Raw genomic sequence first — 120,067 nt, forward strand, 5'->3', positions numbered from 1 at the left:
AGAGAAGTGAGTTCAACTGTCAACTTTTTATAATTTTAATTAAACCCACTTCTGTTCTTTTTCAGTGGATTTTTTTTAGTTTTCAATCAGGACAAAGATAGCTGTTATAGAATTCAATAATTATTATTTTCTTATGACCACTTGAATTATAAAGATTTTTCCTGCAGAAGGACTTGTTTTCACATTTCAGAATTATTTTTGTCAGGTGAAATAAAATAGGTACATCAAATGAATCACTGTAACATGTCACCGCAATGAGACAGATCACATAAAGCAAGTGGCCGGTAACCATGTGTGTAGGGATTGCAATACCGAATGATAATACTAATACCGGTATTTCCAATTGAATACCGGTATTCTTGAAAAATATAAAAAAACAGAAACCAAAAAATATATATTATATAAAAATCTCTTTAAAATATTAATTCTGTATAGCAAAAATATCTAAATAAGTACTTATATGTATTTAATAGTATAAAAACGATCGAAACGACGAAATTCATTCATAGATGACAAATCGCATTGTATTAAAATTTGCAGGCAAATCCTTTTCAAGAATAATCATTAGGTACGTTTAATGTACATATACAATTGCATAGGTCAGTCCTTGGTATCGGGGAATTAAAAATAAAAATATTCAATCAACAAACCTTATGAAATTAATTATCGGCAGTCATTCAAATATAATAACTGCTTGTTATTTTGCCTCAAACATAATCTCTAAAAATGGAAAACCATTCAGTGATAGAGAATATAATATGAAAGAAGAGTGGTTTAAATGCTTCCACGATCTCTTCGACTAATTTGAAAAGAAGGGAAAAAAGTTTAAAGAATAAAAGATATGCCTTCGGCTAGAAATACGGTGAAAGATAGAATATCAAGAACTCAATTGTAATTTTTAAACTTTTTTATAGAATTCTTAAAAACCATTTTTTTCGCCATGAAAAACTGCTTGGCACGTCAGACAGTCGAAAAATATTATTTGGGAAATTTTGCCACGCGTGCGTAAAAAGGTTCGCCAACACTGTTCTATAAGCTACTATTGAGTAGATAAACAACAAACTATTAGGCAACAGGCAAGTCCATTATAGTAGACTTACTATTTATTATACATTCGCCACTAGGGCCGAGGTTTTTAATGATTTATACAAACAAACCGTAGGTAGGTATTTAAACGCAATTTCAGATACATCTAAAAATAGACCTGACAACTTATAAGTTTAGTTATAAGGCAACTGGTGAAAATATTTTGATAAAATTAAAATCAGGTTAGTAGGTATACCTATGTATAATAAAATAATGTATTTTGCATCTGCACGTGTTCGGTCACGAAGGTCGAAGGCCAACGGAAATAAACCAGACGGACAAGAAAATACACTCCTGCTAAACCTTTTATATTAATTAATACATTTTATATCCACTTTCAATACCGAATATATCGGTATTGTCTGATTTTTAAAACCGTTATTTCGGAATCGAAAAATACTGAGATACCGGTATTGCAATCCCTACATGTGTGCTTCGATAGGTCGGTGTCTGGCGGTAGCAATTAGCCACGAGACCCATCTTCTATATTAACAGATGGTCGATGCAGCAAAATGATCTGTGCAAGCAACTCATACATCATGTGAAATGCAGTTCGCGCCTGTGGTGTTCGTCGGTGGCTGTGTCTGCGTGGCCGAATGTTATAAACCAAAGCTTCGGTGCCATCCGAAGGGTTACAGAATGATGATTTGTTTCATGATTTTATCTTCTTTTTAGTCACAATGCTTTCTTTTATTCTAGTGTCGCAAGCAGCGACGCAAATATTCGTAGCCGCAGATGGAAATGTGAAATTTGAAATGGGCGAAATCCCACCCGCAGCCCATTCCAATCAGCACACTCCCGATGTCAACGCCATCGACAACCTCGGCTCGCAGAATGCTATCCCCATCGGACAAAAATTATGTTAGTGCATCACATATTACGTAGTTACTATGAAAATAATAAAAATTATTATATGTGAGATGGGAAATAATATATTTAATTTCTGTGTTACAGTAGCCGGACATCATCCTGTAAAGAAAAGAAACCTGGCATCTGTAACGAAATGTCATAAATGTAACGGTTCTGGAATCATTTTCATTGGAGGAAATAAAAATAAAATGCACAGTGCAAAGTATGTTTATTACTACATAACTGTTTTCATATTAGTTTCAAGTTTCCACTGTTCACATTATTCTAATTGTAGATTCGTGTATACAGATAAAGGGTTATCCAAGTTCCAATCAGTTATTCAAGTATCAAATTTGTTTTTTTAAATAAAACATATATTTAACTTTTGCGCTTATATTTATTTCAATCGATAGTTTGGTCTGCAATTACACACGGATTACAATATTGTTCAAATGACCTTCCTGGGCCATCCTGCAGTTCACGATCCGCTTATACTAATTTTTGATGACTTTTTCACACATTTCGGGCTCTATGTTGGCCATAACGTTATTGATGTTGTCCTTAAGCATGTCACAATCTTGGCATAAACGCTTCTTCTTGTGTAACCCCACAAAAAGAAATCCAACAGTACCAAATCGCACAATCTTGATGGCTAATTAAAGTCGCTAAGTCTTCAAATTAAATGGCCACAGAATTAAGCCAGTGTTTCACAAGCTGTATATGACATGTCGCCCCATGTTTTCCAAATCGTAATCTTCCAATTCCGGCCACAAAAAGTCATTATCATTTGCCTATGACGGACGCCATTGACTGTAACGGTTGCTCTTTCATCATTTTCGAAGAAGTATGGCCAGATGACGCCTCCTGCCCAAAAACCGCATCAAACAGTAACTTTTGCAGCATGTAATGGTCTCTTTTAAATCGCTTGTGGGTTTTCCTCCCCCCAAATACGGTAGTTTTGCTTCCTGTTTCCTGCTCTTCCAAGATCTGAATCTGTGATACTACCTGTGGTTCGTTGGCTTTAGTTCTTGCATGAGCTGGACTTTATACAGATGTAGTAAAAGATCTTTATGCTAAATTTGCCATAAAGAACTGTATGAGAAGCTAAGTTGTTGAGATCTTTTTGAAATTGATATTTCTGGATCTTCGGGCACTCTTTCACATATAGCAGCAATGTTTTTGTGTGAACTGGCTGGACGAATATGTACAGGTGTCAGGCAATCCAAAACATTAGCACTCTCTTTAAAAAATTTTAACCAGCTTGCGAATACACCCTTCAGTTAGACAATGATTTCTACCGAATTCTGACCTTACTTTTCGCAGTAGGTACGACTGTTGAAGATTGTCGTTTTCGTAGTATTTCGTAGATTGTACGATGCGTTGTGCGGTTGAGAAACGATCCACTGTGTTAAATGTTAGACTTTCAACTGACGATATATCAAAAAAAATTATGGGTAAATCACAGAACTGTGAAATTTGCACCATGAGTTGCATAACCATTTAGAAAATTATTAAAATCTTAATATTCTCTTAATGTAATTAAAATAGATTCCATTTGTAATATTTATGCCTTTTTTCATATACTTTCAGTGCGGAAAAACCTTTCCACTGTAATATTTGTGGAGGTTCTTTCTCTCGTTACTCATCACTTTGGTCACATAAAAAATTACACTCAGGAGAGAAGAATTTTAAATGTAATATTTGCGGGTTGGCCTTTGCTAAAGCTGTCTACTTAAAGAATCACTCCAGGATCCATACGGGAGAGAAACCTTACAGGTATTTAAAAGTAACATAACGTACCCGTATTTATTTTGCTTGAACACTTTGTGGTATAATTTTAACTCATGTTATTATTTATTTTTTGTTCTTCAGATGTAATACATGTGGAATGCAGTTTTCTCAGTCGCCGCATTTAAAAAATCATGAAAGAACGCACAGTGGAGAAAAACCCTACGTTTGTGAGGTGAGGAATATAATAGACAGTCATTGGATAAACATAAGAACACAATTATATAATATACTAATTCTCACTAAACTAAAGGGAAAATGTCACTGTTTTTCAACAAATTTTGGATATATTTTCTTCTTCTGTGAATTGTTTGTGTTGAGCTTATTATTTGAATCTAGCGCTTTAGACAGACAACTCTGTTGCTCTTGGAGCAGCAGTGTCGCGTGTCATACCATTACACATACACTTTAACGAGACAGTACTTCTCTATGCAATAGGCCTGTCGTTGTCGTCTGCCTCTGTCACTGAGTTTAATTGGCCAGTTTAACTATGACAACAGCTGTAACCAACCAATGGTGGTTTTTTTTTCTATATGTTATTTTACTGTGTTATTGAAATAATACATATTTCTGAATTACCGTTTAGGTTTGCGATAAAGGCTTCGCTCGACATGCAACGCTTTGGAATCACCGCCGCATTCACACTGGAGAAAAGCCTTATAAGTAAGCAAATAATAATTAATTGACTCTGAAAAGAATCTTCTTTACCAAACAGAACAAATACATGAAAGCGAAGCCGATAAAATGTACTTGTGGATTAATGTTTAATTATCTGGAAGTCATTTCGCTTTGCAGGTTCATTTGTAGCAAACTTTACTATTTTCGCCCACATCAGTATGTCAAAAAACACAATTATACATTCCTTCAATAGTAAATTCCATAATATTATTCTACGCTCAATTTATGAATTTTCCTAATTCACGTAGTTTTTCTGTAAATGTCATAATACGACAATATGTAGCATTAAGTTAAAATAACCATATGGTTGGATTATTCTTTTTGGAGTGTCAGCAATCAACTGTTAGCCTAAACATGTTGGCTCCTCTGTAACTTGCCGTGATAGTGTTAGTGTTAACTTGAATGCTCTATCTTTGTAGATGTGACATTTGTGGATCAGCGTTCAGTCAAGCGGCTCACCTGAAGAACCACGCCAAGGTCCACTCCGGAGAGAAACCTTTCAAATGTGACATCTGCACGGCAGCCTTCGCTGACAGGTTTGCGCTCAAGAGGCATCGGAGTATTCATGATAAATATGGTCAGTGTCTTATTATATACCTGTCCGTTATTATTGTGAAATTTAGGTTGAGGTGTATTTTTTTTAACAAGACATGTTCGTTCAGCGACTTTTGCATGATAAAGATTTCAGTATGTTTGAAAAAGTAAGTAAAAAAAAAAAAAAATGCATTTTTAACAAATTATAATATTTTTGTCTGGTTTTGATTAGATGTTAAATATGCTCAAATGTTTACAGCCCACCATCTTTAGTGGTTTTGTGACATTTATAACTTATTATGAATGTGTTGGAAGATATAACAAAAATGCAGTAATTCTTTCATTTCTCAACTCCGCATAGTGGGGTCTTATTGAAAGTAATATTCATATCGAGAAATTCGTTTTGGAGGCATCCTAAATAAATGTTATTTTGTTGCGACAGGCCAAACAACTCCAATTCAGTCGCGACTTCAGCAGCAAGCAAACGAATCCAGCGCGTCTGCACAAGTCGACCAGCAAGACCAGCAAGTTATTCAACAGGCCATGTGAACTTTCACCACTCCAATTTCTAATCCTGCTCATCGCAGTCAGCAATATGACCGACCGAGTCAAACTGAGCAGCGCGGAAGGAATAAACTCTGTGAAAGGACCTTCGTGATCTGCGTCAATTGAATCTGGAAATACATTGACAACGTATCGCAACATTTACAACAAGAGTATTAACTTGTGTTTTGTGTGAATGGTTGTCATAATTGCTATATTAATTCAGGTGTACATACTACATAATTTATCACTGGAATTGATTTTCCCACCTATGCCTGCGATAGGGCAGTAAAATTAGGGTTGCAAGACAATGGAACATTTAGAAATGTGTATATATCTAATATAGTCCTGATGACTGGAAAATGGATTGTATAAATATATTCGACAATATTTGATGATTTGTTTAAATTACAATTTTCATAATAAATTTTGTTTTATCAAATTTATCCATATACGGATTCTTATTTTAATTGTTACCAATTTCATATATCTTTCATTGAGTTCATTTCAGTTGAAACTAATCGTACATGTCTGGACCAGAGAGCTTAATTTGGTTAATCAAAATTGCAACTTTTTCAGTAGAGGCAAAACACTAAATTATCTCATTCAAAATAGATGCGATATTAATTGAAATGCTATACAGTGCCAAGCTACTTACCAATATTCATCTTTGAATAAACGAGCGGCGGAGGAAAACAATAACAGAATATTTGCCTCCTCTGATAAAGTTGCATTTTTAGATTAATCAACTTTACCTCTCGGGTCCGAATGTATATAATAAAAATTAATGTCAATTATTCAATAACTACACTATACTCTATTGTTGTAATAATATCTGGTTGCTATGCTACCTTCATAGGAAACGAGTAGGTTTCTCAATAAATACAACAGGATAATAAAATTAAACCATACATACAGTAAAACCTCGTTAGTAAGAACACTGATAATTCGAAATTCGCCATAATTCGAAATTTTCCCAAAAAAAAAACTCCCTTGAACATTATTTTCATATAAAACCATACCTTTAATTCGAATTTCGTAATTTGAAATGATTTCAGAGTCCTGGCATTTAAAAATGTTCAATAAATCGTAATAAAGTACATTATTTCATGAGCCCAGTCATTGAAAATTGTGACGGACTTTTCTTAAATCATAAAAAATTACTTATTTTATGAAGGTAATAAAAATAATCCTGACATTTTATGACCCAATTCGGTAGGCACATCTATGATCGGAAACAAAATTAATGAAAATAAAAAAAAATTTCAAAATTTTAATATTTTTCCCCATACATTTTATATTTCGTATTTCGAATTTTTTTTCAATTTAGATTTCTGATCATAGATGTGCCTACCGAATTGGGTCATAAAATGTCAGGATTATTTTTATTACCTTCATAAAATAAGTAATTTTTGATGTTTTAAGAAAAGTCTGTCACAATTTTCAATGACTGGGCTCATGAAATAATGTACTTTATTACGATTTATTGAACATTTTTATATGTCAGGACCCTGAAATCATTATGAATTAAAGGTATGGTTTTATATGAAAATAATGGGAATTTCGAATTGTTAGTATTCTTACTAACGAGCTTTTACTGTACTTGTTTATGGAATAATATGATTGTTTAAAGCTTAAACGTACACTTTAATATTGTTTATCCTTTCACTGTCATGTTAACATATTTTGAGCGGTCTTCGCTACTGACTCACAGGTACATGCAGCGGGCGAAAACCAGTGGAAAGTGAAAAAAAAACAGATTTTACAAAAGTCACTATCTTAACGTAACATACTATAGATCTACCATCATAAATTGGCATTTCAGCGAGGGCGCTGCTAGTATGACATTGAGAATGTTGCCATAACTAACAAAAAAATGGTAATTTATAATTTTTTATTGGTAGTAGATTTATGTACAAATATTATTAAAATAAAAAATTAACACAGTCAAAATAAAAACGTGTTACTTTTTTTATAACCACGAGGAAGAAATGCATAGTTGGAAAAATCAGAAATTGGAAAATATAAAGTAGTATTGTGTATATTAGTCATGGAAAAAAATATTAAAAAAGTGAAAATAAATTAAATTAACTCTAACGACAGTAAAATAGTATCAACATAAATGGAATTTTAAATGAAACACGATAACTATAAATTACACAAACAATGTAGAAATTATATAACTACTATAATGGTTCAATTCCAGATAGACTATCATCCGATTCTGTGTAACTCTCAGGACCATTTACGGTAAAAATAAAACCAGTCGAGGTCAAATTATGGAATTCAAACTTGTAAATGTCAGTTTAATTAATATACTAAATTTCTTTATAAATCTGTTTACATACACAAATAATAAGTAAGTATTCATTTATATTGCTATCCGACATTAATTTTTTTTATATCATAACTTTGAACAAAACTAAAAAAACAAGAAATTACTTGCGTTGTAATATAAATGCAACTTGGTAACACTGAAAATAAATCTTCAGCTGTCATGGCGGCTGGCCGTTGTATTCCATTTTCGATACAAATAAACAATTCTTTTTGTCCTTTTTCGTCATCGCAGAATTGCCATACTTTTAGAATGATGACTCTGGCATTCCCACAAACTGTTTTAGAACTACTTGCCAGTATGCACTAGACTTATTTCTTCTGTATCTTCAATAACACAATATATATCCCGAATTCTGCACGCTGACGTTTCAAAATGTAAACATTTGACTCAGTCTGGAATAAAGTTGTCATAATGCCCAATCAGTAAACGGTACTTACTGCGGAGTTATTTTCGGATTGCGCTTTGTCTGCATTCATTTCTTCTTGGAGACATAATTCATTGTTGATTATATTAAAATATTTTATTTTTTTCCGACCATGTCCGATCCGAATAGGATCATATGGGCCTCCACAGAGTAGAGGTTTGTATTAACAGATTTTTTTTTACGAGAAATGGGTGTTAGCCACTTGCTCAACCTATTAGGTCCATACCCTGACTCACACACATATTGAAAAACAATATGTGTACTTGCCAGACCCAGGATTCGAACCTGGGACCCACAGCATGATAGTCCAACGCTTATGCCGCGCGGCCACCGTGGGCGTTATTAAAATATAGCTTACTTTAAATACTTACCAAATAATTGGTGCTAAGTAGCTATCAAATAATGTCAAATATTAAAGGGTCACATTCATTTATTAATAATCTAAAATGCTCTTTATGTTTTCAAATGTACAAACAATAAAAATCTTGCGAGCAAGAAAATCAGCGTACCTACCTAAATTAGCAACAAACACTCATTCGATTATAAAATACTATATCAAATATAAAATTATGTATTAGGTACATTCCTTATTTAAAAGGAAAAAGCTTTTTTTAATAGGTATATTTTATTTATCAACACTAAATACAATGTGTTTTTGATATTTTGTCGCCATGAGAGCTAAATAAACGCAAGCGCAATCCATAATTCGAGAAACATATTGTAAAATTAAATGGCGTTTGTGACAAATTTATCCTCGATAGACAATTTTAGTTTCAAATTCGACCGGCTGACTTACGATGGTAGATCTATAGTTATACGTACTATCTTAACGTAAGTACGTAGTAGGAACACCTTTCCTTATCAAAATATGTTGATATACTCTGATCAACCAAGTATACGGTGAATTCAATGACTACAAGATAACTATCATGTTTTAACCGGCTGTCAAAAAGAAGAGTTTGTCCTATTCATTATCCTCATAATTGATCTTACATAAAAATGTGTGTAAAATTTTTGTGATATAACATATTATGTAATATTCAGGCAGAAATTATCGCCTTATATAGGTAAATCATTCTACAGTAGCACCATAGGTTATTCGCAAGTGTACATATTAGCATCATGGCTCCCACATCCTGAAGCGGGCCCCCAGGCTGGGATCTTTGGCGGGCCCCCCAACATATCGCTAAAGATAAAGGCAGTGTGACACGGTAGCGTTTTCCAAATGGTGTGTACGCGGTAAAAATTAATGTGTACCTGTATTTAGTGTTTTTCTGTATATTTTAAAATATCCATTTGAATTATGGTACACAATTAAAAATTGTATCGTACAACCACATAATTTTAAATAATAATATTATTGAAGAAAAATAGTGCCGCAGGCAACTTTTTTTTACTATTAGAGAGAATTTGTGATGTGTGTTTATATCACGTATCTGGTAAACTCGCCACGCCGGGCCCTTCCAGAGCCTGGGCCCCCGTCAGCCCCCCTTTGTGGCGGCCATGATTAGCATTGTTTGTTACAATGCAAACGACACCACTGCAACTGTAAATCGCTTTTGCGGTACCAATGATTTACCTATGTTTAAGATTGCATAGTAATTTCAGAAAATATATGTTATAACATTATAATCGTTTATTTTAATTAATTTTATTTTGAGTTATTTTGAACGTAAATAACTATTGCATATCCTTTTTGTACATACATATTTTATTAATGACATAAAAATGTAATAATAAATTTAGTCATCTTAGTATTTTAATTGGGCCACGCTTAGGTATTTCGTCCTAAGGCTTGAGACATATGAAATGCAATTATTGTTGCGAGATGTATTTTCTTAAATTGATATTTTATTAAATTATGTTTTAGGTACATTGCAATAATCGGAAGTGTACATAATATGATATAATGATGCCTATTCATACGTCTAAGTAACTATGATTAATTATAAAATCCGAATGTCTTAAATGTATATATTATGTAATATGTTATAGGGATAATAATTATGTACTATGTAAAGGAAGCAGGTCATTTCGACTTGTACAAATTGAAGGTGATAGATAATAGGTGAAGTTACTCTATAAAAATATCCCTAAAAGGATTTACTTCAAGCTCTCTCGTTATTAAAGAATCAGTTTTCGACATACAGATCTCCACAGTTTCTCTTCGGTTTGGAATATTTTCCTCTATCACCTGTTTCAATTTAGTTCAAGTCACACCACACCGTATAGAAGAAATAAATTTAACAATCCATTGTAAACACAGTCCATGGCTATATATCTCAATGGACGTATTCTTTACAATAAATAGGTGGACACAATATAATATCGATGGTCTAAATTTCCATTTTTAACTACCCATCTCAAATGTGTACAAACCAATTTATTTTATTGTCAGCTATGTGATGCCCCATTTTCGACTGTTAATTTATTTACATACCATTCTGAACCATTATTATCCATACTTTTTATCAATCCTATAATTGTATGACAACGTTAACTGTATTTTTTCCTACTGTGTTGGTGAATTTTGATTTTGGCTGGAAATATAGTACAGTCGAACTTGGTTATTACGATCACGGAAATAGTGAGAGATCTCGGATGTAATGAGGAAACATTCGTTGACATTTTAGTTTATGATTTTCTCCATACATTTATTCACTTTTATAACGAGCTACTTCTCGGGTATATCGAGCAAAACTGTTGATGTGTCCATCGTTTAAAAACAACATTTTTGACCCTAAGCAATAAAATCTGACCGGGCAGTTAACTAAACCGATGCCGCCGGGATCGGATTATGTTTATGACACTAGTTAAGTGTCTAAGTACCTAATTAGTGTTTTCACCAACAATATTGAAAAAGTATCCACGCATATAGTTGAAATTGCATGTAAAAAATCCAAGCTTTGTGAAGTCAGTAGGTACCTACCAGCGCCGGCGGCTCAGCACATCATTACAATAAACAACTTCTTTTGTAGTTTATGAATGCCATGCTTGTTTCAGGGATTATTACGATGGTTTTCAGATTTTTTATGTTTTATGCATAAATAGAACGTGGCGCGAAAAATGTTATATAACGATATAACGAGTAATGCTTATAATGAGCAAATTCAGTTGGTCCCATCTTCCTCGTAATAACTAAGTTCGACTGTATACCTATTGGTAATCAACAGCATGCATTCAATGCATAAATTTTTTCTGGCAGTCATTAATTTTAATGCATATTGGTCCATATTTTTGTAAAACATCTCTTATTTATACATAAATATGAATATGATTTTACCACAATATGCTTTTATATATGAATATAGGTAATTTGGGGCTCTGTGAGTTCTGTAAGACTGAATGGGGTGTTTCTTTGTGTAAATATTTTTTCATTAATATTTTATGTAATCAGGTTTTTAAGCAACATGACGTGTTCTCACTCTTTTCACAAAGACAAAATCAAACAGAAACAACAAAATGTAAAACTGAATAAAAATTGATATGCCAAAGGAAACGGGAAATACCTACATCATAAAAAATTAAAACTGAGTTCAATATGCAAAATTATATATGTTTAAAGGAGAAAAGGACGGTAAGGACGGAAGTCAAATCAGTGTCACTGAATTAGTAAATTCGGCACAGAAATAGAAATTCACATACAAAGTTGTCCAAAACACAATAATCATCTTTTGGGTCTGTAATAAAGTAGTAATTTTGAAAATATCTTCCCCTTTCTTTCGCACGCAGATAATACACTTTTAATAATTTTCTTATCCAGCCTTTAGAAACTTTGCATCTTGAAAATAAACCACTAAATCGACTGATACAATTTGATTTAGGTTTTTAATCGTGACACAGCATTTTGTCTCTCGGCATCTTCATGCTATAGAAGTCTTTCATAATTTTTGTTGAATTTATAATAGAGCTTGAAGGTGCAGAGAGGAGAACATTGAGTCGGGAATTAAAATCTGTATTTTATATAGAACGCTAAAAAATTTAAGTAAATTTAAAAATACACTAATTATTTACCAAGTATGTATTATAGTAATTTCTTTACATAACCGGCCGAATTTTTTAGACAAAATCTATTCAAACTATGTTCAACTTTAATGTAGTGGATATCTTAGTAAATGCCTTGTAACTGTAATCATATCATTACAATAATAATGAAAGTTTGTGCCGTTACCTGATTCTTTTTTTTTTCAGTCCAAAATAACATTGAATCGCATGCAATTTTTATTGATTGTATTTTAACACTTGACAAAAACTAACATGTCATTGAAGCAAAAGTATAGTCAAAGAAAAGAAACCATGCAGTGCAACTTATTTCTTAGAGGGCTCGCTCATCAGAACTCGCCGCATGCGTCTTACGACGAATTCGTCGATGTGACGTCATCGTAAACCAAGAAACAAACGTTATCAAATGGAGCTTCGCAGATTGGCCGATGCAACTGCGACGCGAGACGATCCGCAGATGCAACATGTCGCATTTGCTACAGCCTGCATGTCGTATCTAAAAAAAGTCGACTCCGCGCAAGCGCACAATTGGCGGATCGGCCATTTCTCTCCAGACTGACGCCGCGTTCGGAGCAGCCACGATGCGGCGAATGTCGATATCGCTAGGCAGATGTGCGAGGTTGTATGAAGGAACGCCGGCTGCCCGTTCTCAGAAATTTTGATTTATGGCGGTTAGGCACACGAGGCGAGTTGTGATGTGCGAGCCGGCTTAGTTTTCTCCATGCATTTGTTTCAATCAGGTTGTAACTTGTTATCCAGTTGAAGGGCGCAGGGAAAAGATTTGTATGGCTACATATTAAGAAATTATTGCAATCTCATGATTTATAAAATAATGGTGCCATAAAGGTTTATTTGACAGGAGGAAATATATTATCTTTACATTATGCATTTTTCTCAAAATCCAAACGCAAAGAATTTTGAACATCTGCCAGTTTTAGTGCCCATACGCATTTGCAGCAGGCCGCCTCGCAGCTAGCCGCCTATCGTTTTTTGTATGCAAAGTGCGATATGCGGCAGGCCGCTGCGGTTAGCCGGCATACAAAAAACGATAGGCGGCAGGCCGCCGCGGCTAGCCGCGAGGCGGCCTGCTGCAAGTGCGTGTGGGCACTTATTTATTGATTTGTATTATGTTTCCCAAAATGTTATTTCATTTTATGCTTTGATCCGATTAATAGTTTTCTCAATTGTTCACAGTGATTTATTATTCTATGTACAGTAAAACTTTGTTGATTCGAAATTGACAGTACTGAAAATCGAAAAAAAATCTAATTACGAAAAACAAAATGTACTGCAAAAAAAAGTTAAACTTGTTAAGTTTTTTGTTGCAGTTTTGTAACATTGTTTCCGTTATCAACTGTAGTTAATATAAGTGGTAACTTACATGGTTTATTCATTGAATTAGTGGAAATCGGTATAAATAGATTTCAAGTATTTTGGCAAATATTTATATTTATGGCGAATTTCGAATTAATGGTGTTTTGCTGAATGGTTGAATTAAGAAAATTTTCACGTTTTACCTTAGATTATGTAGAAATTCGATTCTCTATCTGGTCATTCATTCGGTTATATATGGAAGAAAACTAAGGGGTTGTTTAGACGGGCTTAATTAATCATTAGTACTCGCAACTCGCACTAATACTGACATGTGTAAAGAGATTGAATACTAATGCTTATTACTAATTTGGCCTGTTTGCTCGTGGCGGTTTTAGTGCAAGTAGTGAGTACTAATGAATAAAATATTTTACTTTCCGATTACCAATTATAGCAAGCAATTCATGTCATAATTTTGAAGCCTTGCAACATTTGTCCGATTATCTGAATTTTTCCCCTGCTTACCGTTGATTACAGTTGATTAATTTTTTACTGTGATCCGTTATATTTATTTTTTCTGTTCAGCAAAGATGTTCAATCTTCTTCCAGGTGGAACCTTCTGTGGTTTTTTGTAATAAGTTCCATTTTTGTATGCAAAAAAAAAATAAAAGCACTCTGATTTCAGAGGTCTCATTTTTTTTAATATGTTCAGGCTCCATCTTTATAGAAGAAGGTTTTTTTCAACATTGATTACCAGGATCTCTTACGTATATAATAAATTCATTGACATTAATATTGATAGTGACCTTACTTCCACACATTTAGAAATAGAATAGTTACATTATATTAAAATCATATTTTATAGATAGTTATACTGAGATCATGAAAATGGTGGATATTTTTTACTAAACAATAATATGGAAATATACGTTATTTGCTAAAGGTCAGACATGTGCCACAGTGACTAATGAAGATTACTAAGTTGTCAATAGTTAGAAAGACTAATAAAATTGTATTGTTCATGAACTTTTTATTACTGTGTTCTTTATTTCCTGAATTCTCATTCCTATTTGAGTCCCGTATCTGTTACCGGATGTCGCCATTGATTACAACTATGAACTGATGGTGCAATTGAACCAGTCGGAATCTTTGTTTTTATATCAGGGCTCAGTATACAACATTATAAAGGCATAATATACCTACTCGTATAAGTACCAAACTGAGATGTGGATATAGATTTTCATATAGTTACCTATCTTTTTTCATAACATGTTAATTTTTAACATTTACTTTGGTGATCAAATGTGCCATGATTGTCATACGTAACTCTTATCTGGCATTAACCTATTAAGTGCCGGGAGGTTTTGTATGGCGGCAAGTGGGAGGCCACGAATTTTTTTAGCAAAAATAAACATTTTTTTTTGAAATTATATTGAAAGTTTATCATAAACACTAACCAATCATTTGCTAAATGTCTATCATAATTTTATTGTTGACACGGCATGGGACAAGAACAAAACATTTAAATGTGTTGTATGCTCAGCATATTCGAAGGTTCGACCACTTAAACATTAAAATTAAATATATAACGTGCAACTTGTTTTTCTACAAACTATCACCTGAACTTGTGAAATGACACATAAAAATCTCTTCCTTAATTGACTTATTCTACTATCAATTCATTCATAAATCAACCCATTCATATAATATCAATCAACGCATTAGTTAATATTTAATTAATTACGTCATATCAATCCATTCATCGCAATCGACTCTCATACTATTAATCCATCAATGTATCAATATACTTGTCATACTTATACCCCATCCATATCAATTAATTCATTCGCAATCCATCAAAACGATCCCACCCATACTATCAAACAATTAATATATTAATCGACTCATTCCTTTACTATCAATCCATTTTTGGCTATCACTTTATTCTACAATATCAAAAACATATACACAAATACTACTTCACTCTTACCTCACTCCAGCATCAGAGAACAGACTAAGCATAAGGTTGCGCTGTTTCCAGAATCCGAGCAGCTGCGCCACAAGGGTGCGGAATATTTCTCGGATGACATCCGGTACACGTGTCCACGCCAAGTGCCTCTTTGTAATCACATCTGTCACCACCAAAGACTTATTTATCAGCTCAAGGACATAAGTGTTTTTAAAGAGTCATCCATGTCTTAAAATTCAGGGATTCATCGATTCTCGAACGACATAAGTTAAGACGCTTGTTTCTTAGAAAGATGCCACATCTCAGCCATTCAGGTAGCGTTCATGTATTGAACAAGCAATATTTAGTCCTAATACAGGGGGGGGGGGGCAAATTCAAGAAATCAAAATGAGCGGCGGACCGCAAATAAAATACCATTCTTAGATATACACTATTATCACAAAAAATAAACATTACAAAAAAATTAATGAAAAAAATGAAACTGTTGTACATTTTTTTTTAAATTTAGGTGTTATTTTTGTAGTTGATATTCTCAAAACTGCTTGTAAATGGGCATCGGGGATATTTGACCGTAAAGAATTTTTATTGAGGTTCATGATCGAAAATGTTTGTTCACATAAATATAGGTTGATCCAAAAATAACGAACATTTTTTTTGCATAATCTTTAAGTTGGTCGAATTTGTCTGAAATAAGGGCATTGTAAAATTTGGAGATTTCTTCACGACGATGCCATTCTCTTAAATCAGTGTCACACTGCAGATCAATAATCTCAAGTTGTAGCTCTGTCGGTACACTATCAATATCTATTGAAAATGGATCGCGTACTATTGCTAAACTTTTCTCAATTTTTCTGAAGTCACCAAATCTTTGAAAAATCGACATTCAGAGCTTTAATAATTTTACCATATTCTTCAAATTTATATTCTGGTATATTCAGCAACTTCAAAGTTGGAAAGTGATCCATGTTGTTATTAGATATTTGTCGAAGGAATAACTTGAGTTTTAATTGAAATCCATTCAAACTTTTTATATCATGGGCATATATTTTTTTTCCTTGCAACGCGGAGTTAAAAGTATTTAAATGTGTCACGATGTTCAACGTAGAAAATAGTGGTTACATGGTGTGAGACGAGACGCAAGGAAGATGTACTGAAATAATGCATTCACAAAACAACATACTCTTCAAATTTTAATCTATTGTCAATATTTTTTAAAAAATTATGAAAAAGTTATTCGTAATCAGAAGTACAATTAATGATGGCGGGCCGCAAAAAAATACCCTGCGGGCCGCAGTTTGCCCCCCCCCTGTCCTAATAGAATACCTATATCATTTACATGCCTATGCGACAGGTCCAGCGCATCATCCTACACCCCCCCCCCCCTTGAGGTGACAGGGGTCATGATGGCAGTCTTTCTATTAAACTTGAAATCCGTATTATTCACATGGGCATGCGAGGTCTGCAATATTTAAATATACGTTTCAAAGTTAAACGGCTCTTCCATATCGGCACTCACCCTACACACGGGTTGGCCCTGTAGACCAGTACTTCTCAAACTGGGGGGGCCGTGGAACTCCTGCCAGGGAGCCGCGAAATATTCCAGTATTTAAAAAAACCAAAATCATAACGTGATCACTGGACGCCTGATACAAATCAGTCGAATTTTTACAAGATCATAATACTTATTCCGATATGGATGAGAATTGTAGAACTTTGTAATGAACTTCGCCTCTTTATTCATGTAGAGACGGCGCTGATGGTTGATAGATTGTTTTGCACGAGTCCCTATCGTGTATGATTGCAGCGGCTATAATGCGCTAGCCTTTTTAACAAAAACCTTAAATTGTTTTTGTATGAAGCTGTAATAAATTTGAAGTTATTTTTTTTTAATTTTTGCTTTACAAGCATTCTATTATTTTTAATAAAAATGTTAAATAAAGTAGTGTTGGTCACTAAAGACTAAAATGTTTGGGCAACCTTGGATTTATTTTTAGGTACCTACTGATTTAGGGGGCTGTGGTATGAAAAAGTCTGAGAAGCACTGCTGTAGACAATGAAAAACTCATCTCATAGACTAATAATTTATACTAACCACTCATATTTAGTAAAATCTAAATGATCCTATTGTGTCATCCAGTTAATTTAATAAAGAGGTTTATGTATGTATTTGTTATATTGAAAATAATTGCATCTGGCAATTCAAGTCTCTTATGTCACTTTAAACGTCAACTGAAAGTGACATGTCAATCAGTATTTTAGGCTCAAATCATATTTTATGAATTCTTTTCAATTGGATATATATAACTACATACATTAATGCCCGATCAATGGGATGATAAATTATCTCATGAGTATTATTACTGAAAATATCCAGAAATGGCTTCGGGTTTGTTGAATTCTGTTCGTAGATTGTCAACGAACTTGACAAAAACTAAACATGTTTGCATCATTGGATCTGGTCCTGCTGGGTTCTATGCCGCCCAGCACATCGCGAAGAACGTCCAAGATGTTCAAATTGACATTATAGAAAAGCTTCCAGTGCCCTTTGGTCTTGTCAGGTTGGAATGTTAATAGAATTTTCATTGAAATTTATTATGATAATTATTATACAATCCAGTATTAATCAAGAGATTGTTTAATATGCCAGTTTTCTGTCAGTTACCTTCAATGGGTAACGTGTCACAGAGCCAATACAAACTCAGAGAAACTAAAAAATCCCATTTTTTGTTGTGCAAATATGCAAAAACAGTTTTAGGTGAAACAAAGTCAATAGCCAAGTCCACATTTAGTCAATTCATCACCCACTTCCTCTTCAACTTTTAAATTCTGGTTTTACACCAAGTTTTGTGCATGCGCCGAGGAGATGAATCCGTTTTATTGTCTACATTCGTTCATCACAGCTTTCGTTAAGTTTTAGATAATACACCTAAATAGATTCGCAGGTGATGAATAAAATTATTCACGGTAATACAGCGCCACCACGGAGCGTACTTGGGAAACTAGTGCAAAAAGTTAAAAGAAAACAGTAAGATTTGGAATAACAAATACTTAATTGTATTAGTTGTTTGTTTTACTTATTGTCACAATCATATTTGTAATAAATAAGCATAATTGAGTGTGTCCTAACGACAAAATGGGTCATGGAACTAGTTTAGTGCCATCTATCGGTGTACTTTGTGTTACATTAATGATAAATATTCTTGTATGCATATTCACCCTCGCAAATAAAATAGTCTATGCCCGAACGTCATCTGATTCTGTTAAAATAAATAGTAAAATTATACTAGGTATATTGTAATTACATCAATTTAAGTTGAAGAAATTTAAATTTAATGATATAATATTTCTGACTACTGTTCAGAATAATGAGAATTATGAGCCATTTTGAAACCGATTTGAGGGCCGACGACGCATGCCCTGTGTTGAATTCGTGAGACGTACGAAAAAGTCCCGAGTGTAGACTTGGCTAATGAGATTGATATTTATTTGTATATATTATTATATTCCCTTTGATGGATCTGACATTTGTCATATACTCAGTCGATCTATAAACTAAGCTGTTATTGACTAATATTATGAATTGGGCTTACCCATTTTTTAATAATATAGACAGTGGGATAGCACAGGGTCAGGGGGAAAAAACCGGCAGTGTGTTATTTCCAGTGGTAATTCATGAACTCACTCAATCTGTATTATATTATTATTTATGCTCTATTTCCCAAAGCCATTTGAACCAGTAGAAAGCATTTTTATGTACATAACTCCATATTTGATGCAGTGCAAGAACCCAGTGGGTTGGGCGAATGGCTAACAACTATTCCTTGTAAAAAAAGTCAGTCAATACAATCTCCATCCTGTGGAGACCCATATGCTTCACTTAGGATCGATCATAGTTTTTTTTTTTTTTTTTTTTCGACCATGTCCGAACCTGATAGGATCATATGGGCCTCCACAGAGTGGAGGTTTGTATTGACAGATTTTGTTTTTTACGAGAAATGGATGTCAGCCACTTGCTCAACCTATTAGGTCCATACCCTGACACACACAAATTGAAAAACAATATGTGTACTTGCCAGACCCAGGATTCGAACCTAGTCTTTACCGTTGTCACGAAATAATAATAAATAATGACATTCGCTTTTTAAGTGTGTGCTAAGCTGCTAAATTTCATGTTATCAGCAAACAAAACTGAAAGAATAGGGCTATAGATGTAAAATTTTTGGTATTCATATTCACCATAAGTAATTCATTGTACTTCGATTCCATTGTCTGTCTATATAATGAATTTTAACATAGAAACTTATTTTTTCTATGTTGTAATAGATTGCCAAAAATTATCTTCACCGTTTCATATGATATTTCAGAACATGATGGAAAGCCAGAATGATCTAGAATTATTGATAAAACCATTGAAGTAAGTAAATCTTGAAATCATAAAAAATTGTATCGATAACTTTTGAATGATTATATCTGATTCGTATAATCAGCAAATAAATACAGATTTATTTTATCTGTAGAAGACTTTCTGATAAACAGTTTGATTCAACGCCTGAACAAAAACTAAGCTTAATTGATAGTAAGAAAGCATTTGGCTTGCGCTTAATCTCGGCAATATGCGTTAGACTAAGATCGAAATCATTTGATTGCATAAGATAGGTAGACCACTGCGAAGTGAGTGGTGAAGCCACTAAATGGATGTTTGGCTGATCGGTGATTAACCAAATTAATAGTGCGGTTCGTTTTGATTAAATATGATTTTTTAAATTATGCAATGAACACTTGGCATACACATATTTCAACTACTTATTTATTTGGACATGTGGCAGTTTTGCAAGACATTATCATAATTATTATTTATCACTTTATGACCAGCATAATTTCTAAAAAAGCTAAATTTCATATATACTTATTTCAGTGTAAGAAATGTATGTGCTACAGTGTTTTTCTTATACCTGCGGACCACTGCAAATAGGAAAAATGTTTTGCGGACCACTAATGCAGAAATAAAAAATATTATTTATATGGTAACATATAATAACATCTGATCGCAGTTGATTTTGTCACGTAAAACAATTAATCTATTTTAACATATTGGCTACGGGGAACGTGGAATCCACGTCGTCGGTATTTTTGTGTAGCGGTGGGGAACGCGTTTTCCGCGTCATTCGATATAGTCGACATTAATCGCTCATTACTCCTTGAATGTTTTTTTTTTTAAATTTTATTGTCTTCACAATAATTGTTCACAAGCCATGCGTTATTGATATACTGATTTTTAATGGGTGGCCATGTCCGCAATTATGAAGTAAAGCCATTTAAATAATGTAATATTTTATCGCGTATCCCAAACACGGATGATAACAACACCTATCACAATGGTATGTTTGTAATCGAGCGATCAAGCTGAGCGAATCAATCAGGACTCCCAAACATTATGTATTACATTAATTAATGATAAACTAACAGAGGCATCTATATTCAATATGCGGCTATGCCTATTGCGTTTTACTATGTAGAGGTAGACCAACAAATACGTCAGGTGCACCCATAGACTGCTCGATTTATTATAAGTTCTATGAGATATAAGGTGTCATCTACCAAAATATTTTCAAAGTAGATGCGCAAATTCTATGAAACGTAAGTTGAATGCCAAGCTTCCAAATTCAAAGTTTTTATTTAAAAATCAAATAACTTAAAATAACATTAATTTATACATAATTTTAGATTAAAAAAAATGTTGTATTCAATGTTCAATGAAAACAAATTATTGTGCACTATTTTTTCAGATCCCTATATGGCCACATCCTTACAAAAGTCTCTCTTCGCCACTGGTTATAGTAGTGAATTATGGTTTGACGTTTTTAGACAACTATATTTTATACTGATTCACATGATATATGCGATATATTCCACCTACGTGAAGATGAGTATATGTGGACGTTGTTTTATAATTCTTAAAATAGGGTCTGCTTAACTCATCCGGTATACTTCCTTGTACCTATCTAATTAATATTTTTCGTATTTACACTTTTCTACTGTTTAATAACTTAATACTGATCTATTTCTTTTTATTATATAATACTGTTTTAATAATAATATTTCTTTGTTTCTAAATGTCATGTTGTGAACGTCTTAAATTAATAATTTGTAATGTTCACTATATGAAAAAAAAAAAAAAAAAAAAAAAATTTGAAATTTGAATGATTAAATATTCTTACAAGCATCTATTAATAGCAGTGGCGAAGGGTGGAGGTAGGCTGTTAAGATCCGCCATAAACAGTGCACATTAAACTTTTTCAGACATAGATATTTGTTTTCGTTGAAATAAGACTACAATTTACAGATAATGTTGGTTAGTTTTTAAAATTCAATTAAACCCTGAGAAACCAAGCCATAATAGATAATAGTCAAAAAATACATGTATATCTATAAAATATCTAAAATTATGCAATTAAATCATACATAACTTTGAATATTTTATAAATAGAATAATATTTTATATATATTATAGTTTGGCGTAGGCAGGGCTTAATGAATTTAAAAAAAATAACCAAGAATATGTGCAATATGTATTTTTAATCCAACAAAAACAAATAACTATGAATGAAAAAGTGTGCACAATTTTGTCGTATTGCCCAAATTAGACTAAAACTATTATGGTTTCGTTTAGGCAGGGTTTGGTTGATTTTTAAAAACTAACTAACACCATCTGTAAATTGTAGTCTTAGTTCAATAAAAACGAATACATATGACTAAAAAAGTTTAGTGAGCACTATTTATAGCGAATCTTAACAGCCTACCTCCACCCTTCGCCACTGATTAATAGTGAATGGTGGTGAAGGATGAGGACATAAATATTTGATTCAATATACACTCGATCCTCTTTTTGCACGGGGGATACGTTCCGAAGACTACCGTGCAAAACAAAACCGTGTAAAAAAAGATAAGGTACCCATACAAAAATGAGAGATAGGTTCCATTACTTAAAATCAACTCAAAATATGGAATTCTTGAACTAAAAAATAAATCGAATTTATTTATTATTTATAGACTATAATATGTATAGTTTTCGAATTAAATTTAATTTAGCGCAGATAAATATATTCATTCAGTCTCGTTACTTGGCAATAAACGTGCCCGTTTACTGCTGTTTTTCTTTGACAAAAAATCACTCTCATTGCTGGAAATATTTTTAATGACGCTGACGCCGAAGCACGCGGCGTGTCTCTCGTATCGAACCCGAAGTGACTGACTAGTGGCGCCATGTCTGTACGTATGTATTTCTGGGCGGCAACCGGTGACAACATATGTACGCACCAGTGGCGTGTGGTCCATTACAACGCAATTCTTTGATAAATATGTACATTCATACGTATTTTTATTCTTTTTAGTTTTTTTAAACTGTGTTAAAGCAAAAAAATCAGTGTAAATAAAAGATAATAAAAAATAATCGGTACTTTTTTTTAAACCGTGCAAAATGAGGATCAGGTGTATAAAGAAAATGTTTATTTTTTAGATTTGGTGTAGCTCCCGATCATCCAGAAGTAAAAAATGTGATCAACACTTTTACAAAGACAGCGCAAAGTGAAAAAGTAAACTTTTATGGTAATATTACGCTCGGGAAAGATGTTACATTATCTCAACTTAAAGAAAACTACCACGCTGTGCTATTGGTGATTTTTAATTTCATAACTCAAACCTATTTAATGCATAATAAAATAATTTATATTGAAATATTGCAAAACTGAAACAGAATTAATTTATTTTGACCAATGCAATATTAATATGAAAGCAATACCGAATAGAAGAAGAATAAAATTTCTATTGATATTTTTTCCCAATCACTGCTGTACATCACTGTTACAATCACTGCACTGCTGACTACTACTGTTAATTAATATTTAATTACCACATTTAAATATCATGTTAATTATATCTAATGGCCAACTAATCCAAACGCACCAGTTGCAGTGTCAGCACTAAATGAGTTAACTAGAATGACATTGCAATATGCGTTAGGTAATCTAATCACATACACACTACTCAGGAATCAATGTGACACCAAAGATTATGTTTATTTCCATGACTTTTTAATATAAGTAATGTTTAATTTTATTTGTAGGCATACGGAGCAGAGCATGATAGAAAACTTCACATTCCTAATGAAGATTGTTTGAATGTACTGTCAGCAAGATCATTTGTTGGATGGTATAATGGCGTTCCAGGCCATCAAAATCTAAAGGTACTAGTTTGAACAGTAGTCCCAAAACGTTTGAATTATAGATGACCTTCTGCTTCGTTAGTCTGGTATTGTATTAGACTATTATTAGGGAGTGATTATTATATTTTAGCATTTCATATTTTTCGTGTTCTACAATCAATAATTTTGTTGGTTTATTTCATGCTGCCCTTCATTTTGAAACGACCAGTGACAACATTGGCCACCAGTTAACACTCTTTATCATAGACCAATCTTTCATGACCCACGATGGCCGCGTGGCGTAAGCGCCGGCCTATAGCGTCAAGGGTCCAAGGTTCGAATCCTGGATCTGGCGAGTACACATATTGTTTTTCAATTTGTGTATGAGTCAGAGTATGGACCTAATAAGACTTTTCATTACACTAAAAGGTTTTATAAAATATTCTTCATAAAAGATCTTTGACAGTCTAATATCTGCCTTAGCTTTGATGTTTTACATTCAATTCTTTCACACAAAGCAAAGTTAATAATTCTTGATATCCTTATAGTTTTTTGTTTTTATCTTTCAATATTCCAGGTGGATCTATGTGGTTCATCTGTGGCAGTACTGGGTCAGGGAAATGTAGCAATGGATGTTGCTAGGATTCTTCTCACACCCATTGACATTTTGAAAAAAACTGACATAACAGAACATTCATTGGCAGTATTGTCACGGTCAAAAGTGACGAATGTTCATCTCATCGGAAGAAGAGGTCCTCTGCAGGCCGCTTTCACTATAAAAGAATTAAGAGAACAAATAAAGTTGCCCCAGTGTAAAAGCGTGTGGAGAGAAAACGATTTTAATGGTGTACAATCAATATTGACTGATTTAGCCCGACCGAGGAAGAGAATCACGGAACTAATGTTGAAAAGTGTCTCGGATACAGAATCAAAACCATCAAATTGCAAAAGATTTTTACCTATTTTTCACAGAAGTCCTGTTAAATTTCTTACAACAGATTCGGGCAGGTTGATCGGTGTAGAATTAGCACTAAACAGAATGGTCGGCGAAGACATTTTAACTCAGACTTGCATCAGTACGGAACAAAGAGAAATCTTGAATTGTGATTTAGTTTTAAGAAGTATCGGTTATAAGAGCATTCAAGTTGATAGAGATATTAATTTTAATGCAGCGAAGGGATATGTTGTGAATAATTTAGGAAGAGTGTTGAATTTGAGTAATGATGACCAAGCAATAAAGATAGATGACAGTCTAGTGGACAGGGGACTTTACGTCACCGGTTGGTTGAGAACAGGTCCTATGGGTGTGATTTTGACTACCATGTCGAACGCATTTGAAGTTGCTGGTAATATTTGCAAGGATTTTGAAATACATGGTGAATTGCTTCAATGTGATAAAATGAAATCTGGTTTTCTAGGTGTAAAAGCAATTTTAAAAGAGAAGAATGTCCAGGTTGTGGATTGGAATGACTGGGAAAAGATAGACAAGTTTGAGACAGAGGCGGGAAAGAAAGTAGGAAAGCCGAGAGAGAAAATTTGTGATGTTGAAAAAATGCTAGAAATATGCAGTTAATAAATGCAAAAATAACCTTTTATACCTAATCGACAATGAATATTTTTAATAAATAAAGAGTAACAATGTTATTTTTGACTGATGTTTTATAACAAATTTATATACTTAGTTGTGGTGTAGTAGTTTTGATCAACTTACCACAACGTATATATTTTGAAGATTACACAGGTTATTTTTAGATAAAAATATGAAGTTAAAGATGCATAGATATGTATATTTATAACCCTCATTACGTGAAAAAGATATTGTTTGCAACCACCACATTAGGTATTTATGATAATTACTACATTTTTTAATTGTTTATAAAGTTAATTTAAACTGTATCATTGTAAAGCTAAAAGTAAAGATAAAATCGGAATAAAACTGTTCTGATTAAAAGCATTTCTAACATGTATGAATGCTAACGTTTTTCATTATTGCTGATGTATCATACTTTTAAAATACTATTTAGCCATTAATATCTTGTGTGCCAACAGATGGTATTGTATGTATGAAATATATAATTAGTAAACACATATAATAATGCAATATACATTGATATTAGGGTTTTTCATTTTTTATGGTGAAATACTATTCATTATCTATACATGGCATCCCATTTCAAAACCATGACTTGTTAATATATAAACAATCATTTACAGTTGCCTCTAATTACACACTCCGGCGACCCATTTGCTGTCTTGGAAAAAAGGTGACTTTTTAAGATATAACATGCACACTAAAAGTAAACGGTTTCACACTGAATTATCAGTTATTTTTATAAGACTTGAAAATGAATTATTTCAGTTTGAATATGGCTAGTTACGTTTACGGAAAGAACATAATATGTGAAAGTAGTTGTCTTATACAATTCAAATAAGCTTTTTTCCATGTATTTAACAATGACATGATTAATTAATAATATTGTTTTTATTCTATTTTTATATTTGGCTACAAGCACCTGATGGTATGTAGTTTCAACACTAACGTTTAATGTTAACTTATAAGAATTTTAACACAATGTTTTACATGAATAGATATATTTTTATAAAAAAGTACAAATTGTTGTCTTTGGCAGTACTTATTTTTTATGTTCATGTAACATTTATTAACTTATAATTTAAGTTAATCTCACTATTTGTCGGTAGTGGTTACCAAGTAACCTATACCTATTACCTATCCCAGCATATTATATTAACACAGGAGTTATATTTTGAGGTTTGCAATATAACTAGATATAATGTGTATTATTAATAACATAGAATGTATGTGCATACATACATATTATAATCATTATGTATACAATCTTTCTAATGAAATATTAAAACTTAAAAAAAAAATTAAATATCTTATTTATTGCTGTTGTCAAATAATCAAACAATCCGCAAAACACATTGGCGGTATATGGCGCAAAAACATCTCTGGTTATATTATATTGTATATAAAAATATATATAATAATTATATAGATTTTAATGTCCATAGAACTTGAGGAAGCAAGGGGATGTAAAAAAACAAATAAAAATACAAGATCATTTATTTTAAAAACCAAGAGGGTTCCGAAATTGAAATACATAAATTAACACATTTCCATTTAAAAATATATAAAATGTGCCAATTTGTATATTTCTCATTTCCAATATCCACAATCAAACAATACACCCACTCAAACAAATTTACCAATTCAAAACCTGATAAAGTTCACAAAAAGACAAATTAGATAAATATTATTTTCATTTTTCCAAACGAAACTAAAGATTTTGCCACAGGAAAATTCAAATCTTTAAAAAAATGCTTAACATTATACATTGTCAATTTTAAAAGATAAGTGAGTACACACATATATATTTTATTAATTTTTAGAAACAACATTTCTAAGACACTATGTAGTGGAGTTCGGGTGTATATAATGTGTGTAATTAATTTAATTTGTCATTCCGAATAAATTCGATAATAAATTCTTCTTCATATATGGACACCACGCGGCGCCTCCAAGAATCCCTGTCACACGCCAGTCTTTTTGTTTGGTTCCAGGTCAAACCAGCATCCCGTAGCTCCACCGTATACACTATAGATAGTATTTAGCGGCCTTCCAGGACGCCGGAATCCGGTCGGCCTGAAGAAAAGGGAAGCCAGGTTGAAGTTGTCTTCTGACATCAGCAGCACGTGGTCGAGCCAGATCTAACGTCGCTTCTTCACTCTCAGCGTGATGAAAGGCTGCTTGGTGCGTTCTCTTATCTCCTCGTTACTCCTAAAGTCATACCACCGCATACCCAGTATCCGTCGCAAACATCTGTTTTCGAAGCTCAGTATACAGTTGCTATGAGTCTTCGTAAGGTGCTACGATTCTCTACCGTAAAGCAGCACCGTCATAATGCACGCATCGAATAGGCGGCATTTGGTTTTAACCGAGTATAATCGTGAGTCCCAGACACTCCGCATCGAGTCAAATGTTGCTCCAGCCATTCCCATTCGGATAGTGAGCTCTCTCTGGAGAATGCCGTCTCCCGTGATGTGTACCCCCAGGTATTAGAAGCTGTCGACGCTCTCGATGTTTTGCCTGTCGCTAATCAGAACGAAATCTGGATCAGCATAGGTGCTATTGTACAAAACAGTGGTTTTCTTCACGTTGATTTTCAAATCAATGCGAGATGAGTTTTCATAGGACAGCGTCATCGGCGTATTCCAGGTCACATAGCTTCACCGTGGTGGTAACAGATATGCCTCGGTCAGATGGTATTGACTTCCGTAGTATGAAGTCAAAGAGGATGATGAAGAGAAACATAGCAAGGACACAACCCTGTCTGACTCTGGTCGTGACCCTGAACCATTCCGTGACGGTGTTCTGACAATTCTAACAGAGCATTCGCTATTTTCGTGCAGGCATTTGATTATCGAGTAATAAATACTATGATATAACTTCACTTTTTATGTGGATCCATTACGGTACTATAAGGGAATGCTCGTTATGTAACCCGTTTTTTCTTGCGCGATATATCAATGTGTCAATATCATACATAACTGATTCTCTTAAACTATGGTCCATCTTTTTCAATTTGATCGATAGCAGCTCACAGAATAAATCACATTCGTCTTTTCTAACATCAGACGTCTCTGAGGCGGATTTGAGGAAACCGAATGTCTCATTTATCTGCCGCTTCCCTGTAATAGCTGCCACCAGTTCAGGAGTCACTTTACTGTCCGTGAAAGGAGGTGGTGTTTGTAGATTCCGTCGTGGGTTTGGTTCACGTATTGATCTCGTTGGCACCTCTGGTTCTATGAAACAAACGATAGGTACATTAATTGGAGCAGAAATTTTTCAACTTGGTGAAGGAGTGCATTGAATTATTTATCCATTTACCAGCTCCCGGCTCCCCTTGCGACTCTTCAAATTAAAGTCACTTTGATAGTTGCCATATAAATTAACATCATGCATTCGCACTTCGGTTCAAGGTTGCATCACCAGTCCCGTGCGGCTCTGCTCGGGAAAAAATGAGGGCTTAAATTCTTTGATCTGGCACATGTAAGGGTTATGTTAGGTGGCCGCACATCGACGTGGCTGCATACACATAACGGGTGCGGAGGTGGGAGTTTTACACACCATGTTCCTCATGCAAATAAATATATATAGCCTTGATTATCTGAATTCGACTAAGGATTATGAGTTCAGATAACGACATGGATGAATGAATGGTGTATTCCAGAAACTTGAAAGAGCTTCAGAAACATACCTAGGTATGTATTACATTATTGGAAAAACAAGTGTGATTCAAAAACATATATTGTGTTTTAGGGGTAGGGGATATTTGAAGAAAAATTATTAAATTAAAAATTTATAGTAAGGTTTATATTTATTTTTTCGATCATCCTAATTTATCACCAATTATTTAAACACTTCAAATTGTCAACACTAGTTTTTACACTTGCTTCTTTACTTAGTAATAAGGTTTTCACATGAATTTATTGTATTGATTTTTTAAATAAAGAAGAATCAACTGTATTCTGTACTGATGACAAAAATGGAATAATACAAAACTTAAATCAATTAGAATTCAAATTACATTAAGTACCCAAAATTTTTAAATATCCGAGGACACCAAGAGCCCTATGCGTAATCATAATTATGGGTCACAATGTCCCAGTCGGTTTGTCATTTTGTATTAAAAATGTACATATTTCTGATCTACAAGCTAAATATCGATAATTTAAGACCTAAAATGCCATCTATAGTATTTTTATAGAGTAATATATATTGTCTTAAAATAATATTTATTTTGAGATAAGTATCTAGTTTTCAACAAGTAGACCCTAAAATGTGAAAGTGTACATTGTTTTAAAAACACGATATCCTTTTTTAAAAATGGTTATAGTTGTAAACAAGTCTTTCTGACACTGAGTTTTCGGTGTCAGAAAGGGGGATGTAGAAGACCATTTAACATGTATAAATAATGTGACCAGTCGTCCCGTTTTCACCGGGACAGTTCCGTTTTCAGGTGGCGTGTCCCAGTGTCCCCAAACACAGCTCCGGGACGCCAAAATGTCCCGTTTTCGAAAAGAAAGAAACTTGTGACAAAGATACAGAAATATTTGATAAGTAGTCACTTTTTTCTAATTACATTACACCGCAAAAAGTGTCTCAATGTAACACTGGGAATATTCCAACGGAAAGTCGTTGGGTGGAGTTGTTCAAACACTTTCGCGCCAATAATTTTTGTATAATTATTGAATATAAGTCTGCCCGGCACTAATGTACCGGTAGAAAGGGTCTTCTCTCTTATGAATAAGTTGTAGACGAGTGAAAAAACACAGTTGAAAGTAGATGTCCTTAAAGCAATGTTAGCAATTAGCAAAGCAATTATAAAAATAAATTTCGAAAAAGTCCTGTCTAAAATCTGTGTAAAAAATGATTAGTTATTAATTTTATTTTGTCCAGCTTTCAAAAAGAAAATAATATGATAAGCCTAGTTATAAGCAATATGGCTAGAATGAAATACCTGAATCATTGCTATTGCTTCTGCTTCTGTCTTTTCTTCGGGAGTCACTGTCATCTTCTTCTTCTCGGAAACTTTCATTGCAATCCTGAAACTTGCAAATTAAAAACCATCATCAACTGCATAATATAACAAAAATCAAAGAATTACTTGCAAGGAAATGTAAAATATAGTCATTACGATGTAACATTTTTAAAACTAACAAATGCAATCTGCAGTTTGTATTCTTGGTTCAATGAAAACAAATAAGTAGGTATATATGACAAAATTTAGTGTGGACTATTTATGGCGGATTTCCACAGCCTACCTCCACCCTTTGCCACTGTGATATAATATTTATTATTATTATTAAGTGACAAAATGTTTTACTTCATTTATCACCAGTCAAAGTGGACGTGGAATATATGCAACTTATATGCAGTGTAAATGGAAACTTTGCAATTTTTGATGGTATTGACGTGTGTGTCGCTCTTAAAAAAACTGAACATCTGTTGTTTGTTCTCTCAAGGTGCAGACCTAACCTGCGATTGGTAATGTCAATTGGGGAGGCAATAATTATGTTCATCCGAATCACTTTGGATATTGATATATTCCACTTACGTGAGATGGTTAAGGCGGTTATTTAATATTTTTTAAATAGGTTTTACTTAGTTTATTTAAATATTGTGAACACTAATTATCTCTATTGTGAACGCTTTGTTACTACAAGTTACTACAAGCGATATATATCACTATACTTAAATAAATTTGAATTTGAATAAACATAAAACATCCTCGAAAATGACAAAGCTATGATAACTGTTGGTAAGTACCTCAAATTATTAACTGTCAAATGTTTTAATAATGACAGTCTAATACGTGTATAATTATGGTGAATGTGATGAATAGAGCTATTCCATCTAAAATTTCAATTGACCAAATACCAAATTTTACGATGGTGAAATGAAGCGATATTTTGAAAGGAACATGGTTGGTTTTATTAAAATTGATAAATGATATATATACATAAACATGACGTGTGTTCAGTAAAACCTGAGGCAATCCATGAGGATCCAATTTCTGAATTTTCCAGATGTGAAATAGGTTTATTTATGACCAAGGCGAAGATATTCAAACTAATATAATTTGATTTATAACATGTACGTAGAATTCTACTAACGAATTGAGTTTACACTCAAACCCTCCTCCCTTCCGCTTCCCTACCGGCTTTCAACTTTTCTCGGTAGATTGTTTATAATCTGCTTGTTAGCTTGTTCGATGATGACACTGGGCGAGTTTACAAGCAGATTGTAAATTTGCCAACAAGCAGCTTGTAAAGTAGCTCAATGTCATTGAGGCTTTAGGGACATTATGCGTCAAATACATTGAGCTACTTTACGAGCTGCTTGTTGGCGAATTTACAATCTGCCTGTAAAGTCGCCCAGTGTCATCATCGAACAAGCTAACAAGCAGATTGTAAACAATCTACCGAGAAAAGTTGAAAGCCGGTCAACTTTACACTCTACACGCTGGCGTGTGGGCCTACTGCGTCTGGAACTTTTTTTAGATCTATTTGGCAGTATCGAATCAAAAGAAACATATTAATACTTTTTAATTAGGCATTTAATTAATTAAATCAATTAGAATGAAACAATCGTTTTGAAATTAAAAACGCTGATTTTTTTCAAATATAATGCGAGATAAGATGATGAAGTGAAAAGATTATGAAACTAATGCCGGGTTTACCTCCATATCAATGTCTTTCAGATACAGTGGACCAAGAAATCTCTCCATGGTGGCATACGCAAACCAACTTGGTTTGTATACAACTTCACCTGACACCATGGATCGCTTTTTTTTGTGCATAAGTTGCCTAAATGTTGCCATTAAACCATCTTTTTTAGTTTTTAACTGTTTTACTGTACAATCAACTTTCATAGCTTCTTGAATACGGTTCCATGCATTTAAATTCTTCGATCGGTCTTTATGTTGAGGATTCCTAGGATTCCAAATACAATCTTCGTTTTCATACAACTTCAAAAATTCCATAATCATACTGGTTGACCAATCCATTATGAAGTGAAAGATTCAAACTTCTTTTTATCAGTAATAATTATTCTACTACAAGTTTTATAACGTCGATCTACATTATAAAAGAAAACGTTTACTGTAATTCATGACATAACTTGATTATAATTCAGGTATGAACTAGTAATGCAAATTTTTAATTTTCTCTATCTAGTACATAATATCTCTTGTGAGTAATAAATAACAGAATTGATGCCGGATCGCTAATAATAATAAATATTATGACAGCTAATAACCTTGATGCTAGATTACCACTGATTACCACAGACAATAAAACACCAAAAGCCCCAGTGAATATGGTGGGAATTATCGCACATTGCAATAATCAAAATTCATAAAAAAAAAATTACTTTCATTTGGAAAGTAGTTTTCACATAAATTAAATGATTTCACAAATAAATAGATGAAATCACATAAAATAGTTTGTTTCACAAAACAAAAATCATAAATCACTCACTGTAAATATAAATTCACTCAATTTTGACAACTGCACACATTTGTAAAATTATTTTCACCGATAAATAATATAATATCCCACAAAGAAAAGGTAGAAATTCACAAATGTCAAACTAATAATTGTATCGGCAATACAATTTATTAGAAGGCAATCGCAAAAATGATGCTTAGGTGTCAATATAATTAATGTTTAACACAGTAATATAAATAGGTATATATTCGTGCTGCTATCGTTCATATATTATTATTTGATGTAAATCTACATCCAAATAACACCACCTAGGTATATCTTTTTCGGTTCATCGATATAAATTTTGGTAAATGTGGCGCAGATGCCGTCATGAGATTGTATAACTATCTTTTTTGAACCAAACCTAACCTAACTAACCTAATCTAACCTTTTTTTTTCGGCGGGGGGAAATCTTCTTAAGACACCACCAGCAGTCAGCGGCGACTGGCTGATGGTAGTGTGGGATTCTTACCCACTAAAACCCCCCTCCTCTTCTCAGCTGTCCCCCCGGAATCCGCTTTTATGCATTACTTCAGGGAGGCAGCTATGTCCTTGCCTTTTGTTAGGCCACTTCTACCTGTTCTCCTCGCCGGGATCTTTCGTCTTCTTCTTTAGTCTTGAGGACGCACGATGCGAATTCTGGCCATGCTGACCATGCAGCTGTGCTTTCCAGCATTGAGAGAACCATGTTCGTCAGCGACATTGCTTCCTCGTTGACAATCCCCTTCAGGGTGTTTCTGGCTTCCTCCCAAGCTGGGCAGTCAAACAGCGTGTGTGCAGGGTTATCGTCATGGCCTCCACAGTGATGGCATTCGCGGGTCGCTTCTTTCCCTATCATGTGGACCTAGTTGGAGAAGCATCCATGACCCGTGAGCATTTGGGTCAGGTGGTAATTCAGCTCGCCGTGTTTCCTTTCGCACCACGCGTTTAGGTTTCCGACGAGCTGATGTGTCCACCTGCCCTTTGTGGAGGCATCCCACCTTTCTTTCCATTTTTGCATGGTCAGCTCCTTAGCGTCGACTTTTTTTTGGCCGTTGTACACTGCTTGCCTTTCGTTGGCAAGCAGGTCTATTGGCGGGGTGGCAGTCAGCACGAGGATGGCGTCCTCCGATACCGTGCGGTATGCCGAAGCGACTCTGAGTGCACTCCTTCTTTGCACTCTTGCCAGAGTGAGCCTCGTCCTCTTTTCTTCTTTTCGTGGCATCGGCCCATATTGGGGCGCCGTATATGAAGACGGAGTGGAGTTTCCGTCTTTTTTGTTTTGGTCCACCGATGTTGGGCATCAGCCTGGCAAGGTCTTCTGCAATTCTCGTTGCCTTGGACGCCGCCTTTTCTGCGTGCTCTGCGAATCGCAGCTTGTCGTCGATCTGCACTCCGAGGTACCGTAATGATCTGGAGAACGGCACCTCGAAGCCGTCAACCTCAAGTTTTGGCGGCGCCAGCTTTCTACGCCTTGTTTGTTACGCTTCTGTTATATGGACAGCGAGTTCGAGCCCTCTGCTGTCAAGCCATCTTCTGACTTTTCTTAGAGTCTCCTCTGCAGCAGAGTAGTAGCTGGGTTGTTTTGGCTGTGACGAGGACGGCCACATCATCGGCGAAGGCAACCAGAGTCGCTTTTTCGGGCAACGGGATTTTAAGAAGGCCATCGTACATCGCATTCCACAGAGCTGGCCCAAGGACTGAGCCCTGTGAGACACCCGCCGAAACATTACGTTGGCACTTCTTGCCCATGCACTCGTACTCGAGTACTCGCTCCGTGAAGTAGCTCTCGACGAGCCTGACGATGTGCACTGGTGCGCCGATTTCGACAAGCGCGTTGAGGGTTTGTTCCCAATTCGCCGTGTTGAAGGCGTTCTTGACGTTCAGTGCAATCAACACGACGTGCTTGCTTGCCTTGACACTTCCTTGCCAGGCAAGTCGGATTGTCGCTACTACCTTCGCTATTGCATCGATGGTAGATCGACGAGGACGGAAACCGTGCTGGTTGTGTGACAGTCCTTTGTCTTCGTCCTCCAATGACTTCTGGAGTCGCTGAAGGATTAGTCTTTCTAGCAGCTTTCCGGCTCCATCGAGCATGCAGAGTGGTCGGTACGAAGATGGGCCAGGTGGCGTTCCCTTGCCCTTTGGTATAAGAACTAGTTTTTGCCTCTTCCAGAAGGCCAATTCTTGAATGAAGCAGTATTACCGGTTGCACAACCTAAGCGCAAACCTACTACAACGAAGTATATTAAAAGTCGACCGGTGGTGTCGAGTACAGTATGTAATTTAACTATACACGCTTTGCCGCTAGAGGCGCTAGTAACTCTCCATTTGACTTTGACATATTATTAAACGTCAAAAATTTGTACGTAGTGAGCAGGCTGTTATTCTATTTTTTCTATCTTTTACACAACTATTACCGCTGAAAGTATTAGTTTGTGTTTAAATTCTCACTTAAATATTTATTGTGATTTTGTAATACAGAAACACACATGTTTGTTTGCAAAATACAACGGAAATTCCGTGTTGTAATATTGTTTTTTGGAGACGTACCTAACTGATTAATTGGCTACGTACTTCAACAATTCACAAACGGTTCGTTTTGGCATGTTTACTTTCTATCTTACTCTAACGCATGGATATAAGGTATAAGCATGCTGAATGCTTTCTCACTCGCACGAATGCATTTCGTTCGAATCTTTATACACACAATATCTCCTGTAAAACTAAACATTTTACGTGCTTCATTAATGCTTCATTAAAGCGGTGTTTTTTACTGCTTCATTCAAGAATTGGCCTTCAGGGCGAAGCAAAAGTTCTTTCCCGCAGACATGTGTTAAAAACCGCCAGCAGCAGCGCAGGGTCAGGCAGTTTGATGACCGCGTTTGGAATGCAGTCTGGTCCTGGTGACTTCGCGGTTTTTATGCGCTTGGCAGCTAGCTATAAGCAGTTCTGTTTCGGAGAATGGGCTGATCACCTCGTCCATCGCAGCACAGGAACTTTCTCTGGGCTGGTGCTGTGGAAAAAGGGTGCTTATTACCGACTCCAAATTGCCCGGGCCCTTGAGGTAGGGATCTACGACTGCAGTCCGGAGCCTCTTTCTCACAATTTTGTAGGGCATGCCCCAGGGATCTTCATTGACCGAACTGCACAGCTCGGCCCAGCATCTTGCCTTGCTCTTTCCCCCTGCGTCTGTCACCTTGTCGTGGTAGGGGGCTTCCGCTGCCCCGGCAGCTTACTAAGAACAGACAACGTCTTTAACCCAATATATAGTGGAAGGCATCGTGCTGATGGATGAGTGGCTTGTAGATGCAAAATAACAGGTTGCAAACGATCCCTCAGAGGTACCTGCCAACCCCCCTGAGTATTCTGGCTTATCCGGCTATGCGAGGCCTGGTCGGATGAACTTCTCTTCCCTTGCTACTCGTGGGATCAACTATGGATACTAATAAAACTAAAACAAATACGACGAAGATGTGGGAGACGGTGGACTTGCTGGAGGCAAAGGTCACGTCCTTGATGGCGTACATTAAGGAAAAAACCAACGTCCACGCCCCGATATAGGAGGGACTAGCGGAGATCACCAATGCGGTATTGATATTGGCAGATCTCCGTAAGCATGACACGGGCACCTGCCAAGACGTGGCTGTGACTAGGCCGAAGTTAGGAACCAAGGATACCCAGACTTCATCACTCACGGAAGATGGGTCTCCAAAAAAAGAGGAAAAGTGGAGCAAGGTCACTTCCAAGAGAACGGCCAAAGCAGAAAAGGCCAAGGAGGGGAAAAAAGAATCAAGACCAACGAGAAAATCAGCAAATGGCACTAAAGAAAAAGAAAAAGAAGACTCTAAAAACAAGAAAGGAAAATAAGAAAAGTCCCAGAAAGGGAAAGAAAAGTCAAGAATAGAGAAGACAAGACAACTTCCTGGACCCAGAAACGACGCAATTGAAGTCAAAGCTGAGGACAACGCCTCCTACGCGGAGACTCTCAGGCGCATCAGGAAGAAAGTCGTTCTCCCGAATGTCGAGGTCGCAGGAATTCGACAAACCAGGGGTGGAGACTTGCTCCTGCAAATGAAAAGAGGCACAAGCCAAACCGATCACCAAGACGCTGGGATAAGGAGCTCATGTGAGAAAGCTTACCCCCAGCGTCATTGTCGAAATTCGTGATATCGACGGAGCAACTGATGGCATCGAGCTGATGGATGCTTTGACGGCTGCGTCCCCCCGAATGGCAAAGGATGCAAAAGTCATCTCTCTGAGGCCTGCCTTTAGTGGCACCCAGTTGGCGGTCGCCAGACTGCCTAGAGATGCTTCCGCAGACTTTATCAAGGGGGGGAAAATACGGATCGGCTGGGTGAACTGCCGACTAAGACCTCGGGCTCACCTCCCAAGGTGTTTCAAATGCCATGGATTTGGGCACCTTGCAGCGGATTGCACAAGCCTTGTAGACAGAAGCAAGGAGTGCAATCGCTGCAGGACGGAAGGCCAGAAAGCCGCAGCCTGCACAAACAAACCCAATTGCAGGACATGGGCCAACCTCAAAAAGAGCTGCGATCACCAGACAGGGAGCAGAAACTGCGCAGCCCTCAGAGCTGCATTGGAGGACAAGAAAAAGAAAAAATGATCCGAGTCCTCCAAATTAACCTGAATGGTTGCCAGGCTGCCCAGGACTTGATGGTGCACATAGCCGAGGAGCGGTGAGCAGACCTCGTGATAATTTCTGAGCAGCATCGCAATTTCCCAAACTGGTGGTACTCAGGCTCGGGTCCGAGGTCTGCAATCTACGCGCCGACTATCCACTTACGCATCACAGGCGTCGGTTGTGATAACGGAGGCGGCTCGACATGGGTAGAGATCGAAAAGCTTAGACTTTACAGCTGCTATTCCTCTCCCAATTCTCCCATGGACGCCTTCGCAAATGACCTCAGACGCCTCGAAGATGACGTGAAAACATCAATCCTACCTGTAATCCTTGCCGGAGACTTCAATCCAAAAGCTTCAGAATGGGGCTCATCGACAACAGACAGAAGAGGAGTCTTGCGTCCGAGGCAGTAGCGGTTCGGTCATTGACGCCACGTTCGCGGACGAATCAGTCGTGGGGGGAATCAGAAATTGGCAAGTCCTCGACGCATACTCCCACAGCGATCACCGCTATATCAGTTTTGATCTGGAAGCGCGCTTCACCAGACCCCAACCGAATCTCGCAAACACTGGTTGGGGGGTTCGAAAGCTCAACCTGATGACACTTGATGAGGCCGTTGCTGAAAGAAGGAGTGCGGTGCTAAGCAAATCACAGAGTGCTAGTGTTGAGGACATTACCAGCGCACTGTACGACCTTCTGCAACACAGTTGTGACGCTTCAATGCCCAGACGTAGCAGCCAAAACCAGCGACGGCCAGTCTACTGGTGGAACGAAGACATTGCTGAGCTCCGCCACGAATGCCTTTCCTCCAGACGCCGGGCTCAACGGAGACCTTCAACGACGACCTCCAACGGAATCACCAAGACCACAGGAAGGCGCTACGGAGAGCCATCAACCTAATCTAACCTAACCTAACCTAACCCAACCTGACCCCACCTAACCTAATGTCAACCCCCCTTCAGGGTGTTACCACCGAGGGTAGATAACAAGCCCCGTGATGAGAAGTAGGATGTTATCAATCCTTCAGAAGTATCCACCAATGGGTGGTCCCCTGATATTCGACTAGCTCAGTCTTGAAGAGGAGTTTCATCCAGTGAGGATTTGGAGTAGGAGGTGGATGCACTCGAGAATGGTGCTCCACTAAAGGCACTTTATTATTGATAACTCGCTTTTAAAATATTTATAATTTTATTGTCTATGGCACAATCCATATTGTTCATAATAGGTTCGTTTCTTTCAACATGAACGAAACAAATCAAATTAAACCATAGACAATATACATACAAATTGTAGTTGACCGGAAATGGTTTGAGATTTGACGTTTGGTTCAGTGTATCATTGAAAATCAAACCGTTCTCGGACCATCAAAAATGGTTTGCCATGAAACGTCAAACCAATTCGGACGATCCATAGGCTAATGGCAATCTGTCAAAGTGTCGATAAGCATTATTCGTCATTTATATATCGTGAGGTGTTCATATTAATATGTTAGATATTTACACCATAGGAGTACACTTGAATTATATATATTATAGATTAATAATCAATACCTATTATTCATAAGTAACTATACGCGAACAAGACGCCGCTTTTGGTCTTATTATCTCAAAATCCAGCACTATTTATATTCTATGCAGGTTCGATTTAATATCATTACTATAATTATTATGTCAGACAAAGAATTTATTTTCATTTTATTTATATTTTGTAACGGAGATTCTAAACTACAAACTGTGTTAAATCAACCCGGAATGATCTTTATACGAATTTAATATGTTTGATTGTCGTCTAAGTCACAATATCATACTGTCGAGATGAACAAGTGGTCAATTATAAAAAGCTCTAATCAAAAGTAATTTTTAAAAACTCGTCATACCTATAAATCTTATAAATTAACTAAATGGCTACCTATTTATGAAGCATTCTTTATATTTTGTATATTTAAAATGAATGAATACGACAGTTTGTTAAATTTGTATTATTGTAGACCACGATAGGAGGATTGAATGTCATAACAAGTTGACGTTTCAAATATGTTTCTGTTTTAGAGACTAATATATTATGAATTAATTTTAAGTACTCGCAACACTAATTAGTTGTCAGAAAAGCGTTTCCGTGGACATTCTACCAAACGGTTCCAAATCAAATAAATCCAACGGTGCGATTTGATTCGTTCAGTTCAGGTTCAATGATACGAACTTAATATAAAGTTATTAAAGTACCTACTTATAATTAAAGTATTTATAATACAAATTTATTTTTAATAAATGTTTTCTTGCGTATATAGTCTTCTAGTAAACATTCAGATTGTCAATTAAAAAGTAGAAACTTATTATTTATTTGTTTAATTATCTATATAAAATCTTAATTTATTTAACACGTATTTATAATTTATAAAATATTCTTATATTTAGTTATTATCAAAACTAAATCTTAAAACACTATTTAGTTTGAGTGGTAAACGTTTAATTGAGTTTAAAAGATTATTCACGTATTTATTTTGAGTTCGTTTAGAACTGACGTTTATAAAATTTAGCACGCGTTTCGCGTTACTGTGAAAGTGACGTCATGTACGTATGACGTCAGTTTTAGCACGAGCGGGAATTCCGCTGAGAATTTTTCGAGAGCGCGTATTTGATTTGAATATGTTAACGAAGTGTGCGAAATAGACCAAAGGGCCTCACATTTCCTCCGGAGAATATCACTTGGACGGAACTCGAATTATCGAAACCCCTTCGCAAAGATCTGAAGAGATCCGAAGCGGGTTACGGAGACGTCTCAGGAGCACGGCTCGGACGGGACTGATTTGATGATGATGATGATGGTATAATTGGCGTGTAGGGCACCGGGGCTCAGCTCCATATCCCTTTCATCTGTATTATGGCGTGTGATGGAAGTCTTCTCCCTTGCGGGTTTTTCTGTTTTGTCTACATATTGGCTTGTTGGTTAAAATGTTGTGTTCTTCATTCTTCACTCTTGTCGGCGCTCGTTCGTTTCTATCTATACTTTGGTGTGGATCTAGGTCCTTTTGTTGGTTAGTCTTGTAATGAGTTCGTTGGCGGTTTCGATGGCGTTCTTGAGTGCCATCAGCGGTTCATTAATTTGGTCAGGCTCAGTGGTTCTGGTGGTGTTGTTCATCCATGCTGGTCTGAATGTGTGTTGCGGTGCTTCGCGTTGTCTGGGCTGTTGTTGTAGTTGTTTGTCAGCGTTTGTGAACGCATATCTAGCGCGTTTGGGGTACCTTGGGCAACCTCTGTAGTTGGCCGGGTGTGGGCCACCACAGTTGGCGCATTTGGCGGGATCGGTCGTGTTCTTCTTTTTGCAGTCCGTGGTGAGGTGTTCGCCAGCACATCGGACGCACATCGGAGTTGCGTGGCAGCAGGAGGCGAAGTGGGCAAAGCCCTGGCAGCGATGACACTGTCCGTCCGCCGTTCTTCTGCGTAGCGGCTCAACCTGGATGGATAATCCAAAGATGGAGTGAGCTTAAAGATATTCTTGGCCTCGCTGCTCTTCTCGACGTCGAGGAGAATCAGCGGAATCTGTCTCTTCTGGGTCCCTTGAGTCATCCTGAAGGCGTTCTTGATCGGGTATCCCAGTGCAATGAGTTCACTGCGAATTTCTTCAGCAGTCGTCTCTTCAGGGATACCTCTGATCACTATCTTGAGTGGTTTTTCCTCGTGGAGGTTGTACGAATGATATTCTGTCTTGTCTGTGTCCATGGTCCGAACTGCTAGCCTTTAGGAGGCTATGTCTGGCAGGGTGAGTAAGATTCCTGCCTTGATATTTTTCGCATCAGAAACAATGACACCAGCGTCTTTCAGCTTAGCCATTGTACTCCTGAATACTTTTTTATCATGCAGAATAATCGGTGGGATTTTGGGCGGTCTGTCTGCTTTTGTGTCCTTCGTTGGTACTGTCGTTTTGAGGGTTGGCATGTCTGGCTTTTTTGGTTGCTGTGTAGCTGGTTTTTTGGCAATTTTGGGATTGGGGCTTCTTGTAGCTGGGCGTTTGCTTGCTCTCTTGATCTTTTTTCTTTCTGTTTCTTCATCTTCTTCGCGGTCGAGGCGATCGTTAACGGCTCTTATTTTTTTTGAGGAATTCTTCATCACTCATTATGGTGTTGGCTGCGGCTGCATTTGTTTTGGCTGCGGCTGCATATGTTTTTGTTTTGTCTGATTTTATGCTGGGAGATGATGGCACTGCTGGAGTGGTGTCCATCATTTCGGAGCTGGTCTTGGTTTGGGCGGTGGATGTTGAGGGGCCGCCCGGGGCCTGGGCTTTGGCGGTGGCCATGGTTTATGAATCGTCGTCAAAGTAGTCGGAGTCATCGATGTCCAGGTCCTCGTAGTCAGCGTCGTCCTCCTCCGTGTCGGCTTGATTAGAGACCACCAGCTTGATGGCATCGATTTCTTCCAGGACTCTCTGCATGTTGGATTTTGTTTTCTTTTTTCTCTCAGGCTTGTCTCTCTGCTTTTGGAGATCTGGCAGTGTCTCGTGTGGCGAAATCCCATAAGCGATGCAGAGAAAGCCGTAGATGTAGGCAAAATCTGCCGCTCTCAGCTTCCTCTTCAGCGCATGGATCTGCGTCAGATCGGTTTTGAAGTTGTCATCGATATGTGCATGTGAGTCCGGATTCAGCAAACCGGCGAGCGATGGTATCTTGCTCATCTTGGTTTGCTTTGTCCAACTTAGGCGCAAGTATCGGTAACAATATCTGTATATGTTGCTCTGCTCGCCGCTATGAAGGCTTCAGAGAAGTTCCAATTCACTCGGCCGTCGATAATTATCTCAAGAAAGACAATCAGAGGCGGCAGAAATTCATTAGATGTCCTCCAGATGGGCGATGATAACGGCGCTGCAGCATCCAAAGGTGGCGGACTGGATCGGCGATAGTGGCGGAATTATTTCAACGAAGGTGGCAGCTTCGTATTGAAATCAATCGGCGAAGGTGGCGGAGCAAGATGGCGGAGTTATTCCAATCGAGAAAGGTGGCGGAGGTGGCGGAATTCGTATCGAATTTTCTTTGTGTCGAAATTAGGATCGGAATTATTTGTAATCGAAATGTCTTGAAAGCGTTAATAAAATCGAATCTGTATCGATATTATTACTCGTATCGGAGCTTGAGGTATGACTGTTCGCGGTGAGTGCCAGTCTGCGAATGTTGATTTGATTGTTGTGGTTGTGGTATGTTTGGCGTGTTAGGGCACCGGGGCAAGCCCCATATCCCTTTCATCTGTATGATGGCGTGTGATGGAAGTCTCGGGTTTTTCTGTATTGTCTGCATCTTGGCTTGTTGGTTAGAATTAAAATTGTGTTTCTTTTTCTTCTTTCTTCTTTCTTCACTCTTGTCGGCGCTCGTTCGTTTCTATCTATACTTTGGTGTGGATCTAGGTCCTTTTGCTGGTTAGTCTTTTCATGAGTTCTACTAATAACATAAACAATATTCATTTATTCATTTAAGTTATATAAATCAACAATCTAAAAGTTTGGTACAAAAGATTTCCCCTAGGGATTGGTTATGTTTTAAGTTTGTGAATTTGTCTCGCTCACACGTACCTACGAGATCTGACTATAGAGAATCAGTCTTAGAGTGTTCTCTTTCTTACTCACTAGGCTTCACAATACGAGTGAGTGAACAGCGCTGTCTCTGTTTAACATAAAGGGTTATACGGCATTTACTTCAGAAAGAAGATGCATGATATCATCTATACCATGGGTAGCCAACCAGCGGCCCACGGGCCGCATGTGGCCCGCTGGGTGTCAACTTGTGGCCCGTGGAGCAGTGAGAAAATAAAAATTATATGAAATGCTGCCGCTAGATGTGCTAATTTCGCAAATTGAGATTCGATATTGGCTGAAGATTTTAAAAAGCACCGTGTGCTTTTTGCTGCATTTGCATCGCCATTCTCCGTAGACGTGATTTGATTACCGAGAAATTTACAAATTGAACATTGTGAAAGGATAAATTCCATCAGGTTGGTTTGGAAGAGTTTTACAAAACATATTTGGACAAGGAGAAATATCCTGCATTTTACAAACATGCTTTAATGATGACTTCGCTATTTGGAAACACTTACACGTGTGAACAGCTTTTTAGTCGGATGAAGCATATCAAATCCCGAGTGAAAACACGAATTACTGATGGCCATTTGGAAAACTGTTTGCGTGTAGGAACAACCTCACTCGATGTCGATATTGACGCACTTAGTTCTAACACACAAAATCAAACTTCTCACTAAAATTTATTATTTTATATTATTTTCTTTATTTTTTATTTAAAAAAAAAGTCTTATCCAATAAATAAGTTTGATTCTCATTTTTGTTTTATTTAATTAAGTAATTTATATTTCTTTTTTGTTTTGTATAATAAAAAAATCGGTTGTGCGGCCCGGTAGGAAATCTCATTTTTAGAATCTGGCCCGGCTGCTGAAAAGGTTGGCCACCCATGATCTATACGAAGTACAAAAGGGGGATTCCATTTCACGCGAACGTGTGGCTCGCGGTGTAATCCCATACACTGGAAATAACATTTTAAATTTGATCAGTGATTTTAATTTAATAACATTATAGAAACAATTCAAATACATATTGACTCGCAGCATGCGAGTGGCACTTATGAAATTACAAAAATCACACTTATGTGATACCTTTTTATATTACTTACATATAATTATTCATGACCCTTTTAGGTCGACTTCTATCATCCACAGCTCACTCTGAGGAGTTGGCAGACCGATCAGGGCAAACTGCGGGACTTAATATGAGGATTTTGTATCGGTTTTGTTGTGGGAAATTAACGTTATTTCAAATTAAGAAAAGAATTGACTACAAGGCGGAAAACCTTGCAGTTATATCGTCATAATTTTACTACTAAAAACATCAACTGAAGAACAATACATTTATGTTGATGTCACTAACCGAACCTAACGTAACCTAACCTACCCCAACCTATTATTACCTAATATAGATAATCTTAGTTTGTGATAATGATGCATCAAAATGTATAAGCTTTTCAAATTTTAAATTAACAATTTTTGGATCGAAAAACTTATGCGCTGACAGAAAAAGGAGGGTATTTATTATAATTGTTTACATGGAATAAACTGTTTTCATAAATCATAAAAGCTCATGACGGTATCTGCGACACAATTACATAAGTTTTAATTAACGTCATTTTTTAAATAGGTAAGTTAGTTTTTAAATAGGTTACTAATAGTATTATTTGAATCTGAAAGTAGGTAGCTAATACATACTTAAGTTTTGCCAAAATATTGTTTAAAATCATTAAACCTAATTTTCTTAGTGTTTGTATTATTTTACGATTAATTAGTTATAATAGTATATTGATACGTGAAGACTACTTTTTCCTTAGTGCAAATCGATCATTTGAGAGTTGTAGGTAGTTGATTTGTGAATATCATCCATTTCCGATGTGACAAACATCTTTTTAAATGTGGTCGGCGCTTTGTGAAAACAGTCTATTCAATTGTGCGAATATATATTCCCTTTATAATACTGTAGGTATAGAATCTCGGGCAAGGAAATTTTAATATTTCCTATAAAATTATTTTACACGATTATCTTACCTAGTATTATGACATTTAATAAGGAGGTCCATTTACCTGGAACACCCAATGTTTTAACAACAATATTCTTAATTTTCACATTCATCATAGGTACCTGGGGGTCTAAAGCCTCAATTACATTGAGCTTCTTTACGAGCTGTTTATTGGCGAATTTAGAAGTGGGCGATTCAGCTACTGCGATTTGATGATTACACACAAAACTTTCCATTCGCTGAGAAACCACAAGTCAGCGACTATTTTGACGGAACGTAGTTCGTCTTTTTACCGGGAGGTTGGTACTGCATTCTACTGTGCAGACGCAGTAGGCCCACACGCCGGTGTGTAGCGTGTAAAGTTGACCGGCTGTCAACTTTTCTCGGTAGAGTGTTTACAACCTGCTTAAGCCTCAATTACATTGAGCTTCTTTACGAGCTGTTTATTGGCGAATTTAAAAGCGGGCGATTCAGCTACTGCGATTTGATGATTACACACAAAACTTTCCATACGCTGAGAAGCCACAAGCCAGTGACTATTTTGACGGAACGTAGTTCGTTTTTTTACCGGGAGGTTGGTACTGCGCCCTACTGCGCAGACGCAGTAGGCCCACACGCCGGCGTGTAACGTGTAAAGTTGACCTGCTTTCAACTTTTCTCAGTAGAGTGTTTACAACCTGCTTATTAGCTTATTCGATGATTACACTGGGCGACTTTACAGGCAGATTGTAAATTCGCCAATAAACAGCTCGTAAAGAAGCTCAGTGTAATTGAGGCTTTAAAGGGGTAGTGCATGCGTACCGCACGACACTGTATCCTGATAGTGTCGCATAGCCTCTCCTACTCAATTCCTATCTCTACCTCCACGTGGTGAACCCTGGAAACCTGAGCAACTACACCTAAGATCAGGTAGTCAACCCTGGTGGAAGGTGTAGTCAGGGCTAACGGAGAAGGAAGAAATGGCCCTCCGAAAAGGGGGTTGGGCGTGGGGCTAACAACCTCATCCCGTAAAAAACACATTGTTACGAAACCACAACAACAGCCTCGGAAACCGGACACTAAACTGAGACAACCTGGCAAGCGGTTTAAGGAAATACGATTTGGAATATGGAATACATTATCACTCTATCGACCAGTGGGTCTATTCTATGCTTATCGGCCGCTAAAGTGATAAAGTGAAAAATATTATCAAACTTAGGGTAGGTTTGTATCAAAATATTAGCACTTATTGTAACAATTACACGAAGCCGGTTTTTATTGTTGCAATAAGTGCTATATTTTAACAGCACCTATCTTGCTGCTGTTAAAATATCGCACTTATTGCAACAATAAAAACCGGCTTCGTGTAATTGTTACAATAAGTGCTAATATTTTGATACAAACCTACCCTAAGTTTGATACTATTTATCAATTTAGTGTTCGATAAGTATAGAATAGACCCACAGGAGCACTTAAACTCCTTACAGAACAACTTATAAAATACCAATGTGATATTACGGCCCTACAGGAGATGCGATGGATAGGTCAAGGAGTGATGGAGAAACGAGACTGCACTATACTCTATAGCTGCCATGATAGTGAACATCACTTTGGGACTGGATTCATCGTAAGCAAACGAGTGAAACACTTAATTATAGGGTTCGAACCGGTCAACCCAAGGGTCATGCGACTGCGAATTAAAGGAAGTTTCTTCAATTACTCATTTATAAGTGTACATGTCCCTACAGAGGATAAGTCGGATGAGGAAAAAGAGGACTTCTACGATGCGTTAAAGTGCGGCCACACCGAAAACAAGTCGCGCGACAACTCGTTAAATTTTACGATAAGCATGATAATTATCGTAAAATTTCTTAAGCAATTATGATAATTATCGTAAAATTTAACGAGTTGTCGCGCAACTTGTTGCCGGTGTGGACCCGGCATTAGAAAGCACGTACAACAGTTGCCCAAATCACGATGTCAAAATAATACTCGGTGATCTAAATGCCAAAATAGGACGGGAGGAGATCTACACTGCCATTGTCGGAAAACATAGTCTTCACAATGAAAGTAATGACAATGGTACCCGACTAATTAACTGTGCAGCGTCACTAAATATGGTTATTGGTAGCACAATGTTTCCCCGTAAGGATATATATAAGGGAACTTGGGAATCCCCGGATGGATGCACAATAAACCAAATAGACCATATTTTGATAGACAACAGGCACAGATCGGATCTAATGAGCGTCCGGACATACAGAGGGGCTGATGTAGACTCAGACCATTTCCTAGTGTGTGGAAAAGTTAGAGCAAAGATCTCGAACACCAAAAAGGAAATGGGAGCAAGAGCAAAACCCTTTGACACAGAGAAACTGAAGATTCCGCAGGAACTGGCTCGGTACCAGGAGAGCTTGAACACTCACCTGGGCGACAATGTTGAGGTTGGAGACCATGAAGAGGTGAATCAACACTGGGAAGAGTGCAAGACTGCCATAGTATCCTCAGCTAATGATACCTTAGGACGCCGAAAAACAGGTGAACGATCAGAATGGTTTGACGAAGATTGCCGCGAAGTCACTACGAGAAAGAATGAGGCTTACTTAATGATGCTACAGAAGAAAACACGGGCATCAGACGATGAGTATAAAAAGCGCCGGCGTGAAGAAAAGAAACTACACAAGAAAAAGAAACGTGATTATTTAAAAAAGGAAATGATCCTACTCCAAGAACACTATACAGCCCAAGAAAGTCGGCTGTTCTATAGAAAGATAAATAATGTTAGGAAGGGTTTCAAGCCTCGTATCACAATGTGCAAGGATGACAATGGCATGATACTCACAGAAAAGCACCGTAATCTTGCCCGGTGGGTGGGTTTCTTTGATCAACATTTAAATACCCCCCATAATGATGCCGGCAACACTAACATTAATACTCATGACCAGGAATCAGTACAAAGTGGCATGGATGATAACGAAGAACCACCGACATTAAATGAGGTAAAAGGTGCCATGTCAAGGTTAAAAACAAACAAATCGCCTGGAATAGATAACCTCCAGAGTGAATTAATAAAATGTGGGGGAGAAAGCCTGCTCAAACATTTACATAGCCTAATCCACCAAGTATGGACTTCAGAAAAGATGCCAGAGGAGTGGAAGGATGGGCTGATTTGTCCCCATGCACAAGAAAGGAAACCAACTAGAATGTAGTAACTGCAGAGGGGTGACACTCCTTAACTCTGCATATAAACTGTTGTCGATTCTGATACTCCAGCGGCTGGAACCCATTGTAGAAGGAATACTCAGGCACTACCAAGGAGGCTTTCGACGAGGGAGATCATGTGCTACTCAAATATTCACCCTAAGGCAGATTCTAGAAAAGACCTCTGAATTCAATATTAACACGTATCACCTGTTCATCGATTTTAAGGCAGCTTATGATAGCATTAATCTAGACCGGTTATACGAAGCAATGCGAGAATTTGAAATTCCGACAGAAATAATTAAACTTGTAGAAATGACAATGACACCAGTACAATGCCGGGTGAAGCTTCAAGCGGAAATATCCGAGCCATTTATATCACTAAATGGCCTCAGGCAAGTTGACGCTCTGGCATGCCTTCTTTTCAATATTGCGCTAGAAAAGGCGATACGGGATGCAAAGATTGATGCCCGTGGCAGCGGCACGATATTTACTAAGCCTGTGCAGCTGTTGGCGTATTCCGATGATATCGACATCATTGCCATATCAGAATTGGCACTGGAAAAGGCATTCACAGCACTAGAAGCCTCTGCCAAAAGAATGGGTTTACAAATAAATGAGGCAAAAACTAAATACATGCCTGTCTATGTCACACCACGAGAAGTCGCACCAAAGTTAGATATTGGCGCATACAAGTTTGATACGGTCGACAGTTTCATATACCTTGGATCTCTTGTAACTCGACATAATGATATTACAGAAGAAATCAACAAGAGAATCATGTCTGCGAATAAATGCTACTTTGGTCTGTTAAGACATTTTAAGTACCTATCGCATACTATCTCGCCGAACTAAAAGCACTCTTTACAAGACACTTGTAAAGCTAGTGCTCACCTACGCATCGGAAACCTGGACATTAACTCTGCGAAATGAACGAGCTCTGAACATCTTTGAAAGAAAAATTCTCCGCCATATATATGGACCGATCAGGGATGGCACTAATTGGAGGAGAAGATATAATGCTGAGCTCTACGGGTTGTACGAAGATTGCAGCGCAGTTCAATCAATTAAGATTGGGAGACTGCGATGGCTAGGTCATGTGACATGACAATGAACCGGCAAAGAGAGTGATGTCCAGCAATCCAATAGGATGTAGAAGAAATGGGAGGCCAAAGATTTGCTGGTTGGATGGAGCTGCCAGTGACTGCCGTATTCTGGGTGTACCAAATTGGAAAGCGGCCACACTGGATATGGCCGGGTGGAGGGAGCTGTTGGAGGAGGCCAGGACCCACACCGGGTTGTCGCGCCCCTGATGATGATAATCATAGGTACCTACCTAATATTCATAACGTCATGTCCTCGGTAAATTAAATCAAAATTTGCATTACAGAATGGAATAATAATTGATCGGCCAGCAAATTAATACACAAATTTCGATAAATCACTGTAGTAATTTTTAATTCGGATAATATTTTATTAATAGTAGGTCCAATCTCTTTGATTAGGTACCTATTAGACTTTTTTTTTTAGTCGGTAAACATAATAAAAAATAACGTTATAAATTTTAACTCTTCACGTTGGTAATCCGATCTTGATGTCATTCATTATAATCAGTTATACCAACTTGATACTTCTTCAACGTAAAATAACTAAAATAAGCATGGCTGCCGAATATCAACAAATTGGCACGATGAGCTCGACTGAAATTAGGGCTAAAGCCCTGAAGTTTTTAACTACAAAAAAGAAACTAAACATTCTAGTTGAAATCTTGCAAGGGTTAGAGGTAAACAAATCGCTTTAAAACTCACTGAAACATGTTTTATTTCTTCGTTTCATACGTGTCTTGACGTTTCGCAGGTCGAGAATGACAACTATATACCGAATCTGTTGGCCGTAGAATTGATATTCACTGAACTGCTAAAGCAGCGTGACATGTATAAGATGATTATTCCTCTTAAACCAGAAGGTATTTATCGAGCATACTTATAAGCTTATTTATTCATTGCGGTTTCAGACTACACAACATATTATCGTGACCCCCATCATGCGATATGATTATATTACTGCGTACTTTTCACTTCAGCTATGCTAGACAATCATTTGACATATTATTATATAGTTTTTTTGATATTTTTATAATCGGGTAATTGTGCCGCAGAGGTGGACACGAGCTTTATATATATATTTTTAAGAAAACAGTTTATTCCATGTAGACATTTATAATAAATACCTTTTTCTGTCGGCGCATCGGCTTTTCTATCCAATAATCGTTAATTGAAAATTTGAAATTTTCATACATTTTGATGCACCATTATCACAAACTAAATTATATGAGGTAATATTAGGTTGGGGTAGGTTAGGTTAGATTAGGTTTGGTTTGGTCTAAAAAGAAAGTTGTAAAATCTCGTGTCCACCTCTGCGGCACATTTACCAAATCAGGAGTTTCTTTCCAGGTTTTCATATTGAACTACTTGGTTTCACAATGTGCAATGCATTCCCAAATTAGCTTCTGTTTTTTTTTATGAAATTATTTTTTACAATCTTTATTATGGAAGAATTACATTCTGCACAAAAGTGAAGCGTAAAACATTTCATTTTGGATTGTGATCTCTGTTTATTCTAAATATGCAGCGCAGCGGTGATATTTACTAGTAATTGGATAGTACAGCCACCAGGTTTTACATACACTCTTCTCATTAATTTGGTGTAGGTTTGCTGATTAGGATACTCTAAAATCGTATTCATAGTCCATTTTTCGGACAGGGTTATCTAAATCAATTTGCCATGTGTCCGAGGCATGGTGGATTTATATTCGTAATGAGAAATTGGTGGTTAAATGAAAATTTTCTTCGAAAAAGATATGGAAAAAAGCAGAAATTACATTTTTTATGTAGAAATAAAAATTAATGTATGTCACACCAATTTATACTTCGTAAGACAATTAACAATTATTAAAATGCAATTGTATTTATATGAAAAATAAATCAGATTGGTCAATGGTAGCCGCAAACGTAACAATGGCCGATGGCGGTAGGTGGATTTTCAACCTTGGGAGAACAACAATTATTGGTTGTAGAAACTGTAGAACTGTGTTTTTGAGTGTTCCGCGTTGTTGAATTGTAAGAACCACTAGTTAATTTCGTGATAATTATATAGGACACACAAAGCTTAGCGGTCTGGGCGTGAACGCCAGTTGCATGTGTTCGAATTCAGCGTGGTGTTATAATTTTTTTTTCTTTTCTAGTGCTTATAATATATTTCTTGCAGAAGTATTTTCAAATTATGTTTGTTCAATAAAGAATGTTGCATTCTTAAATTTTGTAAATTATTGGTAAAATAAAAAATAGTTTATTAAATAACAATTAGGCTGTCAAATAAGTTAACCACACGATTTCTAGACTGATTTAAATTTAATAGGCACCTCAAAAGCAGATGCTCACCGCGGGGTGCTTCGTAATTTCTACACACTTGCTTACCATCGAGTGGTGTGCTGCATGTCTATGGGCAATACAGCCAGTCGGCTACAAGCGCTCTCCACCGCAGCACAGCTGCTCAGCTGGCACGGCAAGTCTCCCATTGACTCCACTGACTCCAACTCCACTCAGTACTATTTTCCAACACATATGCTACAGGTGAGCACTGAGCACCATGCTATCTTGATAATATTTACTAATTATACATTGATATTGGTAAAATTTTAGTCTGCAATCGTCACAGTTCAAATGAGAAATACAATATAGTTATACAAGAGAATATTGAACTTTATCCACATAATTTAATAAAGACCATGACCAGTTACACCAGCGTATAAGGAGAGAAAGATTAATTAGTTGACAATGTCCTTCTGAGCAGATGAAACCGGACTTTTTTTTTTTTTTTTACGACCATGTCCGATCCTGATAGGATCATATGGGCCTCCACAGGGTGGAGGTTTGTATTGACAAATTTTGTTTTTTACGAGAAATGGATGTCAGCCACTTGCTCAACCTATTAGGTCCGTACCCTGACACACATAAATTGAAAAACAATATGTGTACTTGCCAGACCCAGGATTCGAACCTGGGACCCACGGCTTTATAGTCCAACGCTTATGCACTGCGGAAACCGGACTTAGCCTTTATTAAATTAAGTGGATTATGTAGTTATATTGTAGTTTATATTAATTAATCAAGAATTGAGCCTATATACGGAAAACGAACGTTATCCTGAAAACAGCGTTCAGAGATATTGGCAGTTAAACATTTCAGTTGGTTGTTGTGGAGATACCCGTTATCGAAAATATTTAATTCTGATGTAAATGTAGTTTGACTAATTGAGTACACGGCTTATTAAACAAAAAAACTATATTGGATAAAACACCATGTTTATAATAAAATATACAACATATTTAACGCTGTTTTTCCGTATAACATAAAATAATCTTACAAATCTGATTTTGATGGTAGGTACCCTAAGTTTTTAAATGAGTCCATTTCCAACATTTATTAGTATAAATTCCAATATATTTTTTAACCAATCAGCACTTTGTTGGCTTCGCAAAAGGCAAACAAGACAAAATATCTTCCATTCACTTTGCATCCCGTTGGATTTTATTTCCCATATCCTAAAACTTGGAAAAAAAATTATTTTGTTCAACGGCTGAAAAAATATATTGCACAACTTCTGACAGCACTTACCCACATATTAAAGTATATTTTCTTGATAATCTTTCTGTAAAAAGATTTATAATTTTGACCACTATTCGTTTGTGACGTAATAATTAGTTTCATCAATGACACGCCTTTTTTAGAACAAATTGGCATGAATTGTGTGTGTGTACAGTGCCGCAAACTTATCTGAAGAATTGATGGGGGAACCGCAGTCGAAAACTACCCAAGTAAGACTCACAACTGGACAAAATCGGACATTGGAATGGCGTATTCCATATGGCGTCCATATGGGTTCTAGTAGTTCCATTTTTGACCATTATTCAGATAAGTTAGTTGGACTGTAAGTCGTGTACGGCATAGATATTATGGTATACGGATAAACAGCGTGCAATCCGTGGTCAGTTCGAACTGTCTGCCACCTATTGTTAGAATATCAAAGTAATATTTGGTGAGTACGCCCACGGTGGCCGCGCGGCATAAGCGTTGGACTATAATGCCGTGGGTCCCAGGTTCGAATCCTGGGTCTGGCAAGTACACATATTGTTTTTCAATTTGTGTGTGTCAGGGTATGGACCTAATAGGTTGAGCAAGTGGCTGACATCCATTTCTCGTAAAAAACAAAATCTGTCAAAATAAACCTCCACTCTGTGGAGGCCCATATGATCCTATCAGGATCGGACATGGTCGGAATTTGGTGAGTGTATGCATAGGTGTATGCCGCGTAATTTAAATCGATTTACGAAAGAACAGCTTTATCGCGATAATGCTCGTTTTCCGGATATGGGGTCAATTAATGAATGTGATTTATATTATGATAAATATATAAAACAACCAATTTGTCTTTTCACAATCTGGCATTATGATGCACCAAACAAATAAGTCTAATATTTTCATGATTTTTTTGAATTAGTAACTACGGTTCGTTCTATGTTCCATATGGTATTTTAACCTTTTCCACTCGAAAATTTTTTTATAGGTACATACCACCCACTCGAGACTATTTCCGTAAATAGCATAATTTCAATATAAAACATTTAATTGGTGAAAAAAATGTAAAATTTTTTTTTTTTTTTTTATTTCTATAAAATAGATTTATAATGAATATACTGTACTTATTTTTAGTTTATTTATAATTCTTCATTGTGTGGTATTTCACAAAGCAATCTCCAATATGTAATCCTGGCTTATCACAGAATCGTAATGAAATAGCGGTATGTAGAGAAGTGGCTATAAAGTGTAAATCGTCCATACATATAGTTATGACTGTAAATATGATCCAAATGATTTGCCTTCAAATACACTTGTAATATAAGCAGCCGTCTCGTAAATTTTCTAAATTAGTTTCACGCTCATAACAACTCATTCCCAGTGCGGTACACATTATCAAAAGATTTCTCAAAAAATAATAAATCGATACGTAATAATTTTCATTTGACTCATTAGAGTATTTCACATTATATTTGTAAGGTTCTGAATCGGCATAATATAATAGTAAGTATTGTCATCAAAAACAGTCTATTCAAATATAAAACTGTAAACTATACGAGACGCCCCTGCGCAAATGAGAACCAATAAAAAAAATAAATACTTCAAAATCATGCGTGACAAACAACTTCAGTTCACTCTAGTCTGGGAACGTTCAATAAATAAAATTTATGTGACAAAAAAACATTGCTTGCAAGCAAGCGACCTACGAATAAAAAAAGAGAAGATTCCGATAAAAATACTATGCAGAAATTACGCACGCAGTATTCTTTTGCCGACTTCTTTCTCAGATAAATGTAATAACCTATTATTATTCATTCTAACTTGATTGAAATCGCATTATAAAAATTTCTGAAAATATTACAAAAAATGACTTTATAGGCGTGCCGCCGCTACGGCGGCACTCGAGTAATACGGAAAACTTCTAATGCCGCCGATATGGCGGCACTCGAGTGTTAAGGGTTAAAATTGATGTGATATTTCAGTCAATCATCACATCCCTGCTCAGCGTCGACACAAACAATGCTTCGTTGATTGCCCGTTTTCAAGAGTATCTCGCCTACGATGATGTCCTCTTCTACACATGGAAAGTTCTCCGCACTGTCACGCCTCGGCCGACGCCCTCCGAGACCTACATGAAGAACTACTTTGAGCTGGCCGAGAAGCTTGGCCTCAAGAAGGATGATAAGGCTAAGGGAAAGCAGATTCCTCAGCAGGAGGAAGCGCCGGGCCTGAGAAATCTCTGTCAAGCTAATGGTAATAAATTTGGAACGTCTTATTTAAGCCATATATTTTTCATTTATCAATGTATCGCTCATGTCTTCCCAAATAAATGTGTTACTGTAGTTATCTCAGAAACAGCCACCTTCGGGGAGGGGATAGATAAATTCTCCGTACAGTGATTGTTTCGAAATGGTCTGCCGCAACCGAATGCCAAAAGTTTCTGTCACTACATAATGTAGATACCATCTCTTCTCTTCTTGGTCGTGCTCCCATGGCTGAGGATCTTTGAATTTTGCTATCCTTTGAGCGACCAAGACTTTCCATTCCTCTCAATCTTCCGCTTCCCTCAGGGTAGAATGAATAATGGCCCCAGTCAACTCCTTCACTTGGTCGCTCCAGCGCTGCTCTTCCTCTGCTTCGCCTTCCCTGGAGGCCACCCAAAACCACCAGTCTCTCCAGGTTGTCCAGTCCACGCCGGATAATATGTTCAAAATTTATGGAATGTGTCTCAGACATATTGTCGAGAGCCGTTCCTTTATCTGCAGTCTCTGGATGATTGACTGGTTCGTCCTGTTTTCTGTCTAAGAAATACGAAGCATTCAGCGCCAACATCTCATCTCGAAGGCATCAATTGCCTTCCGCTCCTTTGCCTTCAGGGTTCATGACTAAAATATGGAGAACACTAATGTTTGCACAAGCATCATTTTTGTGGCGATATGAAATTCTCCAATCCTTCCATTCATCTTTACTTCATTGTACTATTATTGACTGCACAAAATTCATTCTTCATTATTAGTGATTATAGTGAACTGTAAAATTAGGTACAGTTCGGTTATGAGGAATACAGTGGAAAACACATTTTGAAAATACCCGATATACTGGATTATTTCTTAGTTTTGGTTAGGTTAGGTTAACCTAACAAAAAATCCAGTAAATCGGGTATTTTCAAAATGTGTTTTCCGCTGTATTCCTCATAACCGAACTGTACCTAAAATTATATTATATTATCCACAAAAGGGTTTCCCAAACTATGTTTTGCGGAACATGAATAGGCATTCTGCAAATTTATCAGGAGAGTACCCCGGTGTGTCAGAACAAGTTATTGTCTTACTTTCGTTTACTACGACATATCAAAACTGTTCTGGGTAACAGATAATAAAGTAAAGATCGCCTTGATGTTGGCTGATATCCGATAAGGAGAGGGTACGAGCACAACTATCATCTATTGTTTTTGTTCCAGGCAAACCACCTTTCCATTTCCAAGTGGTGAAGGTTCAGCGCTACATGTCACGTTGTTGGGGATGTATTGCAACGTGGACACTGACGGGAGACACGCACCGCAGAGCGCTGCTACTTCTGTTGGACAGGCTCTTACCTAATCTCACTAATCCGCTTCTGCTCACAGATTTTTTCATGGATTCCATGGATACAGGTTTGTTGAATGAAATTGATGTTGACTTATTCATCTCTGATGGAAGGCTGTTCAATTTAAAAAACAATAATGATAGCCGAACGCAATGTGAGGTCACTAATTTTAACTGGAGTTTGTCAGCTGCCATTATATTTTGGTCTATGCATGGTGTAATGACATTATTTTGATATAATGTAATTCGACATTCTATGCATCCATTATTAATTATTAGTAATATGTACATAGATTGTTTTTGTATCGATGTAGGTCGAGGAAGGGTTGGCCAATGACAGAATCCATAAAGCTGTCTGTGCCAAAAGCGCTTGCGAAGTGTCGAGTGTGGACAGCATCCGAAGTACATAACCCGGCCATGGGAAGCATCTTTTCATGATCACATTCATCACTGAAGAATTTTGCATCTGCGTATAAAGTTTGTGACGCTGTCATGCCATTGTACCTCCAAGATTCGATAGAGACATCCATTGTCAAAACTCAAATGGCGAGACCCCGGAGCTTTGGTCAGATATCACATATCGCATAGCGCAAGTTCCATAAATAGATTGAGCGGCTGGTATTTGGTACTGACAGAATACAGCGGTGAACTGCTCAATCAGTGACCATTAACCGTGGCACCTATGTATTTATAATATTACCTGCTAGTATAGGGATGATATTTTTAGCGCTACAAAAGAGAAACTTACCAATTCTGATAAATGCCTGCGGGTTACTGTTTTTTTACCAGGTGGAGCCGTAAGCATGTTGGCGCTTCAGGGTGTGTTCACATTAATACAGCAGCATCATTTGGACTATCCGCAAGTGTACACCAAACTCTACTCCATGTTCGAACCGGAGATATTTCACACAAAACACAAGTCGAGGCTCTTCTATCTGGCTGACATGTTTCTCAGTTCAACGTAAGTCTTTGCTAACTAACTAACTTTTTTGCTAATATGGGGGGTTGCGACATAAAAAAGATTTGTTACCCAGTAGTTTACAGCATTATAGTGATTATTGGTGTAAAATGTAGTTAATATGTCTATAAGAAAAAAGCTATCTGTTATAATATTCAATTGTTTGGTTATAAACAGTCACCTGCCAGAAGTGTTAGTGGGCGGGTTTGTGAAGAGATTTTGCCGGCTGGCCTTGGTGGGTCCGCCCGCTGACGTCATTATCCTGATGCATTTCGTTGGCAATCTACTCATTCGGCACCCTGCTCTCAAAAGAATGGCGTACCGAGAAGAAAGACCCCATGGACCGCAATTCTGTTAGTAACATCTTTTATTATCGCACTATTATACAAAATTATGTTGACAGTTTCAATAATTGCCATTAATATCATAATAACTCTGTATTACAACATTTGATATTGATATATAATATTTGATACCATTTTAGTAAGGTTGATTTGATAACTACAGAAAATTGTATGTTATCTGTGTTGGCAGATTGGATGATTGCGTGCTATTGACGTTGCTATATGGTTCGGTCTTACTTCCTTTTGCAATTTTATGCAACCGTTCATCTAATTAGTTTATAAAAAAAACTACATATAGTAATACTCTAGCAATAAAATTTCAGGGCACAATTGTTAAAAATTTGCTCCTAAGGAACCCGCAATGTGAACTGCCTGACTGGTTTTATTTTTATGTTTATAAAGGCTGTACTGCGGTAGGTTTTTCTTCAATATCTTTGGACTTTTGTATTTTCCAGCATCGAATGACCCATACATAATGGATGAGCGTGACCCGTGCCTAAGCAATGCCTTGCAATCGAGTGTGTGGGAGGCGGCAGAGCTGCGGAGACATGCCGTGCCGGCCGTTGCGGAAGCTGCTACGCGTGTCGTGACTGCCCCCAATGCCACGCTTGAAGTGCCTCTCTCCGATTTACTTGATGCTACTACTGACGATGTAAGTAGACGACGGTTAATCTGCTTTGTTTCATAATTTGTATGGTACCTGAGTGATACCTACGCTGCGCAGCTGTATTCCAATCTGCCACGAGTGCTTCAAATTATGATTGTATTTGCGATAAATATCTATATTCCGCCTATCTTCGAATCGTGAAAGTTATCCTTCCAGCAAAATTATAACCTACCCATCCGGGTATCCATATGGATCCATGTGTTGGCAGTAACCGAGGTGGGTACATGAAATAAAGCTGCAGGTCAAAAAACAGGAACCAATCAGTATATTAAAAATTTAAATTGAAAATACAAAAAGACCATTTCTGAAATTTAGGATGATAAGGAGTTCATATTTGAGGAAGAGTTGCATGTTATTTGAATCATTTTTGTCATATAAGTGTCGTAATGAAACTACTGGATGTCAGTAGCAAAGGGTGGAGGTAGGCGGTGTAGATCCAACATAAATAATGTACATTAAATTTTATCAGTCATACTTATTTATTTTCATTTTACTAAGTATACCAATTGCAAGATGATAGGGTAAACTGAGCTTTCTCCGTGATCAAGGAAGTAATAATAGTATTTCTATTTAAAGAATCACAACCAACACCATCCGGTTTGCATGGAAAACATTTTAGTGACGTCAACTCAACCACTGCTACATAATGGTACTGCTTTCTTAGGAAACCCTAGCTTTACCAAAGATATACAAAAAACTACACTTTTCCTATTGGAAATCCTAAAAAACCTTAGTTTCACGGAATAAACTCAGTCTACACTACCATATTACAGTAAAACCTTGTTAATAAGAACACGGATAATTCGAAATTCGCTGTAATTCAAAATTTTCGCGAAAAAAAAGTCCCTTGAACATTATTTTCATATAAAACCATACCTTTAATTCAAATTTCGTAATTCAAAATGATTTCAGAGTCCTGGCATATAAAAATATTCAATAAATCGTAATAAAGTACACCATTTCACGAGCCAATCATTGAAAATTGTGACAGACTTTTCTTGAATCCTGACATTTTATGATCCAATTCGGTAGGGACGTCTAATGGTCAAGGGACTTTTTTTTCGGGAAAATTTCGAATTATGGCAAATTTCGAATTATCAGTGTTCTTACTAACGAGGTTTTACTGTATTAGATAAAAATGATCTTTTCTATCTATAAAGTATCTAAAATTATGCCATTAAATCATACATAATTTACGGATAGAAAAATATTTTGTGTCTATTATGGTTTTGTTGGGCAGGTTTAATCGACTTTTATTGCAGGATTGTTTGTATTCTAATGTAACAAATAAGTATGACTGACAAAGTTTAGTGTGCATTATTAATGTTGAATTTATACTGCCTACTTCCACACTGCTGGATATTGTATGTAACCTTTCATTATGCCGGATTACCACCACGTTGTAGTTAATATCTGTATTTGGTGAATTTATTTTTCATATAATAGTTTGAACCTTTAATTTCTCCCTGTAAACTTAGAAAGGAATTGCATTGGTACATTTTATGAAACTGACTATCAATTAATGTATACTGCTGTTATTTCAATAGTTGGGATTAACTAAATGATAGAACTCACAGAATTGTAGACCTATCGATCGTATTTCCAATTATCATAAATTGTGCAACTGTTTAATTTCTTGTTTTGTTGTAATTGTTTCAGATCTTTGACAAAGAGTTCAAGAAAAACTACAAGCAAGTGTTCCTCAATTTCAGCAAACCACAATCCATGTCACTTCTTTCCGGAGAGAGACTCACAGAATACTGGCAACTCATTTAATTTAATGTACATTATATTATTATTATTATACATAAATACCATACTGTTGTAACTCGAATAGGTACAATGTGTTTTATTTTTAAATATTTTATATCAGTGCTGTGATGATACATGACTATTCAAATGTTTATTTGAGTATCTATTAGAATGCCCATGAGATTGATTTTTTTCCCAAATATTTCAATAATCATCGTATCAGTCTTAATCTTCCCTCTGATTATCTATTCATTTACACCAGTGACATGTTGCTATTTTTTGACTAAGGGCCACTTTATCAAGAAAAAATGTCTCAAGTTCCACTCGGGGTGTTGTATTTTTAACTCTCTTATAAGCAGCGATGTGTCAAAAATTGGAAAATACCTTTTCAATTTTTTTTAAAAGTCTAGAAAAGGTTACAGTGCACCCAAAAATACCCGAGCGCATCCAGTGATTGAAGATATGTGCTTTAAATAATTATATTTTTCCCCTCAGCCTTTCTGGATATTTGAATTATTATAACAAGATATTTAAAATTGTTTCTTTTAAAACATTGCTTGTGAAACAAAAGCACCCGGATGCAACTCTGAAATTATCGATAATTACATGTGAACAAGGAATGAGTGCGTGAGATATAAAATAATATTCTCACAAAATTCACATTTTTTATGTTATGCTACCATAATGTTAAGAAATTTAAGTAGGTACTTATGTGAAAAAAAACCTTTTGTAATCTGGATAACTTACTGAAGTAAAAATTCATTTAGTTTTCAGAAGTAATGGTGTTTAAAAAGATATTTTATTTTTGTTGTCCGTGACAATCCTGCAGGGATAAAATACATCTGTGAGTTTATTCATTATTCAACTTGTGAAGTTTATTTGATTCTAAAGATTAGTATTTATATTAGATGATATTATGCTGATTAAATTGCCTTAAGAATAAAATATGTGCTGTTATCATAATCCTTGAATTGCACATTATTATAAACTGCAAAGAAAAATTGTCATAGTGATTAGTATGAGTTTTTATTTGAACAAATTTCGTTACTGGCAAACCGTGTTCAATAAGAAAGTGTGGCAATAAATTGCGCTAACACTTCAGAGTATTATTGTCAGTTTTTGTTGTTTTTAAGCAGTTTGATGTCATACTTGACAACCTCTATCAAGGTCATATGACAGGGAAGCCTATTCTGAGAATCGCTTTTGGGTTTTAAAGTTGGGATGATTTTTCATGCTGTCTTCTTAGACAACTTGAACATTGCATACCTCTACTTCAATGTTTTTATTTAGTGATGTTGATATCTCAAGAAAAATGCGAACACAATTTTATTACACACAATGTAATCATGTCAACTTATTTGTTTTAAAATGCCTTCTGTACAATTTCCACAGATTCGTTTTTATTTTTTTTACTGATAAATATATGAAAATAAAATTGTTTATAAATTGAAATGTCTCAATTTTTTCCATCTTATTCCTTCCTGTACATCCTAACGCCATCAACCTAAAATTAATTAATCATATTCGCTCTTATTTTCAGTATCCACTTGCGGTGGGGTGCAGGTGTATTCTCCCTTAAAACCGTTCGAACCTGCATCTGCCAAATTCACATGTTTTTTTCACTGTCTTTTTGAGCTAGTGGTTCAGTTAGATGAACACCTCATAGAAAAGGGCACAGATCCCAAAAATTATACTATTTGTTAAAAATTATAGTACGCATTGTCTTCGGTTGAAAATATTATATGGAAGGTTTTTTGTTTTGTTTATGAGCAAGTCTGCTTCGTTAGCCGCAGCTAACCGTTTAATCACGTTTAGTGTAAAGAATTGCTAACATGCTAATTTTCACCAATGATGACAACGGAAACGTGCTAAAGTGATAACTGTTAAGAATAGACCTGCGGAGTGAAAATGGTAAGATATATTTATTATTTTAACCTTATCTTCAGTATGATAATTATAATCATTATGGTACATGACTAATTAATATGTACATAATACACTTGAAAGAGGAATTAGGTCAGTTGATTCAAAATCATTTATTGAACCAATCACGATCTTTGAATGTCAAGTTATGCTAAAATCTGCAAGTAAACATTTTGTCTTCAAAAAAGAAATAGAGAGAAATCACAAGCTCTAAACAATACTATTTTTCAAATCCTTAAAATAATCCTGTTTATTAGTTGTTTATTATAATTTGTGTGGTTTTTGGTTAGAATAAAAAATGATTACATATTAAAGAAATACTCATTTATTTACAAAACTTAACAAACATATTCTGAAGAATTTAACAAATGTTTAATTTGGCAGACTAGATTTTTGTAACTGAACATTCTTTACAGGTGGTCCTCGACTTTCTACGTTCAACTTTTTTATAATTTGTGAATTTTGTGAATTTCTTAAAATTCAGATTTTTTATTATGTATATATTGTTATAGTATTTTGCCCTTATAAATTTATAAACTTGAGTGAGAAACGGTGAAACTGCTGTGTTGATACGAGACAAAAAGAAATTAAGGACTAATAGACTTCACACGATCGAGACAAAGATAGAAATAATTAGGCGTTCTGAAAGCGGTGAATCTTTTGCTTCACTCGGACGTTCATACAACTTGCCAGTCTACGATATATTCAATTTTGAAAAAACAAGATTATGTATAATTAAGAAATTGTGGAAATATATATTCAAAGATTGTTTCCAAAAGACAAAAGCATAGTGATAGATGAAATGGAGATATCTTTGTCATCATGGATTGATGATCAACATCAAAAAGACACTAATGCTCTTAGTTTACATGAAGATTGGAAGACTTTGATTAAAAGGAGATTCTAACTAGGAGGTTCTTTATATAATATTAAATTCACTGGAAAAGTTGCCGGTTCAGATAAAGATGCTGCAAACGAATTTATTTCTTCATTGTCCAAAATATTTTAAAATATGTACACTTTTTGATGTTTATTTACATTGCTCTACTTTCGAACATATTTTCAGGAACGCATTATGTGCGAAAGTCGAGGACGTCCTGTACTAAAACAGAATGTTTCATATTCGTTATGTAAAATTGAGAAAAACCTTTCCAGTTACGTAAAAATTCAATATTGCTTGTAATATTTAGAAGAATTTGCAATAATATTTATTTGTATTATGTATTTAGAACAGAGAGAGCCAATGTGTACATATTTATATGCATTCATCCCACTCCATAACTAATTAAGAGTGTTTCACAGTTTTATCTTTTGGTGAACCTTGGAAATGAATATATACATAAACTTATAGAATAGATTCCATTTATGGATATTAATTTATTGTTCAACAAAATATCAATCATTTATCATCAACATTTATTTAACTTTAACTAATGATGTAAATCAGAGATCGGCACCGTGCCCAGAATCCATACCTATTTATGAAATGACAGGCGAAACAGACTATTTTAAATAAAATTGTCCTATATGGTATGTCACAATTATATACGTCAGTCCTTTTCTAACGCATGCTACAGTATTGCATAAGTCAATGAAGGAATAAGACAGAGATACGTATCGATGAAACAATTTTCAAAATCGAGTGTCAACACGTCATGATTCATAACAGATAAGACACACATCAAGCATAAGGATTGCACTAATTTTCTTGCGAGTTGTACATCTAATATAATAATTATTGTACATAGGTAGGTACTTACTTACGAAAGTAAAATTGATAATAGTATTTATTGCCTATGTGCATTTTTTATTTTAAGAAATTCATTTTTTTAAGGAATTTATTAGTTAACTACGAAATTTTGATAGAGGGGGGGGGGGGGCATGGGGATTTTTGAAGCGTTGAAGTGGGGCATGGCACAAATAAGGTTGGGAAGCAGCTTTTAGGCTTTTAAGAGTGCGTCCTAATAAATCATTACACAAAAAGGCACCCAGAATACGATCAAATTTACGCATAGGCACAACAAACATTCCAGTACAATTTGAAACTTTAGGTTACGTTTAGGTCGTTAATGCGGCAATTACATTGAGCTACTTTACGAGCTGTTTGTTGGCGAATTTAAAAGCGGGCGATTCAACTACTGCAATTGTGATGATGACACACAAAACTTTCCATTCGCTGAGAAGCCAACAAGCTAGCGACTATTTTGACAGAACGTAGTTTATTTTTTACCGGGAGGTCGCTACTATGCTCTACTGCGTAGACGCAGTAGACCCACACGCCGGCGTGTAACGTGTAAAGTTGACCGGCTTTCAACTATTCTCAGATTGTTTACAACCTGCTTGTTAGCTTGTTCGATGATGACACAGGCAGATTGTAAATTCGCCAACAAGCAGCTCGTAAAGTAGCTCAATGTCATTGACGCATTAGGACAATAATCTGGACTTTGTATACCTCATCATGTTAATGTGTGAAAAATTAGTTAAGTGCATCTTTAAGAAGTAATGGCATTGAATGAAATAGGTGTGGGGTTAGAGTGGTTGGACTCTTGTTAAATTGTTCGAAAAATCGGGATCGCAAATTATGTAAGATATTATTGTCATATTGTTTAATTTCGTATGGTCACCAGAGTGACTATTATTTCCTGTATAGATTGCTCTGTTTGAAGACGGAGCGTTAAAAATACTCTCTTTTATACTTTAGAAGCCTAATAGTTGGACATGGTGCCGACCCCTGATGTAAATTGTATAAGCCATTCATAATGATGAAATAAAATTAAGCATATGGAACATTATTTGATATAAACAAATAGGCACTTTCCACACATAGCATCACCATACATTAATTTTGTTGTACATAGCACAGTAATTAATATCCAACTCTTTTTGTTCAGCGGATCCCTTGAAACCTTTTTGTATAAATGTATCTTTAAAGCAGTACGCCGTGGTTACACCTAGATGTAGGTATTGAATGCATTTTTATAGTCTTAAATTTTATATACCTAAACTTGGAATAAATGCAAACAAAATGCTCAAAATTGTGATATATGCGTTAACAAATAATATTGAGTCTGTTGGCATCACAGGCGAAACATTTGTCGTCACCACTCTAAAAAATAATTTATGAGCGATCCTCCGCCAATGTGGCCAATAAAATACATTTAACAATAAATCAATTCTGTGCTCTCAGTCTTTCCACCTCGCTTATCTGTTCTTCAAGCCAATCGGATTCCAGCGTCCTGGTCAAAATAATCTGGTTAAAAATAGGTCACAATCCTACTACAAAAAGGTTTCAAGTTGTACTTTTTTCACAAGCCTTTGAGAATTCTCACAGAACCTGGTCGGGAATCGTGGCTTAGCATAACAATAGAATCTCATCAATCCCCAGCACTATATAAAACCTGATGGTACTGAATTACCAGGGAAAACTGGAAAATAAAAAACATGAAAATGATATTTCCTACACGAGTGATCACATTGATCACATTTGAATGGCTTTCCTTCAGAATGAGTTTTTTTTTTGTCTTTTCATATCCGGAGATCGAACAGTAGAGTAATTACATTCGAATATGTGGATATTTAAAAAATCAGTCTAGTTTCATGAGTATCAAAACAATGTGTTTCTATTGTTTATCAAAATAATCTCTTATCGACGATATTTATAAACTCTCTCCGGTAATTTACCTAAGACCAAAATGTCTTCACGTAGTGCTGGCTTCCTGGACGTGCTTAGATTAGTGAGATTCTACTGTACTAGGGAGGTATTAAATAATATAAGTATTTATAAAAAAAATCATTAATCTCTATTCAAACAGCTAAAAATAACTTAAGTTTAAATCACATAACACAATGGCCATTGAATATTATATTATCATGCACCCCTACTCAGTAGATATTAATTAGAATACAATAATATATTATTGCAAACTTACGATAGGTCATACCTAATTTTTTATTGTGACAAATCCAAACATGATGCTCTAATGCCTCGGGCATAACAATGTAACTAAACTTGGATAAATTAAATTGATACAAGGTGATATTTTTGTCAAAATCAACATTCTCTTGGGTTCAATTAAAGTTTTTCACAATGATGCACAATACATGAATAAAATAAATAGTGAATGACTGATAATGGCTATAAAGAATCAACAGTGCATATTATTCTTGTGATGCAGACAAACATTGTTATTTATGTGGTTCCACGGTTACCCACATAAACGCCAATTCAACAAATACTTATTTATGCATAAATACTTCAATAAATATTTGCTTCTATCAAAGACAATAATAATTTACAAATAACATCATGGCTTGCTCATTGTTTTGAAACACACAATTATTCTTTTTTTGAGATTATAAACTGTCGCCTTACATAATTTTAAAATTTTATAAATTCGACCATTACAAAATTACCTATACATACATATATTACACACTTCATGATAAACACAATAATTATGTATAATCTTTTGTGTAATCAAGTTATTAAATATTAAACAATGAACAAATTAAAATTTGCATCCATGACAGGTATTTTTATTTTTAAAAAAATTGATGTAAAATATAACTATTATCTTTACACAAACAGTGCATAGCAGTCTTTACTCTTTCATTGTGACTTTGGTAGTATAAAATTAATTATCAATATGGCATCATTATCATATCAATATGTGACACATTTATTTCAGGATAGAATAATTCATCAGTCACATGTTTCAAATGTCAAAACGGACAATATTCATTACTGATTCGTTTCTTATCTTCAAAAAATCACAAAATTTCAGGAGTTTTTAATAAACTCTTTTTCTTGCTTTCGTGTATCACCACTATGTCTTCATCTCCCAACATTTCAGTTTTCTCGCAACTACTTTCAACAATACTACTATTAATTTCTTTTTTACAACAGGTACTACTCGATATCACATCCGGATTAAGTTTTGATTCAGTTTCTGAGCTGCAACAGCCCAATTTATAACTTGCTGTATTATCTGCTGCAGCTAAGTTCTTGGACGATTTGATTTTGTTTGGATCCGTGGTCTTCTTTACCATGGCAGTGTTGGCACCTGAGTGCGGTTGTTCTAACGCAGGAAGCAGAACAGAGCCCTCACCATCGATGGGTTTCTCCGATCGGTCAGAAGATTTAGTTGAACATTTTTTTTGTGTTTCGCAAGTATACAGATTGTTTTCTGACGCGCCTCTCCCTTTCATCAGAGGAGGTGTTGATCCGTCTCCTATAATGTTAACGACATTAATTAAAATGATTATAAAAAAATTAGTTAAAGAGAGATAAACAAAACGATTTGAATTTGTAATAATTCCGAATAACTTCAAATTAAAATTCATATAGCGGCATTTAATCAATGACACAAAACACAGAAAAACTGCTGTGAAAACAGTAGGACACACAAAAAATCACACCAAGCAAACCTGTATATTTTACATATAGAAACCTAGGGATTCATTAATTAGCAGCATTTATTTTGTGTCGTCTGGATCACCAATAATTATATGCCACTATTGAATCCAATAAATCGCCGCCATATTAGAGATAGATTACTGTCTAAATAGACAAAACTCCGAGTACACTTGTAAAACATGGAGCCTAATGAAGAAATAGGAGATGGCTATCCAAGTATTTGAATAAAATCAATAATATAACCAATGCCTTGAGGGCGAAGACTCACGTAGGCCGGTCACATTGTTAGATGCGATGGGTCCAGAGCTCTCCACATAGTTTATGAAGGAACCACTGGGTTACCCCGAAGGAGATGGGCGGATAATGTCAAGAGACACGCGGAGAGGCTGAGTGTGACCGATTGGATAGAGATGGACGGCTGAACAGTTGGCCGTGGACTAGAATGGTATGTAGCGCCAGCTTAAGTAAGTGAGTATTAGAGACAGAATAATACTCTTGAAAAGTTAACCGTTATGGATCATGTTGTTACACATGTCCGTCGGTGAGTCAGGGACTTTAATAATAATTAAAATGAAATAATATTTTACCGGTATCATCACATTCGGGTACACAAACTGTGGCCACTTTCGACTTTTCCTTGATGGTTTGCATTTTGTAACGGACCGCTATATGGCCGAAGATGTAATAACCTAGAATAGATATAACTTTGTGTTAGAATTTTGACAGAAACGATGATTATTTTTGATTGGTACGACAAAATTGTCTCAAATATCAGTTGAAAATAATTATGAAATATTAATGAAGTCATTATAAAGTCAATTTACTAATTAAACCATTATTAACCATGTATAAAATATTACCAATTGTACTTCCGATAATAAGAGCAGCAGCAAGGTAGGCGTTGTAAAGCATTACTGCCAACATTATGAAGTAATTCAAAGATGTGTTGGACGTATACAACAGAACCTGGCGACACAGCACCGCACATCTGGACGAGATTGGAAATAATTTAGTTTTATTTTTATTTATTAGTTTATAAACTGTTATAATATGTATAAGTATGCAATTAAAACTAATACTAATTGGTAATTTACTTGACAATGCTCATGTATTTAAATCAACTAGGTGTTTATTTACTTGGTCTTAAAGAAACTTGGAGTTCCTGGAAGAACTTGGTCATCACAGCTCGGACTCGGAGCAATTCTGAAATATAATAAGAAAAATCTAGACTAGTCCATACATTTTCAACACACTATATAGATTTTGTAGACTTTTTAAATTACATCTGCAAGAATATTGATTTACTAATTGGACGCGGCATGTGAAAAATAATAATGTGCCGTCATTAGCCCGGATAATCGGGAGTCTACCGTATATGTCAGTGTAGGTAGGCTGCGGAGATCCAACATACATACTGCACACCAAACTTTGTCAGACATGCATACGAGGGTTGTCCGTAAAATAAGGTCTCCTAGGCGCTGGAGTCGCGAGGAACGCTTTAATGCAAGATCTGGCAACACTGGCGTGTAGCTTGGTTCCCCACCTACAGAACATTTGCATTATCACAAGGTGTATGCAAGGTGGGTCCCCAAAATTCTCACTTGTTCACGACTCGTGACGTGAGTCTTCGCGAGAACTTATTTATTTGAGGAGGTGTCTCCCTCTGGCTCATGGCGCCCTCGTATTTACATATGATTTCAAAACGCCGCGTCACAGCGGAATACTTTTATGCAATGCAAAAAGATTTTGATTATAAATTTACTTTGATTTACAACATTTAAATAATAATGATAACAACCTTATTTTACAGACAACCCTGATATTTGTTTTTATTGAACTCACCATACAAATTGCAGATGGCATCTGTTAATTTTAAAAATCGATTAACCCCTGCCTAAAGCAAACCGTCATAGGTATTAGATAGAAGAATATTTTGTCTGACAAAGTTTAGTGTGCACTATTTATGTCAGATCTCCACAGCCTGCTTCCACCCTTCGCCACTGTTGTATAGTCCAAAAATAAACTCTACCGACATTTCAAACAGAGTGGTTATCGCAAATTTGCGTTCATGACTTTGCTTATTTTGCTAATGTATGTGTACACTTAAATATTGAGATTTTCTATGCGAGAGTGTCCTGGTGTCAATGTGCAAAAAGCATATCATTATTTCTTGGAATAAATATGTATAAAATGATCTTACGAGGTATTGCCTAATAGATTACTTCTGTCCTCTGAACAGGGTCCTAGCATTGCGAGACGCATTCGAGTGTTATGATCTCTTCGGGATTTCGTTTCCAAGACCTACAAATTCACAACAATAATAAAACTGTGAAAACTATATAGTATTTCATCCACATAATGACTATTGCAAAGTAATTAATTATAAAGCAAACTAATGCCACCGAGTAAATACAATGGGAAAGATACACTATGAACGATGATATTTTCATAGGTACCGGTCGATTGATAAAAATAGAATTGTTACAATTGAGGATTTCGTGCAACCATTTTTATTTCATGATCCATTATGTCATCAAAATACCTACTTCATCTGCTCCACACCAGCAAGTGAAGCTTTTAATTCATACTATGCACATTTAATTTATTCTGTATAACAAAAATGCAGACAGCAAGTCATCTTTCATTGTGTCTTACGCCGTTTGATATTAAAAATACAAGATTCATGAGCTTTTTCATAAAATAAACTATGTACGCTTACCTTGAGGCCTTCGAATATTATAGAAAGCATTGCAAAGATGACACACGTTAAGACTAGACTACTGACGGTTTCCACCTTCAAACCTTGGAAGAGTAGGTCACCGAAATCATAACCCCACCAAAAGTGCATGTGCATCTTGAACAAGGTGCACGGTCTGAAACAATTAAACAAAACAAAATCAGTATTAGGTTCCATACAATTTTATATTATATAATAATGCCATATCTACAACCCAGAATCGATGCCATCGGAAAATACCTATAAAAGCCAAATTTTAATTTATACTGATTTCATGGAATAGAACGCTCTTTATGTCTTGTGGCTAGAAAAAAATAATCTTTACTACCTACGAGATTTTACTAAATAATAATTCGAGAGAAAACAGTGACTGTGGGATAAGTTTACTGATGCAAACCGGCGATGCAGAACTATCCCCCCAAAATAACAAATTTTGTTATAATCTATAATAAATAAACATATAGTTGTTAATACTCAAGAGATAATTAATATATTGAAGTGTACTGTTAGTTGTATGTACGTGTGTCAAAAAGGTGTCTATTTAGCTGAGATTAAAAAAATGGGGGTGATAGTGTATGGTGGCAGTTGCGAACACCGGGTATATCTGCCATACATCAAACACACTACCGACGCCATTGTCACGATACTAAAGAAACACCACATAGGTTTGGAATATTTTAAAACCAATAAAATGCTCGCAGCCTTCATCAGTGTATCAGATAAGCTGTGACAGGTGTCTGAAGAAGTATACTGGCCAAACCTCACGAATGTTAAAAAGGCATGAGTGAACACGAGAGGGCATATCGACTAAAACACCACTTGAGACTAAGATACAGGGGCGTAATAAAGGATATTTTTTGCGCTTAGTAAAGGAGGCTAACAAAATTCACAGGAATCCTTAAAATATTAATAGGGACGATGGGCTACTTATAAAAACGCCATGATTTCCAGAATTGGCACAGTACACCATGAACCACCTTTTCACTCTGAGCAACATTTGTTTTCAGGCCTCAGAGCCCTTTCCGACACACTTAGAGTGATGACAACCCAAAAATCTATTATAATACATAAATACTATATTTATATAATATGTGTGTACCGAGCAGTAGATATACGGTTATCCACTTGTTATTAAAAAAAACTGCAAAAATTACCAAATCGAATGAGAAAATATAATAATGAATCGATTCCGCATAATAAACACCCACAATAAAATATACAACAGAAGATCCATTGTGAAAATTAGCCCTGGCACTTTTATAATATTATAGCATTGTGTGTATATGTCTGTCATTTTTGTAAATGTAATTGCTCAATGGTGGACAAAGTGAACAAAATCAGGGTCAATTTTATAAAGCGCAGCCAGTAATTATTTATTATCTATGTACCTAATGGGCGTGTTTTAGTTGATAATTTAAATGTAGAGCTGTACCTCCTATCAAAATTATTTACTTTATCTGATATAACATAACAATAAACATGATAAGATTACTATGTACTTACGATAATATTTGGGTTACGAAAACTATTATGGGTTTCAAATGATGATTTAGGTTTTATTGAATGCATAAATAAAATTTCAAGATGATTTCATTTTTTGCTTTCTTTCAGTTTTTTCAACGGAACAGTTTTCACATGATATGTGGACATTCAGCAAAAGTATAATAATTAGGACTATAGAGATTCATGAAACATCAAATGTTTTCTTCTAATAAATAAATTAATAATTATTAGCGCGAGGATGTTATGACTAAAATTTTGGGTAATAATCTTAATTTATATTACAAAGTTGGTAACCATTCCTTTACTAAATTTGAAACACTGTATATCTATTGCATAGTTATTAGTAATTATTTGCCGTATATATATAAATATAAGTCGATCGATGGCTTAATGAATAAGAGCATTTAACCTGACAGTGGAAGACTTAAGTTCAAATCCCACTGGGTCCATTTACTTTTTTCTAGGATTTGTTCTAGTACGCAGGATTCTGAGTTTAGGTCCCAATATTGCAAATTCCAATTGACTCCTATAAAAATATTGAAAAAAGGGGCGTTGCAGAATCCAGGCTATCTATAAAACATTATTTCGATAATGACATTTTGATACTAGAATCGATTATTTTACTTATTAGTATATTAGTACTTAGTATGAATCAGTAACAAGATACTACATCACTTGACAGAATGTCATACACTGGAACATTGTTTATTTATACATTAAGTACTGCCTCTAATAAAAAAGCAGGGTTCAGGAAGTTTAGTAATTATAAATTATAACAACAGTACTTACATACCTACCTACTTATTATTTTTATACAACAGTATGGATTGCATTCTGATACACAGTGCTAAGAGAGAATACAATAATCTCTTAGGACAATTTTATTATTAAGTATAACAAATTGACTACCCACCTATCTGGAAGATTTGACAATGAACATTGATATACTTTCCATACTTAACATAATATCAGTAGTGAAGGGTGGAGGTAGGCTATTAAGATCCGACATAAATAGTGCACACTAATCTGTGTGTTAGTTTTTCAAAGTCAATGAAACCCTGCCTGATTCAAGCCCTAGTAGATAATAGTCACAAAATATTTGTTTATCTATAAAATATCTAAAACTATGCCATTAAACCATACCTACATCATTTTAGATATCTTAAGAGATAGAAGAATATTTATTATTGATTATAGTTTGGTATACGCAGGGCAGGGCAGGGCAGGGCAGGGCTAAATGAATTTAAAAAAACTAATACTACCTGTAATATGTATTCTTAATTCAACGAAAACAAATAAGTATATTGAAAAAGTGTGCACTATTTTTGTTGGATCGTCTATCGCCGATAAGCCGAAAGTATTATGGCTTGGTTTAGACAGGGTTTAATTAATTTAAAAATACCAACCAGCACAATCTGCAAATTGTATTCTTAGTTCAATGAAAACAAATAAGTATGACTGACAAAATTTAGTGTGCACTATTTATGTCGAATCTTAACAGCCTACCTTCACCCTTCGCCACTGTATAATATAATATATTGTCACTGTCTAAACCATTGACATTTGTCCAAACCGTAAATGAGGACTACGCCGTCAAAATAACCTCATGAAAATACCATTGCCTTTTTATTAATAAATTGTAAGAAAAATATAAGAAAAGTACATAATAATATGTGAAAAATTTCACTGTCATGCAGCAAGTCTGCAAATAACAGTAGGTGGTGACAGGCAAGGGATAATTATCTGCATCCGACTTTCATTCGTCGGTCCCTCGGATCTGCAAAATGCTATTTTTCAGTACGAGCAATCAAAGATGTTTCATCAAATATCCTTTGTGACCTATTGCTTGCCATAATGAATAAAAATACGGGTTATAGAAACTTTTCTAAACGTTTATAAAAACATCCGTCTGTCCGGTGAACATAGCAACGTCAGAAGTCAGATCCAACGCATCTTGCTCACCCACGCCCAGCCAACACTGTCGGTTGGTAATAACCGACATTGTTATTCGGACACTCTCGGTAGACCCGTCATTTTTAATTTGAATATCTCGAAATTTTTCAAACAAACAAAAAAACTGTGATTGTAGTATAAATGTTTAAAGTGTTTAAATAACTTTTACGTAATAATCCGAAAATGACAAAATTCAAATCCGACTTTTTTAATAGGGACCGACGAATTATCTCAAATAATCATATAAATGAATTAGGCCCACTCGGACCGACAAGGACAATTTAAAAAATTTTCCTTCCGCAGAAAAACAGGCTTCCTAAGGAGAAAATTGAAATTGACTAGAGAGTTGATTTCATTAAAACAGCCTGCTTAATTTTTAATTTTACAGTCAATTGAAATTGTACAGCTTAACTCCTGGTTTTCGAGCAGTGGACAACGCAAACGTTGTATTATTTTTACCCGGTGGCAGCTGGACGACAGCCGTCATGTAGAATTAGTAAAACTGCAAAACATTTTTCAAATCTAAGCCCCACCGTTTTCGTTTGTTTTAGAGGCTATGCGAAATATCCAACCACCCTCCTAGCCTCCCTTATATAATTAAGTGGCTGTTTGGCCTTTGAAATAAAATAAATACTTCAGGTGAAATCTCAACCCCGCCTTGAAATCAAGCCACAACTCCGAGCTTCCTGCCATTCATTGAGGGTAACCCAAAATCAAAAGGTTAAAGAAAGAAGAAGATATGACATGTTTTAAATTTATTTTATCAGTATTTATTTGTTGACCCGCAAAAGCCTAACAGTTAGTTAAATATATATTCTCTATACTGCAATACAAAATATCATTTAAGCCAGTGCTCCGCAACCGGTGTGCCGCGAGACGATACTAGGTGTGCCTTGGTGCATTCATTCAACTCAAACATCGGCAAATCTCTACAAATGTATCGAAGGACCTACCACATCACGATTAAAAACAAACAATTAATTATTTTGGATCTGGCTCAAAAACATTTAACTCTGCTGCAAAACAAATTTGATCGTTACTTTCATATAATCAATAAAGAGTAATAAAACTGGATTCGACATCTTTTTGCAACAGACGCTGAAAAATCTATAGAAGCGCTTTCCTTACAAATTCAAGAGGAATTTGTTGAACTGAGGAACGACGGGACATTAAAACTGAACATCGCTGATGTTCCATTGGATGTTTTCTGAATTTAAATATTTGAAGAATATCCTCAGATTTCCGACAAGGCTATTGTAGTTCAGCTCCCATTTTCTACGACATATTATATATGTAAGCAAAATTTTTCAATTTTTGTTCTATTCCATTAGAATCGTTTTTTGCGACCCGGGTTTCGCCTTTCAGCATCTTCGTGCACTATGTGCACAACACATGGAAATATCTAAATTTAGTTCTTCCTCGTATGTTATGTATATTTAATTATTTATCAAGTAAATAAAAAACAAAAATTAATGTAATTTTGGTTAATTTTTTTTTAACGTGTGGTGTGTCGTAGAATTATGGGAAGCCTTTGGTGTGCCGAGGGTGGAAAAAGGTTGCGGAGCACTGATTTAAGCAGCCTTTGCTTATTTAAGTACTGTTATGTTAATTTTTGATGAAAAGTCCCAAGCCAAAAGTACCAAACATAATCTAAATGGATTTTAATATTGTGTATTTATTTATGCAGAATATACACTTATCTATTATCGGAATTAAACAAAATCTACAAAACATAATCATTCAAAAAAAATTAGGGAAGCATAAATAATTAGAGAACATTAATCATTACCATTATCCAAAAATTACATAGTAACCGGCAAAATACTTATTTGAGTAGGTAATAATAATAACATTAATGATTCATGAATTGTTGATGTGACTGGGTACTTATATTATTTACCTTTGGTAGAATACGCAAGTACATACCTACCTACTTTATCTACATGTATTGTAAGGTATGGTCACTGTGTAGTACCTAAGTACTTTTGCAAAGTTAACAAACAAAGGTTGACTCCAGTAGATTGATATTTATGATTTCTTCATTATATTATGCTTACATTGTGTATATCTAACTAAAGCAATGATCAGATTATTATTTACATAACGTACCTAATGCTGCGATTTTCCACACAATTGCAGAACCTACGAAACATTAACTTTGTCTTCGTATTCTATTTGCATATCACTTTAAATACCTATGTAAAACAATAATAATATAAACTTTTATTTGAACAATGGAAGTTGTATTAAAAATAGTTTGATATCGACTGGGTAGGTATAATATATAAAATCAAAACAATAAAAATATGCTCTCATACCTGTCACTTTTTATTTGTATTGTTATTTAGCAAGGCATTATCCACTGTAAATGAGTGCACTAGGACGAATTTAGGTATATTCAAAATGGTATAACAATGTTTACAATTCCGGGGTTCTCGCAGTTATCTATAGGTACTATTTTATTATTTACAATTTTATTATTCTAACAACGAAACGTCATTGAAATGAACTAAAGCGAAATCATAGATAATAATGATAATATCAATATACGCAAGGAAAATGAAATGAAAATAATAATATCAATCTTATCAGAAATGCAACTAGAGATGAGTAAGGATAACATAGGTACATTTTATTGTGAATTCAATACTTATTTTATGTTTAATGTACACGTGTATTTTTCAAGTTATACTTCTTTAGGCGCGTTTGGAAAATCAGATCAGAGTGTATCTTTGGTAACACATAATTTATTTTTTCACACAAAAAAAAATCGGTGTGTGTACTTATGTACGCGCGTTAGAAGTTATACTTCTTTGGCGTAAATAAATAAAAAAAATTGCACTCGATTGGATTCGAACCACGATTGTTTGGTTATCAGCCGAATGCACTGCCTTTACGCCATAGTATGATAATGCAATCGCGACGATTATACAATATAATATTATAGTTTAGAATTGTTCCGTTACCTAGGCAGCGAATTTATTATTATATGTACGAAGATTTGTTCCGTTGCCTAGGAAACGAATTTATTATTGTTGGCCAATATAAAATAAAAACAATGAGAGAATAAAATAATTTATTTAGTCATTTAAGTTAAAGTGTCTAGAAATAAACCAGCGGCACTCCAATAAGAGGCCCTCGTTTGTTCTAGTTTTTATTGAAATGGGGCTATTAAAACGTCAATTCTATCTTATAACTTTATTTTTTAGACAGATCTGAAACATGACGTCTCGCGCAATGATGAGAGGAAGGAGTATGGATTATTTTGCTTGTTGAAAAATATTCTTTCGCGTTGTGAATTGTACCTACTTCTTTTTATATGTGATTAGCTATCAAAACTGAGCTTAATATTTTAAGTGTGATAGGTACGTTACTTTTGTTTGGTATTACATATTTAATTTATGTGAAAACTATTTTCTAACTGTTTATAAATATATATGTTAAATATTTTTGGTTGATGTGAATTTTGACTAACGCAGTAGGTATGCGATTATTTTATTTATTTACCCCAAAGAAGTACTTATAACTTCTAACGCGCGTACATAAGTACACACACCGATTTTTTTCTTTCTTAATATCTTATTGTACAATAAATGCATAATAATATATCAATGTATGTATTATTTACCGACGATATTAATGTCATTGCCCGGTTTCCAGAAACTCTAAAACGGGTTTTTTTTTCGTAAAGTCAGCTGCTGCAAACATGGGACTCCGGTTAAACGAAAGCTAAACAAAATGTACATGCCGGTTCATCACAATGCAACAGAATGATGATAGTACCTAACACCTCAATCATTGGCGGTGATGCTTTTGAAACTGTGGATTCATTTGTCTATCTAGGGTCTCCTTGCCACAAACGTTAATAATACAAGCAATGAAATATCGCCGGATCACCCTCGCTAACAGGACAGTGTTATTTTGGTCTCCAAAAGGCTACTAAAGAACAAGGCACTCTCAAGGAAAACCAAAACAACCACATATAAAACCCTCCTGCGGCCAAAATTAACTTATGAATCAAAATGTTGGGCACTCAGCAAACAGGTTGAGAGAAATAAAGATATCTTTGATAGGAGAGTTTTGAGTCTTTGGGACAGTTCAAGAAAGTGGCATTTGGAGGTCAAGGTATAATGAGCAGCTGTACAAACTTTATAAGGTCAAAAAGATCATGTGGCATATGAAAATTCAGAGACTGCGCTGGATCGGCCACATGCATAGAATGCCAGCAAGGCGGACTATGCATGCAACCCCCGAGGGCAAGAGAAGACCTGGATGGCCGAATTTTAGATCGCTGGATTGCACCACAGGAGATTTAAAAATGCTCGGTCAAAGCAACTGGTGAGTGTTGGCGCTGAACCGTTCAGGAAGGAGGAAGTTTTTGGAGTAGGCCAAGACCCGCCAAGGGTTTTAGCATGCAGTGGGTCTATTCTATGCTTATCGACCGCTAAAGTGATAAAGTGAAAAATATTATCAAACCTAGGGTAGGTTTGTATCAAAATATTAGCACTTAATGTAACAATTACACGAAGCCGGTTTTTATTGTTGCAATAAATGCTATATTTTAACAGCACCTATCTTGCTGCTGTTAAAATATCGCACTTATTGCAACAATAAAAACCGGCTTCGTGTAATTGTTACAATAAGTGCTAATATTTTGATACAAACCTACCCTAAGTTTGATACTATTTATCAATTTAGTGTTCGATAAGTATAGAATAGACCCACAGGTATAGATGATATTATTTTATCGAGTATTATTTTGGTATACTCCGCATCCACAGCATCTATGGACAGTACGCTACTGAACATAAGCTTTAATCAATTCTTGGTATTTGTATGAGTCTGGTTCAATTCTTTACGTGGGTATGGACATCCTTAGTCGGAGTAGCCATATGATAAAAATATATTTACCTTAACAACAAAACAACAACAAAAGTTAATTATAATAATACAGTAAATTATAGTCATTTTTGTTACATGTTAATTAACGAGAATGATTGACTTTTTTATATTGTCCCACTCAGTATGGACTGTAGACTTTAATCTCTTTGACTGTAGACTACAAAGAGGTTGGATTGAATAGCTTTGAAATATGTATTTATTAGTCTATGGAACATGAAACACCTAACCTCACTTTTCAAAAGAGAAAAAAACAAACGAATGTCACTGTCAGAAGTCTAGTATGAGTCTAGTAGTCAACGGCCTCAACGGCGAAGATTCAATTTTATATTCCTACCCCATCAACATGAATAGTGAGAAACGAAGAAAATTACCTCCAAAGGTGAAGGATATGTCCAGCGATGAACTTCATATGTTCTTAACAAAACGAAAAGAATCTGAAGCCAAGGCTTTAGCAGTTGTTATTTCGTTAATAGAATATGACACCGTTGATGAAACGGATTTACTCAATGCTTTGGCTGAAATAACTCAATCACAGTATGATGACGTCACCGAAGAGAGGTCCATCATCAAATTGTGCGGTTATCCATTGTGCTCTAAAAAACTTTCTACCAGTTTACCCAACCAGAAATATAAGATATCTTCCAAATGTAATAAAATCTATGATATTACAGACAGAAAGAAATTTTGTAGTAACGAGTGCTATAAGGCGTCCGAATTTATCAAAGGTCAAGTTCTAACGAGTCCCCTATGGTATCGGGAAAAGGAGGACAACCCGGTATTTCAATTGTTACCTTTACAGTGTAAAGGGGTGCCCGGTCAAGAGATTGATCTATCGTTAATTGTAAAATTAGAAGTAGGTGACAAAAAAATAGGCACCGGATTTAAATCCCTTCTCGACTTCACTGAGGCATCATTAACTGAAATTTCCATCAAAAATGATGAAATAAAATTAGATTCTGTAGAAATGACAGAACCCAATCAAGACCAGCAGGAGATTCGATTAGATGTACCTAATACTGTTGAAATTCTCCTTGATAATGTAAATAATAAAAGTTCGACAACCAATAGTAATGATACACGTACTACTCTGCCGAATAATATTACAAAAGAATCTCCCGTAAAAACTGGAGATAAGAAGAAAAAACCCACTAAAATATCCAGTTCTAGTATAATTGGAGACATAATTGAAAGAAAGACTGAGAATAGAGTGGACCCATTTATATCAGCCGGAGAAAGTCTGCAAGCTTCTCATAAGATTGACGAACTTAATAAGAGTGTAGACAAGGAAGCGAAGGTTAAGTATGCCCGAAGGAATGAAAAAGTGAAAAGAAAAACTTTGCAATCTGTTCCACTGGCTGTGATACATATAGAAAAGTGCTTAGGAGAATGGTTTACTCTTGAAACGTTGATATTTTTATTCGGTGAAAATAAAGTAAAGCAAATGGTGGCCGACAAAGGTGACTGCATTAAAGAGTACTTGAATAATATGGCGTGTGGGCTGTTTTATAAGTCCACCTCTTATGACCAGTATCAGCAATTATGTAGAAAATTAAATTTATTGGAACTCGAAGACAGGCGATACGACAGTAAAATTACAACTCTCAAAGACACCAAGCCTCTACCCCACTATTCAATGTTAAAAGAAGAAAATAAGATGTTAGATATAAAAGTTAGAGCGTTTTATAAAGGAAATATAGAAATGCCAGTCCAAGAATCTGCCACGGAGTCGATTAAGGCGACAATTTTTGAAGAGCCACCTGTGGAATTAAATTCAAGAGAAGAAACTCTCACAAATCTTCCGCTAGTCGATAAGAATGCACAGAACGCATTAAGAAGAAAAATTGTCCTAACCGGCCTGACCAAAGTGTTACCTGATTTGTCGCAGGCATTAGGAATATCTTCCAGGGAGGTGAGCAGGGAAGTTAGACTCGTTGTGGCAACATTTAATTTACAGGCAAACAATATTCTTTTTAAGCCAGCGCAGTGGACCATGATTGCGCTCATCATTATTAAGTTGATGTCCATTCGAGATGTTCGTTTGGCAAACAGCTTAGAGAAAGAAATGGCGAATAAGCATTTGCAACTATTATTGATGAGCTATGAACAGGATGGTGGCTATCTGGACAGGTTGGTGCTGTGGTTAACTGACATTGATCGCTTGTTGGACAGCAGCAATACTCAACTTACAATTGGTGCACTTCATTAGCATGTTAAACTCTTTGACTGTAAATATTATTTGATTGTGTGCGCATGTACGTTTTAAACTTTGCTACGGCCAGAAGTGTATGTGGCAAGAAATAATCAATCTTTTGATAATCTGTATTGACGTTTTACTGTGTAACGTTCTGTTCTTGTATATTATATTATGTATACGATAAAAATACAATATCAACATGTATCAATTTGAAATAAAAGTTGCAAATGTGACAACATATTTTTGTTAATGTGATACTATCACAGTTATAAAGACCTGTTGAAATAAAATTTAAATGATATTAGTAAGCTAGTATGTAATGGACAGAGTAGTTAGAATCGCCAATTTTTTTAAAGACTCAGTTCCTGCACAAAATCGAATGATGTTCGGTTCCATCAAATGGAAAATAGGAACCCCACACCGGTTTAGATTCTTTATAAAACCAATATCGTCCCTGTATATTAATTACCTCCTATGTGGTTTGACTCATATTCTGAGATGTAAATGATATACACTCGATCCTCTTTTTGCATGGGGGATACGTACCAACATAAGGTGCCGAAGCACGTGGCGCGTCTCTCGTATCGAATCCGAAGTGACTGACTAGTGGCGCCATGTATGAACGTATGTATGTCTGGGCAGCATCCGGTGACAACATATGTATGCACCAGGGGCGTGCGGTGCATTGCAACGTAATTTTTTTGATAAATATGTACATACATACTTATTTTTATTCTTTTTAGTTTTTTTCAACAAATCAGTGTAAATAAAAATAATCGGTACCTTTTTTAAACCGTGTTATTGCAAAAAAAAGCCATGCAAAAAGAGGATATCATGGATTTTTCTATTTTTCTCACATAGAATTAATTCTATATGTACCATGTTGAACACGTAGAATCATATGTGTTGATGGATATCAAACGCCGTAAAGTCCACATATTGAAAAAAATGACTTTTGATATACGTTTAATAGAGTATGCAAATCTGCACATTATGGTATACTGCAAACCCCCAAAAGTCCACTGTTTACGTATGAAATCACGTTTCGAAAGATCAATATTTTTTCAAACCACCTTAAGTCCACAAGTTAAAGGTGAACGATGGCACCTATCATTTTCCTTAATTTCTAAACAATTATAACATAAAATGGATGTAGAAGTGGATTTTGTGGATCCAGACAAAGCCAGAAAGAGGTTGAGCACCGAAGCTAAGAACAAAATTCCTTGTAGCCATCGTGGGTATTAGATTCAATTATCTTACAATATCTCACATGTTACAACCATTTGTATTACAAGATCTGATAAAACTGCATTTTTCTCAGTTTGACATTCAGTGGACTTTACGACGTTTGATATGTGTCAACACATATGTGAACGAGTGTTCACATATTATGATTATTTTAATACTGATCTATCATTTGGGAGTTGATGTGAAAAATTAATAATTTAAATGAATTGAATTTGATGTACTATCACTTACAACCAACAAAGTAGGTAATCATTAATGATGATTTCATTTTCATCAGGTCCTGGAAAAAATCTTTCGGCTATCGCTGACACTCACATAGGATTAATTACGGTGCATGATTTTAGATGCTCTCGCATAGTATTAATTTTATTTGGTGACAGTACTTCTCTCACAGTACAGTCTTTCCACAAGTGATATAGTATAGATCAGGGATGGCCAGTGCGTCAATCGCGAAGGTATTTTTGGTTGATCGCGGACATAATAATATATTGTACTATTTCTTCTTCGAAGATGGTGAAATATGGAAAGAGGGTTTTATTAACCCTTAAATGCATGGTGTGTTCATACGAATACACAGCATAATATGGCATCTATTGTCTAAATCTTCCAAAATTTAGTGTTGACGTAATAATTTTAATCATTATCAAAGTCTATGCTTCCATTTAGTTTCACGTTTGACAACCAGACACAAATTTATTTTTTATTACGGTTTAACCACACCAATCTGACATTTCATCGGATCGTGACGTTTCTCCATGTTTGCAGTGCTATATCTATGAAATAATAGATCTTCCAGTCCTATAAAAAATCATTTTATACTGAATGAAGTCAGTCAAGCAAAGTTTTATAAAATATTTCAGATTTTTTTGTATATCTCTAGAATAATGTGATATTTACGTCTGTATTCATTCGAATACACCATGCATTAACGGGTAATATTTACCACATAGAAAGCTAATTTTTGTGAACATATTTTGGCCTTTTTAGATCAAGCCGGGAGGCATTATTTAAAAATAAAACTGAGGTAATGTCTTCAATCAATGACATCATTATCGAGAAACACAGTCATGCAAAAAACACAAGTGGTGAGCTTAAACTTGGAAGAAATTCTACAGGAAAACATTTATAAATGTGAATTCTTTTCTTAACCTTGCAATTTGACAAATCTGTAGATTACACGGATATTGCGCAACTATGCATTTTTATTTAATTGGTTTTTGAAGATATGTCTGCTTCAGAAGAATTATTAACAGTTTTACCTCTGAAGGAACGAACCAGAGAAGATATATTTAATGCATTTAAGTTGTATATTAATTGTACTCAATTTCCTATTCATAAACTAGTATCGGTAACGACTGATGGAGCCAGTGACGTCCCTAGACGAAATGCCGCCCCTGGGCAGAGCCAAAATGTCAGCCCATTTTTTATACAGTATTTTGTATCATCCACGCACAGTGTCGTTTCTTGTCACCATGAACGCCGTAGGGCAACGGAAGTAAATTAGACATCGCGAACTCGACAAAAAAATCCGAGTCCTGTTAAACCTTTTATGTTAATACATTTTGTTTCCAACCAATGAGCTGAATTTTTTAATGGAAAGATATTTTCGTTATTACTAAGCTTAGGTAGCTATTTCTATATATACCAAATGATTCTCCTCGATTTGCCGCCCTTCGAGTAACTGCCACCCCAAGCGACGCTCAATCTGCCTACCCCCATGGGACGTCACTGGATGGAGCTCCCGTGCTATGGTTGGGAATCATGTTGGATTTATTACTTTATGTAAAAATGATAAAGCAATACCCATTTTTATCAGTTATCATTGCATTATACACCAGCAGGCGTTATGTTCTAAAGTGTTAAACCTGAATCATGTGTTGGATGTTGCTTTTGAAATTGTAAATTCAATTCGTGGCGGAGCTTTACAATGAAGGCAATTACGATCATTATTTGTTGCATACAGATGTAAGATGGCTTAGTCGGGCTAAGTTTTTGAAAAGATTCAGAGATATGTTACCTGAAATTAAACAGTATTTAACAAAGGGAACAGAATATCAACTAAATGACAAAACGTGGTTGCTTGATTTTGCCTTTCTCTGACATTACAGAAAAATTAAATCAATTGAATCTACAACTTCAAGGGGGGAAAAAGTCATTAATTGATTTGGTTAGTGCAGTGAATACATTTAAAACCAAACTTTCACTGTATGAACAATTAAAGGAATGTGATTTTAAAAATTTTGATAATATGAGGTCCGAGTGTAAAGATATGCAAAATATAATGGTTAGTCAGTATTTCAATCACATATCAACATTGCTAATGGATTTTAACGTGAGATTTAAGAATTTCTCTAAATTACACAAGATGTTGCTACATTTATGTCGTTCCCATTTAATGATAAGTAGTATAAACGCGGAAGAAATAGCCATAAAAATTAGTGTTTTATTAGATATCGCTTCTATATACCTTGCCACACTTGAAGGAGAAATATTGACATTAAAATGCGATGTAGTCCTGAAAGCCAGAGCTTTAAGTCTTGATAATTTTTGGAGCCTAATTTGTGAAAACAAATATCCACATGTTTGGAAAGTTGCTTTTTTGGTTCTACATATTTGTGCGAATCGGCTTTCTCTTCAATGTATGCAATCAAAACGAAGCATCGCTCACGATTGACTAATGATAATTTGACTGCGTACTTACGTCTAGCGGTAACTTCATATCGTGAACAATACGATAAAATTGTTGAAAATATGCAATGCAAAGTTTCGGACGAAAATAAATTTTAAGATTTCTAATACTCGATATACAGGTAAATTGTGTAACTATGTCGAAATTACAGTTAATGTGTACTTACTTTTTTTTAGAAGTGAAATGCATAATAATTATATTATTGTCGTTAATTCAATTTTTTTATATACATAAATTATTATCTGTTTTCAAAATACATATTTGAATTATAAAAATTGGTGTTTTTATTGTTCTCGCATAATATAATTACAAGCGAAATCAGTCGATCGCCATAAATAACTTTATTGACTAATTGATCCTAGAAAAAAAAGTGTGGGCACCCTTGGATAGATGGTAGAGAAAAAAATGCACATCACGTGGTATCAATACTTTACTCATTTTCATCAAAATCACCAAATATGTAGGAGGTATTTAATATACAGGGACGATATAAAACTTCTCGACTTATACCAACCTACCTAACACTCCGGAACTGCAGCACCCCCAAGCAAATTGAGAAAAATGTAATATTATAATATACATAAATTTATGTATATTATATGAAAATATCAATATTATTTAAGCGTGTATTAAGCTCGCCCAGTATCGACAGTTTTGAAAAATAATCACAATATATTGCACTAAATTGATATATAATAGATGACTAATAAAATTTGAGGTTTAAAACATTAATTAGGTATAAAAAGTTTCGAAAATGGCATTGGTCTAATGCCAATCTGACCCCAATTTCATGGTACATTTTTTGATTATGCATTTAAAAAATGGTTCATGTTATTGCACTTCAGGGATCAATCAGATGTCTTTTGACACATTCATTCAAAACAATAACTATCAAAATATTGACTTCAAAGAAGTGTATTTTTTCGTCGACATAATATTATTTATATTATAATAATTATATATATATATATATATATATATTGGCTAACAAAGAATATTTAAAAAATGGTTTTTATTTTATATCAAGCAAAAATTTAAATTATTGCAAATATTCTAATGCACAGTAATCGCCAATCGGCATTTAAAAATACATACTAACAAAGGAAAAGTATATGATCCGATATTGACAAATAAATATTGATACAGGACAGGTATCGCAGCGGAAGAAGAGTATCAAAGCTTTTTTGACATCCCTAATTGTGAGTAATCCCTCAACGGAATCAAACAGAGGTACGGTGGTGTGAGAAGCCAGTGCTTAGCGCATTGGACTATGAGGGCTGCCAAATAAAGATATGATTTAAGTATGAGTATAACCATAATAATGCAAATTGACTTATTATTTGTCTGATTTTAAATTAGGCACAGCGTGAGCAGACTAGCGACATCTATTGTAACTATATGGGTTATTTATGAAAAATCGGTGACGACATCTGGTGGTAAAATACATATAAATTCATAATTCCTTCATCAACAACCTAGGGTGGGTACTAGTTTCCTCCAAATAATACTCTATCCTGTCCCTATAAAGGCCGTTTTCAATTTGGTACCCAAATATGTATTACCCATTGAATTGCTAGATATTTGCGCAGGGTATCTTCTTCAAACTAATAAATTATCGATGTTTAAAAGTATTAGTAATGACAGATGGCAACATAAAATTCTTATACTTATTTGAAAAATTAATAGATAGCAGTAGACATTCTAATTTATCTAAAAATTAGTCAAAGACATATTTAAAAAAAAATCAAAAACGATTATATTTTATTTTGAATAAAAATACCAATTATTTTTCATCAATCATTTTAGTACGGCTGATACTTATAATCTACATAGGCGATAATGGAGAAAAAAACAAAACATTTCAATTCTGTTGCCTGTGTTTGCCACACACTTATTTTTTCTTTATTTGCAAAGATAAAAAACAAACCCTATTAACAATTAAATAATTTTATTAAAAAAATAACAATGCTAAATTGTAAATAAATATAGACCATTCCTAATATATCAACATAACAAATTAACCATCTTACAAAATACAGTTTCATCCATTGATATAACCACGTAGGAGACGCTTTTAGCTAATTTTGCATACACATTCACAGTTTTTTGGTGCAGTACCGATATCAAAATAAAATCTTATTGATTTCAACAGATTTATTGAATCAATTCTCTATTTGAGGGATGACGACAACAGTATAATATTGTAACTATTACTTAACACCACATACAAATAAGAGAAAATATTTGCATATTAAATTAAATTTATTAATTAATTTGACGTTTATGTAGTAACACTCTTATCATATTTGAGATATTACATATAGCCTAAAACAGCTGCCAACATAAATATGTAACTCAAATATCATAGAATTACAAAACACTTTGTTTTTAAAACCATACAAATTTAATTGTTCTTATAACCCTGCGCGGGGCCCTTCGAATACTTTCTCCTACTCGTGCGGACGTCTATATAAGCTTTTTAGTTATATAACGCGCTGCTTGACCTTCAGTTATCAATTGGAATTGAATTTGGCTCTGTCAAAAGATATAATTCGCCTAGTTCCATACAGTAGCCTTGCTTGTACTCTGAAAACAGACAACACTGTATCCAGTAAGTAAATCCTATCAGAGTCAAGTAAGCTATTCGATTGAACTAGGTATATGATCAAACTACGCCATAGTGCTCATATTGTAAAATAACCACAAAATTTATACCCGCGTTGTATTAATTATCGTCATTGTAAAATTTTTAATAAACCATATCATGATTACAACTTATAAATAAATAAGGGATGGACGAAAAAAAAAGAATCCACACCCCTATACTCTACTCTCTATAATATCTACGAAATAATGCAGATTATGTTCTTAGTTTTTATCCATACTATTAATATTACGTTAATGTTCTTAAATTTAGTATGCAACTACATATTTCCTCAGATTAATTACATGTCCAGTCCAAACCAAAATACATATGCCCGTATACTGTTTAGAAGTTATATAAAATAGCAATTTGTAGATGACTATTCTGAATTCAGTGTTGCCAACTTTCATATGCTGATTATAGTACAAAGGTGTAAAAATTATAGTATTTTATATTTTTCGCAGAATTAAAATTACAGTATTGCACTGATACACCCCTGTTACAGGCGGGCTTCTCCCGGTGTAAAATAATCATTTAGTAGCTATCAAGTCGAAACGTAACCCTGACCTCTAGAAACGGCTTCGTAAAACATCTAATCTGATTCCTTGCTCAACCACGTAAGTATTTTTTTATTCATAAGTAAAGGCCTTCGTCCGGTGTATGAAAATCACATATTGGGCGGAGGTGTAATTAAGATACATTTAATTTAATTTAAAAAGTATAAATGATGATGGATGAAAGCGATAATTTTAAGACTAAATATAAGTACTTATTCAAATCTACTAAATTTTGCCGGCAACGTTGAAGTCTCCGCGCGCCTGCGCCGAGGTGGTCCTCGTGATTCGTCAAATCGAAAGGATCACGCGATAAAATTTGGCCAATCACGAGAGTCCTTTTTGTAGAATGGCGTGGGTACGCGAAGTTTAAAAAAAAAAAAAAAGGTTAGTGAGCGTCCGGTTTTAAAACGATACGGACTGACGACTGTAACTGTAAAAAAACTACAAAATAACCTTGTCAAACTCAAGATTAAAATATATACCTAATACCAAGTTACGCACAAGAAAGTCTCTGTTTTATTTAACCACAAACATAAATACATCGTTCCTTTTTTTTTGTGAATCCGGGGTTCGATGGACACTTGAGCTAGCCGCTGGAACCCCGGGTATCTCAGCACCATAATTGTAGTATAGTTGGCAACACTGAATTTCTGATGGAAGGATTTGCAGGTGTCGTCACGCATTTGCGTCATACAAATTGCACGTGCATTTGTGTAGACATCCCACGATGGACGAGCGGTGACATGTCTGGTAATGAAGTCGTGAGTCTCAGGCTTGAATCCCGGGTCTGGCAGTTTCACATGTTGTTTTTCATCCAGGGCACGGTAGATTCAGCAACACAAACATAAATTTTTCTCATAACAAAAATTTGTTATGATACCTCTATGTGAGGCTTCCAAGATCATCATCAGATTGTAGAACCAATGAACAATGTGTAGCGGGAAAAGGTTACAAACTAATGTATAGTATTGTCACCGGCCTTCGTTGGTGAGACGAATTCGACGGGCCGTGACACTGGGCTTAGGCCAAGAGTGAGGGGCAGGAGACTGAAACACGGATTGTTAGGTCGGCATTTATTGATAGATTACTATTGTATTAACTGTATTAACATGGACTGATATAATTGAGATTAAGCGAGAGCCAGCACGGGGCGTAGGCTCTGTGGGCACGAGGTAACAGCGAGGGGCGCAGACTCCCGAGGGCACGAGGCAGCAGCACGGGGCGCAGAATCGGTGGTCACGAGATGACAGGCACGAGCGCCGGCTGGGGCACGAGGCGACGAACACGTGGTGCCGGCTGGAGCGCAGACTCGATGGACCAAGCGGCAAGCACGCGGTGCAGGCTCTGTGGGCACGAGGTACCAGCGAGGGGCGCAGACTCCCGAGGGCACGAGGCAGCAGCACGGGGCGCAGAATCGGTGGTCACGAGGTAACAGCGAGGGGCGCAGACTCCCGAGGGTACGAGGCAGCAGCACGGGGCGCAGAACCGGTGGTCACGAGGTGACAGGCACGAGGCGACAAGCTTGTACAATGTCGATTCCACAAGATGGCGGAACACGGCGATATCGGCAGCTCGCGGCGTGCAGCGATATATCTAAACTCGAAAAATGGCGGATACGGCGGTGTTGGCCCTCGCGGCGTACCGTTATAGATAACTGAACTCACAAGATGGCGGAACACGGCGATATCGACAACTCGCGGCGTGCAGCGATATATCCAAACTCGACAAATGGCGAATACGGCGGTATTGGCACTCGCGGCGTACCGTTATAGATAACTGAACTCACCAGGCGGCGGAACACGGCGATATCTAAACTCGGAAAATAGCGGACACGGCGGGATCGGCAACTCGCGGCGTCCTAAACAATAACAAGATGGCGGGACACGGCGAGGTTCTGCGAGGACCTTTCGGGGCAACGGGCTGGCGGACAAGAAGGGCGAGCCGGCTGGCGCCGGCCGGTTATATTGCTCACCCATGCGTCAGTGGTCGTCTCCCTCCTTCCGCGGAACTCTCTCTCTGATGGCGGCGGTTGCGGCCATCCGGTTTCTGTATTGCCATAGTTCGTACCCAGAGAGAACTTATGGCAAAAGTAATGTTGTCATCTAAATGGTATTTGCAATGGCTATTTGACTGAAATGAACTGCATAAAGACAATTTTAGGGCGGAGGTAGGCTGAGGTGTCCTTTTGGGAAAACCGATGCTTCGGTCGGCTGCGGTAGTATCCCGGGGGATACCTTTATCTGGTATCAGTATGTATGCGGGCATATAATGTATATTGGTTTGAAATAGGTTTAGCAGTCTCAGATAAAAACAAACAATGCAATCATATGTTGGAATTGCAGTATTATGCATGTATGCAGTGCAGTGTACTCTAAAAATTAACCTTACTGCTTAATTGTCGACGAGATTCAGAGAAATCAGGATCTAATATACTCAGTGTATTTCCCACGAGGTGTAGTGAACCAGTAATTAATACCTGTGGTCTTTCCGATACATTCATGCGATGTTCCTTAATAAAATTAATAGCTGCTGATATGCTACCAAATGACAATTCTTTGGATTCCGAGTTCTCATGATTATGAGTAGATTTATTTGTGTTTTTAATATTATTTTGTTGCCATAGAGCTACATGCAGTGAACATCTATCGATCTGTTGTTTCATACTGACCATGTTGTTAATTTGATCTGAAATAAAAATCATCACAATAATTATTTATCTACATTAAAGGTTAAAAATCGTTCATAAATACTGAAAGACCAAAGTTTACACGTTTGTAGTTACTTAAAGTATCATCTGGATCTGTATCCTGGAACACTTCGGTGGAGCTGCACATGTACCAACTATGGAGGTTCTTATGCCACGAAAAGTGTCGTCATCCTCTGCTATAATTATATACTCTTGATCTTTCCTTGAATAAAAAGTTGGGGAATTATACTTTTGTCCTCTCATAATGTGGCCGAGGTACTGTAGTTTTCTGGTTTGGAACTTCTCGGTCCTTTCCCATTCAACTGAGAACGTCAACATTTATCATACGGTCAGTCCAAAGAATTTTGAGGATGCGTCTATATAGTCACATATCGAAAGGCACAATTCTCTGTGAAATCTCTCGGTTTAACGTCCATATTTCCATACCATCTCCATACTCGAGTGGAGCTCCACCGAACAGTTCCGGGTAGCAGAAGATAACACAAAGATCGCCCAGATGGTGGTCGACCTCCGCTAGGGTCCGGCACGATAAAAAGATGAAGTTACTTAAAATGTAAATACATTTGACACTCAATTTCGCGGGGTCGAGTTAACTGGGAATTAACTGTGATGAAAAACAGGCGGGAAAGAAATGTTTTATCATAATCTTCATTTTCATCTATTTAATGATTAAATTCGCAACAATAAAAATAGATTTCTCAACTATTTGCACCTGCACATATTGTTTGAAATAAATTGTGTTTGTGACAGTGCCAAGTGATCCACTATAATTATTGTATTTTTACAAATTATTCATTTCCCAACGCCACAATTGTAATCTGCAAAAGTTTTAACACATGCTGTGAGATTGAATTAAAACATTATGATGCTCACATAGTTTTGATTATTATCATTAATATTTTGAATTCACTGTGAAATTGATTTTCCATAGAATAGATTTTATACCAGTAAATCGAAAGTTGACAATAATCATCTCTATTAGGTACTCTTAATGATAAAGAAAATGGTTTAACCCTTTATAGGGCAAAGGTCGAAAACGGTTTATTTATCGACCACCTCATTTATGAGCTATAAGTCATACACTAAATATGGAAATATCAACCTTAGTGCGTCAAGACGTTGTCGAGAACGTTCTCTGGTTATGAAATAAGCCATCTAATATGAAGTGTACGTCAATCGCTCGCAAAACACTATTTCAACGAATGGTCGATGTATCAGCCATTGCGCGTTTACGGTCACGACTCGACGAATTCGCGAGTGACACTTGACTTTGCAAGTCATTTTGTTGCCATTTATATTATGTGTTGTGAAAAAGGGTATGTACATAAGTATTTAATATGCATTTATTTATCGATTTACATTATATTTTTTACAAATATATTGTGATAGAGTACTTGTTTCATCATTCTATTGCCAAGCGGGAAGTACATAACCTCAAATTTTCGATTCGCACGGCTGACTTCTAGAATTATTTTAAAAATAAAAAAGCAGCTTAGGCAGCTGTGTATAGTTATATTTTATTGTGAATATAGTATACTATCATAAATATATTTTAGTTTTACTCAAAATATTTGGGATCGGAAAAGTTTTCAAAATATCCGCGAAGAAATGGTGTTTTTTTGTTAGTTGTGACATCAATTGAATGCTAAAGTACTAAATTACTATCAATATCGCAACTTTAATGGGTTTGTATTGTATTATATTTGACTGTTGAAGTCACATAATCATCAGCTGGGGTCTATCCGCTGCTGGATGAAGGCCTCCCCCATCATACTCCATTTTTCTCGGTCATTTCGTAATATGGTAATGTTGTAGGTCGGTAGGTACTGTTACGATAATATGTTTTATTTTTGTTTCAGTTCATGAGTAAATCTAAAAAAAAAGAGCTGTCGATGTGCTTATTGTAGTACGGCTAAAGAGCCAAAACGCATATCTTATTTTTGTAAGCAATGTAACGTACCGCTTTGCATACTATGTTTTGAAAAGTATTACGTAAATGGGTGTAAAAAAATAAAAAATAAATTGTAACCTTTCTTATGATTAAATAAATAATATGTAAAACCATTATTTATTTGTTTTATTTGAAAAAAATATATCAAAAAATCAAAAAAAAAAAACACCTGAATGGGCACTGGTTGATAAAAAAACCATCATAAATTATAGTTTTTCCGAATTTCTGATAGATATTTTTTATTTTTATATTGAAATTGTTTTAAGATATTAAATATCTGATGCAAAATGATAGAGATCGGTTTGAAATGAAGAAAATAATGCTTTGCCCTATAAAGGGTTAAAAAACATTTTACATTAAACAAGTTTTGATACTAGCTTGAATCAATCTTTGTAATATTGATGAAAAATGGCATTTCTTTTTAATTTATTTGAGGACATGACAATATTCAATTGAAATAATATGGGATAATTGATATCTTACCGCCACATTGAGCTGTATCAAATGTAATATTTGGAACAAAAATTGCAGTTTTGAAGTTAAGTGGGATAAGTAATTTGAGTAAGGCATCTGAGTCTCGGTCACCGGTCGCGTTGAAAATGAGATACTTCTTTGATGTACTTCTAGAAATAAAACAACATAATATTATATTATACTGATACCGGATGAAGGTCTCCCACAGGAGACCACCTCAAAGGGCGGACCGAACCATCATCTTTCCCAAAATACCACAGCCTACGTCCACTCTTCGCGGTTCTCGCAACACGGGCCGAGCGGAGCCTACCTCCACTGAAAATACGAACTTCAAATTCGTCCACGCTCCCGCCAAAACACAGACGCGGTCTGTCGAAAACGGCCGCTCGCGTCGCCACTAGTCAATCCGTCGGTAAAACAGAGAGCGCGATGATGCCGGCAATCTGACAGTTGGACGCGCGCGAAAATCTCTCTCTCGCATCGGACGCCGGACAGCTAGCATCGCCTCTGCTCGCATCGGACGCGAAGCCAAGCCAGCGTCTCCAATTCTCCAGCCAAAAAGACCGCGTTGGCGCCAAGCAAGCATCAAGCATCCCAAGCCACAAGATCTCAAGCTAACAGCCAGCAAAAACCGCCTTAATTATTTTTTAATTGTTAAATCATGACAAAATTAAGAAAACTATACAATATAAATTCAATAGCTATGAATTCGGAATTAATATTTTATTAAAATAATTTAATGTTTGCGTTAATTTAGTGAATATAAGTAATTTTTCAGGCCCGGTGTTTTTCTTCCGACACGGTGACACTGGTTATCTACAGGTTATTCCATGATGACACAATTATCAGACTCATTTCCCACATTCGGTTTTACAAAATAAGACACATGTACGAAATCTACAAACGTAAAGGAAAGTATTGAATATTTCAGACCTTGGATAGTAAAATTATTTAACAGTTTTATTTTGCAATGATTACATACACAAGTAATCATATTCAATGACTTTCTTGTTGACACATGACATTGTACTCATGTAATCATAATAATATATATCTAATGACTATTTATTGACAATTATATTATCCTAAGTATTATGTTTCAATCAAAAACAAAAGAATTATTACTTTTCTCTGTTTGTGAGGTTATCAGACATATGTGTTTATTACATCTAACTTACAATTATTCATTATCATATAAAATAATTAACCCAATGTTTACGGGCTCTTTTAATTAATTTTTTAATTAACGTGTTAATTCGCATTTGAAAAGCAATTAGCAAAAACACAATTTTGTGCGGCCCGTAAGCATTGGGTTAATATACTATCATAATAGGATAATAATATATTATATTCTCTACTGCTTCCAAATTTAATATGTGAGCAACTCCTTGTAGGTACCTACACATCCATATTTCTCGCAGCGAATATTTTAAAATCTCGCTTCCGTCGATATTTTGACGGCTGCTGTCAGTGGGCCACTACCTTTACCCTTTTCCGTAGAGTTTACCCCTACATGACTGATCGTTATATATGGAAACTGGAGACGACGCAATCTTAGTAACTAAAATCGGCGTCTAAACTTAGTTGCTCAACTTAGCGACTTATGCGCCTAAGTTTAGTTCTGCATCGCGCTCTATGAATATATTTACCGATTACAGTTATTTTTGGTCAGTGAAAGTTTGAAGATTCCACAAAAAAATAAGAGTAGGTACTCTTCTGCAACATCTTCTTGGCTACGCTTTTAGGCGCTGTTGTCTACTAAATGGGAGGAGCTTGTTAGTTTATAATGGTAGTGCGGTTAAAAATGGGCGGAGCATTGTAGTTCACAGTTTTAACACGTAGCCAAGAAGATGTTGCTGATGAGTAGTAGTCTTATTCAGTACGATTCTTATTTTACTATTTTTTTTTCTCAAAATAAAGAAAGCTGACTTACCACGCTGCCAGTCAATTTTCTATGAGATTTTAAATAGGCACTTACAACAATTTGTTATAACTAAATTGAATATTCATAATCAGAGCTTATAATAGTCAAACAACAATATCTACATAAACAGCTGACAATATTGTCAAATATTATGACCTAAGCCAGGGGTGAAAACCTTTTTATGGTGCACAAAACTAAAAAAATATTTGTTACAATGCATGTCTTGTCAATGTGATTTATTTCCCTCCAAATCCAAAACAAAACTAAAAATCGTACGTTTTGTATGACGATGTTCCAGGTTTTACATGGATCTACAATTATTTCCCGTGCCAGCGGAATTCTTCCGCATGTATAAGGTTCGCCACCGCTAACCTACACTAATGTTAACCCATTGATTATGTAGATAAAATTATTTGACTTTAAGCCCTCGTCATGATAATATGTGACAAACCTGGAATGTTCCGCAAACCATTTGCTGCACACTTGAATCGATTCCAGGGTATGTGCTCCATCAATATAAAAATCAATATCATATTTTCTGAAAACTTGACATCTACCAGGCCAAAAGCATTTATTGACTCCTTCACATGTTTGCACTGGGATAATTTTTTCCATAAAATAATTATCACAGATATTTTCGGGAAAATTTGTTTCACCATTATTTACAGTATGTGGCATATTTTTATTTAAATCATTATTAAATTTAGTATTCAAACTCAGGTCATTGTAACCATTTGGCGAAGATAGCTCGTTCCCATTATTATTCAGCAAAGTGTTTTTTGATTTTGTCTTATTATGTCTCATCCAAGAGTGCGCCAATTGTATGGCTAAGGAAATATTAATCTTATGGGTTGGCATGTTGATGTTGGTTGAAAGAATCGGACAAGTTCCCTTTTCCCAGATATATTTATCAAACTCAGGAGTTATTGTCAGAGAACACTGCAAGATAAGTCATACATAATTATTTATATTTCATTAGAGAAATTAATATATTAGACGGGAATATTGAGGTGATCAGAAAATTGTTAATAACGGCTCGCATAAATCTTGCATTTAACTAACCTACTTAATTAAAAATGTAATCAACCCTAGTGAATGAAACTTTGTAACATGCCTTGACTGAATCAGCAATTTCCTCAAGAATTTTCATCGCCGGTTCTGGCTGATGTACTGTGAAAGCTTGACAGTTTGGCTTTAAGATTCCCCCTTTTTCTATTGCGATCTCCTCAATTGTGTTTCCAAGTATAGCTGTGTGCTCCAATCCCAATGAAGTTATACCAGCAACAGGTACATTACTACAAAAGTTCAAAACATCATTTTACAAGAGAGCTTTTAATGTTACGTGAAGTTGTAAATATAAAAATTCTTTAGGGATGCGTTTTGAAAAACTCACTTGACGACATTAGTGCAGTCATATCTGCCACCGATGCCTACTTCAATAATAGCTACATCCACCTTCTGTTGAAGAAATACTTGGAATGCCATTATAGTTAGGAAACTGAAGTATTTTGGCATATCACCCTCAAATTCCTGTAAATATAATAACATTCTATTGTTTCATGACATACACTTTCTACAAGGAAACTGGTAAGATCCTCATACCAATACAGTTTATAGTGTATTGTGTCCTTTGGGTTTCGAGACATTTCGATCCTTGGGACCGTCTGCTTCGAAGACGGTGGATGAAATCAGTCCTCGCTTGACTGATAAGACAGGTGAGAGCCGTTCAACTGAGTACCTGAGACGGCGAATAAGCATAGACATCCAAAGAGGTAGTGCAGTCGCCATTTTAAGTACTTTTGAGGTATTCAGGAGACCGGAGGAGGGAAACCTAGTACCTATATCAATAGTTTTATGTAATTTATATATGTATATAATTTATTAATTTTTTGTATTGATGTCTGATTTGTTTGCATATTATTATATATTGTTTCTGTGGTATTGTTATTATATTTTTACCACGTTTTTATTAGCTCGTATTCTTGTTTGTCCGGTACAGATTTTTTCTTGTGTGTCCTGTACAAATTTTTTCTTGTTTATCCAAGATTTGTATTGGACGATTGAAGATTTTTAACTAACTTCCCGACTAGCTACACATTTGAAACTTTTAGAATATATCAGAACACGATGACAATGCATTCTTATAATACTTTTGGCCATCTTTAAGGCGAATTCTTTGCCTCAATTTACGATCAAATGTGACTTCAACGCCATCTAAAGGCATCTACAGGCATCTACCATGAATTTCTAAAAATGTGTTACTAAAAACTTTCGTCGATCGCAACCAGATGGCAATAAAATATAAAATAAAATATTGTGTGTCGCCATATATTAAAAATCATAAGCTTGATAAAAATGCATTTAAATTTATTATATATTTACTTACCTATGTAAAAATATTTACAATTAATTTTTTCCCCATAAAATATTTACAATTCTAACATGTCTATTTGATTTGATTTAAAGTGTTTATGATTTTTACATTTTGTTTACCGTAGTTTTTTTACAGTGGCAATACAAGGGTATCCTGTCCAGTCAATGAACCAGATTTTTTTACGTTGTCAATACGAATTAATATAAATATTTTTCTACAGTAAAATTCATTTATAGTAGTAAATGAACATTTAAGTACAAATGTTTATAAGATTGAGTTTAATCTTGTACAATTGACAATTACATCGAATTTCTACTAGAGGTGGAATAAAAGAATGATATGAAATGAATAGCAAAACAAATGCCATTCGAATTATTATTAAACAAAATAAGGAATATACAGTTGTACTTGGTTATTACTAGGAAGGTTGGACCGGCTGAATGTGCTCGTTATAAGCGGTACTCGTTATATCAGAGAATAGGTATTTTTATTGTCGGCGAAAACAACAATTAGACACTTAACTAGTGTCATAAACGTAATCTGTCCCCGGCGGCATCCTGTCCGATCGGATTTTATTGCTTAGGGTCGAAATGTCTTTAAACGATTAACACATTACCAGTATTTTAGCTCGGTATATCCGATAAGTATCTCGTTATAACAGTGAATAAAAATGTACGGAGAAAATCATATACCAAATGTCAACGACTGTTTCCTCATTACATCCGAGATCTCGCTATGTCCGAGATTGTAATAACCGAGTTCGACTGTAGTTATAATTATGACAATGTCGATATTATATAGACATCCCAATTCATTTCGTTTCAACCATGTCCGATAATAATGGGTTCATATGGGCCTCCACAGAGTGGACGGTTTGTATTAACTAACTAACTATATCTGAGATAAGAATAAAGTAAGACACGCAACGAATTGAATAAAAAAGAAGTTGGAGGTAAGAAAAAACGTAAATAAACATGCGAACAAATCTTGATAAGCAAACCCAAGGACAAAATAAGTGACAAATTAAAAAAAAAATTGTAAAACGTAAGAAAAAAATTTAGAATTTGAAGTAAGTGCACCACTGATTACATAATATTCTAAGAAAAAGACAGAACGTTATTTCTTTGAAAAAATCTAATGTCGATTTTAAAGAACAGTGCAAGATAAAATAAAAGATAGTTTTATTTATTTTACCTATAAATGTGTAAGTGAAATGGATTTGGAGATATAAAAAGAAACCTTATTGGCCCAGTGGTTTCTAGGTGTGGACTTTTGTAATTCCCTGAAGATCTCGAATAAATAATTAAAAATTATCAACACCTATACCATATTCCTAGGTATCTACTATGATTGAAAAGTAGATCTTAATTTTTTGTATTTATGATTGCTTCATAAAAAAACAATATTTACGACTTTATGATGTAACAGATAAATGAGCAACTAAATAGTGATCCAAATATTATGAAAAGTTCAACTATCAAAGCATCACGGCATAAAATTAGTAATACCACGGTTATACACAATTTATTGTACCTACCTATTGTTATAATTTTCTTAGTTCATTTAATCGTTTTTAATTTAATTTATTTTCAAATTCACCTCTTATGTGTTCATTCACTGAATTGTTTACCCTATATTTTATGGAGACTAATAATAACTTCTATTTTCTACATACTAAATTATCAACCTCCACTTTTTGATAGGACGGCATACAGTTATATAGGCACGTAGATAATAATTTTAAGGCCGTAGACAGGAATGAACGTTTGATGGCCCAAATATAGTACAATAGTATGTATGTAATTAAAGTTAGGGTACAAGTCGGTTATCCTGGATACAGCGGCAAAGACATTTTGAAAATAGCCTATATACTGGATTATTTGTTAGGATTACCTAATCTAACTTAAACTAACCCAAACTAACAAATAATCCAGTATATCGGCTATTTTCAAAATGTGTTTGCCGCTGTATCCAGGATAAACATATAGAACAAAAGTTAGTGAAGTGGAAGTTTGTCGAGGCTGTTTTGATCGGGTTAATTTGTCTTTGAATAATATTGTGACTAGAAATTTTAACAATTCTTATTATTTTTAACATTGTATATTGTTCATAATTTTCGCGACTACCACGTGAATAGACGATTTTTTTTTTACTTATAACATTTTAAACACTTAACATAAATATGGATAAATTGTACAGTTACTAGACAAAGATTAAATTTGATGTGTGTCAGAAGTATCTTAGGCATTTTCGCTCGTATGCTTTCTTTATATTATTATGAAACTATATTTATTTTAAAATCGCTTTATAAAAGGTAGGTACGTCAAAACAGTAATAAATATCTGAAATAATTACACAACACTATTTCAGAAAGTGGAGGTTGATATATGTAGTCCATTGACATATGCTCCAATATCGCAAACAAAAATTATTGACAGCAGAATTAACACAGTTTTTGTCTTCGTACCTGGCGAACCTTTATTTTCAATGTATGTGTGTGTGTATGTATTTTTTAATCTATGCAAGTACTGTTTCAAAAATAGTTCGATTTATTTCCGCGTTAGCAGCATATGTCGATAAAGTCTTGTCAAATATTCATTTTATTTACAATCGATTCGTTAATATACAAAAATACAAGATTAAATTTAAATAACTAGCCTAAAAATTATTAAATAATATTTTTAATAGAAACGCTAAGCGTTTTTTGCGATAAATTACGTCTGAACCGAGATGTTTCGATTTTAATTGCATGCTTTCTAACCTCTAAATCGATGTTTTTTAAATTTGAAAAAAAAGATATAAGGATATAATAAATTCCAATTAACGTTTAGCGTTTCCCTAGGTAATAGATATACGTACATTTTTATCGTAATTTTGATAATAAATCTTATGTCATTCATTCTTACCACCCGATAGAAATGTACCGAATTTGACACGTATTTTTGGTATATAGAACTCCACGATACATCTTAATATTTTTTTTTTTTTTTCTCATTACTTTTGAATATATATTTACCGATTAATAAACTTTTCTAGCTATTTTTCGATAACAACTTTACCTAGAGACATCACCTTAAGCAGAATTGAATTCATTTTCAGTTAATTCTGTTTTGTATGTTTCGGAAAAAATTCGTTAAAAGTAATATTTACTACTCACTATTATTGGTTGCTAAGGGGGTCTTAGCAACTAAATTATTAATATATACGTGCGTTACTATGGAAATCAATATGAAATGTCAAAATGACAATTCAGTATTCTATATCAGTACCTATTCGGTATTTCTATCAAGTACAAAAAAAAGTATTTATTAATACATAGAATATAAGTATAGTAGAATATAGAATATAAGTAATATAAGTTTATATGATTCAACAGAAAATTTAAAAACGTGGTATATAAAAAGTTCTTTTTATCTTGTAATTATTATGTAAACGTTCTTATTGAATCTAACCTAACCTAACATATTTTTCAATTTGGAAACTGATTGGCATTATACACTGACATACAAGAGGATAAGACTTATCAGTAGAAAAATGCGCACAGGTTTTCTGCTCAGATCCATGACAGATAAAACAAGATGGCTGCCAAAATTTAAAACTCCTAAAACTATTTCTGATTTGATTGATTTTAAATTTAGATGTATTTTATGGAGCTGAATACAAATTCAAAGTTAATCAATATATTTTGCAATTAGAAGCCCAGAAAATCAGAACAATTCATAGAGATCCTTTATATCTTTATACTCCGGCTCTAGGATGAAAATTATGTAATATATAGGTATACTAAAAATATTTGGTAATTGTGCCACAGACGTCGTCATGAGTTTTTTTTTTTTTTTTACGAAAACAGTTTATTCCATCTCTTTTTCTGTCGGCGCATAGGCTTTTCGATCCAATAATTTTATTGTTAATTGAAAATTTGAAATTTTCATACATTTTGGTGCATCATTATCACAAACTAAGATTATATTAGGTAATAATAGGTTGAGGTAGGTTAGGTTTGGTTTGCTCTAAAAAGAAAGTTATAAAATCTCATGACATCATCTGCGGCACATTTACCAAATATTTTTTTTACATACAGTAGGCGCTCGGTAATCCGGCACCCATATTTTTTCACCTATGCCGGATTGTCGGAAATGCCGGATTATTGGATTTCTATAGGAAATAATTCTATCACAGATTTGCACAGTAAAACTCTTTATTAATTTATGTAAACATACACAAAAAACGCTTATAGTAAAAAGTGCAACAAAAGTGCAAAGTTATAAAATGTATACTCTACCTACCTATGTATTTAAATACTAATAATTTTCCATAAATTCGTCTGCGTGAAATACGAAAAGATAAAAGAGACAAATAACAATGAAGAAATAGATTGATTTGTATTTATTTATCCGCGTCTCATCTCATATTGTTGCATGTGAGTTCTTTTTTAGAAGCTTCTTTTAAAAAAAAAGAGAATGATAAAAGTCAACTAAACTGGTTCAAAAAATGTACCTAGTCTAATAGCCGTGCAAGTTTTATCAATATCGGTTAAGTAGTTTTTGAGTTACAACTAAACAATCAGACAGACAGACTTTATTATCAATAAAGATTGTTTTCGCACATCATTTGATGTGTTTTTCACCTAGTAGGATATAATACATAAATGATTGTTATGTACCTGAGTTTTCTGTAGTTCTCCGTACACATGACAGAATGAATCGGCGAAAAGATCTTTTTCCATAGGTTGGCCATTGAGCCGTATTCTTTCGTTAACAGATATCAGATGTGGGGATGAATAGAAACCAGTTTTATATCCATGGTTATTTAAGATCGACTCGCACAATGCACTGGTTGTTCCCTTCAAATAATTATGTCTATTATACCTAATTTACTATTTATGACAATCATATAGGAATAGACCGTAGGCTTCAAAAATAATTATCTCATCGGCATTATGCAGATATAAAAATCACCTTTCCCTTTGTTCCAGCCACATGAATAACAGATAACTTTTTTAATACATCGGGTGTTATTCCTATTCGGTTGAGATACCTCCAGATATCTTTAATATTGGTACATTCCTAGAAAAATAAGAATGATCTTAAGATACCTATAATATGGTGGCAGATTAACACTAACGCAAAAATGATTTTGTCATCATTGGAAGAAGCTTATTAGAGAAACCAAGATGCCTACGAAATGATGTGACATTATCACTATCAATAATTCTGCATTTTATTACATGACAAAACACCAAACAAAAAGCATAATAATCATAGAAAATACATATAGAGATAGCCAATAGCTCAATTGGGAGAGCACACACCCGGACAGTGAAAATGAATGAATTTTCTGAGGTTTTTAAAAATTATGCATTGTCAATAATAAGAATCTAACATTCTTTATTGTTCATCTTGAAAAAAAAACCCGAAAAGAACTTTCTTCAAGATTTTTTCTAACAAACAAGTACATATGTCTCAGATGTGTTTCTGAATTATGTATGCTTCATAAAAAATGTTACATTCTTAAATCCTGCGAATTATACATTGAATAAAAAAAAAGTTTATTAAATTATCAGCAAGTGCATGTACATTAAGACTAAAATTTGAAGAGATTCTGACTTTGACTTGGAATCAATATAAGTATATATTATTATTGGTAGGTAGGTACTTTAATTCAAATCACTAAGCGCCGGTCGCCGAAATTAAAGTAATATGAGAAACGCTTCTGTTGTAGCAGTTTGTAAAGCACATTGATTGGAATCCGATGGATGCGGGTTTGAGTCCCACCCGGTACCATATTCTGAGATGTTTTCGATTTGTATGTTCTTAAGGTGACGCATCAGTGAAAAGCCAAATAATATTCAACTGTAGGCGCGACGAAATTTTGGACTCGCTCGCATTCAGTGAGAGGACGTCGAGCCAGAAACACGTCACTTTGCTGCGTGATGGCGACGGGCCAATTAATTCTAAAATCGTGTAAAGATGACTAAAAACGTTACCCATTTACTTTAAAAAGAAAACATGTCAATGAATATATTATTATTGTTACTAATAGAACAATAAACAGAACAAAAAATGGACGTATGTTGGATTTATATGACAAATAATATTTCGTTTGACAGGCGTCATTTGCACCTGCGACCCGCAATCCGCGCATCGCCTAGCAACGATCTTTTTAGACCGTGCCTCAACTAATGCATGGCCTTAAATCTTGTGCATATTCGGTATCAACAAAAAAAATAGGTTAATAGTTTGGGATTATTATTTTTAATATATTTTTTTCAAGTGGGACGTAAGGAATATTATAATGATGCTTTTGATTAATCTATAACAAAATGAATAATTTTGAACATAAATTTAGTTAAATCATTTGTAACAATACACTGACCTCCCTTTTCTGAATTCTCAGCTTTATTTGTTGTATAGTTTGAAAATTTGATTGTAAGCCGTTTAAAGCATCAATCGCCTCCTAAAATAAAAAAAATTATATATTAGTAACATGACTTGTGAACATATTTTAGTTCAACATTCTCTCTGCTGAAAACAGTTCAGTTATTTTATGTTGATGAATTGAAGCGCCTAGTTTCAAAACCCGCTAAAAAGATTTTAGGTAGTTTTGAGAAAAACTCATATCTATTAAATCTGTGAACTTTATGTATTTATTATTTAATTCGTACATTCTAAAGAGTATTTTGGCTTATCCATTTTAGAGGTATTTGAAAAGCACACCCAACCATTTTAGTGGGTTTTGAAAATTAAACAAATTTTTGATCATACAGTTTTTGGTGTTTTTTAAAGTTCAATCTTTGGCTATCATATAGGTAAAAGAAATATCCATCTAAATACATAAGTATTATCTAACTCAAAATTTTTCAGAAACCGTTTTAGGGGGATTTGAAACTAGGCGCTTCAATTAGCATAATCTTGAATTCCCCAGCAAAATGTAAGTATGCATTTATTCATTCCTACCATGTCTGATCCTAATAGGAAATGGGCCCCCACAGAGTGGAGGTTTGAATTAACAGATTTTTGTTAGTTTTTTTTTTACGAGAAATGGATGTCAGTCACTTGCACAACCTATTAGGTCCATACTCTGACTCATACACAAATTGAAAAACAATGTGTACTTGCCAGACCCAGGATTCGAAACTGGGACCCACGACGCTATAGGCCAACTCTATATATATTATATGAGGCGTCTAATTCAAAAAGTCCACATTTGGTCAAAATCGAGAAAAAAAATACGCACGTATTCTTTGTATAATTTTACACAATATGTATTGATCTATAAATTCCAAAACGTGACATAACCCTACGAAAAAAAAATATTTTAAGTCTCGATTTATTACAAAAAGCGCCAAGTCCGTGTTTCATAATATTTAAAGCTTGGTTGATTTCGCGCGTGTTTAAGTTAACCAATAAGGGAACATTCAATATTGAAAAGGGCGTCTCCCATGATGTAGCATCTGGTAAACTCATGACAGTGCCACGGAATTATGTGCCTTATGCGGAATAAATTAAAAAGTGAGGTACAAATAGCGCTACGTCCAATTTTATATTACCTATATTTATTACATTTAAGAGTTTATCGGCTGAAACAAATTGCCATTTGGTTCTAATTTCGAGATAGAAAACAACGGAAAAAATAATCTCACGTTAAAACAAATAATTGAAGCATGAAACATAAAAACGTTGTTTCCCGAAAATATTGAATTGTAGACTTGTCGCTTTTTGTAATTAGACGCCTCATATATAAACATTTTTCTATATTCTCCGTTGAGTTGTGGTTGATAACACGTTTTTTCTCCTTCTACTGGACTATAAATGAGATAAGATAGTAATTTTTAATAATTAATTTGTTTATGATTATTATAAATAAGAAATTTGAACCAGTATAGATATGTACACACATTTTAAATTGTAAATATCTAAGCGGAACCCAAATACATTATTTATTAGCTGCATTTATAGTATTTTAATTAACGAATGTTATATATGGGAATATCTAAAGAATTACTCACATTGTAATCCATGGATGAAGGCACTTTAGCGAATACGGCCGAATGAGTTGGGCGTGCTTGTTTGATCGAGATCAGAGCAGATTTCATTTGCCTTAAGGTATTCATTATGTAAACAAAATGCCATGATTTAATTTTATCGCAGTACAAAAGGTGGAAGTGTGTTTTAGATATAACTGGAAACATTATACGGCGCACCGAAAATTATTATTGCTAAGTTTATTGCGATGCTGTTTTATTCTTATCAGTTATGTGTAAATACACTCACCATAATTTTAAGAATTAGACTGGGATTAAAAATATAAGAACTTTAGTCAGAGGAAAATGAATTAAATTGTTGATTTATATAGAGTACTTACATAAAATAAATGATTACCTATGTATTTATATTCAAATATACTATGGGTTAAATTTTCATTTGAATTTACTTTCTTGGCAGACAAATAATTTATAAAATAATCACATTTGGAAATATATGTAGAATGCTATTTTACTTCTCACGATTAAGGTAAACCTCACGGCTAAATATAACACATCATCCTTGTACACAGCAGACCAAACTCTAATCAAGTATACTTATCCTACTTATCATATACCAGTTTCATAAATAATTCCGAAATATATGTAGATATATGGACCGGCACATAGCTATCTATACTGGGACTGGCATAGGTTCGACTCAAGTAGGTTATTGGGTTTTTCTCAATAACGAAAAATGTTTGTTAGGCCCTTACTTATGGGAGTGAATCCAAATAAAATCAGTCACATAACATCATTAAATCAGAAGATGGTCATGCTAACACGGCGGATGCGTTTGAATTCTTTAAAATGTAATGAATAAATCGTTTTTATCGAGGTTGTTATCACTAGCTAAAGGTTACTCAATAAAACGACAATCTACGACATACGTATGTTATGTAAGACTGTAATCTGTATAAGACGTAACCTATTTTTATCGAAATCAAATTATTAACCATACAATTCCATGATTATATCAGTGTTTTGACAGCAAGCGAGCAAGCAAGAGAGCACGTGCTTTGTTTTGACATGACGATAGTTTTGAACATAGACACATATACTGTTTTGAATGGTTGGATTGGGCAGGATCAAAGACATTGCACGGTGCCTAGGTTGGATCCAATTATCTATGGTTGGATCCGGATCGAAGGAGTCTTAAGCCCGTTTCAGACGGAACACCGGTGTCGCGCTTGATATAATTAATATAGGAGGCCTTTCTATTCGAATAAAGGGCCTTTGTATTATGTTTATGAACGCCCTAGAGCTAATGAGTCAGCGCGTGTCCTGTACCCTTTTCCGTCAGCCGCTACATTCTCAAGCCGCCGATACACTGGTTTTTATTACCGCAGCCAGTTTTATGATATAATTTATAACGTGAAATTATGCGTTGACTCATTAGCTCTGGGGCGTTCATAAACATAATACAAAGGCCCCTTTATTCGAATACAAAGGCCTCCTATATTATATCGAGCGCGACACCGGTGTCCCGTCTGAAACGGTCCTTATCTCTTGCTCTATCGCATTGTTGCTATATTTATGTATTTTTCTATGCTGACAGTACAAAGGTTTAAAAAAATAGATTCTTTATGAAAAAAACTATAGTAAAGGAACATTTTTCATCGGCAGTCCTTCACAATAATTATAGTTTTTTTGAAATTCTTGGTGTAAAATTATAGTAAGTATTTTATATTTTTCGCGAAATGAAAATAAAATTATAGTATTGAACTATAATTATTTTTATTATAGTACGATACTTTCATAGAGTCTATGGTAGAATGTTGCCGCTCTTTTTATACTGAATTTAAATAAAAACAAAATATCTCGGACTATCTACTGGAACTATCTGCTGGAACAATAATCAATAAAGAAAGAAGAAATAATACGTCCTACAGATTTTCGTTAATTTATATTTTTAACTTGAAAATGGAAAATAAGCCCATAGATGTGTACACTCCTAAGTTCATCGCATATTTAGAAAAGTATCAAGTTTATGAACTTTTTAGGGTTTGACATTTTTTTCGTTCATTTAGTTTACATAAATGATGTGGAATAGGTACCTTGTTTTGTCATTCTTTAATATGATGTATCTCTGTGTTTTAGGAGTTAATTACTAGAATGGTCAACACTTTACCAAACAGGCCTCTAGTTTTTCTGAAGTCTGAAATGGTTAACATTATGAAAAGTGGTTTAAATATTCCTAAAATTGTATTATTAGTACCTCCAGGAGCAACTATTGGTAAAATAATTGTTATTTCAATTACTTATCTGAAATGTTTTGATTAAGCAGTTAGAGAATGATTATCACCATTTCGCGTTAAGAAACATATGTGGTGAACAGATGTTTTAGGAGGATTGGTTCTCAGCCATTCACTAAATCAATAGGGTTCATGGCATGGATTCATAAGATATGATAAAAGATTCGTAAGTAAATATGTACATTACGTTACATGTACAACTCGGAAGAACATTAGTGCGATCCTTGTGATATGCTTCGTCTTCAAATGATTTCCAAGATAACCTTTTGCCCCCCAAACATTCAAATTGAACGTGGGCGTACGCACCACGTTGGGAATCACTGATTTAGATATTTATTTTCAGAAAGTCAAATTCACTATAATAATATAATTCTCTCCATGTCGAGTGAACGACAATCAAAAATAAAAGTATTTTAAAAAGGTTTAAAAATAAAAATATTGCAAAATGTAGGAATTTCTTATTCTTTGAGTGGGAACCTAATATTTTTAATTCAATTTGTGAGAAATTCGGATTTTTTTTTAGATTCTGGTATAATATAATAAATTTATGATTAGTTTGAACTGTTTGGAGGCCCCTTTATAAACTTTCTGACGAATCGGTTGCATCTTTTGCATCAACTAAACGCGTCGCTGGGTAACAAAAAAGAACAGGAGGGTGCCTGAGTGAGAAAAGCCAATGCTCCCAAAGCAATGTAAACATTGTCGACGACAGTGTTCACTGACAATAATATATACAGTTTAACCCCACCAACTTCTGCACATAGTAGTCTCGCTATGATATCATAATATGGATAATGGTATAAAAGTCACGCATTAAATATTTCAACATTTATAGATAAAGAATGGATTGCTCAACAACTTGTCGAACGGTTGGGTGTAATAATAATAACACGATCAGAAATTATCAAATCGTACAATAAGGTGAGTACCCAAATATTAAATTTAAAAAATTAGCATTGCCATAGAGTTTATGTTGGCAATATAGAGACATATAAAATGGTAGCTAGAATATTGAACTTTATGACACGATGTTAGCAAATAATACTTCATCATCGGCTCAACAATCCAGTGTGAACCATAGCTGCCTACTTTTCACGATTCTTAACTTATGTTTGTTAACCGTTCACTCAACTTATTAGGCCCATTCACTGGATTGATAAATAAAATGTGAATCTACCGGTTGCAGGATTTGAATCCACAACTACAGAAGTGGACATTGATTCACTCAACCACCATGGGTGCAGACAATAATGAGCACTTATAATATATTTCTTCGAAAATTTAAAATTTACGAAATGTATTATTTGTGGAATTATCCATAAATCATTTCGTACCATCATTTGATTACGTACTTACAGAAATATTTTTTTACTTTGGCAGGTGTTTGGTGATACACTATTAGACGCTGATCTTTTGGCGCATTTAGTTTATGAAAAGGTGAAAATAGATCCATTTACACTTACCGGCTGGATAATGATCGGTGCGTTTTCAAATTCTTATACACATATTGTTTTCTAATTTTTCACATTTATTCAATATGGACCACTGCTATTGAGATTTTAGAGGTATCTTAAATCTTAAGTCATTTTATAGTAGCGTATTCAGAACATAAATTAAATTACTTTGTAAAATGATTATCGATGGTATTCAAAGTATGTGTCATGGGCAGGGCTCGAAATGACCGGAGCGCACCGGAATGCTGTTCCGGTTCGTAAAATCGGTAAAATTATCGCTCTGTCTTGTGGAAAAAATAATTTGACCGCTTAGTTAGATAGGCAATATGACAAAAAATCTAACACACTTATTTTTATAAAATACACATAAAATTTGATAACTATGTAAATATGTTCAGAAAATTGTCGAGCGCTCCGGTTCATCAACTTATCCATTTCGAGCGCTGATCATGGGTAATCCCCAAGAGTACCACAAGCCATTCGAAAATTATAATAACTCCAGACAATCTTAATGCAATGTGCCGATACACAATTATAATGATTGATTCGTATGCTTCGGTGGCTGTTTTCATCAGGCGAAAAAATAAAATGTAACGCTCTTGGCTTATCGCTATATTGACCATTATTTTAGAGGACAGTATTTCATTTTACTGCAGGATTTTTTTTTCAAAATACTTCATTAAATTTGGTCTTTATTTCGTGGTCTAGTATTTTATTTTCTTTGAAATGTTGGAAAACAGAAATGAAATCCAAAAAATTACTGTGAATAGATTAATATGCAGAAGAAGCCTATTGGGTTTGTTTCTGATCGGTAGCTCTACAAGACTAAAAAAAATTTTGAATCTGATTCTGAAGAAAAAATTTTCAATTTTGACATGACATGTCATTCATGTAGTCGAGACAGAGGCCGGCTGTATGTCATGCTTGCAAGTGGATGCATCATGACAGACTCATGACATCATGCCTGAACACCTAAAACATCCATTCCATCAACGTGGACTAGGAGATAGGGAAGTGACTTTAAGGTAACCACTGTTGTATTGATACCACTGATTTAAAAAAGTAATTACTAGTATGAGTGACTGTGTTTATGGATATTTTTTTCCACATAGACCATCCCAAGACTTTGCAAGAGGCACTCTCTTTACAAAAGTTTGGCATTCTCCCCAAGTCTACAATTTATCTAAAAAATTGTGATTACACTGAATATGAATCCGTCGCAACCGAGCACACCAAGCAGATGCATCGATTATTTGAACTGCGAAACGTTTTCAGTGCGACACTGAAGGTACGTAAGTTGTCATTGCTTTGTAACGTGATCTTTGCTGTCTCTCATTCAAAAATATTATATAATATTAAATTGGGCATTAATAAAATAAAATGTTTATTATGTATGTGATCTAAAATAATTCGGAACATCCGCTATGACCATTTATAAATCTGTACGAATGTAAGAATGTAAATTAAGATAAAGGAATAAAGCAGGGATGGCGAACCTCATAAGTGTGTGACAATGTATGCAAAAATCTTGAAAAAGTCACGTCAAATAAGAATATAAAATTAAAAAAATTAAAATATTCAATGGTTTATTTTACATTGAACAAAAAAATTTAAGTACCTACCATAATTTCTAAATTTATATAATAATTAAAACATAATAGCACGTTTACATGTGCATTGATTTTCTGGCGACAGTACGTATTGTCGCGACCATAACATAATAAATCAATAGTAATTTAATAGCAAATGTAAACATGTATTATCGTGCATGTTGCAAGACTGCATGCATGGATCAAAAAAGTTTAGCGGCTTTTGAATTTTCTTGCGATAGTTGCTGCTTGAATGATGTATGCGCATGCGCAGAAGAACAATAGTGGCGAATCTGACGAAAAAAATGCAAATTACACACCGCGCAGAGCATTTAGATATTTACCAATTTTCACAACCTGTCAAGTAGCACCATACAATGACAACAACGCGTCTTGCTTACGCTGAAATTGGCTAGACAGTCAGCACTTTTGCGTGTAAAAATTTAGTATCGCTATAGTTTAATTTAACCGTATAACCACGGTGGCCGCGCGGCATGAGCGTTGGACTATCACGCCGTGGGTCTCGGGTTCGAATCCTGGGTCTGGCAAGTACACTATTGTTTTTCAATTTGTGTGTGAGTCAGGGTATGGACCTAATAGGTTGAGCAAGTGGCTGACATCCATTTCTCGTAAAAAACAAAATCTGTTAATACAAACCTCTACCCTGTGGAGGCCCATATGATCCTATTAGGATCGGACATGGTCGAAAAAAAAAAAAAAATTTAATTTACACACTATTGGTGCCAGTAAATCCATGCATGTGTACAGATGTTATAAAGATATATTTTTTACAATTTAGTGAGATAAGTATATTGGTCGACCCAGAAGTCGGTATATTGGTCGGCTTTAATTATTTACAATTTTAATTTCTAGGAGATTAATGTGAATGGCTGCAGTCCAAATGATGTGGTTTCTGCTTGCTGTGAAGTAGCGCTGCAACAATATTTTTCAGGATTACCGATCGTTTATCGTGTGGTTTTATTAGGACCTCCTGGCTGTGGCATACATCAGCAAGCAGAAAAACTAGCTAATCATTTCCAATTAGTGACAGGTAATTTTTATTATATTGCGAATATATATATACTTGACCGCCTAGGATGGCAAATACGTGGCACGCGTGCCCAACTTGGCATGCTAAAAGTTTTCGATGGCATGCCAAAAAATAAATTCTGGATATCGTCTGTATATTAAAAACCTCTTATGTGGTGATTTTGACGAAAATGAGTTATTGATACCACCTGATGCGCATTTTTTTTCTCTACCATATCGTCACTGATTAAATACCTCCTATCAAAAATAAAAAATAAAATCGATATTAAATTAATACTATGTGAGAGCATCCAAAATCATGCACCGTAATTAATCCTATGTGAGCGTCCGCCGCAATAGATCAGTATTAAAATAATCTTATGTGAACACGGCATGGTTACACATGATTCAACTTATTCAACACGGCGCATATAGAATTAATCATATGTGATAATAACATGGAAAGAACTACGATTTTTCTATTAAATAATAGATATATTATAAAAAAAATTTGATTATCAAATTTTAATTTATGAATAGGATCTACAAAAAATGTTAAAACATAATATTATATATCATTTACGATAATTTTTAAAAACAGTTTTTTTCGATTATCTCAGAATATGACTCAAACCACATAGGGCAGGGTTAGGGAAACTTTTTACGTACGCGTGCCAAAATTTACCAAATATTATTTTTCGACTGTCTGACGTGCCGAGCAGTTTTTCATTGGGAAAAAATAGTTTTTTTTTTTTTAATGATTATGTTCTAGATACCACTCACAGAACATAGCACACATAGCTTTATCACTTTTTTCAATTACGCCATACATTTCGGTCCACCAATTTTGAAACTGTCTGCCAGAATTACTACTACTAGATCCATCAAGTTTTTGTTTCTTATTTGGTGCAGCCATTTTTTGTGGGTAGACATGAAATTGTTTGTTAATATAATGTAATGTATTTTGGTTCTTTACGTTACAAATTGACACCAGAATTGCTCCGATAAGATGAGGCATTCTCTCGCTACAGTGGTCTCAAGCATTGTAAATCGATCAAAATTAGAGGTTCGCGGCACGGCATCCCCCGCCACCTGATGAGGTTAGTGCAATAATATTATATATGTGACGCATAAAGCCTAAGGACCGAACTGTGCAATTATATATTTACATTAAACTAATGCTTAGTCTTGAAGAGTATTTTCCTGCTATTTTTTATACAATGCGATCTGTCATTTATTATTATTATAGGTGTTTTTTCTCTTCAGACGCGTGCCATGCAAAATCATCTCCCGTGCCATAGGTTCTCCACCACTGATATAGGAGATATTTAATATACAGCGACGATATGTATTCAATATTAAATATTTCTTTTGTATTGTATTGAAGAATTGGAATGTCATTTGCTTTCTCAAATTGATGAATCGGAATGCTTAATAGAAAACACACTATTAAAAACATGTAAAAGCATGCCTGATACTTTTATATCATGTTAAAAAACTAGCAATCTCACTGTTGACAATTTTTTCTATATTGAATCATGTAGGTACATACATTCAATGACTAGAAATAGGTTGACAAAGGAAGATTTAGCAGCATGTATTAATTTGCAATCAATGACATATCAGCCTGATATAAAAAGTCTCACAAATAACATGAGACAAAAACCTCAAAAAAAATGTGTTATTAAATGTTTTTATATTTCCTTATTTTCTTTCATTTTATGTGTAGGTTTATTTTTCATACATTCAATAAACAATATAGTTACCGATGTACCTAATTGTTATTTTTTATATTCAATAAATATGATATAGATTAGGTATACCTATCATGTGTACACCTGAAAAGGAATGGCATGCCCCACGAATTAAAAAAAAATCGGCTTATTTTGGCACGCCGATCAAATCCTATTTGCCATTCCTGGCCTAGTGGCTACCTCGCCCTGTCTCCATAGCGCAGGTCTAGTCAGTCCCAGAATATGTGGGGGACTATTGAAGCCCTTCATTAGCAAAATAGAAACAAAGTTTTTTACTCTTTCGATAAAAAATGATGGTGAAATAAAAACAAACCATTAGAGTAAAGTTATGAAAGCTTTTTGTTCCTCTCTGAAAGCAAGTAACAACTTTTTTGAGCAGTGGCATCAAATCCGTCTATGGAAAAAATTGCGAATTCTTTTGTGTTATTATTTAAGCCCGATCAGTCCAAACGACCTAAGACCGGGCCTGCCTAGATACAAATGTGCAATGTTAAAATTTTAAAGGTCAGTGGTGAACACCTTCCACAAAAATATCCTACCAGTCGACCGATTTCCAAATATCAACAAAACGTGAAAACCCAAAAATCTATTACGATAATATTTTGCATGTTTATATTTGAATAATCACATTTAATTTGATTAACGCACGTCATGACAATACAATAAATCGGTAATATAATGCCTGTACACGTGCATGGATTTACTTGCACCAATAGTATGTATGTACACATATCGTTTTTCAATCTGTGTACGAGTCAGGGTATGGACCTAATAGGTTGAGCAAGTGGCTGACATCCATTTCTCGTAAAAACAAATCTGTTAATACAAACCTCCACCCTGTGGAGGCCCATATGATCTTATTAGGATCGGATATGGTCGAATATATAAATATATGTATTTTAAACTATTGCGATAATAACTACTTACACGGAAAAGTGCTGACTGTCTCTCTGTTCTTCAAGCATAGGCGAGACGCGATTTTGCCATTGTATAGGTAGTGCTATTTGACAGATTCATATAGGTTCGGACGGATTCGGACACGTTCGTAGATAACCGGTAAATATCAAAATATTCTGTGCAGCGTAGTTCGTATTTCTTCCGGCAGGTTCGCCACTATCGTTCTTCTGCGCATCTGCACCCAACCATACAAGTACCAATTATTGCGTGAAAATTCAGAAGCTTCAGAACTTCTTTTAACCATGCATGCAATCTTGCAACTTGCACGATGATACGTGTTTACACGTGGAAAGATATGGAAAATAGTAGTGTGACAATTTTACAACACTTTTAAATCTAAACATCATAACGAGGATGATGAAAGTAAATTTGGTTTTTTACTGTGATTTGTTGTGAATAGTATTAAAAATACGGGAAAAATCGCGTGTCATGTTGATTTCACTGATATTTTGAATGATTGAAAGAATCCTGAAGAGCACAATATAATATCATGGATGCAGTGCAGTTGCTTATGGTTGGTTATTGTTTTCTTATCACACTACCATAAGTGACCACTTGATTGATATCATATTATATATTGTTACTTTATATCTCACAATAATGACTAGTGTTATAATGTATGTGAAAGTAGATTTTCTTAACTACCTTTTAAATGAAAAATGTAAATATCTATTTTTCCAAATGGTTTAATTAACAAACTGAAAGACCTTCGTGGATCACTATTTGAATACATCCGTCTGAAATACAAACTCACTCACTAGACATGATCTGAAGAATATAAGATCACAAGAAATAACAAAAATTAATCTCAAGTCCAGTTTTAAAGAAGTTTTCAAACTGGTAGAACTCAAATTATGATTACCGAGCATTGAGATAATATTGCATCCTACACAGTACACCCGTTATAAACAACCAACGTACGTCACTGAGGTATATTAAAATAAATTGTTGTTCATTGCAATGATAATAACATAGTCTAATAATATTATACATATTATAAACAAAGTGATTTCTTTACTTATTTTGTTCCGTAGAGGTCTGTTGAGGTCACAATGTCAATATTTTATTTATAATAGCGATATTCCTAATCCTTCGAAATGACTTCCTTCAATAATCTATATTAATGAGTAAATCCATTATTGATTCATATTTTTTTATGGGGCTGGAGCACTGAATTGCGAGTTACGATGGTAGTGCTAGTTAATGATTTTTTTTCGAATGGAATGACGTAACCTGTTAGCAGTAAATGAAGATTTTCGATTGTATATTACTAACACTACGATCGAAATTTACATTTTCATATCACAACTTGACTATAATGGGTCTCAGCAAGAACCCAATGGTTCGGGCGAATGACTAATGACCACTCCTCGTAAAAAAAATTCTTGGGAGGTGTGACAGAGTATTGAATGTAGCGACGAGAATTCATGTTTGTAATAATTATTGCAGATTATTATTATTGAAGCAAAAAACAACCAATTTCATTCCACTTAAAACAAGTAAACAAATAAAAATGTGTTCAAACCGGAAAAGGCACAAAATATACTGTATTTTCAAATGAGTTTATTAGTTAGATAGAAAAGTTACTTGGTTATCCCTATAAAAATCACTTTTTATAACACACTAATTTGTTATTTAAACTTTGAACATTCCTGAAACTTCTTCTTTTTCTGAAATCAATTTGAATCGAGCATAATCTTAAAGACATATATTTTTCAAAATCGTGTTTTCTACCGCCGCCATACTTCTTTATACCTTTCCGTCAATCTGTCACAAATTAATTGCAATGTCATTTAAAACTTTCTACTCAATAAATTCATCATCATCAGCTGAGGTTGATCCACTGCTGGATGAAGGTTTCCCTTAGCTCCCTTCACTTTTTTCGGTCCCTAGTTCTTTGTCGCCACGTACATCCACCAAACTTTATGAGTCTATCCAGCAGGTTTTAGGGCGACCCTGTGGGTGTTTAGTGCCCCTTGGGTAACACTGTAGGACATCATTTGTCCACTCGCCGAGCGACATGTCCAGACCGTTGCCATTTCATCTGCTTAGCGACCTCTATTACATTGTGTACTCTTGTCTGTTTCCTTATCCATTAGTTTCTTTTGCGATATTTACACGTTATATATAACATGCACCTTCACATGCCATTTTGCACTAATTTTTGGATTTCTCTTGCATTAAGAGTAAATGTTTCACATGCATACATAAGCGTTGGTAGCTCATATTGGTTGAATATTTTACGTCTAAGGCGCCGGGCACATACAATCGGGCGTGCGGGGCGCTCGGGCATTTTTGCAATTTGGGCGGTGAATCACCAGGAATACAATAGAGCGTACACAGCGTATGACGAACATAACGCCTCGCGCGCTATATATTTCAACGCACACAGAGTTGAGTGCGGCGTCCTTTGACGTCATAGCACGACAATAAAACGAAAATACATTGGATATGACCAAGTGGCGCGACGGTCTCTAATTTACTTGGCTGTCGGGAGCGTTGTCGTACAGGCGCGCGCTTATTCGCATATTATAATTTATTTTACACCATGCGCTTACATCGCTTATTGCAAATATTAAGTTACTACGCTAGCACAATGATATCATTGTGAAAATGAATTTAGAGTCGACCAACAAGTTAATAAATTTTATTGCTTTGCAAAGAAACACAAGGCGAAATGTGATCAGCGCCGCTTTTTACATAGGTGAGAGGTAATGCGCGGCAAGAGGCGTGTGATTATGGTTATGTATTTACGCTTCTTGTGCCGACTGCGCCGCGATCCGCTCCGTTTGATGGGCGCTATCGCTAAGACACAATGGGAGGTCAATTTTGGAGATACTATTCAGGTTTTGGAGCGTACAGATACCGTAAAATGTTCTAAATTATGGTAATAAATTAATTTTTAATACAAATGAAAACATTTAAAATTAATCACTCGGAGCTGAACCGAAAGTTATTTTTTTGGAACGTACACCGGAACCGAACCGACATATTAATTTACTTGAACTGGAATGGAAACCGATACAAAAAAATAGCAGTGGAGCCCTGACAACAATGTCGTCAGCAAAACGCACGTGACTAAGGTATTTCCCGTTAAATTCTATTTAATTTCACTGTTCTAATAATGTTATTGTCCCAATCACATTTTCATTTCCCTTAATTTTTTATTCAGTAGAACGATTACCGCTTTTTTAAAAATTAAATCAACATTTTTAATATCAACCATATGCTCCCCTCATATAGTTACATATAGGGAATCCAATCACGAGCCAAAATTCTTATCCCGGGATTTCGGGATTACAATTTGACAATCCCGGGATTGGCATTTTTTTCCATTGTTAATATAAAAATTTTACATTTACAAATAACATTCATAAAATCGGTCAAAAATAAAACTAGTATAATTTATACTATTTAAGACATTCTATTGTTAATATTGTATACGTTCAATCATGGTAATACATAAGTTTAATGGAGTAAATAATATTGTAATATAAATAATAATGTGAATTTAATATGAGATTGCTGTTTCTGATAGTAAAGACTTAACAAATGGGTTAGCGAGATTTAAAATAGTAAAGCAAATCATGGTGTACTTATGGCCTTTCCGCTTCATAAATCTAATTAGTCAGCCAAATATGAAACTGCCGTAAAACGTATGAGATCATGGTGGAATTACTTTGTTAATAGTGTGAAGCATTGTTTTTTCTAATCTTTCTCATTTTTATAAATTTATGTGAGAAAATAAAATGAATCGGCAACTTACTGAGTTTATTTCTAATGTAGTTATTTGTTATTAAAAGTATTTTTTCTGTTATATTTACGTTTTTATTTTATTTTACATAAAAATTGATAAAAAAATCAATCGCGAAAGTTTCGGGATTATGTTTATCAATTCCGGGATTCATAGGTATCGAAAATAGCTCGGGATCCCGGGATTGGAATCCCTAGTTACATATATTAAAAAATCTTACACGAGAAATAGTTGCTTGCCTTTTTACGGTACTGGTAGGTTCTTAAACTCAACTCAAATCTGGCTCCGCTAATATTAATAATTCCTCTAAAAATGTAATATTTTTAGTATAAACTGTCAAACAATTAATTGCCTTCTTTGTAGTCGATGTTGAATATCTACTTCGTCAAAGTGCTTTGAACGACGATGACATGGGAGGACGATTGCGAAATGACACAGCAAATCTAGACGATTTGCAGCAGATTTTGTATGGAAAATTAAATGAGAAGGTATGATTGATATTAAACTAAAAATATACTGCAACCATTATCACTGTGGATTAGTGAATTTTTAGCTTTACAATAAAAGATTTTGGAGTGAGCATCGTTCTGGATACAAACTACATAAAGCCACTGCCACATAAAAATAATAAATAAATCTATCCTCAATAATCAGTAAAACAGCAGCAATTTGAATAGGTATATAATGGGAAGTTGGAAAAATACATTGTGCCTTTGATAATGTAACATGTAATTTACGGGTGAGTCTAAAGTGCTGTTTTTTTTGGGATCGATACTAGGATCCTGTTTAGCATTTTCATACTTCTGTTTACGTATTTAGGAACTTGTTAAGCACTGTAATTTTGTGATACAATAATTTTTATTAACTACAGGATTGCTTAGAAAAAGGGTGGATTCTAATTAGCTTTCCGAGGAACGTGAAAGAATTTGAAATACTTGACAATTATCAAACACCTCCAAACAGGTACATACTCAACTGAATTTCATTACTGAATTGAAATTTAAATAGATTGCGAACTTTTTTTATAATTTCTCTCACATTTTGTTACAGAGTTATATTTTTTGACATCTCCGAGGACTATTGTAAAGCGAAGATAACGAGTAGTAAGTTTCGAGAACTTTCTCACTATGCACGAACCGTTGAGAAGAATATGTTGGAAAGGGTAAAAAATCATTCTTATATTCAGCCTTATGCTTCGGCTTATAATGTCGTGGGTCCCAGGTTCGAATCCTGGGTCTGAAAAATACTCATATTGTTTCTCAATTTGTGATGATTGGAGTCAGAGTATGGACCTAATAGGTTGAGCAAGTGGCTATCATCCATTTCGTGTAAAAATAAAAATCTGTAATACAAACCTCCACTCTGTGGAGGCCCATATGATCTCATTAGGATCAGACGTGGTCAAATAATATTATTTTGGGATTGGAAGTGATTTCTCAATAATTTATGTTGTATAAATGATTTGTTCAATTGTTCAAAATAAACAATAGGGAACACAAAATTAATGGGAACTGGCATAACCTGACGCATATGATAGCATTTTAGAAGCAGGGTTCGCTTTATTATTGTAGACCATAAAACCAAGGGACTCAAAGCATGCCGACTGTCCTCAAACAATGCACGCTATGATGAGACAGACGTAGGTAACTATTGAATATAAAACATTCTCTAAGACTTTTGACTTGAATTTGATGACTTTTTTGATGATGAATTTTCGGTACAATATACTACGAACGATAGACAATAAAACATAGTAATTAACTCAAAACACGTAATATTGGACATGTGGCGGTTTAGTTGCGGGGGTACGATTTTTCCATACTGGAGAATTGTATTGTTATACCATACCCAGTAGGGTGAGCCAGTTATTAATTGTGTGTTCCCTGCACTAAACAAATCAGTGAGAAAAATTAGTTATGGTTTATGAAAAAATACATAATATTATTATTTAAGAT

At 35.1% G+C, this 120,067-nt stretch overlaps 8 protein-coding genes across 22 annotated transcripts in view; 4 read left to right on the plus strand and 4 right to left on the minus strand.

Annotated features, from left to right (window-relative positions):
- LOC147071949 (transcription factor Clamp-like) overlaps window positions 1-7,525 on the plus strand; it is a 14,790-nt gene extending 7,265 nt beyond the window's left edge. For all 3 annotated transcript variants that reach the window (XM_085947660.1, XM_085947659.1, XM_085947661.1), the window contains 8 exons: window positions 1-6; window positions 1,786-1,947; window positions 2,041-2,158; window positions 3,526-3,711; window positions 3,808-3,898; window positions 4,310-4,386; window positions 4,821-4,978; window positions 5,378-7,525. The exon at window positions 1-6 is cut by the window's left edge. In XM_085947660.1, the coding sequence (XP_085803786.1) occupies window positions 1-6; window positions 1,786-1,947; window positions 2,041-2,158; window positions 3,526-3,711; window positions 3,808-3,898; window positions 4,310-4,386; window positions 4,821-4,978; window positions 5,378-5,484 (905 nt within the window). In that variant the 3' untranslated portion in view covers window positions 5,485-7,525. The remainder of the gene's footprint in view (window positions 7-1,785; window positions 1,948-2,040; window positions 2,159-3,525; window positions 3,712-3,807; window positions 3,899-4,309; window positions 4,387-4,820; window positions 4,979-5,377) is intronic.
- Window positions 7,526-17,718: 10,193 nt separating this feature from the next.
- Window positions 17,719-26,604, plus strand: dare (NADPH:adrenodoxin oxidoreductase, mitochondrial). The gene is made up of 4 exons (XM_085947215.1): window positions 17,719-18,080; window positions 23,039-23,195; window positions 23,645-23,764; window positions 24,300-26,604. Exons 1-4 carry the CDS (start codon window positions 17,899-17,901, stop codon window positions 25,293-25,295), a joined length of 1,455 nt encoding a protein of 484 aa, XP_085803341.1. The 5' UTR covers window positions 17,719-17,898; the 3' UTR covers window positions 25,296-26,604.
- Window positions 26,605-26,793: 189 nt separating this feature from the next.
- LOC147071951 (uncharacterized) lies at window positions 26,794-32,596 on the minus strand. Of its 2 annotated transcripts, none has more exons than XM_085947522.1 (3): window positions 31,990-32,596; window positions 30,268-30,358; window positions 26,794-28,549 (listed from the first exon to the last, which is right to left on the minus strand). In XM_085947522.1, the coding sequence occupies exons 1-3, from the start codon at window positions 32,314-32,316 to the stop codon at window positions 28,215-28,217; spliced, it is 753 nt and encodes a 250-aa protein (XP_085803648.1). In that variant the 5' UTR covers window positions 32,317-32,596; the 3' UTR covers window positions 26,794-28,214. The 2 variants fall into 2 exon arrangements, with proteins under 2 accessions (XP_085803648.1, XP_085803649.1); XM_085947523.1 differs by having other exon boundaries at window positions 30,268-30,352; window positions 31,990-32,587.
- Window positions 32,597-33,641: 1,045 nt separating this feature from the next.
- On the minus strand, window positions 33,642-34,001 carry LOC147071952 (uncharacterized). The gene has a single exon (XM_085946478.1). It carries the CDS (start codon window positions 33,999-34,001, stop codon window positions 33,642-33,644), a length of 360 nt encoding a protein of 119 aa, XP_085802604.1.
- A 15,774-nt stretch (window positions 34,002-49,775) lies between these two features.
- Window positions 49,776-61,553, plus strand: LOC147071953 (nucleolar complex protein 4 homolog A). The gene is made up of 9 exons (XM_085947519.1): window positions 49,776-49,942; window positions 50,017-50,125; window positions 51,577-51,791; window positions 54,779-55,049; window positions 56,257-56,448; window positions 57,170-57,341; window positions 57,516-57,691; window positions 58,138-58,334; window positions 60,009-61,553. The coding sequence occupies exons 1-9, from the start codon at window positions 49,820-49,822 to the stop codon at window positions 60,123-60,125; spliced, it is 1,572 nt and encodes a 523-aa protein (XP_085803645.1). The 5' UTR covers window positions 49,776-49,819; the 3' UTR covers window positions 60,126-61,553.
- A 3,997-nt stretch (window positions 61,554-65,550) lies between these two features.
- On the minus strand, window positions 65,551-76,237 carry LOC147071954 (uncharacterized). Its single transcript, XM_085947521.1, has 7 exons — window positions 75,952-76,237; window positions 70,160-70,313; window positions 69,641-69,741; window positions 68,578-68,643; window positions 68,301-68,428; window positions 68,028-68,129; window positions 65,551-67,255 (listed from the first exon to the last, which is right to left on the minus strand). The coding sequence occupies exons 2-7, from the start codon at window positions 70,292-70,294 to the stop codon at window positions 66,795-66,797; spliced, it is 993 nt and encodes a 330-aa protein (XP_085803647.1). The 5' UTR covers window positions 70,295-70,313; window positions 75,952-76,237; the 3' UTR covers window positions 65,551-66,794.
- Window positions 76,238-78,739: 2,502 nt separating this feature from the next.
- LOC147071955 (putative RNA polymerase II subunit B1 CTD phosphatase RPAP2) lies at window positions 78,740-80,965 on the plus strand. The gene has a single exon (XM_085946753.1). The coding sequence runs from the start codon at window positions 78,816-78,818 to the stop codon at window positions 80,739-80,741; it is 1,926 nt and encodes a 641-aa protein (XP_085802879.1). The 5' UTR covers window positions 78,740-78,815; the 3' UTR covers window positions 80,742-80,965.
- Window positions 80,966-86,531: 5,566 nt separating this feature from the next.
- LOC147071956 (folylpolyglutamate synthase, mitochondrial-like) lies at window positions 86,532-115,091 on the minus strand. 12 transcript variants are annotated; one of them, XR_015070689.1, is made up of 12 exons: window positions 106,282-106,369; window positions 105,306-105,396; window positions 103,673-103,753; window positions 102,256-102,363; window positions 101,961-102,140; window positions 96,317-96,453; window positions 96,038-96,218; window positions 95,375-95,862; window positions 93,009-93,148; window positions 90,102-90,552; window positions 88,511-88,822; window positions 86,532-87,694 (listed from the first exon to the last, which is right to left on the minus strand). XR_015070689.1 is itself a non-coding variant. In XM_085947512.1 (10 exons), exons 1-10 carry the CDS (start codon window positions 115,089-115,091, stop codon window positions 90,239-90,241), a joined length of 1,746 nt encoding a protein of 581 aa, XP_085803638.1. In that variant the 3' UTR covers window positions 88,927-90,238. The 12 variants fall into 12 exon arrangements, 6 of the variants coding, with proteins under 6 accessions (XP_085803638.1, XP_085803636.1, XP_085803640.1 ...); XR_015070693.1 differs by having other exon boundaries at window positions 106,277-106,369; XR_015070688.1 differs by having other exon boundaries at window positions 86,532-88,822.
- Window positions 115,092-120,067: the final 4,976 nt, after the last annotated feature.

Source organism: Rhyacophila brunnea, unplaced genomic scaffold (assembly GCF_057557595.1).
Source record: "Rhyacophila brunnea isolate RB1 unplaced genomic scaffold, BYU_Rbru_1.0 scaffold_2, whole genome shotgun sequence".
Classification (NCBI taxonomy): domain Eukaryota; kingdom Metazoa; phylum Arthropoda; class Insecta; order Trichoptera; family Rhyacophilidae; genus Rhyacophila; species Rhyacophila brunnea.

What these genes read in the sequence shown, in the direction of transcription:
- LOC147071955 (XM_085946753.1), top strand. Translation starts at nt 78,816, where the DNA reads ATGAGTCTAGTAGTCAACGGCCTCAACGGCGAAGATTCAATTTTATAT.
- dare (XM_085947215.1), top strand. Translation starts at nt 17,899, where the DNA reads ATGGCTTCGGGTTTGTTGAATTCTGTTCGTAGATTGTCAACGAACTTG. An exon ending in GTGCCCTTTGGTCTTGTCAG is followed by an intron (nt 18,081 to 23,038) that starts GTTGGAATGTTA and finishes TTTATTTTTTAG; the next exon opens with ATTTGGTGTAGCTCCCGATC. An exon ending in ACTACCACGCTGTGCTATTG is followed by an intron (nt 23,196 to 23,644) that starts GTGATTTTTAAT and finishes TTTTATTTGTAG; the next exon opens with GCATACGGAGCAGAGCATGA.
- LOC147071954 (XM_085947521.1), bottom strand. Translation starts at nt 70,294, where the DNA reads ATGCACATGCACTTTTGGTGGGGTTATGATTTCGGTGACCTACTCTTC. An exon ending in CCAAGTTTCTTTAAGACCAA is followed by an intron (nt 68,429 to 68,577) that starts GTAAATAAACAC and finishes AATCTCGTCCAG; the next exon opens with ATGTGCGGTGCTGTGTCGCC. An exon ending in ACCCGAATGTGATGATACCG is followed by an intron (nt 67,256 to 68,027) that starts GTAAAATATTAT and finishes TTAACATTATAG; the next exon opens with GAGACGGATCAACACCTCCT.
- LOC147071952 (XM_085946478.1), bottom strand. Translation starts at nt 34,001, where the DNA reads ATGCCACGAAAAGAAGAAAAGAGGACGAGGCTCACTCTGGCAAGAGTG.
- LOC147071956 (XM_085947511.1), bottom strand. Translation starts at nt 105,488, where the DNA reads ATGTTTCCAGTTATATCTAAAACACACTTCCACCTTTTGTACTGCGAT. An exon ending in TGAGAATTCAGAAAAGGGAG is followed by an intron (nt 102,364 to 103,672) that starts GTCAGTGTATTG and finishes TTATTTTTCTAG; the next exon opens with GAATGTACCAATATTAAAGA. An exon ending in GACTGCACTAATGTCGTCAA is followed by an intron (nt 96,219 to 96,316) that starts GTGAGTTTTTCA and finishes GAACTTTTGTAG; the next exon opens with TAATGTACCTGTTGCTGGTA.
- LOC147071953 (XM_085947519.1), top strand. Translation starts at nt 49,820, where the DNA reads ATGGCTGCCGAATATCAACAAATTGGCACGATGAGCTCGACTGAAATT. An exon ending in AAATCTTGCAAGGGTTAGAG is followed by an intron (nt 49,943 to 50,016) that starts GTAAACAAATCG and finishes GACGTTTCGCAG; the next exon opens with GTCGAGAATGACAACTATAT. An exon ending in ACCCCATGGACCGCAATTCT is followed by an intron (nt 57,692 to 58,137) that starts GTTAGTAACATC and finishes TGTATTTTCCAG; the next exon opens with CATCGAATGACCCATACATA.
- LOC147071951 (XM_085947522.1), bottom strand. Translation starts at nt 32,316, where the DNA reads ATGGATTGGTCAACCAGTATGATTATGGAATTTTTGAAGTTGTATGAA. An exon ending in TGAAAGACATTGATATGGAG is followed by an intron (nt 30,359 to 31,989) that starts GTAAACCCGGCA and finishes TTAATTTGCAAG; the next exon opens with TTTCAGGATTGCAATGAAAG. An exon ending in AAGCAATAGCAATGATTCAG is followed by an intron (nt 28,550 to 30,267) that starts GTATTTCATTCT and finishes TTTGTTTCATAG; the next exon opens with AACCAGAGGTGCCAACGAGA.